Below are 121,991 nucleotides of genomic sequence, written 5' to 3' on the forward strand. Positions count from 1 at the left end.
TCCACAAATTGGTGCTTTCATTGAGAGCTGAAATCCATACTCGTAAAAGACTCTCGCACAAAAAGGTTTTTTCTTTGTTTTCTAGTCCATTTGAATATTTTTCATACGTTCTTATTTATAGAATTTCTAAACTTGCAAAGGTTCTTTGATAAAACGTATAAGAAAAAATATAATGGCTAGAAATTTAGAAAATTCCATAAGTGAAAATTCTAATATTCAAAAAATGGGATTGCGGAGATCCGTGAGGCAAAATGCAACAATAAGGGGAGCGGCATCATCACCACGAGTTTCCACCATGGGAATCACCGCGGTGGCTACCTTGATAGCCACCCGCGGCGAGGTCCATGGTGCCTTCACCACGGCCACCATAGGAACCACCACAGTGGCTACTTTGGTAGCCACCCGTGGCGAGGTCCATGGAGCCTTCACCACGGCCCGAGCCGTGCCATCCAAGTTTACGTGGACCCAGGCCCAAGCCTCGCATTCGCATGCATCACATACTAAGCAGCCTACTCCCGCCAAGCAGCCTGCTCCCGACGAGCAGCCCACTCCCGTGGTCCAGCCTGCTTCCGTCAAGCAGCCCACTCCCGTGGCCCAGCCTGCTCCTGCCAAGCAGCCTGCTCTTGTGACCCAGCCTGCTCCCGACGAGCAGCCCACTCCCGTGGTCCAGCCTGCTCCCGTCGAGCAGCCCACTCTCACGGCCCAACCTGCTCCTGTCGAGCAGCCTGCTCCCGACAAGCAGCCCACTCCCGTGGCCCAGCCAGCTCCAGTCGAGCAGCCCACTCTCATGGCCCAGCATGCTCTCGTGGCTTTCCAAGCAGCCCAAGTCGGCCCAAGACTATCTCAACCATCCAGACCTACCATCGAGCCGAGGGCATTCTCACCACATTTTTTCACGGATTTGACATTTCCCAACTCAAATCTCGCGCCCGAAGTCTACTACCCTTCCACTGCTCAAGGAGGCGTATTCCTTCCAAGCTCTTCTAATCCAAATGGCGAACAACATTGTCTCGACAAGTCATAGAGTTGACGAACCCCCTTGCACAACAGACAGCCTTGGTGAATCAACTTTTACAACGCATCAGGATCCAACGTGCCCCGGACGAGGTATCCTGAAGTAGGACAAGGGCAGACGGACCTTTCCAGCAGCGGCCACTTGACCAGCCACCAGCCGAACGTTTGGGAAGTGTACATTCCCGTTTTAGCGTGCGGATGAGCATGCACTCTCGACTAGGCCCACGGATGAGCATACATTCACGGTTGGGGTCATACTTTGATAGTCAACATGAGCAACCTTCCGGGCAAAGTGTTCATTCGCAGCTAAGCCCACAAGGAGCATCCTCCACCTCATATCAGAGTAGGCAGCACGATGGACGGAGAGAAGTAGTCACTCAATCCGGCTCAAGTTCAACCAGCAGTCTGTGAAGAACTCATTCGCCTGCTAGGAACGCACCACATGCACTGCATCCGCGGCATAGACGAGCCAAACACCTGGAAGAGCAGCCTAGACCAATAAATCATGGTTGGGGGCAGCCGAGAGCTCAGCTACCCCCAACAAAGGCAAATTCAGGAAGAAGTAGAGAGACTCTTAACCAAACGATTGCATGATTTCCAACGCAACGAGGTCACCGACGAAACTCTTCGACGGAACATGACCAACATAAGCAGGTCACCCTTCACGGACGAGATCGAACAGGCAGAGCCTCCACGCGAGTTCAGCATGCCACATTTCACATCTTTCAAAGGGGATGAAGACCCGGAGAGACACATAAAGCGCTACCGAAGCGCAATGATCCTTTATTGAAACAACGATGATCTCATGTGCAAGATATTCGCCACCACTCTACAAGGTGAGGCACAAGATTGGTTCTACACCCTACCGCCACAATCTATCCGAAATTTCTACGAACTTTCTTTGGTTTTCACCAAAGGAGTCGCTTCGCGACTATATGAGGAGATTCAAAGTAGAGAAGGCAAAAATAGTCGGATGCAACGACTCGATAGCTAAAGCAGCCTTCCAAAAATGACTTCCAGCAGACCACCCACTATTCAGAAAATTGATCATGAAAGAAGATCTAACTCTGGCAGACTCTTTTGCTTTGGCAGAAAAGCATGCATTTTGGGATGAGGCTCGCCAATGCACATTCAAGGACTTGAAGAAGTACCCGACATCACCTCCATAGAAGCAGCAGAGGACTTATTAACATGTTTGACGGTATCTAAAGTAGCAATAAGCTCTACCATCATGCGAGAAGAGATGGGGGCCCAACTACCTGTATTCTACAGTTCAAAAGCTCTCCTTGATGTTATTAAAAATTCAAAAGCTAACTTTGGCGATAGTTATTGCAACCCAGAAGCATAAGTTTTACTTTCAAACGCATACAGTTATCCTTATGACGTACTATTCTGCCCAATCCAGACGTGCGACGATAAAGGCATAGACCCCGGCGGATGTAAAGTTTTCTGACTAACGCAACACTGGAAGGACACACTCAGAAACAAGTTTTGTCCTCATTACCCTAAAAGATTCTACATAGGAGCAACATGTACCGGCAGTTGAGTACCACTTCTTGCTGCACACCACATGGCCCTAGCCGACCCTTGCTCAATGATTCAACTCTAGAGTGGCCCAATACCAGCAGTTGAGCATCTCCTACTGCGTATGACATGGCCCCATCTCCACAGCTCCCTACTGCACCTTCACGCCGAGCCTAGGTGACGCAACAGAGCGGCCCAACGATGCCTCATAAGTAGCCAAGCACACTCCAGCCGCACCTACTCCACCCGATAGAGACTTCTAGCATTTGCATGTCGACGGCGCAGAAAAGCCATCATCACTGCCTGTAGAGAAAGATCCAAAAAGATGAATCTCATCTGGGAAGGTTTGTACCAGATCAGCAGAGTAGGCGGCAAGAGTAATTACACCCTCGCCACCATGAAACGGCAAAAAGATCGAAAAGCAGTGGATGGCCTACAATCTGAAGAAGTACCATGTGTGACCTCCCGCTACATCAAAACCCGAATACTCAAGAAGCTCGACGGGCACCACCTCACAAGCTGAGGATTATCCAGTTGTTATGCAGTTCCTACCTTACAGCTAAAGTTCTCGTTCGTTTCACTCGTTTTTCAATGAGGAATTTAGAAGTAATCACAACTTAGCTTGGCTGCATGCTTACAACAACTAATCACTCCTGCACTTCAAAAGAAGACTGCGCCCTTCTTAGGGACTCATCACAGGAATTGCGCCCCCCGAGGGACCAACCATGCTCTCGAGTGCGATAGGGTAAACCAATTCCCCGACACCCATATGGGTTAGCTCTCCAAGATGGGAGGATAAACTTTACACTCTGAATATCCAGACGTGGATGAGTCTAGTTGCCCTAGTATAACTAGATGCACGATGGCTTGCACCGGGATTCCTAGAAGTAGCCACAATGGTATTTTTCAAGGCTTAACTAACTGAAGGATTTTGGGTCTCTTGGCCTAATCTGTGGGAAACCGGGCCCTAGATACGGATGGGGCACATTACGCAGTACATCCGATGGACGGCTGCCCTAGAATCCTAAAGTTGCTACCGAGTGCACTAAGGTAGCCTACGGATTCCGGAAGACTGCATGCGGCTTGCCCTTCGAGCAGTAAAGCCGCACTAGACTTTTACAACCGCACATTCTTGTGAAAGGTTAAACAAGCTAGCACGCATATACAAAGTTTTATCCACTGCCGACATGCTACGTAGTCGATAAGCTTCACCTCTGCCAAGCGTGAAACAACCTACACCAAGTCCTAAAGTGTTGTGATACTTGCTACGCAACCTACGCAATTGGAGAAAGTCAAGGTTAACAACCTAGTGGTTACGCAGACTTGTCTGCGTCTGTAAGTAAGGCATCCGGCTGCCAACCCAATGGCTAACAACTTTGCAAAGTTCTACACCAACACCTACGACTGCATAGGCTACACGAGCTTGTCTGCTTATAAAAAAGTAGCATGCTTTCCACTGGTCTATCAAGTCTAAAGGTTAGGGCATGAACAAAAGAAGCAAAAATGAAGAAAAGCTAAGGAAAACATGTTTATAAACAACTAACAAAGGCCGAAGGAGTTCAAGCAAAACAAGAGCTATAAGGAAAAACAAAGAAAATCTTAAAGGCTACCTAGATGACTACACTTTAGCAGCTTGGACATCCCACGACTACTCGGTCGCCACACCTTCAACAGCCGTAACGCTCTTAGCAGCGGCATCATCCGGCGCTTCACCCCCGGCTGCCCCAACATGGGCACTAACTTCTCCAACTACTTCACCAATGGAAGCCTTAAAAGTAAAAGCAAGCAAGTCTTTCGGAGAAATAGAGAAGATCTTAAAACCTCAAGCTTATCCTTCTCACCCTTCAGCTGCTCATTCTTCTTAAGTAGATTAACACGGACGCGCTGCAGCTCATCCACTCCCTTCAAAGCAACGAGCTCAAAATCTACCATAGTATTTTTCGTCTCCTTAGCAGCCTTGCTATATCTGTATCATAGTAAGCATAGCAGTCCTTCTATAATTGGGTCGTATGCTTCGCAAACGAGCTTGGGAAAACACCTTTCTGACGCCATCAACAAACTTGGCACAAACGTCCATGTTTTCAAGAGATCTGGTTTCAAAAGCACATAGATCTCAGCAGCCTCCCCAGAAGCAGGCTTAGTGGATTTCTCACAGCTGCCTACGCGAGCAGTCTCCTTATTCCCAACAGGTGAATCAGTCTCAGCAGCATATGGAATGGGCCTTGGCGCCACTTTAGCAGTAGAGTCCACCTTATCGCTCTTCATAATAGCAAGCCTCTCCAAAGGTGAACCGGACTTTGCTCCCAATAGACGTCTTGATACAAAATTCAACACTAGGGGCATGACATGACCTTTATGTCGAACAATCCTATCAGCAATCGTACTAGCCATTCTTGACATGGCAGGCGCCACATGCTCAGATCTAGCAGCCTCATTTTTCATCCCCTTGGAAAAAGTCAAGTCAATCACAAGCCTGAAGGCAGTTAGCAAACCTGCGCGAGCGAAAGAAGTCTTTGGTTTTTTTTCTCAGCCGGCATCTCTTGAGCAGGCAGGGAAGATCCCTTTTCCCACCTACACTTGCAGCAAGATCCACAACAGTGATTGGACGAGCCAATGCATCCGCCTTGATCCTATTCACCTCATCTTTCAGGAGCAGCCTACCTTTCTCTCAGCGAAGAGGACTAAGCAGCCAACGACATTCATGGTACTCAGCAGGGGAGCTCAACCCAACATTCCAGCAGCCCATGAGACCCACAATCTCCTCATTTCTCTCAATCGCCAGCCTGGCCCGAGTTAGGTCCAATAGCCCAAAGGACATGAGCCATGCGGCTCGCCTAGCACTGCGCCTCAGCGTCACAATCTGCGACCCCAGCCGCACAAGCTGCCTAAGCATTAGTCCCTGCCACGACATATCCTCGGCCCATGCCGAGCCAACTCCTGGCCCCTGCCAGCCGACGTGCCGCACCACCCCGACAGCTGACCCGCAATAGCACTATCCAAGAAGAAGGCAAGAAAAATTAAATTTTTCTTACATCGGTGCGGCACGGAGAAGACGAAGAAATCAACGAAAGACGGTCATTTGCAGGGGCAAGATGTAGAAGATTGCTAGAGGAGGGGGAACAAATATCCTCTAACTTTCTCTCTCTTGTGGGGTAGAATAAATTGCTCTCCAAAGTTGATTTAATAACCCACTTAAGGTGGACTTAAATAGGCTTTGAGAGAAGTTTATTTCCCTTTCCTAGAATAACCTAATTTCCAATTAAAGAGATAATCAACATCAAAATAGGAAGCAATCCTACGTTTCCAATCCTACGTTTCCTGAAGCAAGAAGATCTCTACACATGCTGCCCTTTCTTATGAGCAGCCCAACAGGTGTGGAGGCATTTGTGGAGCCAAAAATATTTACTAGGCGACACGTGAACTTTTGGACAAAAGAGGACAAAAATACCCTTCAGGCATACCGGGATTCCTATGCGCAAGCAGCGGGAAATTATCTTTCAACCAAGTCAAAAATGCTCAAAATAGGTAACAATTTAAAGCCTATTTCATCAAATCCTTTCTATAAGGTAATTCCCAAAACCTAATTTCTCTAATATATTATTTAGTTAATTAATTATCTAAATAATATATTCTTCTCATATCTCCTAAAATCATCCCTTAAAATCATAAATAATTGATTAATTAGGGGATCAACTCAATTAATCCCCTAATTGTCAATAAAGTGGCCCAAATTAGTAGACAAAACCGGCCACCTCCCTTTGCTCCATACCTTTTCTGATTTTCTCCACCTTATTACCCAAATAAAACTAGTCATTCAATTTGGTAACTTCCCATTTATTTTTCTCATATTTAATTAAGCCAATAAATTGGCTAATTAGATCACAAACTCACCAAAAAACATACAAAGGGGCCGGCCACTTTCTTGGAAAAGTGGACCAACCTAGTCCTATAAATAGTCACCCATTTTTACCAAACACTCATTCCAAACCTCTTGCAAAAAATCTCAAATACTCTAAACACTATTTCTCTCTAAAATTCTAACTTTGGCATCGGAGGTTCTTCGGCCAAAGCCCCCCTCATTCATCGTGGGCGTGTGAGGTTTTCGGCCTTAACCTAAGGTGCTAGTTGTTTTGTAGGTGCAAAATCGTCCAAGATCAAGGAGGAGAAAATTTGCATCCACAAAAAACAAAACTCATAATCTATCTACTTGTAAGCCTGAAGGTTTTTTGTTTCATTCTCTTGATACAAAATAAATTAGTTTTTCTGTGTTTCTAAATTACTGAATTTGAAGTGCTTTTATAAATATAATTTTATCAATGTCTTATGTGTAAACATCACTCTCTGGTTTTCACAGAATTTCTTTTTCCGTTCTTTCTTTTACGTGTCTGTATTGCTTTAGCTTGATGAGACTGTAAACTCCCACACATCCTTTCAGGGATACATATGCTTTAAGAAACTAAATTGCATTCCCTTTGATTCTTAAGAGCAATTCCACCCCTAAGGACTTTGCGCCAGCATCCAGTGCATTTATCCACTCAAATGAATAGTAACATACTCCAATGAACAGTAATAGGCCAAGGCATCTCCACCCCTAAAAAAATGCGCTGGCACCTAGTGAAAAAATGCGCTGGCACAAACGATCTCCATCCCTACAAAATGCGCTGGCACCCAGCCCATTTAAAATATTTTTAAATTTTGTCTAAAAGAATAAAAAAATAAAATAGTCTTAATTTCGAATAGGATTTTTAACCAATCTCGTCACGCCACATGTCATTATCTGAACGTACTATTTTGTGAATAGATTTCCGCTAAGATTTTCAACCAATCCCGACACGCCACGTGTCACTTCCGTTTTACAATAATTTAGCCAAGATTTCGATAAGATTTTCAACCAATCACGTCATGCCACGTGTCATTATCTGAACGTACTATTTTGTGGATAGATTTCCGATAATATTTTCGACCAATCCCGACATGCCACGTGTCACTTCCGGTTTACAATAATTTAGCCAAGATTTCGATAAGATTTTCAACCAATCACGTCATGCCACGTGTCATTATCTGAACGTACTATTTTGTGGATAGATTTCCGATAATGTTTTTGACCAATCCCGACACGCCACGTGTCACTTCCGGTTTACAATAATTTAGCAAAGATTTCGATAAGATTTTCAACCAATCACGTAGTGCCACATGGCATTGTCCAGAACCTCATCCTTTCTTTTTTTGTCCTTATAAACCCTACATCCCTACATTCATCCTCACACCAAGCTCAATCCTTCTTTTTAGCTCAGAATCCTTGTTCATCGTTTTCAAATCTTGAGTTTTTATTACAATGTCTTCTTCAAGAAGGGTGTATAAACAGTTGCAGGAGCAACAACAAAGGTTGTTGGCACAATAGGCAGAATTGGCCAATCTCGAGGAAGGTGGAAGTGGAGGTGGAGATAAGGCTTTCTTCATGGAGGAGGATGAGGGTGATCACCATAGAAGGCAGAATGCCTCACATTCCCGCCATGTCATGGAAGCCGTGGGTCAGATAACCAAACCAAGACGTGTTGCAAACCTCGATAGAAAAAGGGAAAAATGAGGTAAAAATCTATTGGAAGATTATTTTATTCCCAATAGCATATTCCCTGATCATATTTTTAGACGGCGTTTTAGAATGCAACGAAATTTGTTCAACAAAATCATGAGTGATATTTGCAACCATGATTCATACTTTGTGCAAAAAGAGGATGCTTTTCATGTTCTAGGTCTTATTCCCGAGCAAAAAATTACAGCATCCTTGCGAATGCTTGCATATGGAGCATCTGCATATCAAGTGGATGAGATCGCGAGGATGGGAAAAATAACTATTTTGGAGTCCCTGATGCGGTTTTGCTCTGTAATTGAAGCTCTCTACACCAATGAGTTCCTCCGGACACCCACGCCAAGGGACATGCGAAGGCTTCTGAGGAAGGGTGAGATGCGACGCTTCCCTGGCATGATTGGAAGCATGGACTGCATGCACTGGACTTGGAAAAACTGTCCAAGTGCGTGGCAAGGAGCATATGGCAACAGAAAAGGAGCCAAAAGCATCATTTTAGAAGCGGTGGCTTCATTTGATACATGGATTTGGCATGCTTTTTTTGGTGTTCCAGGAGCTCAGAATGACTTAAATGTCCTTGCCCAATCCCCAGTGTTCGACGAACTGCTGCAAGGAAACTCGCCGAGATGCACATATACCATTAATGGTACCCAATACAAGGGATCATACTACCTTGCAGATGGCATTTACCCAAGGTGGTCAACATTTGTCAAAACAGTGCCACATCCACAGACTGAAAAGGAAAAAAACTTTGCAAAATGTCAAGAAAGGTGTAGGAAGGATGTCGAGCGTTGTTTTGGTATCCTGCAAGCTCGTTGGGCGATTATCAGGGCTACAGCTAGAATGTTTGATGTCGAGACTCTTCGATCCATCATGATGATGTGTATTATTCTCCATAACATGATTGTTGAAGATGAGTATGATTATGATGTCGTCGATGAATATGAGCCGGATCCGATGAACAACTCAAGAACACGTATCTATTGTGCTCAAGATGGGACCGAAGATCCAGTGCAACACGAGCCGTTGGAACACGATGGACGTTACAATGAATTGATCGTTCAGCGGTACACTAATGTGCAAGAGCCATACTGGCATGTAACCCGCCAGAATGACTTGATTGAGCACCAGTAGGGATTGCATGAAGGCAAAGATAATTAGAATGAGGCTTGTGGTTGAAGAATAAATTGTATTTTTTTTTTAAGTTTATGTAATTCTATGTAGTGTGTTTTGTTTTTAAGTTTATTTAGTGAGTTTATGTAATTCTATTTATTTGGTGAGTTTATGTAATTCTATGTAGTGTGTTTTGTTTTTAAGTTTATTTGGTGAGTTTATGTAATTCTATGTAGTGTGTTTTGTTTTTAAGTTTATTTGGTGAGTTTATGTAATTCTATTTATTTGGTGAGTTTATGTAATACTATGTAGTGTGTTTTATTTTTAAATTTATTTGGTGAGTTTATGTAATCTTATTTCATGTGTTTAAATAAAGTACAAAATAAATAAAGTTTTAAAAATAAATAAAGAATTACATTAAAATTGCATAATAAATTAAATAAAAATAAATAAAGTTTTAAAAATTACATAAGAAATAACATAAAAATTACATAAGAAATTAAATAAAGTTCAAACCTAAAAAAAGAAAAAAACATAAGAAATTAAATAAAGTTCAAAAGAAAAAAGAAAGAAAAAACATAAAAAATACATAAAAATTATACAAAGTCTCTCGAGTTAGGATATGTGGTGCTAGGATCTTGGTTGTCACAAAAGTAGCTAGAACCCCCTTGACTTGTTTCCGCATCTCTTGCACGCCTCCTTCGCATGACATCTCTTTTTTCCGATGTCCAAAAATATTTAGAATTCGGAGACAGTCCTACTAGAGACTTGCTCATAGTGTCACGATCTGCTTGAGTCATCCTTTCTTCTCAAAGCAATTCATTTTCTCGATGAAGTGCTTCTCTAACCAGCTCGTTCTCTCGATTAACTACTTCTCTTTGTCTCTCAGCCGCCGCATCACGGGCCTCAGTAGCTGCTAATATTGTTGCCATAGCAGCAACTTTTTCTTCATCTCTAACTTTTTCTCGTGCCATGTTCAGTTCACCTTGGCGAGCAAGTTCCTCCATATATTTAGTGTAGTCATTCTTGGAAGAACTACCTTTTTTCTTTAACGCCTTTTTACCTACGAGCCTGAGGGACTGACGAGTCGGTTGGGTCTCGGGCACTTGTTCAGGCATCCCTTCCGTGTCTTGAAATGTGTCGGCTTCTTGTTCGGCCATGTCTGGTTCTGGAGAACTATGTAGACCCATACCGTGCATGACAACTTCTGGACCAGTTGCCACAATTTTGTATTTAGGGCAATCTTTGACAATTTGCCAACATTCCCATCTAGTGAATGATTTGTTCCCGTTCTTTGAATTGTAGAATGCTTGAGCTTGTAGTGTCTATCAAAATGTGGGATAACATAATGTTAAAAAATGCGGGTGTAACACAAATAAATAAATTCAAAATATTGATACGGGTGGAATGCATATAAATTACATAAAAATGACATAAGAAATTAAATAAAAATGACATACGAAATTAAATAAAAATTACATAAAAATTACATAAGAAATAACATAAAAATTACATACGAATTAAATAAATCAAAATATTAATGTGAGTGGAATGCATATAAATAAATAAAAATATTGTCACCTGATCCGCTAAACTTGTCTCACTACGGAGGTTACCGGAAGCATGAGAGATGACGTTTTCCAACAAGTAAAGGATGCGTTGAGTTTTTTCCAACGACCTTGAAGACCTTGACTAGTTCTGGCGTTTTCTCCATGTACATCGCAAAACGCTTTCGTAATTTTACTCCATATTTCTCGCTTATCCATCTCATTACCCGTAATCGGATCATGAGTAGTGTGAACCCAACATTCACACAACGTAACATCTTCAATGAGCTTCCACGAAGACATTTTTTTCTCTTAAAGTGTAGAAAATATTGAAATGTAGATAGTATAGAAAGTGTAGAAAATATTGAAATGTGGTGTAAAGGTAGAAGATGAGGGTTAGGTATTTATAGGAAAAAAATTAACATTTTTCAAAATTTTCTGTAATTTTTTTAAAATTTTCTGTAATTTTTAATAATTTTTCTGTATTTTTTAATAATTTTTAATGAATTTTAATATAGTTAATTAATTTGGACCGTTGGATTTGAAAAATATTCAAATCCAAGAGCTAGGGAGTTGCCACGTGGCCAACGGTCATATTTATGACCGTTGGGCTTTTTTTTTATTTACTTTTTGTGAAAAAAAACCTGGACCGTTGATCTTTGATCCAACAGTCTATTTTAAGGGAAGCCACGTCGCCAACTCGGGGAGGGGGGACTGAGTGCGCCTGCACGCGGGCCCGTGCTCTGAAACCTTGTCGGGCACTCGCGCCACGCCTGCGTGAAGCGCACGCGCCAGGCCAACTCCTCGGCTTTTGTCTCAGTCTCCTTTGGGCTGGGCAAGAGCCCAACTCGGGCTGGGTACCAGTCAACATGAAGGGGTGGACTTGATTGACAGGGTGCTGGCCCTGTTTTTGTCCTGGGTCCTGGGCAAAGTCCACTCCGGTGGAATTGCTCTAAAGTTGTGTTGTTGCTTGCGCATGCAAGTTTAGAATAAAAAGGTATCCTCGTGTATAGCTGATATGTTGTTTTTGCCGTACTCGATTATTATTGCTTGCGTTTGCAAGTTTCGAGTAAAAAGGTATTCTCGTGTATGCATGATATGTTGCTTTTGTCATACTCAATTTTTTTTTTAAATGCCTAAAAGCCTCTATTGTGGTAGTAAGAATTCGCCGACTTCAATCTTAATGAATTTGTACCTACAAAACAATTAAATACTTATGATTAAAGACCAAAGCCATGAGCTCAAGGAGGGGGAGTTTGGCCAATGGATCTCCGATGCCTAAGTCGGTTTCTCTGAAAAGTGAGAGTTTTAAGGCTTAATTGTGTAGCAAAATATTACCAGAATTTGGTGTAGAATGAGATATTTATAGGAGCACAGGCCAGTCATGGAGAGAGAGATCTCCCACCATGTGTTGTCATCTAGTTGGTCAAGGTATATTATCCGTTGAATAGAGGAGAGAATTGTCTCAAAGATATTATTAATTAAATAATATCTTGGAATTATCTCGTAGTACCTTGAGTGGATATGATTGTAATTCTTTATTTGATTGAGTTGGTCATCAATAAGGAAAGTTTAAAGATATGGAAGTCATTAATCCTCTTTAATTCCCTTGTCGTATCTCCTTGTCATGAGTAGTGGAGCTTGGAGAGATTGTAGTCAGCAACTCAGGTCTTCAAGAAGGTTGAACTGAGCGTAAAATAAATGTGGGCCTCGCCAATTTAAGGAGGGTATTCTCATCAATCTCTGGTAAAAGTCCACGTGTCAGCTCCAAGATTTTTTGGATTATTTTTTGCTCCACAAATGCCGCACACACCTACTATTTAGTGCACACGAAAGGGTAGGAGGTGTAGAAATCCCAAGCTAAGTGGAAAAGCCAAAAGTAGTTTCTTGATTCGGCTTACATTCTAAGCTCTAACTTGAAGTAAAAGTCTTCTAGGAATAAGAATCGAACTGCTTCTAGAAATTATTTTACTCTACCTTAAATAGAGGATTAAACAAACCTAATGAACAATTATTTCCCCAATAAGAAAGAGAGACAACCAGAGGAAATTGTACCCCCTCCCCTAATTTTCTTCTTTGTTTTCCCCGTGAAGAGTTGATTGTTATTGTCTTCTTCATCCAGCCGTACCAAAGGTAAGAAAAAGAAAATTTTCTTTTTTTTTTCTTTTTTTCCCTACGGTGGACTGCAACCATGAATGGAGCTAGCAACGCAACTGCATAGTGCGACTGGATAGTGAGGCAAGGCAGCTTGGCGCAACAAGAGGCTGTGGTGCTGGATGACTTGGCTCGGAGCAGAGGATGGGAACTGGCCAGCTGGGAGTTGCGGTCCAGTTAAGGGTGCAACTCGAGCGGGTTGGGCAGGTTGGAAGGTCAATCTAACCATAACCCAACATTTACAATTTGGGTTCGGGTTGGGTTCCATTCGGGTTCATTCGAATCCGGATTTAATTGGGTTCGGGTTTACTTGGGTTAGGTTCGAGTTGCCCAACGTTTTTGAGTTTAACCCTTTAACAACTTATTTTGCAATAATTTTTCAAAAAAAATAAGTCAAATAGCATCAAAGCTAGTTAATTTAAATATCATAAGTCAATAAAAACTTCAATTCAGTTCCACAAATTTATATCCGCTTAAAAGTTAAACCAAATACGCAAATTTTAACCATGCAAAGTTTGAATTAAAAATACAAGAAAATACCAGAGCTTGTACTAAAAGATAAAAAAGAGAAACACTTTATATCCAAATATAAACAAACACCGAACTCAAGTCTTGTTGTCCAAATTCAATTTGCATTCCTATTAAATAAGAAAAATAGTTAGTTGTATATCATATATTCACAATTATCATTATAATCCTTTAAAACAAAATACATGAGGACCTATAAATTACCAAATAGAATCAAGTATAGTGCTACATGAAACCCCAATGCCAAAAGCTTCAACACTATAAACTATACCTATAAATGAAATTGTACCAAATATTATAAAGGTTGTTGGCTATTAGACTTGGATGTAATATGTGCATTAGTTCATTTGGGTTATCATTGGGTTAGAGTGGGTTGATAAATTGGGTTGGGCATAGGCAGGCAAATGATTAACCTAACCCAACCCAATAAATAACTGGGTTGAAGTTAGGTTGGGTTTGGACGGGTTATAACTAAGAAAAAATATGCATATTTGGGTTTAAATTCGAGTTGTACTTAGACGAGTTCGGGTTGGCCCAACCCAAATTGCTGCCCCTAGGTGTAGCTGAAATGGTGTAGGCCTGGTCGAGCGCAGGAGTTTGAGTTGTGAGGCCAGTTGGGGCGTGTCAGGCTACACATAGGTTAAGCACCTAAGCTCGGCTTGCTAATGTGAGGGAGGAAGCCTGGCACCGGGACGCTGGGCTTCTGTTGGATTGGGCCTACAAGGCTGGTCGAAAGAAGGAGAAAGAAGGTGAGGGCCTACCTAATTAGGTTGTGCGGTTGTGTGATGGGTTGTGGCCTAGTGTGCTGCCCCATCTCCCTATTATTTGTTTTTTTCTTCTGCTTGAACAATCTTCTAAGTATCTTTCGGTATTTTTGTGCTTGAACAATCTTCTAAGTATCTTTCGGTATTTTTGTGCATGAATCTTTCAAAATGTCTTTCTTCGATTGCAAGAGTATTGAATATCCTCCGCCTAAGTATCGTCAAAGCGGTCTTTTAGCAAAGTAGGGTATTTCAAGGCTACACAAGCCAAGATTGGCTCTAATGAATTGTTTCAGGTTTGCTTGAGGAATACAGGCATGCAATCCTATCAAGAGTTTGCGTGAGGCATGTGATAGATGAAAATAGTCATGAACTCTGCACCGAAGCTGCTTAAGTAGGGCAAATAACTATTAAGTTTCATCCATACTATTTCGTTTTGGGATTCACCTTTCCCAAGTCACGATTCTTCCAAGAGGTGATCTGCTCCATGAGATGTGCTATAGTGTAGTGCTCTTCAAATGTAGTTTATGCGATGAAGGGATTTTCTAACTTGAACAAGTTCTTCGATTTGGGCTTGACCATCAACGAATTATGGTCTTCTTCAAAATTGGTCATAAGGATAACATGGGTCAAATGAGGTCTACACACCATAAACTGTTTGATTCTTCAAGCAAGGGTGACCACGAGTCGACAAAAGACACAATGGAAGTCAGTGGTGAATGGGAATTCGACTCCTTGCCCAAGTTGCTCAGTCCGATAAAGTACATTAAAGGTAAGTGAACTTTTTCATCCTTTGTCTGCTTGAAATTCCTGTGAGCTATTCTTGATTAAAGCTTATTGAACATCTTTTTTCCAATGTAGATGATGAGTTTGGCTCAACTCCGAAGACTAGGCCAGTCATGCAGAAAAGTGCACATCGTCATGGGTTTTCCAATTGAGTATCGTGAGTGGCACTGCTTGTTCAATCCTCTACGTAAGGAGAAAGATAAGTTGTAACCTCGGGAGAAGGTCAAGCCAATCAGGGAAGAGACACTTAGTTGCCTAATTATTGTTGAGAAATCTACTAAGTGGAAAAAATATAGTGTCGTCGCCTGATCATAAGCTGTCAGTTAAGAAAAAACCAAGAACTTAGTCTGCTACCCAAAGCAGTCTTGCTACTCCTGATAATCTCATCATCAATCTGTCTTCCCTAAAGGAAAAGGGAAATGACGTTGAATCCGAAAATGCGAAGTATGTTGCTCCAAAGGAAGTTAAATCCCTTCCTGAGAAGATTGCTCATTGCAAGTGTTATGTGCTACCTCCAGCGTCTGGATCTAGTGTTTGAGTGAAGCGTCATTTTAAGCTAAATTTGAATCGGCTTCCAAGAAACTCGTCACTACGGTGGGAAGGTGGATTCAACTGCTGAAAAAACGTCAAAAGTGTGGTCATTCTTCCACTATTGCACATGTCTCGTCTGCCAAAAAGGAGGAAATTGCTCCCCATTGCAATTGTGAGGAGTCCAATGAGTCTATTCCCAAAGATTTTCTAAGGTTCATGTCGCATCCCGGCCCGAGCCCCCACCACATCCCAGGCTCGACTCTGCTGTAAAATGATATTGTCCACTTTGGGCCCTGACCACGCCCTCACGGTTTTGTTTCTGGGAACTCACATGAGAACTTCCCAGTGGATCACCCATTATGGGATTGCTCTCGCGCGAACTCGCCTACTTCGAAGTTCCGATGGAACCCAAAGCTAGTGAGCTCCCAAAAGGCCTTGTGCTAGGTAGAGATGAGAATATACATATAAGGCTTAGAGGATCCACTCCCCTGGGCGATGTAGGATGTTACAGTTCGGGTGCCGCTAAATGCTGACCTGCTGACAAATCCAAATGCTTGCACCAAGTTCACTGAAAAAGTTGGGAAAATAATTGACTTAAGTGTTCTGTCGAAGCGTCCTGCTAGTAAAAGAAAAGTCTCTCTCTCCTTGCAATTATGCAAAAAACTCTAATCTTGACTGCTAAAACAATGCATCTGGATAATGATGCAATTCGTGATACAATGGAAACTAAAACTGCGATGGCTATCAAAGTGGTTATGGACTTTATATCTAGGATCGCTCGAATCTGATGTGGACGCGCTTCGATTCCTCGCTGAGTAACGAGGTACTTTAAGAATCTGCTTGAGGAGACTTGAATGTGCATTTGGCGAGATTGAGCTTCATCTTGTACTCTCGTAAGATGTTGAATGTCTCCCACCAAGTTTCCAATGTGTCTGACCGCTTCTTACCTTTCACCATGATGTCATCTACGTATACCTCCAAGGTTGCTCTATTATGCTTCTTGAACATTATGTTTACTAGTCGTGTATTGCTCAATCACGAACACGGTTTTGTTAAGTTCGTACATGACAATTTGATTATAGCGAGTATGCGTCTAAGAAGCTAAGCAGCTGGTTCCAGGATGTTAAGTCCAGCAATAGGTCAATTCAGGAAACCGAATCTGGATCTTTATGGCACACCTTGTTGAGGTTGGCGCAGTCCACGCATACTCTCTATTTGACCTTTTCTTTCTTCATCACTAGCATGAGATTGGCCAACCATGTTGAACATGCACATCCTCAATGAATCCAGTTTCAAGCAGTTTATCTATTTTTGCTTCTCATTGCCACAGGCTTGAAAGGGAAATGTCACCTTTTCTGGATCACTAGTTTGGCAGCAAGGTCAACATGCAGCTTGTGCCAAGCTAGGATTGTGATTACTTTACCTAATCCCTAAATATATCCTAATTTGACTTGAATTAGGGTTTCATTACTTGGGAGACAAGTAATACATGTTGCAAAATGGTTGTCTGAGTACGCCTCTGACTAGTTAACGCATTGGGATAGCTTACTGTGATTCTGACTAGGAAGCCTAACTCGTCTCATTATCTGAACTTTATAGGCTATGGGCATTCCAGTCATTCTTATCACCCAAGGTGTCACATGTTATGGTCTTAGAAAATCATGGTCCCGCATCAATTGTAATGAATTTTTTCTTAAATAATGATAAGTAACTTAAAATGTATTTATTTTTTTAAATCTCAGTAGTTCATTTACATTGCATTGAAATACAAAGCAAAATTGTCGATTTTTGCTAATATTAAGATTAAAGATGGAATAATATTTAGGAGAGTGGATCAAGTATTTAAGCCCATGAAGTAAGCACTCTCCTTCCTTGCCAACCCAAAAGAAATAACTCTTTGGGCTAATAACTTGGGCTTTCACCACAATAGAAAGATATGAATCCAATATTCATACACCTGTTGGTCCAAAATCGTTTGACCATGTTTTGCATGAAGGCGCTTATAAGTCATAAGTGCATTTTGGAGATGAACTTGCTAGACATTTGGAATTTTGATAAAAATGTCTACAGGTTTATCATAAGTGCACTTTTAATAGAAACGATTAGAAACCAAAATGTTTTCAATATAAACATCCCTAAAACGAGTCTTACTGAGTATGTTGGATTTACCTAAATGGCAAGATATGTGTTCGTCGCAGGAATCTCCTGGCGGACGAGCACACAGCTCCCCTGGGAGAATGGCGTCGGTTGAGGGTATCTGTCGTACTTCTGCTTTCTTCTAGGGCTCGCTCGGGCAAGCCTTTGTCGGGCAGATCTTGGTCGGGCAAGACACACTTCGGGCAAGGCTCGTCGGGCAGTTCTGAAAGAGAAGGACAGAGTTAATTTGAAAGGGTGCCTTTGTGGGGCCTTAGATGTAGGCCATAAGGCTCACAATCAAGATTAACTTTGTCGTGCTCAGGCGTGCCACTGCCATCTTCAGTATGGCAGATGTTGAATGGGTGTTAAGCTTTGATTGAATATGTATACGCCCGAGAAACCAAGTTAGATATAACAGGTGCCTTTGTGAGGCCTTAAGTATAGGCCTTGAGGCTTTCTGTCAAACTAAACCAGCACTTGGATGTATCATATTTGGTCTTTTATAGTTGCCAGAGTCTTATCACTATTATACTTTTGATTATCTGAATCCAAGAAGTAGGACGAACCCAAATGAGTACCTTTGTAGGGCCTTAGGTATAGGCCTTGAGGCTTCCCATTAGAGTTAATCCTTATACTCGGACCAACTAGACCACAACATGAAATGAAGCTAAATAGATGCCTTCGTGGGGCCTTAGGTGTAGGCCTTGAGGCTTTCTATCAGAATTCACTCCCCGCTTAAGCCCTTTCTATGAATCAAGATATAATAGCAACAAAACGGAGAAATAGGTTGATTACTTGCGCCCCAAGTAACTTCGGACTTCTCGCTTATCAAGGATTGTCGTGGATGGGTTAAGTCCACATAGAGTTCTTTTTTATGCCTTGAGGCCAAGGACTTTTAAACTGATCTTTAAATTACATGCCCGCGGGCTTAAGACTTAGATCGGATTTGAACTCTGACGCGATTCAGATCGGATTCAAGTGCTGAAGACTTACTTTCATTATGACTTTGCTAGAAATAACTTGTATATAACTAGGAATATATAACATGTTACTGTGCTTTTAAAAGAAAGAAAAGACAAAGACAGAGCAAAGATAGTCGGGTAAGTTTGAACCTTATCGGCCAAGGCTGAACTTCTTACAAAATCTATCCTTGTGGCTCTGTCAGAGGTCTGAAAGCTTTTAGAGGGGTTGACGGGGGAGAAGAGGATACAAAATGAATCGATACCACCATGAACAAGGTAGCAGAGCTATTACAGGGGTTTGGGAAGGTTTATCCCGAATGGGATGAAGACTTGTGCTGACTACAGCTTTGTTGAAGGCAAATCTGGCTTGAGCAGAGTTTTGGCTTTTGTTTGTTTGATTGAGTGTCCTTAATTCTGTCTTCTCTTTTTCCTTTTATAGACGACTTCAGCTTGGGTTCCTGTAGCAATAGCGGTTGCCCGAATGCGGTTTGGTGATGACTCACTAGCTTTTTTACATGAATGCCACCAATAAAGTACTTTATTGGGATGTGCAGTGACTGAATAACCTACCCCCTGTGGTCTTTGAGCAGGTAAGCAGGTGGCCTTTGTAACTTGTGCCCAGCCGAAAGCCTCTTTCCTGCCTCCTAAGTTTTCCTCTGGGCCTTGGGTTTGGGCCGGCTTTCTCTCTGGCCCAAAGTTCAGATTTTATCCCAAACAGTGCCCCCTTCAATTGATGTTAAGGTTGGGATCCCAAGCGCCAACATTAAATGAATAACAGCATGCGTGCCCTTTGAGCTTCTTGCGACCTTTAAACTGCCTTCTGGCTCTCTATAAATTCTGGCTTTGGAAACCCTTTTCAAATCATCACCTCTTCTTCATTTTGGTCTTCACCCTTCATCCACCTTGAATCCTTCCGTCTCCCCACTGAGAAATGGGTTCCTCAGGTTTTGAGTGGAGTTTCCTGAAACTCCCCTTTCGTGAGAAAAAAGAAAGTTTCCACCTGCTGATTGCTACCTCCAACACCTTTGGTCGATCACCCCTCTACCTCCAACACCCTTGGTCAGGAGGTCTCCCCTTGATGACTGATCTTCCCACAACTTGTGGTGATAAGTCGGGCTTCATCATCATACATGGTGAATATCTTGTGGGAGGGTCCTCTACCAAGCTCATGTTGGCCGCACAACCCGATCACCTGATTGGGTTCAACCAAGAAGATAGCGGGAAACCAGTTGAAGACACCAACACTTTCAGAGAGGATCAAATGTAATACATAAGATTTGGTATCTTGTAATCTCCTCAATTTGTCGACATGAAATAAGTATTTTTATCTATTTCTGCATCTCTGCCTTCTTTAAATGTTTGGATGAACAAAATACCGTATGTGAATTTCTAAGGTCCGTCCCAATCTGCTCCCTCTTCGATATAACAATCCCTAACATCCCATAATGTAGGACAATATTTCTTCAAGAATTTTGCATTAATAGGGTGTTTCTGCTCATTGCCTTCGAGGTCTGCTAGATAATATCCTCCTTTGTTCAAAACCCGACTAATAATAAAAGGACCTTCCCATGTCGGGCTCCATTTCCCGAAGCCACGCAGCTGAGCGCCTAGCGGGAGGACCGTTTTCCACGCTAAATCTCCTTCCTTGAAAGACTTTAACTTCACCCTTTTGTTATAAGCTCGGGCAACAGCAATCTTTCCTTCTTGAATCTGGTTCAAGGCTTCAATTCGGGCTGCATCCAGATCTTCAATACCTTGACACATGGCTTCGATATATTCTGCACTATGCAACCCAAATTGGTTTTGAATTCTTACGGAACTGACGTTGATTTCCATAGGAAGCACTGCATCTTGCCCGAAAGTCAAGGCATAAGGAGTCGTGCCTGTCCCCGCTCTTTTAGAGGTCCGGTATGCCCACAACGTGTTCCCTAGCATCTCATGCCACCTTTCTGGACTATCAATCACCATCCTTTTAATAATGTTGACCAAGATCTTGTTGCTAGCCTCTGCTTGCCCATTTGACTGAGGGTAGTATGGACTGGATTGGATCATCTTTATTTTGTATTTGCTTGCAAACTCTTCAACCTCCTTTGAAATAAAAGATGGCCCACGATCCGTTACTATAGTTTCAGGCACCCCATACCTGTGCAGGATCTTGGTCTCAATAAAATTATTGACCACGACTGAAGTTATGGATTTTACTGCCGATGCTTCTACCCATTTGGTGAAGTAATCCGTTGCCACAATTATGAAAGTATGTCCCTTACTAGAGGCCGGATAAATCTGCCCGATGAAGTCCATTGCCCATCCTCGGAACGGCCAAGGCTTGACCACTGGATTGAGAGGTACTGATGGTACGTGCTGGAGAGGTTCATGTCTCTGACATTCTTCACATCCGCGGGCATAGGACTTACAATCTTTTTCCATGTCGGGCCAGAAATAACCATACCTTCTGAGTAACCATCTTATCTTTGTTCCCGCTTGATGTGCTCCACATATTCCCTCATGTACTTCGGCCATTACTCTCATGGATTCCTTTAGGCCTAAGCATTTTAATAGCAACCCATCTGGGGTCTTTCTCAACAGATTTTTTGTCCACAAGACATACTTGGTTGCTTGCTGCCTATTCTTCTTACTTGTGGGTGAAGAAGGATCTTTCAGATACTGAGTAATGGGTGTCCTCCAATCTTCCACCTCGGTCTCTAGAACCATTACATCCAGACTGAACCTCCGATCTAAGATAGAGGGAAGGTTTCTTGTTTGGATCTCAACATCAACACCATACCTCCTTTCTTGCATTGGCACTCCTGAAGCTAGTTGCGCCATTTCATTGGCTGCCAAGTTAGATCCCCTAGGAATGTGATTGACTGAAATCTCAGACTCCCACAAACTTAGCAGTTGTGTTGCTGCCATATAGTACCCTGCCATAGTGATATGTCTGCATTTGAACTCGCCATTTAGTTGATTTATCACTAACTCTGAATCACCAAAGATCTCTACCTCAGTTGCCCCCAAGTCCATCAGGATTTCTAGGCCGATAATCAATGCCTCATACTCTGCCCGATTATTGGTATTTTCTTGATAATCAAGTAGGAAGGAATAGTAATGACAAACTCCTTGAGGGTTTATAATCACAATTCCAGCTCCTGCTGCCTTTTGAGTGTAGGATCCATCGAAATATAGCTTCCAAGGTGTAATCCAAAGACCTGCTACTCTCCTTATCTCTTGCTGGATCCAATCTTCTTTGCCCGAAACATCACTTCTTGGTGGGATCCATACATTAGCAACTTCTAAACTTCCCGGGATATTGATTTCCTCGCTTTGAGACTCCTGATGTTCGGTCAGGAAGTCAGCAATTGCCTGGCCTTTGACTGCCCTCTGGGGTATGTACTGAAAACTGAATTCTGATAATGCTAGAATCCACTTTCCAATCCTCCCTGCTAGCATAGGTCTTGACAACATATACTTTATCACATCTGTTTTGGCGATAATGTGCACATGACAAGGTAGCATGTAATGCCTTAGCTTGCTGGCAGTAAAATATAGAGCCAAACACAGTTTTTCCACCGGAGAATATCTTGTTTCTACCTTGGTCAGAATTCTGCTGAGGTAATACACAGCCTGCTCTTTTCCTCCTTCATTATTCTGGGCTAGTAGACTCCCAATTGATCTCTCCGATGCAGAAATATATAGTTTCAATGGCTTTCCCCTTTAAGGTGGCACCAGCACTGGTGGGGAAGTTAAGTAAGCCTTGATGCTATCAAATGCCTGCTGGTGGGTTGGCCCCCACTCAAAATTCTCCCTATCCTTCAATCTCAGTAGCGGAGTTAGTGGCTGGATTTTGCCCGCCAAATTGGCAATGAATCTCCTTAAGAAGTTGATTTTACCTAGCAATCTCTGCAGCTGTACTTTGTTGGTAGGTGGAAGTGACTCTAATATTGCTCAAGACTTATTTTTGTCCACCTCCACACCTCTCTGATGCACCAAGAATCCCAAAAAATTGCCCGCTCTTACTCCAAAAGTGCATTTCTTTGGATTCATCTTCAACTTATGGATCCGCATCCTCATCAATGCTTGCTTGAGGTCCACGAGATGCTGCTCTTCTGTCTTAGATTTCACCACAATGTCATCGATATACACCTCCATGCTTTGGCCAATTAAATCATGAAAAATGGCATTCATTGCCCTTTGATACGTGGCGCCCGCATTTTTGAGCCCGAATGGCATGACCAGATATTCATATGCCCCCACATGACCAGGACATCTAAAAGCTGTCTTATGAATATCCTCTGGCGCCATCTTTATTTGATTGTAACCGGCATTTCCATCCATAAACGATAAAACTTTATGCTTTGCTACAGCATCTATGGATAAGTCAGCCATGGGCATGGGATATTCATCCTTTGGTGTGGCGCTATTAATATTCCTATAATCAACACAACACCGTACTGCTTTTGTTATAGCTTTTAAAACGGGTACAATGTTGGCTAGCCACTCTACATATTTGGCTGGTCTAATAAAGCCAGCTTTCACCAGCCTTTCAATTTCTTCTTTGACTTTTTCTTCTATCTCCTTTGACATCCTTCGTGGTGCCTGCTTGACAGGTTTATATCCTTCCTTGATGGGCATTCTATGTTCCACCAAGGCTGGGTCTAATCCTGGCATCTCGGTGTAATGCCAAGCAAAACAATCTTTGAATTCTTGCAAAAGAGAGATAATCTTGGCCCGATCTTCAATCCTTAATAAACCGCTGATTTGAATTGGTCTCGGATCCTCTTCTGTGCCTAGATCAATAACTTCCAATGGATCCTGGACTTCTGGAGGTGGCTTATCAGGTTCTGCACACAAAAATTCAACTAACTCCGGGTTCTCGGGCAGACCGTCTGGCTCGTCTATATCGTAGACGCATTCGGCCATTTGAATGGCCTTATCTAACTCCTCTGTGCAAGATTCTTCCTCATTTTCCTGCTGGCTGGTAGAAACTTTCCCCTGCCACTCCCGCTCTTCTTTATCCAAGAGCTTTTCTTCCTGTCTTCTTCCCTTTCCATACACCAACAGTCTTTTAATCAGGGATCTGACTGCCATGACCTGATCTTTCTTCTTTTGTTCGATCATTGATGGTATAGAGAGTTTGGTATAAGACAGGGTCTCTCCCACTCCTCCTTGGTAAGGAGCATCCCTTGTTCTAGAAGCTTTCGGGCCGTCACCTTGGTAGGGCGGCCGTTCTCATCAGCTCCTAAACATTTCAAGATTCCCACGTTGGGATTGTAGAAACTTGCTTCTGCTACATTAGCTGAGGGGAGGAACGGCCGTGATTCGGCCTCTACCAACTCCCAAAAGCTTGATCCTTCAGTACTTGCCTCGTGGTAAACAGCCACTTGTTGATGAAGAGTAGAAGGTATGGCTAAACTTTGATGAATCCAATCTCTTCCAAGTAGGGCCCCGTAAGTGGAAGTGCAGTCTACTACAAAGAATGCCAACATTATTTTCTTGGACCCAGATCTATCTCCAAAGGTAATATCCCATGAGTCCTGGTGATGGCACCTGAAAAGCTCGAGACTGTAAGGTTTGTGGGAATAAGATCTTCAGTGCTTCTCCCCATCCTCTTCATCTGCTTGGCTGGCAATATGTTAACAGCCGTTCCTCCATCAATCAAAATTCTTTTGAAAGGTACACCTTCCAGATGAGCTGAAACGTATATAGGCTTCAGGTGGTTGGCCAACGAAATACTTGGGCGGCTGAACACCATTTTATCTGTGTAAATCCGTAGGGGACCACATTTAGGTACTTTTGAGGATTCAACCTTGCCTGAGTCCTCCTCTGTAACTACCTCCACATTGACGTGAGCCATCATCGGCTCAGTTGTTAAATAATCACCTTCCATGGTAGCGGGCTGGTCAGGCCTGGCGCCAAACATGGCGGATAATACATACGTCATGTTGATGTGGAAGTTGCTAGGTTCGAGCAAATCCTCCTTCTTGCTCCCAATGTGATCCATGAACTCGTCTAACCAGGCCATTGCATCTGCTGGTAGTAAGGGCTCTGGTATCCCTTCCTGTTGTGGTTGATTCATGTCTTCGTACAGCGCTTGCTTTGGAACTTCATCAAACGGATCCAAAGGCAGAAAGGTTGGTCTCCTCTCAAATGCAACAGTTTCCTCATGGGTGGGCCCTGGCCTCCAACCAGGTGTTGGCATCATAGTCAGATCTTCCTGAGCCCTTCTTAAGATCCTATACTTGCCAGGATGTTGGCTTTGTGGCACATGATTCCCCATACCCTCCGTCTTGCCGTTGGCTCTTTCTACTTCCTTCTTACTTCGCCAACGAAGCTGACTACTACTTCCAGATGTTGCCCTTTCTGGCTTTTGATTTTTTGAGGCTTCAGAGGTGATGGGGGTCATCAGGGAATTCATGTAGGCTTTGTGCTGCCTTTGAACCCTTCTGACCATGGATGCTCCCATTGGTCTGGTGGGCTGCCCATCTTTTCCAACTACATACCATTTCCGCCCACGATATGCAGGAGTTGCTTTCTTAACAGGATTAACTATCCCATCAGTTCTTCTGACTTCCTTCCCCTTTCGGTCATTTTGAAGCTGCTTTGTACTTCTTTGGAGTTTGGCTTCCATGTCCTCTGCCTTGTCAGAAACTTCATAGTTTCGAAACTCGTCAGAAACTTCATAGTTTCGAAATACTTCTGACAACGCCTTGGGTTGGGAATCACCTCCTAAACGTTGAAAAACGCTTCGGGAAGTATTTTTTCTTGTTGCCTGCTTAAGCCTTTCGCGGGCTTCTCTTTTAATTAACTCGTGATCAATAAGGACTCCAGCTGGGGGAATCTCGAGCTCACATTCACACTGGCATTTACTACACATAACCAGCCCTTTGATTATGGCAGCCTTTGGGTACTCGGATGGTTTGCCTATCCCTTCCGTAGGTCGTTTGGCTAGTTTCCCTTCTTCTTCTTCCCTTATAATTTTCCCTTTTCCTTTCTCTGCCCAGGTCATGTTAAGCATGTTTACCGGGGCTTCAGAAAAGGGCAACACAGGGTCGACTATGAATACTTCATCTGGTTGGGTAGTCCTGTGTCTTTCTCCTTTGGGAGGAGCCAAATCTGTCTTATTTCTAGAGCCTAGGGAGGCTTCATTCAGTCTCTGTAGCATTTGAAACAATGTGTTCTGTAAATCTTCTGGCATGTTTATCTTTATCTTCAGATCAGTCAGATCCCACCGGGCGTGCCAAAACTATGTTCGTCGCAGGAATCTCCTGGCGGACGAGCACACAGCTCCCCTGGGAGAATGGCGTCGGTTGAGGGTATCTGTCGTACTTCTGCTTTCTTCTAGGGCTCGCTCGGGCAAGCCTTTGTCGGGCAGATCTTGGTCGGGCAAGACACACTTCGGGCAAGGCTCGTCGGGCAGTTCTGAAAGAGAATGACAGAGTTAATTTGAAAGGGTGCCTTTGTGGGGCCTTAGATGTAGGCCTTAAGGCTCACAATCAAGATTAACTTTGTCGTGCTCAGGCGTGCCACTGCCATCTTCAGTATGGCAGATGTTGAATGGGTGTTAAGCTTTGATTGAATATGTATACGCCCGAGAAACCAAGTTAGATATAACAGGTGCCTTTGTGAGGCCTTAAGTATAGGCCTTGAGGCTTCCTGTCAAACTAAACCAGCACTTGGATGTATCATATTTGGTCTTTTATAGTTGCCAGAGTCTTATCACTATTATACTTTTGATTATCTGAATCCAAGAAGTAGGACGAACCCAAATGAGTACCTTTGTAGGGCCTTAGGTATAGGCCTTGAGGCTTCCCATCAGAGTTAATCCTTATACTCGGACCAACTAGACCACAACATGAAATGAAGCTAAATAGATGCCTTCGTGGGGCCTTAGGTGTAGGCCTTGAGGCTTTCTATCAGAATTCACTCCCTGCTTAAGCCCTTTCTATGAATCAAGATATAATAGCAACAAAACGGAGAAATAGGTTGATTACTTGCGCCCCAAGTAACTTCGGACTTCTCGCTTATCAAGGATTGTCGTGGATGGGTTAAGTCCACATAGAGTTCTTTTTTATGCCTTGAGGCCAAGGACTTTTAAACTGATCTTTAAATTACATGCCCGCGGGCTTAAGACTTAGATCGGATTTGAACTCTGACGCGATTCAGATCGGATTCAAGTGCTGAAGACTTACTTTCATTATGACTTTGCTAGAAATAACTTGTATATAACTAGGAATATATAACATGTTACTGTGCTTTTAAAAGAAAGAAAAGACAAAGACAGAGCAAAGATAGTCGGGTAAGTTTGAACCTTATCGGCCAAGGCTGAACTTCTTACAAAATCTATCCTTGTGGCTCTGTCAGAGGTCTGAAAGCTTTTAGAGGGGTTGACGGGGGAGAAGAGGATACAAAATGAATCGATACCACCATGAACAAGGTAGCAGAGCTATTACAGGGGTTTGGGAAGGTTTATCCCGAATGGGATGAAGACTTGTGCTGACTACAACTTTGTTGAAGGCAAATCTGGCTTGAGCAGAGTTTTGGCTTTTGTTTGTTTGATTGAGTGTCCTTAATTCTGTCTTCTCTTCTTCCTTTTATAGACGACTTCAGCTTGGGTTCCTGTAGCAATAGCGGTTGCCCGAATGCGGTTTGGTGATGACTCACTAGCTTTTTTACATGAATGCCACCAATAAAGTACTTTATTGGGCTGTGCAGTGACTGAATAACCTACCCCCTGTGGTCTTTGAGCAGGTAAGCAGGTGGCCTTTGTAACTTGTGCCCAGCCGAAAGCCTCTTTCCTGCCTCCTAAGTTTTCCTCTGGGCCTTGGGTTTGGGCCGGCTTTCTCTCTGGCCCAAAGTTCAGATTTTATCCCAAACAATATGTGTTTTTCCCTTCTACTTTTCTTTGCAGCTTTTCCATAACCATGATCTAAAGCGTGCATGCATGTTGGCTGATTGGTGTTAGCACTCAAAACCGATTAGGCTAACAAAAATTAAATGGATCAAGTGATGAATGTTGATAGACTTAGGCTTTGCAACTTTGCAACTAATAAAAAATGAAGACAAAATTTAAGTAGTTTACCTTTTAAAATTGGGTTACGTTCACTGAGTTTTTTTTTTTATTAATGATAAACTGAGTTACAAATAACGTTTAGCTAGAACTATATCTCTGTTACTCCAATCGTTTGATCTCATTCAAAGGGTCCTTGGCCTTCTTACATTGGCCATTTCCTAAGTCCTTCCCCTCTGTCTTGAACCTATCACTTTCTTGGCATTTAAGGGGCCGAATGCACATCTCTCCTCTTTTTAGACGACATGTGGCGACGAGGTGTCCTTTATGCTGATCCACTGGGGTCCTTTCTTGGGATGACATGGTCAATCTTTATTGGTAAGTTCGCATTCGAACGCCCTACCTGTCGATCTTTACGTTCTTTCATAGGTCCTTGTCCCTTTGCTTAACCGCCACATGACTCATGGTCGACACTTGCATAGGCCTACCACCCCTGCTCTTGGTGCTTTGTGCCCAACAGTTGTTAGATGCCACGTCGTTCCTTGGTCTTCCTATCGACCTGTGCTCCTCTAGGCCTACATCCTTTTGGACCTATGTTTCTTTAGGCATGTCGGGATTGGGAAGGAGTGAAGGACCATGTGTTACCAATTGGTTCACCCACAAAGCCGAAAGTTGGTCATCTCTTCAAGTAAAGACAAATTTTCTAATGTGCATAGAACATGGGATCGTAAGTTATAAGTTATTATATAAGCAAAGGAACATTTTTTTTTTTAAGTATCTCTCCATATATATAATGATATATGGTATATGAACATGTTGAAAATTCTCCCCCAAGTAACAAGTTGGTAAGCTTAAAACATAAGAGTACTGGCTTATTGGCCTAATATTTTGGCGTTTGGTTTGGTTCTCGTTGTAACCAGCTTAACCATTGCAATCCTAATCCTATAAACTTTTAGGTGGCCACACCAATCTCTTATACAGGCACCTGGATACGTGACTGGTCCATTGCTACTGCATTACAAATCTCAGCTTTGAATTTGATGGTACTCCATTAATAATACGAAGGAAAACTAATTAAAAGTGTTTGAAAACTTTGGGTTTAATCGAAAGGACAAAAATGTGTTGTAAGTAAATAGTACCATGAGTGACTTTTTAGAATAAAAATATCATTTTTCTTTAAAGTGAACAATACCGAAAGTGTTTCGTTAAAACTCCCTTAATCCAATGGGAGCTACTATCTCTGTAGGAGAGGGGAAGAAACGAAAAAGAATGTATGGAAACAAAATGCTGATAGTGAAACGCTTGTTTAATAACCATTTGATTTTTGGTTTCTAGTTTTTACTTTTTGTGTTTCAGAAGTTTTGATTATCATATATATATATATATGTATGTATGTACTTATGTTTTTCAAATTGACAATTTGATCCATCCCTTAAGGAGTAATTGAGCCTTTCGAGTCATCAATCTCTACTCAAGTAATGCTCGAAACGCCCCTCAAGATTTCTCGAGCTACGCCCGAACCCTCTCTAGTCTCTATCAAAGCTCGAACCTCCTGTATTGATTAAGGGGCTGTTTGATATCCATTTTGTATCGAGTTTTTAGTACTCAATAAAAAAAATAATAATAATGGACTCAAATTCTTCAAAATGTCTAAATTTTTTATTTTATAATTTTTCCAAAATTCCTTATATAAGATTGTATTTAGAACATTGTTAGTAAATTAGTGTATAATATGCATATTAAGCATGTACATACGTGTTTTTCAATAATATTTCTGTTTTCAATACACATCTTAATAATTCGATAAATTGTACAATTTTTAAAACTTCAACGTATGATACACACACTTATGTACTTTTTACGCTTAATGTAAGATATTTAGACCTATTTTTCAATAATATACATAAAATTTGGATACTATTTTATTAAAATTTCAGAATTTTTCAGAAATTAAAACACCACAAGAAATTTATATATATATATATATATATATATATATATATATATATATATATATATATAAAGCTAGCACCTTAAAATGGTGAAGCTTTCAAATATGACATTTCTAATTAGAATGTTAAAATAAAAAATATCAAATTAAAATGTTAATTAAAAATTCTAAAAGAAGTAAAAGATTCGCACATAGTGATAGTGTGGGCATATTTATTGTTTATTTCTTTAAATCTTTATTATATTATCTATATTAAGAAGTAAAAAAATAAGTTAAATCTCATAATAAACTAGTATATTATAATTAAAATTTATTTTTAACGAAAATCGAATCTATCACTTTCAAATGGAGAGGCGTGTGCCTAGGGAAGAAATGCTGTTGTTCACCAAAAAATAAAAAGAACTGCTGTTTGGGATTGCGTGAGGGTCAGGGAGGCCCCCTGCTACGCATGTTTCATAACTACATCAACGACCCAACCAAAAAACAAAATTAAAAAAAAAAATAAATAAACATCAGTAACACAAACTCAACGAATCCAATCCAATCTGAGAAGAAGAAGAGGAAGGAGAGAGTGAGGAGGAGCTGAGAAGCAGAGAAGCATGGGCGACCCCGGGAAGCTCAACTCCTCAAGCTCCGAATTGGACCTCGATCGCCCCAACCTCGAAGATTACCTTCCTTCCGGCACCTCCATCCAGCAGGAACCCCAGGGCAAGCTTCGCCTGTATGTTTTATGCACTCCCTCTCTCTCTTTCTTGTTATTCTCTGTTTGGTTCCCGAGAAACTGTGGGAAAATTGAGAGAATTTTCTCATCTCATTTTGCTTCTCAGGCGTGATTTGCTTGACATATCTCCCACCTTAACGGAGGCTGCTGGTGCCATTATCGATGTAAGTCCTCGCTCTGGAGTTTCTTTCTCATTTGATTGTAGATTGCATCATCTGATAAGGTTCTAATTGTTTTGGGAGAAAGTGAAGTATTGAAATTTTTAACTGGAAGCTAGCTAAAGTTTGCAATTTTGTGGAATTTTACTCAAATCTTTGTGTAAATTATTGAGCTTTTTTTTTTAATTTTTTTTATTTGAACTGTAAGCTAGCCGGCTGAGTAATTAATTGGCTCTGGATTGCTCTATTTTCACCAATTTCTGTTGAGTTGAAAGCTTTGTGATTTTATCAAATTTTATGCAAGGACTGTATGAATTTGTATGATGATCATGAATTCGAATGAACAGGACTCGTTCACAAGGTGCTTTAAGTCCAATCCTCCGGAGCCGTGGAACTGGAATGTGTATTTGTTTCCTTTGTGGTGTTTTGGAGTGGTGGTTCGGTACTTCATTCTGTTTCCTGCGAGGTTAGAATCTTCTATGTTTGGTTGAAAAACTTCAATTGTTTCATGCATTCATTGCATCACGCAATAGCTTTACATGTTCTGGTTTGTGGGTATTGGAATTGCAATGCATAGTCTGACTGATTCTCGATGATTATGCTGTCCATGGACCATGGTTACGGGTTCTTATATCATTTCTACTTTAGTCTCTTAAAGCGGCTCAATTAATTCTACAGGGTTCTCGTTTTGACGATCGGATGGATAATTTTCCTTTCGTCTTTCATTCCAGTGCACTTCCTGCTGAAGGGCCATGATAAATTGAGAAAGAATTTAGAGGTGCACATGCTTATCTATGACTTCATTTCCCTTGACTGGTTTCTATCCAAAATATTTGGTTTCAGTTTTTATTAATCAGCATTGCATGTTTTCTATCTTCTGATAAGGATATTGGACCCCTCTAGGCATCAGGTCAAATGACGTTTGTATTTGCACAATTTATTAACGACTGCTCTAGTCGTGTAGTTGGCTTTATGCATATAGAATCTGTTTAAGCATGCTCAAACATAGTTGAAATGTGTCTATGCAAGAACGCTATTCTTCTTTCACACTGGTTAGAACAATGATGTATGGCATGCCACCTACATTGACTGGAAAATTTATGAGTAATCCATCCAATTTCGAAAATGGAAGCAATGACCCGCATTTCTTCTGTGTATTATTACATATGTATGATGGCATAAGTTGTCCAGCTACCAACAAACCTTTGACTGGTAACCCAATCTTCTTACATCCACCCCAACTACCTCTCCTTATAAAATGAACCACAAACTATAAAATACAAAGATTATCCTCCGGCCAACGAGGGTTGGTTGAGTTGGTAAGGATCGTTTCTTTGCTAGACCAAGGCCTAGGTTTGAATCCCGTTGCCGGCAATCCCTCTTGGTGGGTGATCTGTAAAAACCAAAAAAGGGGCTGAGACCACCTGTGTAAGTCCTCAAAGAGGCTTGTGGTATGCCCTGGCGGTGGGATGGGGTAGCCTCCCCTCCACTAAACTTTTCTAAATCAGAAGATTTTCATCTGGCACAATTAATACACCTTTTATCTATCTGAGAACTGTCCGCAAAACATTTGGAGTAATAAGGTAATGAAAGGTGGTCATTGTACTCTTCATAGGATTTTCTGGCAATTACATATGCATAATCTCAGGGGTGGATATCTCTAGTATAGTGTAACAGTTAACAAACTACATTTATGTTCCAATGCTCCTTCATTTCACTGTTTGTTTTCTGTAATGGCCTTCATGTAGTTATTAAGCTGTGATGTTTGTTTTCCTTTCAGAGGCTCTTGGTAGAGTTAATTTGTAGCTTCTTTGTTACATCTTGGACTGGGGTTGTGAAGTACCACGGACCACGGCCCAGCATGCGGCCTAAGCAGGTACATTTTTTTAGTCTCATAATTCCTCTTAAAACTTCATCCAATATTTTTCCATCTTTTTGGGAGCTGTTATCGGCACTCTGAAATGTCATCCTGTACCGCTCCACTTATATTTTCTCGCTTATGTTTTTATAAATCAGGACTGCAAGATGATTTTTTTTTGAGGACCAATTAAAGCTCCCATCTTTTACATAATCAATTTTTATTTGTTTCTTAAATGTCTGTCTTGAGATGTCTTTCATGGTTTGCGCAGGTCTTTGTGGCCAATCATACTTCCATGATTGATTTCATCATCTTAGAACAAATGACAGCATTTGCTGTAATTATGCAAAAGCATCCTGGATGGGTTGGTAAGTGTCAATGTACCTTTTACATTTTTGTAATCAATTATCAGAGTAGTATAGGTTTACATGGATATTTAGAATTGAATTATTGCAACCTTATCATAAATTATTGCTTATATCTTTATTGGAAGTGTGGATGTCAAAAGTTCAAAACATTTCAAGCACACTTTTATGTGTTATCCATGAAAATGAACCATTAGCATGCATGTATCATTTTGGATTTATCCAATGTAAGCAATTCTTGTACAATAATGATCCATTATAGATGTGTAAGTTGTTAGGACCATGGAATAGAAGTTTTCTGACTTTGTGCAATTTTATCATTTTCTGAGGTTAGCATACCAATGTAATAGTGATACCATTTCGTTGACTGAAAATGTATACTCTCGATAAGTTTTCTTGTTGTGCATTGATCATTGATGACTCTTATATGTTTTGAAGGAGGGGTGCTTGGTTCGTTTGAATGTCAGCACTTTTCTATTGTTGCTTTCCACAAAGAGTGAATCTTGAATATTGTCAAGATTGACAAAAATCCGAATTTGTCTTTTCTATATTAAGAAATAGAATCCAATGAGAATTCTCTTCGTTTATGCTTCTTATGAAGGATTGTTGCAAAGCACTATTTTGGAGAGCGTAGGGTGCATTTGGTTCAATCGTTCAGAGGCAAAGGATCGAGAAATTGTAACAAAGAAGTAAGTATAAACCGAAAGTCCATGGTAGTATTTTTTTTTTTCACACCATCGTCCATGTCATTGTTATATGAACAAGTACAGTTCCTTTTTTTCAGATTAAGGGACCATGTGCTGGGGGCAGACAATAACCCTCTCCTTATATTTCCTGAAGGAACGTGTGTAAACAATCACTACACTGTTATGTTTAAGAAGGTAACTGTGTTCTAGTTTAAATTTTGCTCATTTAAGTTTGTTTGATATTCACAACTAGTTTATATTTATTGCTTGGTATTTGTTATTTACTCTTAACTTTCAATTTATATTTTGCTTAGGGTGCATTTGAGCTTGGCTGCTCAGTTTGCCCTGTCGCAATCAAGTACAACAAAATTTTCGTCGATGCTTTTTGGAACAGCAAAAAGTAAGGAGTGGATTCGATCCTTCGACGTTCTAAATATTTTCTTTATTTGACTTGTGGGTTTGCTTGAAAGTGTCTACTTCACCTTGCATGCTATTTGAAGGCTTAAAATGTTCTATGATGCTTAAACATAGTAATTATACTTAGATTCCAGAATTTGGCCATTGGTTGTGCTTAGATCTGTGATATAGGAAACATTTACCAAGGTGTTGGGGGCCGTTGGGCTGTTGTGATACTAGAAGGGTTATATGATATGATTGTGTTGCAGGCAGTCCTTCACAATGCATCTGCTACAACTTATGACGTCATGGGCTGTTGTTTGTGATGTGTGGTATTTGGAGCCCCAAAACATTAGGCCTGGGGAAACCGCCATTGAATTTGCGGAGAGGTGAATGGTCTTTTTTGGACTTGTAATCAGTGACAACATGCTTGCCCACCCTTGGTTGGTATGGTCTTGTTTATCTCCACTATTTTGGATGCTTTCTATGCAGGGTCAGGGACATAATTTCTGTTCGAGCAGGACTTAAGATGGTTCCGTGGGACGGGTATCTGAAATACTCTCGGCCCAGCCCAAAGCACAGAGAGCGAAAGTAAATCAAACTTCTATTACCTCTCCCTCTCTCCCTCTCTCCCTCTCTCCCTCTCTCTCTCTCTCTCTCCCCAAGTGATTGTGCAAATGAACAAAAAAAAGAAAGATTATTCACATGCAGTTCACAATCCTGGTGCTTATTGGTTGTTCTGTGTGTGCAGGCAACAAAGCTTTGCTGAGACTATGCTACGACGCCTAGAGGAAAAGTAAAATATGTTTTTCTCTCTCTTAGTTGATTTACTTTAGCACGTAATGCATGTTCTTCCCTCAATTTCCTCTTCATAAGAGTTACTGGTTATGATGCCCGATAAGAAGCTGCCTTTTCTATAAAAGAAGTAAATGAACTACTTTCTCAATGCCAAGTTGTTTCTTGAATACAAACCATGTATGAAGCTTGATTTCCGCGGAGTTTGCTCGAAATTTTGTAGAAACTTGTCATCAGTTGAAACATCTTGGTCTTGTGCTGTGTCGCTAATTGAGTACACATCTTAACATGAATGTACCTTTATGTGAAATTGATGATTAGATGCCTTGGTCTTTGATTTTAGATTAGTTTTTATATTATGGTCTTTCTTCTTTCTTTTTGTGTTTTACCCTTTCGTCCCTTGATTCCCATGTGTCGTAAAATAAAATCTCCACTTTGGCAATTGAACTGAGGGCCAAGGAGATTCTCTTCTGCATAGATTCTCCGTCACCTTATGTTTTTTCGTATAATGTTTGTACGAGAAATTATTTTCATTTTTCATGGGATGTGAGAGCGTTGACTTCTTATACTTGTTGACGAAAGGGAAATTATTTTCATTTTCCACACAGATATTTTTCTGTTTATGTACGCTTGTACATTTGTATCGAATAAAGTAAAACAGAATTAAGAGACGAATAATCAAGATACTTACAAGAGAAAAATAAGATGTATGCGGAAATCATTACAGCTAGCTACAAACCGGTCAACGAAATGCAGGTCAAAATGTGAATTTTCTTTCTGGTTGATTCCGCCGGGAGCAAAATGCCGTTTCATATTTTGATGCACAACTTTAGCCGCACCGTCACATAAATAAAAATGCGTAGAGTTTGACTTCATCGTTTCAATAACACCATCATCTTCAATCAAACTTTTTTTTTTTTGGCATATAAACGAGGAGTTAAGCTGACTTGGAGGAGTTTTCAACGGTCCTCGTGGCAATGTCATGGATAAATTTTTCACACGGTTACCCATACAATTTCTATATGCATATGGTGTTGATGCGGTCATGACATTAGAAAGTTTAGAAATTTTTTAAGTGAGCTAATCTTCGTAATAATAAGTTTTCCATAATAATGTAATTCAAATTCGTTTTTGACGAGAATTGAATTTAAAATTTCTTACTTACAAGTGAAGAGAAATATCACTAGACCGTAGTACAAAGTAAGTTTATAATTAGGTTTTAAGTATAAACACACCAGCCACTTAGTACTATGATATTTCTCTTTACTTGTAAGTGAGAGGTTTTAGAGAATTCTCGTTAAAGGCGATTTTGAATCATATTATTGCTAATTCATTATAATTATAAGATTAAGTCTCTCATTTTTAAGGTAAATGATGTCGTTTGTAAAAACAACAAAAAAAAAAATGTGTAAACACACCAACATAAATAAACACACGAACATATGTGTGCAACAAAACACCACCACCACATAAACCTCTCTTACTACTGTTCTTCCGTGTCTGTCTGTCTGTCTGTCTGTCTCTTTCTCTCTCTCTCTCTCTCTCTCTCTCTCTCTCTCTCTCTCTCAAGCAGTTCAGTCCACACCACCTCGTACTATTCTTCCCTCTCTTCTTTCTACTTAAACCCTCCTCTTAATCCTAAACCCACCACCACAACCGAGTCAAAAACCCAATACAATGTCCACACTCGCACTTCTCCTCACCCTCTCCCTCCTCTCATTTCTCCCCACACCTACCTCCTCCGCCACCTTCAACTGCTCCGTCCCCGCCTCCAACACCTGCCGCTCCCTCATCGCCTACATCCCCCCTAACTCCACCACCCTTAACTCCATCAAAACCCTCTTCAACGTCACCCACTTCCGCACCCTGCTCGGCGCCAACAACTTGCCCATCGCCACCGACCCGGCCTTACCCGTCTCCGCTAGACAAAAGGTCCTCGTCCCCTTCACCTGCGTCTGCCGCAACGGCACTGGCGTCTCCAACAAGCGGCCTCAGTACATAGTCAAGTCCGGCGACGACCTCGACCGCATAGCCACCGTCCTGTTCTCGAGGCTCGTGACGTACCAGGAAATCGCGGCGGTGAATAAGATATCCGACCCCAGTCTGATTCGGATCGGGCAGAAGCTGTGGATTCCGCTGCCGTGTAGCTGCGATGAAGTGGACGGTGAGAGGGTGGTCCATTACGGACACGTGGTGGCGAATGGGAGCTCGGTGGAGGCGATTGCGACGGAGTACGGGACGACCCAGGAGACTCTGCTGAGGATCAATGGGATATCGGATCCGAAGACCCTTCAGGCCGATCAAGTCCTCGATGTTCCTCTCAAAGGTCCTTTTTGGCTTTTCACCTTTTATGTCTTAACTTAATCATTAACTTGCCTTTTGTATTTTTTTGCGTTTAAGATTAGTAAAAAAGCAGTCTAAAAAGCTATTGACCTTCGATTTACATAAATGTTGATTGCGTGTTGGTGACAATAATTAACGACGTGACATCATTTCATTAAGTAGTCGTATTATTCAATTGGTCAGGTCTAACCTTAGGTTTTGCCTAGATTTAGAGTAAGGGTTAGGGAATCATTTTAAAGATAAAAAATGAACACCAATTTGGATTATTATAACTAGAATTGAGTTGCATCATTGTCATGGTGACTTTGTTGAGATTTGGAAATTTGGATATGCTTTCAATTTATTTTCTCAAGTTAGATGGACTTAAATTTAATTATTTTGCAAAAGAATAAAAAATAGATGCCAGTTGTTGCTCAGGGTGGATTTATTTAAAATGTTTATGTCTTCCTCATTAGCTGTGCTTTTAATTTAAAACTAAGTAAAAATCGAACATCTGCCGTCGTGTTTTCAGGTTCGTATTTTAATTGCAATATATATTATACTATTTATGTATGTGTTCAAGAATTTCAAAGAGATGCTTTGACCATGTTTGGTAGGAGGAGGGATAGGAAAGTGTGAAGGAGGACTTTCCAGCTCTTGAATTGTTTGGTAGAGTGGAAAGATAAACAGAGAGGGGTACCTTTGGGGATATCCGATAAAATTGGAACGATACAGAGAAGGATAAAAGTTTCAGATTGATCATGTAGTTTGACCTAAAAAACTCGTCGATTACTGCTTTCATGCTTCAGGCTGCTTGTAAGACCATTGTCCGTTGATTAGGTGCTACCGTGCTAATAGTTAAACTCGAAGTCTGCTCACTGTGGCGATCGCTTAGTTCACCTGACGCTTCCTTGATCTATTATTTGAAATATTTGCAGCATATCAATGCTTTAGTTACAGATTTACTGATGTTACAATTTTAATTGTTACAATTTTAATTGGCAGCTTGTTCGTCTTCCATATCCAATGAATCATCCGACGCCCGTTTACTGGTTTCTAATAACACCTACGTCTTTACTGCCAACGATTGCGTGAAGTGCCAATGCAGTTCTGCAAACAATTGGACGTGAGTGCATTGCTTACTGGTTTGGTTTTGTTATACTCGGTTTTCTTTTGCCATTGGTGGATTCTAACAATCTATGTCAATTTTCATATCTGTACAGCTTACAGTGCGAGCCATCCACCGTTAACTCAACTGTATGCCCTGCGATGCAATGCGAGGATTCAAGTCTGACTAGTCAGCTATTACTTGGCAACAGCACATCCGGTTGCAATCAAACCACCTGTGCCTATGCTGGTTATACTAACCAGACCAAGATTCTTACAACCTTGGTAACACACTCCACTTGTCCAGGTAAGCTCGCTTTACTCTGTTTCACGTGTAACAACTAAACATGCTATTAGTGGTAAAGAAATCTTTCATTTCTCTATCGGAGTCGGGGACCAGATTCAATTTTGATATGAAGTGACAAATAACGGATGACTAGAAGAAAAGAAACTAGTTATACACAGCAGCGACATATGCTTGTGTAAATTTTGTCAGCAATTACGTGTTTAGCTGGTTGAAGTTGCCTATGATGATTTAGTTGGACATGTACGTGAACAGCGGTTATCATCAACTCGAACTGACATCTTTTTCTTTGTTGGCGAACAGCTTCGGATAATAAGAATAACGCTTCAAAGATGAGTTTGCAAGGCTCGAGTTGGAACTTCCTTTTCGTGGCAATTCACTTGGTGCTTCTCTTTCTTCATGTTCTTCAATGAGATGTTGGTAAGTCTCTACAATGTCGTCCACCTTTTGCTTGTTCTAAGAGGATGAAGGAACCAAATTATAATGTAATTCTTCTGTAAATCTCCTAATGTGCGAGTAAATATCAAATGTATTGGCAAAGCCGTGCTCATGCCTTTCGCAGAGTAGATTTCTATGAGGAATCGAATCAAAGACGTTCAACTTCATGTAACTTATATCCCTTCTATTTTGGTCATTTCGGATAACATTATTATGCTAAAAATTTGCTGGTTTGGAAGTTGGTTGTTCTTATTTTGTTTGTTGAATTTTGGAGAATAATTCCTGCAATTATATGATGCATCCCACCGAAACCTTACATAACTAGTTTTATTGGACCACTCCCAACCATTATCCTTACCCATTAACTATATGCTTATATTTCGCATAATGTTTAATCAATATAGCTAACTATTAATGTCATTGAGAACAGAGCAACTTACATGAAACGGGTTCATCGTTACATGATATTCCAATTCAATAATACAATGTCATTTGTTGAAAAATTTACACATGTCATTGTTAGAACGGGATGCCACCACTTCACTTGTTTGAACTCTTCAAACCCAAATTTGAAACATTCAAACAAAAAAACCCCAAACTTTCAAAAGAAAAACGACTCTCACAAAACATCAAAGGACCAACAGAGATTTTACACATATGGATTAGTTCATAGAACAAGAAGATTTATTTCCATTAAGCATCATGTAATCATAGGGTAGAAAACAAAATCCCGACAAGGACAATGGTGACCACAAGTGGCGCATTGTACCCCGTTGGTCCACATTAGTTCGGGACACCATACGTAAGATGCACTACTGCGCCGGGAACAAATCCAGCCGAGTAAAAATCCTGCGACATGTCTCTCATCACCTGCTTCGGCGGAGCAGTAAATAAGTAAAACGGTAACTCCGGCCGAGCAACAACTTTCCTCATGTAATCCAACAAGCTCTGGATTTTATCCGACGGGTGAAAGGTCGCCTCCACTGTGCGGTTATCCGGAAACCTGACCCTAATCACCGCCTTTGTGATCGTCGACCTGCGTTTTGCGTCCTCTGCCTCTCTAATCTTCTGCGTTTTGAGGAGCTTGTCTTCTTGCTGTCGCGGGCGCTGAATGCTGTAGTAATCCTCTGGGGTGAAGTCGTAGAATTCGTCTGCGTTCTCCTCGATATTGGCCGTGCGGTCGATGCTGGCGGTGTGATCGACGGCGCCGATGAGCCGCCTTCGTTTGAAGGATCCCAAAGAGGAAACGTCAGCCGTCATCGTGAGAATTCACGGGTTCGCGACGGTGAACGAATTGGGGAACAAGAAGATGAAAAATTAACGTAGGGAATTTTGCGACCGTGTGACTGTATATACACACGATTGATTTTGCTATCCATTTAAATTTAGGAATAGCTTTTTAAGTTTTACTTTCGTGTTCCCATTTGGAATAGGATACGCTAATTAGACAAAATGTTTTATGAGATGAGCATAATTCCGTAATTTAGTTCCTAACAATAAAAGTATGTTAATATTATCGTTAAATTGTCACGTCAGTTAGCCTCTTTTAAAAAGTATTTTTGTTATACCAACTCTTCCACCTACTAGTTAGCCTCAGAACTTAAAACGTATTATATGTAAGGCGGTAAACTTCCATCCGTTGTGGGAGGTTGGTTGTTCATCCATTGCATCAAATTCCGATCGTGTTTTGAGCAGTTATGAGTAATGCTAGGCTTTCACAAGCATACTGAATGTACTTTCTCAATGATGGGATATGATTTTACACACATACAAACTCTAATTGATTTGTATTTACAATATATTAATTCACTTTTATCATAAACTAGTTGAGTCCAAATAAGATTCTTATACACAGTTACTAAGCGTGCTCTCCCATGTGGTAATGGCGGAACACGCCAATGTTTCCATTTGAATACAATCAATAAAATCCCATCTTTTGGCAACAAAAATGAAAAAAGATTCGTACACACATGTGAAGTGATAGTTACATGGTGGGACAAAACAAGAGAAATGATATCTACTTAAATTCCTTTCTCTTGCTGCAAACTCTTGTTATTTTTAGAGAAAAGATCTATACACACTATATTTGAAAAGATTATACACATTATTTTTCACTTCATGAAACCTTTTTTTTTTTTTTAAGCCATCGAATGTAATAAATCAAATAAAAATCAATTTTTGATGAAGCATCCGGAAGAGTAAAAAGTAATATGTGAAATCTTTGGTTTTTTCCTCTTTCTTTATCCCTATCCCGTAGGTACACCGTTTGAATCAATAGAGAACCTTTTTTTCTGTATCTGTATAAATGTATCTATATAAATCGATATTATTACGTTCCAATTCCTTCCCGATACCTCCCAAGGAAAATTCCGAATTGTATCTCATGAGGTGGCACGTGCTTAATATCCTGAGAGCGATGATCGCACAAAGTGAAACGCAAACCTCGTGACCACTTCCCCTTCCCCTCCACTATTTGCAGCAGCGTTCGCATCCGTGCCCATCAGACATGTAAATGCAAACCCAACCACTGACCACTCTTGGCCCCTCTCTATCTCTGTCTCTCTCACTCACTCAATTCTCCCTCTCTCTTCTTCTTCTTCACTGCAAAACCCCAATAATCTCACTCTCTCTCTGCACAAAGGTAACTCCTCTATTTTCTCTTTACTCTCTCTCTGTTTCCCCATTTTTTTTTATAAATTTTCATGGGAACCAAACAGATTGTTCGGGCGCCGCTTTAAATGTTTCGCAGTTTTGTTTTCGTTTTTGTCAAATGTGCTGTAATTTCTTTTCCCGAAACGGATTGTGGCTTTCACAAATTTGAATTTTTGTTTCGGAAAAGTGGGAACTGATTGTTTGATTGTGCAAATTTCGTTTCTTTTTGCATAATTGAGGTTTAATTATTGGTGGTAAGCCTTAGTGTTCGGAAATTCTGATAAATTTTGGATTTTCCCTTTGATTTTGAAGGAATTCCAACAACTGGTGAAAATGGTGGCTACCCTGTTCAGAAGTGGCGCCCTTTCTAACGGATTAACCGCCGGAGCCAGTGACCGCAACCCGATAACTCGAAAGTCCAGGTTGTTTAATTCATTGCACAGAAGGGGAGATTGTAATATTGTAGCAAGAAGTGGTAGGAAGGATTTGAGCAATGCCAATGCTGTGGGGGGATGCAATCTGTATGCTACACGAAGAGCACTGTGCACGCCGCTAGTGACACGCCGCAGAAGACCCTGTTTCCCCATGGTGGCTAATCAATTGAGTTCGGATTTGGGTGTGGGATCCTCTGAGGTGGAAGGGAAGTTGGGTTTGGAGGAAGAGGAAGCTCTCATAGGTGTAGGGAGTGGTGACCTGTAAGACCTTATAGCTTACAATCCCTTGTTATGTTTAAATTTTTGGTCGCTTTAGTTTCTTGAAATGCTGCTTTTATTGTTGTGTAACTTTTTTTTTTTTTTCTTGATTGATTCTCTTACTTTTGTAGTCTTATATAATTCTTCTTAAAATTGAACATAAAATAGGCGCGTTAATGGAGTTGCATGTTGCTTTTCTCTAAAATGCTTGGTAGTGATCTGTCTAAATTGAACTGCGCCTTTTACTTGCAACGAGATTCAAACGTTTCTTTTCAAATTTGTTAGAAACTTATCGTTTGAAAAAAAAAATTATGAGTTTGTAGAGTGGCTGGTGACTGAGCATGATAGCTCTAGATAAATGTTTCTACTTTTGATGGAAGCCTCCCAGTCCCTTCATCTTCTAGTCCCTCCCTTCGTATGTGGTTTGGTTTATAAGTGCAAGCAAGCTAATTTTGTTTTTATTTACTTAATTTTGATTATGAAGCTTATATGAGAAATATTACTGTCAATAGCTTTCGGGAATTGTCTATTTCAGCGAGTCTCTGAAATTGTTATTATTACTCTTAGTTTTTAGTTGATGGGGAGTATGAACTTCGCTACCTATGTTAAGCATTGTTTTTTGTTTGTTTTGAGTTAATGAGTTGAATAACATTTCTATCAGTGAAACATATTCTCCAGATGTCAAACGTGAGCTATTGATGCTTTCTTTACCTGCAATTCTGGGTCAGGCCATTGATCCATTAGCACAACTAATGGAGACTGCATACATTGGCAATTTGGGTTTGTTTCACTCCTTTAAATGTGTTCAATGACTGATAACTGTATAATTGGTTTGAATTTGGAGGTCTTTATTTATTTTGCTTTTGTTTTTCCATAGGTTCCGTGGAATTGGCTTCAGCTGGTATTTCAATGAACATCTTTAATTATATCTCAAAGATATTTAATATCCCTCTCCTCAGTGTTGCTACATCTTTTGTTGCTGAAGACCTTGCTAAGAGTGAAAGTAAAGTTTCTACTTCAGGTGAAGTTCAACTTTTGTTTTACTTCCCTCGTCATCTTTGTTGTACACATATTTGGTCTGTCTTTATGTCTAAGTTAGAGCAGAGATTACTTAAACCTTTTTTTTTTGGGAATCTGATTTTGGCTGATTTTCTTACAGAAAATGGTTATCTAGATGGCAATACTAATGGTAAACCCAAACCTGTTGATGGAGTCGTTGAGAGAAAGCAGCTATCTTCAGTGTCTACAGCTTTATTGTTAGCAGTTGGGATTGGAATATTTGAGGCCGTGGCCCTGTCTTTGGGATCTGGGTTGTTTCTAAATATGATGGGCATATCATCAGTAGGTTACCTGATCTAAAGTTACTTCTCATACTGATTTGTTTGTCTTCCTTGTCTTATATCTTTTTACATGATTATACAAACTTTCTTTTTTTGTATACTTAAATGCAATTATATATATGTGAACAATTACTATACAAGTTTCTAGTTCTTGTGCAAGTGCGGGTACTTAATTTGATTTTTTATTTTTGGTTATGGGGGGACCTTATACGTTTTCTGGTTTCCCCTCTCATATTTGACTGTTTAATTTAAGGAAGATCTTTTTTCCCCCCGAATATCACAGGACTCACCTATGTGCATTCAAGCACAACGATTTCTTCAACTAAGAGCATTTGGTGCTCCCGCAGTTGTAGCATCTTTGGCTCTTCAAGGAGTTTTCCGTGGATTTAAGGATACAAAAACTCCAGTACTATGTCTAGGCAAGTTTTTGGTTATATATATTTTAAACGTTCAAGTGACATCCCTTTCTAGATAGCAGTATGAATTTGTCTTGTGTGACTGCTGAAATGCCTGGTTAATCTATTGTTGTCAGCATCTTGCTGAGGGGAGAGCACTGGGGAAGTGGTGGAACACTTTTTTATCCACTACAATGCTATATATTTGTGATACATGTCCAAATAGCCTTTAGCATCTTTTGATTGAATATGAAATAATTGAAGCTTTTGGGATGGAAAGTCTAGTTTTCTATAAGGTGTACACACACACACACACACACACACCCATATAACACACACAAAATATTGGTCTATTATTCTTGCACAGTGTATTTATAGTCATGTCTCCAACTTGTTGATTTCCATTTGTTTTTAGTCAAGCTTGAGTGGTCCTTAGAGTTAATTGATGTATTGTTATTCGTGCAGGTATTGGTAATTCGTTAGCTGTGTTTTTGTTGCCCCTCCTTATTTATTATTTTCGTTTGGGTGCAACTGGTGCAGCCATTTCCACTGTTATATCTCAGTATGTGATTTTCAATAGACTTTCTGTCAATATTACCCTTTTTTATCTGTAATTAGAAAATGAACTTTATGGAATTTTGTTTTTCAGATACACTGTCACCTTTTTAATGATCTGGTTTCTAAATAAGAGAGCTATACTATTGCCTCCGAAGGTTGGATCACTACAATTTGGTGGATACCTTAAATCCGGTAAGTTTTATTTCCTTTTATTGAACGTTTTACTCTCTCATCTATCTGAATATATACAGCTTTCTTCCAGCTCTCCGATTCGTTGATTTTCTTGACTATTATAGTAATTCACTTTATCTTCCGATTCAGTGCACATGTATCAGGGCAGTTTATATTAATGTTTCTTTTGTCTTTATGTTGGTTGTTAAACTTCTTTCATTACCCTAGCGATAATTCTCTCGTCTTCATATTCAAAGTTTGTTACCTAATTGCTTTTGGTAACAACTCTGCGATGTTGTAGGTGGTTTTCTTCTTGGACGAACTATTGCTTGTCTTACAACCTTGACATTGGGAACATCAATGGCTGCTCGTCAAGGTCCAGTAGCTATGGCTGCTCATCAGATATGTATTCAAGTTTGGTTGGCTGTATCCCTTCTAACTGATGCAATGGCTGCATCTGGTCAGGTATGGACTTGCGCTTTTTATCATCAGTCTGTATCTACTTGTTTCCATTATTGAATCCGCATGTGAAGCCTACGTATAGTTTCACTAAAATTCACTGATATTTGTTTTCTCGAGTTGGAGTTTTTGGAAGAATTGTGTCTTTGTATATGGCATCAAAGTTATGAAGCTAAAATGTCTCTATTTGCAGGCCCTGATTGCAAGTTACTTATCAAAAGGTGAATACAAAATTGTGAAAGAAGTTGCTGACTCTGCGTTAAAGGTATTTGTTTTATTGACTTATCTGTGGTGTAGTTTTGTTACGTTGCATATGTAGTTTCTTGATTTCAAATACGATAAATTTATGTGAATGTTTTTTTCAGATAGGATTGTTCACAGGTATTTCCTTGTCTGTAATTTTGGGAGTATCTTTTGGTTCTCTAGCTACGTTGTTCACCAACGATCCTGAAGTATTAGCAATTGTTAGATCTGGGATATTGGTACGTATTCAAATTTATGTGTGGTGGTATATTAGTCTAGATTTATGCAACATGTCTTTAACATAGGTAATGATGTTTAATTTTCCACAGTTTGTCAGTGCTAGTCAGCCTTTAAATGCTCTAGCTTATGTTTTCGATGGCCTCCATTATGGTGTTTCAGATTTTGCATATGCCGCCCGCTCCATGGTAAGCTTGCTCCCTTAGAAGAGCCAAAGTTATTCAGTCATGTCTTTATTATTACTTTGACTATGAAAGTGTACATATTTTTCTTTTTGTTGCTGACAAAATCTCTATTATTAATAGATGGTAGTGGGGGCATTATCTTCCGCATTTTTGCTATATGCTCCTTCCATCTTTGGCCTTCATGGAGTTTGGCTGGGTTTGACTCTCTTCATGGGCTTGCGTGCAGTTGCAGGCTATGCCAGGTAATAATATACCATGTCAAATTTTGATTATCAACATTAATCGTGAATATAATACTCTTTTCGATAACCAATCCAACTTTAATTAAGTGGCTGGTTTATAACTCCTTATGATAATAAAATCTAAGGCTTCTAATGCTAAAATATGAATACATCATTTGCTTATTTTGCTAGTAGAAGAGGCATAATGATTATTCATTTCTGGATTTTACGTTTATCAACATCATCGCTATCTCTGTTGCTGCTTATTCGTATCTTTGTTTTTCTTCTGTTCTCCTTTCAGATATCTGTCAAAATCAGGCCCGTGGTGGTTCGTGCACAGGGATTTCCAGACAGTTCAGGTTAGTGGACATTCAAAATTCTTGTAATGCTGCATTTTTCCGTTTTCATTTTTGCGAGAACTGCAAAATATTTTCACTCTGGTTCTTGACGTACTAGTTGGAATATGCCGATGAAGCTGTTAAAAGTTAATGTTGTGACCGCCTCATCTATTTTTCCCTTTAAAATCTTATTTAAAATTTAGAGATAGGATTTATATGAACTATGAACATGTTTCCAGGTTTAAGAATGAGCCTAAAACTGCATGATCCACTTCTTTTCCCAGCTAGCCACTTGAGATTGGCAAAATCAATTCGATTGAATGACATCATAGGCCGAGTATCTCCCACAAGCCGAAGAGAGGTTTCAGCTGCGAATTGCGCATTTGTTTCAATATTTGTATTATATGATTATATGTTTTTATATTCATTGATAATTTTTGCGTACGAAAAGCAGACCCGAATATTCCTTAGTACATATTCTTGTAAATTACAGTTTACCATACTTTTACTGCAATCCTCGTGGTGAAAAAGTTATAATAAACACATGTGGTGAGTCGTGTTAGCAAATACAGTCCAATTCCAAACTTTAGTTATAAGACCCCAGGGGCTAAAGTCTTCATGAGATTGTTTTCCTGGAAACAATGTAGCTTCTACTTCTTGGATGCATCTCTCTTGGCCTTGACTTCACTAAATTCACACTCCTTCCGTTGTGGATCCTCCCCAAACCCCAACGCTTGACAACGAGGCATGCCGTTTGGCGCTCCAGCCACTGGAAGCTGCGTTGGAAGCTGGTGCTAAAGTTTCTAGCTACACAAAAGGACTTTGAAAACCCCGTGACCATGGCAATTATTGCCAAATGCGAGTTTGAACAAACGAGTTTTTAGATAATATCGTTTGTTTAAAAAATAAAACAAAAAGACTTCAAAATCCACTCAATACTACAACCCTTTTATTGAGTTGCTTCAAACTAAAGGGGACAGAATTTAACCCCATTTGCATGCTTTCGTTTCGGTTGGAAATATAAAACGCAAATCAGGAACAAAACCGTCATCTTAGTTTAAAGATGCATTGCCTGAATACAACGACGGGTTCAACATGAAATTTTATGCAACAAAATACAAGTGCCTGAGTACAACGACGGGTTCAAACATGAGCTTTTATGCAGCAAAATACAAGGAAAATTAATCTTTTATTATGTTGCTGTTGACCATTTCAAGAGGAAGCATAATCCATGGGGCCATAAGGCTCAAACAATTCAGCAAAGAGTCCCTTCTTTCTTTTGGGGTTCCATCCCATTTCCTTGCACAACTGGTCATTGTACCACAGATGGAGGGCACCGATGCATGATCTCCGGTAGTATTGGCTGGAAGCGTATCGCTTCGCTTCGCGTATGCGTCCCATTTTTCCACATCTTTCTCCATCTCTTTTATGCTTGGTAGCTTAAATGTGCCTCCGAGAAGCTCCGCTAGCCATCTGCATCTCATCTCGGAGGCGTATAAGTTCGGAATACTTTCGGAGAATCCAATTACTGCTAGCTGTGGAATTCTTCCATGTATGCATTCCCTGATTGAGATAAAATCATACGTGAGTTTCCTATTCAAATGCTGTATCTAATAAAAGTACCTAACAGAAACATTTGTGCCACATTTACAGATCGCACGTCATTCGAAATTAGACCCAAATAGACAATTTGTTATTTAAGAGATGTAATCAGTAAATGTGGTACGGTCTATGAAATGAGCTTAACCTGTAAAGGGGTAATATGGACTTAGGCGAACCGAGGATGTAGTCCTGAAAGGTGGGAGACACAAACATGTCCTTGAGCTTTTTCTCGCGCCCTAAACCCAGTAGCCAAGATGACCAAATCTGACTTCACAGGGGAGCTTCACCATTAACCAGAATCCCATCTTGGCAAAAGCCAAAGCCGTCAGGAGACTTTTTTCAGTATGATGCTTCCCTCTCGGACTCGATCAAAGAACTTTTCCGGTACTGTTGCTATCATACAAGAACTGATTTCTTGAAGGAAACTGTGCTTAGGTACCATTCCATACTTGGCTAAACCAAGCTTCTTATTTTTATAGCTTTCGACAAATTTCGAAAACCCCCATCTCTGTTCAATCCTTATAAGTTTTGTTAGTTTATCTATAAGCATCACAATCAAAAGGCATAATTAGGGTTAGCAAAATGAAGTTTACCACAGGTGAAATAATTGTTGCAAGGAGACTGAGCAGGATGCCTTCACCGGGCTTGTGTACCAAGAGCTCCGAGAAGCGATTGAAGTATAAGTATGCGATGGGAAAGCCCCATGGAAGATAGCCAGGAAGATTCCAGTGTTCTGTCTTGTACAACACTGTGCATGGATTTTCAACCCCTGAATATTACCAACTATTGAATTAAGGGAAAATGCAACACAAACAATCTATTAAAATGGTCAAATTATTGCTGAGCTACTTCTTGGACTTGTGTAACGTGGCATTTAAATTCTCAGTTTAGTATAATTACCATTTGCGATTGAGCACTCCATCGCAATGTCCATTGCAAATTTCTGAAATCCCACAACAGTTACTTGCTTTCCTTCCACAAATTTAGCTGCGCTTTCGTAATCCATGTCGGCATAATTCATGGAGTCTATAACCTCTCCGTGAAATGCTTCTGGTTCCTTGTTTGGAGGGAACTCGGGAATGTTTGGAACGTCGCTGAATCGCCCGATGCAAAGGATCACAAAGTCCACCACATGAATCTGCTCATTCATACTAGATCAGTATGACTGAAATATTGACAGCTTGATAACATAATATAATTAAACTTGAAAGCATACGTATATAAATATATGCACATAATATAAGTATTGTAAAGAATGACAAAAGGATGTTTGCCAGAATAATTCTTTCATTCATTGAGTTGAAAAATATATATAACTGTGATCCTATAATCAAGGAATACAATCAAGTAAATTATTCTATACAAAGTCAACTATATTCAATTACAATCAAAGTATATACTTGGTTGCTAATATATCTGTAAATTTGTGGGATAGAGTTGACGTTCCAACACTCCCCCTCAAGTTGGAGAGTGTATATCTAGAACTCCCAACTTGCGTAACATAGCTAAGAAAGCATCCTTTCCCAACGCCTTTGTGAACACATCTGCAAGTTGTTGTGATGAAGAGACATGTTTTGTTATAACTGAACCATCTTGAATTTTGTCTCTGATAAAATGGCAATCAATCTCTATGTGTCGAGTTCGTTCATGGAAGATTGGGTTAGTAGCTATGTGTAAAGCTGCTGGGTTGTCACAATGTAGGGTTACAGCCCCTAGATGTGATAAATTTAGGTCTCTAAGAAGGTATCGAAGCCATGAAAGCTCACAACAAGCACCTGTCATAGCTCTATACTCGGCTTCAGCTGAAGATAATGACACTGTCTTCTGTCTCATTGATCTCCAAGAAATTAAGGAGGATCCAAAAAATATGCAATATCCAGTAGTAGACCTTTGAGTCATCGGGCAACCTGCCCAGTCCGAGTCACAGTAAGCTCTCAAAACTATTTTGTTTTGTGAGGAAAAGAAAAGACCTTGACCTGGTGTGCCTTTGAGGTACCTTAGAACACGAAGTGCTACTTCCATATGAGGTTTACGTGGCTCATGCATGAAGTGACTCAAGACATGCATTGAATAAATGATGTCAGGACGAGTTATCGTCAAGTAAATCTGTTGATGCACAAAATCAACGAGGACTTTGGTATAACAGAAAGTGTTAAGTTTGTGACCTTCGCTAGATTGCTCCGGTCACTAGTGTGGATAAGTAAGTAAATGGATAGGGACAGGGAAGCAAATACAAGATGTACGTGGTTCACCCAGATTGGCTACTTCCACGGAGTAGAGGAGTTCTCATTAATTGTGAAGGGTTTACACAAGTACATAGGTTTAAGCTTTCTTTTAGTGAGTACTAGTGAATGATTTAGTACAAATGACATTCGGAAATATTGTGAGAGAATGATCTCTATTTATAGAAGAGAGTTTCTAGTTTCATTTTGACATTGACACGTGTCGTGTTGTGATTGGCTTCTGATGTTGACACGTGTCACGCTATGATTGGCTTCTGATGTCGACATGTGTCGCGCTGTGATTGGCCTCCTGGTTGGAGGGAAACTCTTCTGGGTCCTTAACGGTATAACGTTGACCGGTGCTTAGTAGTTTCGGGATTGATCAAGTATGGTACAAACAGTGCTCCCCTAAGTTCCCGAGTGAGGGAAACTCCTCGGTTGGGGACTTGCAAGATCCAAGTTATTGAGTAATCACGAAACTTCTAAGTACCGAAGTGTGGTATCATTTTCACTTGCCTTATCTGTCTCATATGTAGATGTGGCATCTTCTTTGGAAGTACTTTTCCTCCATCCAAGGGTGGTATCTTTAACCGATGAAGATGCACAAGGTAATGTATCAATTTCACTTGAAGCTTACTTGTAGTTTCGGGCTTGGTCAAGTGCGATACAAACCCTATAGTAGGAGTCCCCCAAGTCGCCAAGCTAGGAGATTTGCAGAAGGAGGTAACAGACAAGGTAAGCAATTAGACTTCTAAGCAAGCAACCTGGATCGGAGGTTTGACTTCGGCTTCCTGTTGATTGTTCTCCTTCTTCTTATGTTGAAAACAGCAACAAGGATAAAGAGAAGCAAATGGAGAAGAGATGATATGAGATACTTTTGCTTTTGAAGAAGTAACTTTCCACAGGCTTATTCTTGAATTGGGCTGGAGGGTATTCTGGTTTCCTCCAGAGTATAAGGCCGACTCAAGAATTTGAAGGTCAAAACAAGTCCATCAAATCTAGAGTACGTTCGACCCTGATGATATGGGATACTTTTGCTGTTGACAAAGTAGTGGATGTATCGGCACGTGTTTTGTTACGCTTGTCTCCACATGATTCCTTGTATCCTTCTCACTTGCCCTATCTGTTTCTCAGGCAGATGTGGTATCTTCTCTGGAAGCATAAGATGTTGAAGATGAGTACTCGAGAGCAATGCCAGGTAAGTAATCAGGCAAGGGGTTCCAGGCAGTCAGTTCCTGACTGGAAGCTTGATTCCAAGTGCTGACTGATTGCTCTCTTTCTCCTTATCTTGTAGGTAAAAACAAGGCCAAAGGAAAAGATAGGGAAAAAGCATGATATGGGATACTCTTGCTTTTAACCCTGATGATATGAGATACTCTTGCTCTGGTGTGTCTTGTTTGCAGAGGTATTATTGGGAGGAAAAGAAGCTGAGTATTTCGAGAGACTCTGCTGAGAGTGCCCTCTCGGATGTGAAGAAAAGTTGAGCATTTTTTTTTATATTTGCAAGTTTACCTGGTTGTGGAGGATGAAGGTTGACATATATAGGAGTCTTCCTAACAACAAGTAGTAGTGCTATTCCTTTACCCTTCTTGGTTATAGCGATGTAGTGGGAGCTGCAAGCTTCACGTGTTTTAACTTTGTTAGAGCACTTTGAAAAAGTGGTCTGTGGTATCTGGAAAGCTGATGTTGTGTGTGAAGATTGCAGACAAGCTTTATCCAAGGAAATTTGGCCCTCGAAATTCGGAGAGCGGTGCCTCTTCAATTTTCGAACAAGCAATCCTGTCGGGGATCTGGCTCTCGAGATTCAGAGAACAGTGCCTCTTCGATTTTTGAGAAAGCAATCCTGTTAGGAGTCTAACTCTTGAGCTTCGGAGAGCAGTGTCTCTTCGATTTTTGAGAAAGGAATCCTGTTGGGAGTCTGACTCTTAAGATTCAGAGAGCAGTGTCTCTTCGATTTTTTAGAAAGTAATCCTGTTGGAAGTCTGGCTCTCGAGATTCGGAGAGCGGCGTCTCTTTGATTTTTGAGCAAGCAATCTTGTTGGGAGTGTTTTCTCGAATGTGAGTAAAGGTTGGGCATTTTTGCCAGTCTGCCTTACCACGGATCACAGAGGTTGACATACATTGGGACTTTCTAGTTATCAAGCAGTGGTGATGTTCCTTTACCCTTGTGGGTAATAGTAGGGTAGCTGGACCTTCAAAATTTATGTGTATAAACTTTGTCAGAGATCTTTGGCAAAGTTATCTGTGGTACCCGAGGAGCTGATGTTGCGTGTGGAAAGTGGTGCCTCTTCGGAATCCGGAGAGTGGTGCCTCTTCGATTTTTGAACCAACGGCCCTGTTGCCCTTTCTTTTATAAGGGCACCAATTGTGTGCAAGAAGTACATTCAGAGAGTTATTGCTTGTAGGAATTTTCCCCTTACTTCAGAGATTTATTGCACCTCATTTCTCCTTCATCATTTCTGAGAATGTCTGGCCCATCCGATTGTCGTTTTGACTTGAACTTTGGTGAAGAGGCAGCCATGCCTTCTCAAGACAACATATGGCGCCTATTCTTCTTATCCCTTACTGGTCCTCTTACCGTTGGGGACTCTGTGATGAATAATGATATGACCGCTACGGTGGTGGCCATGAACCTTCTCACTCCCAAAGATAATATACTACTTTCCAAACGGTCTGATGAGTTGGCTGTTAAGGATTCTCTGGCTCTCAGTGTTCAGTGTGCAGGTTCTGTGTCTAATATGGCCCAACCCTTATTTGCTCGAACTCGCCAAGTTGAATCATTGGCAGCTGAAGTGATAAGTCTCAAACAGGAGATCAGAGGGCTCAAACATGAGAATAAATAGTTGCATAGGCTCGCACATGACTATGCTACAAATATGAAGAGGAAGCTCGACTAGCTGCAGGAATCTGATGGTCAGATTTTACTTGATCATCAGAGGTTTATGGGTTTGTTCTAAAGGCATTTATTGCCTTCGTCTTCTGGGGTTGTATCGCGTAATGAAACTCCAAATGATCAACCTTCGGTGCCTCATCTTTCTGGGGTTCTGCCTAGTACTGAGGCTTCGAATAATCACCCTTTGGTGCCTTCTCTTTTTGGGGCTCTGCCGACTGCTGAGACTTTTCCTGAGCAACCTTTGTGAAGGCTCCCTCTTGTTTGTTTATTTTGATTCATGTATATGTACATATTTGTAACTTATTGGAGATATCAATAAATAAGCTTTGCTTCATTTCAACGTATTGTGTTAAATACACCAAGACCTTCTTCACTAAGTTCTTTGAATTTTTCCTTTTGTTGAATCTTGTATGTTGAAGCTTTGTGAGTGAAACAAGTAGGTTGAGGTAGTGCTCCCTTAATTTCCCGAGTGAGGAAAACTTCTTGGTTGGAGACTTGAAAAAATCCAAGTGACTGAGTGGTTGTGAGACTTCTGAGTATCAAGGTGCAGTAGCATATTGTAGGAGTCCCCCAAGTTTCCGGTCGAGGGAGTTGACGAAGGAGGTGTCTTGCTAGTAGCCAAGTTTCCAAAGTAACAAAACTTCACCATTTTCCTTTCTAAGTGGTAGCCCAAAACTCCCCCTTCATATATAGTGTTATGAAAGTTGTTAGGCCCAAAGACGAGGAGGCCTAGGCAATTTTTGTTTGTTTTGAATTTTCGAATTTTCGAATTTCTGAATTTTTGAATTTTTGAATTTTAGAAAAAAAAAAAAAAAAAAAAAATATATATATATATATATATATATATATATATATATATATTAAGCTTTATAGGTGAAGCTTTGTAGGTGAAGCTTTTAGGTTGAAGCTTTGTTGGATACCATGAATTGATTTTGCTTCACACTATCTTGATCAAGATAGTGTGAAGCTTTTGTGTTGAAACTTTGTAGGTAAAGCTTTGTAGGTGAAGCTTTTGTAGGTGAAGCTTTTGTGATGGGTGAAGCTTTTGTTGGTGAAGTTTTTGTGGTGGGGGAAACTTTTATGGGTGAAGCTTTTGTGGTGGGGGAAGCTTTTGTGGGTGAAACTTTTGTGGTGGGGGAAGCTTTTGTGGGTGAAGCTTTTGTGGGTGAAGCTTTTGTTGGTGAAGCTTTTATGGGTGAAGCTTTTGTGGTGGGTGAAGCTTTTGTGGGTGAAGCTTTTGTAGGTGAAGCTTTTGTGGTGGGTGAAGCTTTTATGGGTGAATTTATGGGTGAAGCTATTGTGGGTGATATTCAGTATATGAATTAGTATATGATGAATATTATATAATTGTGGTGCTATGGACGCTCAATTAAGCTCAGGTGAGTTTATGATTTGTAAATGTGAATAATGGTTGTGATTAATTGAGAAACATAGAGCTCATAAACTTGCACCCCGAGTGATTGTGATTTAGCCAGAGATAAGGTACATGCCTGTTTATAATGTCACATCCCGCACCCTATGCTCACATTGGATCCAATTTAGGTGCACAGTCTTGTCATACAAACCCTTATAGGTGGTTCTGACTCGTAAGTGACTAGTGATTTATCGCTTAGCTATCATGAGAGTGTAGCACTGAGCATAAGTATATTACACCTAGTCCTGTCGTACAGACCATTATAGTGGTTCCGACTCGTGTGCAGTGTAGTGCGGTATAGATCATTTGTAGTGACTCCGGCTAGATTGACTAATGAACTATGAATTCAGCCGTACAGACTTCTGCATGGGTTTTGGCTAATATATTATTTTCCATGAATCTATTTTTACCTGAGTTACTTATTCTGTTTTATATTTGGCATGACATACTTATGATTATGAATATGTGAAGCATGACTTGAAAATATATATAGATGTAGATATTTACATTCTATTTCTGGGAAAATTTATACATGTTTTACGGCGAGGGGTTAGAGCATTTTAATGATGAAACATTTGTTTTTGCCCACTCACATTTTCTGTTTTGCGCCCCTCCAGGTTTTAGGTAGACGTGCGGTTGGTGGCATTGAGGATTTTTGCGGTTCTGACAGAATAAAATATTCGTAGGATATCTTCTGGTACTGTATAACTAGTACTTGTCCTACTGGACTGCACCTAGACTTTCTATGCTCTGATTAGGAGTATTTACACTTGTATCTCACTCCTAGTACTTCCTATTTATTAGTACACATTAGTAGCTTTCGGTTTTTATTTGTTCATATATTTCTTATCTTTATTGCTTCCGCACTGTGCACATGGCTACGTCACCCTCATGTGACGGCCAGCATGCCTCGATCTCGGTCGGGGTGTGTCAACTTATGTTACCGAAAAATAATTTAGGTTCCTAATTTTTACTGAAGTGATAATTCAGAGACTAAATTGACAGCTGACCCTGTAAATTATATTTCATATTGTCAAATTTTCAATATGAGTTTTTTTTGTATTGTTTAATTAGAGCAAGAAGCTATGTATTAATGTGCAGACCCATGAAACTCTATATGGATATTTTGATATAGACCAGTTAATGGTGCAAAATAATATAAAAACCTAGTTTTTAATTGTGATGTTTATGCGCATTCTGCCCCTAAATTAAATTAAGAGTAAATTACATAAAACTACCTCATTATTGAGTCAACCACATTTCCATACTTCATCTTTAAAACATTTCATTGTCATATCTTATTTTACGAATTTGTTTAATGTCATACATTTCGTCAGTTTGTCTGTCAATTCCTCCGTTAAATGCTGATGTGGCTTGAGGCGGGACCCACTATCTATTAAAAAAATTAATTAAATATTAAAAACTAAAAAAATAAAATTATTTAATAATTTTTTTTAAATGGTGGACCCACCCCTACAATCCCTTATCCAGTTCTTCCCGTGTCCCCCCAACCAGGAAGGCTTCCGGTGGTGCACTTTGCGGCAGGAGGAGAGGTGACGATGGCGGACGCGGCACTGATGATGCAGCCCCCATTATTCCCAGAACCACCTCCCTTGCCGCTTCCACCGCCGCCGCCTTGGCCAAGGGCGACTTCTTTTTCTCAAACCCTAGGGCCTTCTTCACAACAGGTGGGTTCCTCTATGGACGCCCCTCGGCTAGGGCTTGAATCTGATCTCGGTACACGCTGGCGATGTTGGTGTTGTACTTGGTGACGATATTCGTCTTCTTAGGAATGCCGTAGCTGGAGAAGAAGGCGTTGAACTACTTGTTGCCGCCGACCTCTATTTTCTTGATCTGGATCTAAGACCACAAATCCATGGTCATGGATCGGACGAACGAGATGTGGACGTTGAGCCTGCGATGCTTGCCGGAGCACTATAAGCACATGAAGATGCCATACGAAACCGAAGCCCACTGCAGGTTCTTTTAGGAGTAGTCCATGCAGATCTTGTTCCACGGCTGCGATTGCAGGTCCCGGAGTTGTTGAGATGCTGCCATTTTTTTCTCTAAGTCCGATCAAGGTCCGATTTGAATCGAATTGTACAAAAAATAGAATCAAAATTTGGAAAAATTAAAATCGAAAGAAAAAAATAATTGGAGAATGAATTGAAATGGGGAGGTGGGAGGAATGTGGGGGAGGAATAAATTGTGTAGGCAGTGATGCACTATCGGGACCCGTATGTGTTGGCGAAGGTGACCTGCGGGTTGGGGGAGGCGATGGTGGGGTTGATTTGAAGGATGAGAATGTGGAGAGGTTTGCGAATCGGTCTGAGTGATGGAGTTAAGGGACTGTTTGGGTGGATTGGTGGGTTTAAGTGACTGTTTGGATGGGTTGTAAGCGTGGAGATAGAGGAAAAGATGGCGGTGGTAGGGTTGTGATGGAAGGTTGGGTGGTGAAGGAAGGTTATGGGTGGGCTCCCCGTTTAAAAAAAATTATTAAATTTTTTTATTTTTTATTTTTTAATATTTAATTAATTTTTTAATAGAGAGTGGGTTCAGCCTTAAGCCACATCAGCATTTAACGAAGGAATTGACAGACAAACTGACAGAAGGTATGACATTGCAATAAATTCGTAAAATAAGGTATGATATTGAAATGTTTTAAAGATGGGGTATGAAACAGTGGTTGACCCCATAATTGAGATAATTTTATATAATTTACCCTTAAATTAAAAGAATAAAAAAAAGTTAAACAAATGATAGTATTTACATTAAGAGGATAGAAAAATGAATTAAGCCTTACAATGAGCCTGCCCATAATAATGTGGTACAACTTTACCTTTGGTGAGAATCAAACTTAAAATATCTTACTTACAAGTGAAGCGGAATATCGTTAAACCATTATACTACGTGAATTAAAAGAAGAATTAATTAAATCCCTAGTTTATGCATTTTTTTTTGTTTTAAATTGATTTTTAAAATTTTAATCATTTCTTTGTAAACAACACTTTCAATCACCCCCATGCACCTGTCAAAGGTACAAGCATAGATATATATAATACAATTGTCTACCTATAACGAGGAGATTAATTGTTATCAATTTATGACAAAGAAATAAAACATTATATATTTATGACGGTGATATAAACGATTATTTACTTATAAAGAAAATTGATATCATTATCTACCTATAACAATTAAATATAAAACACAATTTGTACGTATTGAAATGAAAGAAAATAGAGAATAACTAAATACATGCTAAATAGGTCACTTAGTATTACGGTCTAATGATAATTTTTTTATTTGTAAGTAAGAAATCTTAAATTCGATTCTTTTTAAAAGCAAATTTGAATCACATTATTGTGACTTGCTTTTTGAGGTTTAACCCATACTCCCACTTAAACTTGACATTCGTGTTGTGCTTCTCGTGTTCGTGTCGTTTTCGTATCATACCCGATAGCTTAACGGGCCGTGTCGTGTAATACCCGTTAAAGTACACGGGTAATATGACCCAACCCAAAATCAACCCATTAATATTATCAGGTAATATGACCCAACCCGTTACCCGTTAAGAAAAATATATTTTAAATCAATAAAAATGAAAATGAAAAACATAATTTGACCCAAAAAAATGTAAAACATAATACTAAATTAGTATATACATACTAAATTTCGAAGTTGACCCCTTTATGAAAGTTGTAAAGCTTTTCATTACGAGTGATTACATTTTTCACACTTCTACAATAATTATTATTAATTTTATTAATTTTGCACTCAAATAAAAAGCATTGTTCATGAGATTTGGAGGGTTTTAAAAATCTAAACGACCATGTAACCATTGTCTAAGCGTTGAGAATGCAATTATGAACGTTTATTATGCTTTCACATCTTTTAGACTTATACATTAATGATTATGAATTTTGTTTATTTTGAACTCCCTTAAAAATACTATTCATGAGAGTTTTTATGGTTTTAAAAATTCAAACGATCATATACCCATCCTTGAAGCGTAGAGGATGCGACTATGAGCGTTTGCATATTTTTTTCATATTTTTTGTATATGTAAATTAATTATTATAATTTTTAATGTGTTTGGTATTTTTAAATTACTTGATATTTTTATTTTTAATGTGTTTTAGGATTTTTTGTAACATCCCACATCACCCAGGGGAGTGATCCTTAAATGTATATTCCCATCCCTACCTAGCACGAGGCCTTGTGGGAGCTCACTGGCTTCGGGTTCCGTAGGAACTCCGAAATTAAGCGAGAAGGAGGCCAGAGCACTCTCAAGATCGGTGACCCACTGGGAAGTTGCTCGTGAGTTCCCAAAAATAAAAACCGTGAGGGAATAGTAAGCCCAAAACGGACAATATCGTGCTACGATGGTGGAACGGGCCTGGGATGTGACATTTTTAATCTCAATCTTTGCCTATAATATACTATAAAAATAAATAAATAAATAAAACTTAAAATTTAAAATTTATATAGAATAATAATTAATAAACAATATATACATATTCATTATATCTATTGTATTTTATAGTAAGTGTTTTTTTAGTAGTTTAAAAAATTAAAATCATCAAAATAAATTTTTTCTTATCGTGTCGAAACAAGTTACCCGCGTGTCACTCTCGTGTAAACCTGTTAAGGACCCGTTATTAAATGATTATTATAGTGTGACCCGATAATAACCCAATTAGTTATCATGTTGAGCCGAAACCCGTTATTTTTGTGTTGTTTACGTGTCGTGTTAACGGGTCGTGTAAGAAATTGTCAGGTCTGCTCCCACTCTTTTAATGGAAAAAAAATATCATTAGTGCTAAAATAAAAAAATAAAAAGAACCTGCTAATTGGATTGCAATAGGTAGAAAATATAAAAGGATGACTTTATATGTATTATGTACGTTGATTAAAGATAAGCCATGTCATCATTTGAATCAAGTTAGAGAAGAGGTAAATACAAAGAAGATGACCCTTACATTCTATTTAGTGTGAAAATTGACCTTGCTAATTTACTCGGATTACGGTTTTGTTTGATATTTAGTATGAAAGTGGCCATAAATTACATTACAAACAAGTTAGGGTTAAATATGAGTCAACCCATCAACTGAAGGGCATAATGAGAAGTTAATTGAGCGAAAAATATGATCAATGAGTTTATAGTAAAACATGATGATTTCTCCTAAAATGTGCTTGGGAATTGGGTTAATGTGCAACCCATGTGAACTGGGCAACATTTTACTATTACGTAATTACTCATCAACCCTAAACTCTGAACCCTATCAAACATATTCGACTTTTGGTGGTATGTACTCATCAACAATATTTTAATTAGCACCCAACAAAGAGAGATTTTTCAATGTGACTGTCACACGAGGTGGTATATCACGTATCCCTATATAAATCGTGGATTATGTATGTTAAAAAGTTAATAACTTAAAAATTAAAATTTTCCACCACTTGCATAAAAACATGTGGTGTATCATTCTTTTTTTCATCAAAACTAAAAATTTCTCTCCAACAAAATACACTACTCATATATAAATATATTCATTGAGATTGATGAATTGATGATGATAATAATACGAAGACAGTAATGTCTCCGGTCAAATTTGTACAGCTCGGAGATAAGATTGTTTTTGATGAGTCGCCTCATCGTCAGGCCACTTCATCTTCATTCCTCAGCACTATGTGTTTTATCTGTCAGGCTTGTGACATCTGTAACCTCAACAATGGCAACTCTGAAAACTTATCAACAGTGAAAGCTCATTGCTAAGTGGAAATCCTGTTTTCGGATCGAAAGACAAACACAGTGAGGCTATAGGCCATTCAGTCCATTGTCTTGAGATAAACACATAATTAATTTTCACCTGATAATACTTGCATTTTAAGCGCTCAGGCACTAAGTTAATACAGTATTAACTATTCGTTTTTACTCTACATTGTATCTTACGATTTACAGGGTTCATTTTTATATTTTCATTGAAAAACCATCCATACGCAAATTCATTTAAGCCAAAAGCATTTAATTATTTTAATATGGACTAAATAAATAAACAAATACAGCATTTTTGATAAACAATGAAATGTTCATGGTAATACTCAAACTGAAATGATTTTTTTTTTTTTTTTTTTTTGTGTGCGTGTGTAGAAATGATGATCTAATATACTTCTGAATTAATGAATTACTAAATTAATGAATTACTAGAATCACAAGATTACATTGAAGAATAGGTCCAAACAATTGATTTTAGTAGTGTGTTGTAAGGAAAAATTTGGTTTTCCTTCAATGTTTTTGGTAACTTAAATATACTTCTGTGGTCAAATTGAGAGTTTTTCATCGTGTGTGTTGAGCCATCCTTTCTTCAGAAATTAGAGAATTTGAGGTTTGATTCTTTGTGAGTTTTTAAGCTTGTAAGGATTGACTGTATGAGAGGAAGTGATTATTGAGAGATTTTTTATTTGTCTAACAAACGAGAGGATAACTACATAACGAAGATCTAATATTTTATATTTGTTTAGTGGAATGTCCATCAAATGCCTGGGGGTGTAACTGTTACACCAAAGCACCGATGATGTGCTGATACTCAGTGAGCAACATACTTATCATCATGCAAGCCATGATGAGTCAGGAACTGTGAGTGGCAGCTGCGATCACCGACAACCAGCAACAAACGTGGCCAGCAGCAGTGAGCATCGACCGCACCGATTGCAACAACATGCGGGGTACGTGGAATTGACACTTGATAAAATTGGCACCCTCGTGGCAGCGATGACAGACTGCAGGGGCAAACAAAAATAAATTCTGGGCACGTGGAGTTAGCCATTTTGAATGACCACCGACTAGATGCACTAGCCATATCAGTCGGTGTGGTTCCACCATTTTTGAGGAAATCAAATAGGAGAATGATATAGACTTGTCTTATAAGACAAATCCTTTAAAAAAGCTATTTCAAGTTAACTCTGAAAAGTGGATAAAAGCCATGCAATCTGAGCTAACTTCGATGAAGGACAATAAAGTACAGGAATTAGTAGAACAAAAGGAAGGGAAGAAACCAATAAGGTGTAAGTGGGTATTCAAGACGAAGGATTCGAATGGAAATGTCGATTACAAGGAAACATTCAGCCATGTGTCTACCAATGATGCATTTAGGGTGATCATGGTGATTTGTGCTCATTACGATTTAATTTTACACGTTAAAACTGCGTTCTTAAATGGTGATTTAGATGACAATATATATATATATATAAAAGATAGCTAGAAGAGTTTATAGAAGAAGGAAAGGAGAAACTAATGTGAAAATTGAAGAAATCTATCTATGGTCTCAAGCAAGCATCGAGACAGTGGTATTTTAAGTTTTAGAGGGTGGTGAAAGAGTATGGTTTCATTGAAAATCCCTCTGATGCTTGCATTTACATGAAGATCGGTGGGAGCAATTTTATTATACTTGTTCTTTATGTGGACGACATTCTCCTTGCCACAAATGTTGCATGTTTGTTAGATGAAACTAAGTCATTCCTGTAGAAGAATTTTGAAATGAAGGACCTTGGGGAAGCAACATATGTCCTTGGAATTGAATTAAAGAAGATATAAGAAGAGGATTATTAGGGTTGTCACAAAAAGGATATATCAAAAAGGTTCTTAAAATGTTCAACATGTCTTCTTGAGGAACCACAGAAATGCCGATCTCAAAGGGTAACTTAGTGCCCTAAAACTGATTTAGAGAAGAAAAACATGGAGGAAAGACCATATGCTTCTCTTGTTGGAAGCTTGATGTATGCACAATTGTGCACACGACTTGATCTTGCCTTCACGATAAGTGTACTTGGCAGATTTCAATCTTGCACGGGTGATGCTTACTGGAATGCAGCAAAAAAAGTTTTAAGATATCTTCAGAAGACCAAAGAACACATATTGGTTTATAGAAGCGCATATAATCTTATATTGAAGGGTTACAATGACTCGGACTTCGCTGGGTGTCCAGATGATCTTAAGTCCACATCCGGGTTTGTTTTCACAATTGCAAGTGGTGCTATTTCATAGAGAAGTATAAAGCAAGCAACAATGGTAGCTTCAACCATGGTGGTTGAGTATCTTTCTTGTTTGTGAAGGCACTGATCAAGCTATTTGATTGAAAAATTTCATCTCAGGTCTAAAAGTGGTTGATTCAATTTCAAGACCAATTCATCTTTTCTGTGACAATAATGCAGCCATATTCTTCACCAAGAATAACAAAAGAGACTAGGGCTATGTTTATCGAACCCTTGTACATGACTATACCAGTTTTAGTTTTCAAGAAGCATGTCACAAAGATGAGAGTTTTGGCAAGTTTCGATGTAGCTGACAAATGGAAGCTAAGTATTATTTAAAGAATGTTTTCTAGTTGCCAAGTTTGTTTATTTATCTTATTAAAAGATTACTAAGGATTCTAGACTAACAAAGTTGAAACTATGAGGTTGTCAAAGTTTACCCTTAAATATGCAGTTTAGTTGAGAATGTTTGTATATATTTTATATGCATAATGGTATGACAATTTGTGCAATTGTTGTCAAGATTAACAACCATTAAGATAAATTGTTTTTTTTTAATTCGAAAGAGGACCATGTATTGAGATGATGATGAATACATATGCAGACTTTTTTCAATACAATAATTTTCATATCTTGTTAGGGTTTAATGAGTTGGCCAGCTTTGTAAATGTGATTATGGGGATATTATTCAAGTTAAAGAATATGTTACTGTTTAGTCCTTTACAGATGTTGGTTAATGACCTAAGCCTGGAATAATGATTTGTGTCAATATTGATCTCGTGGCCATTTAAGAAGAATCTCACATTAAGGTTAGCAATGGTTAACCAAGTGTAGCTCTAGTGAGAGAATATAAGTTTTGGAGAGATCTATACACTTGGTTAGCACTTGTTATTCGTGTGGGAATATTAAAGATCTACATTGACAATGTTTGTGAGCTGATAAGGAATATGTATATTAGGATTCATTAGCTTGAACAATCATGATATTTCTAGAAGTCTTTCTAGCTGATATGAATAAAGGAATTCACGGTGATGAGGTTAAGATCAATTAGGATTACTCAATGGGAAGAGTCCTAGTTGATTACCACTGTGTATGATATATATATTAGGGTCCCTGTAGTCTCTCTAAACACACAAGCTTACAAAAACTCAAACCCCATTCTTGAGGCTTCGCATACAGAATAGAAGAGTTGTAGAAGAACTCTAATCTTAGCAACATGTCATCATCTTCAGGTTAGTGGTTATATTTGGTCTCGTGAATTACATGTCTCCGCATATATTGATGTTACATTGAGTTAATTCTTTCCTTTTTATTTATCAATGTGCTTCCTAGCTACACCATTTATTTATTATTGTATGTCATTACTATAAGTCTCCGAAGCTTCTCACTCAGTTCACCGCTCTTCTTGGATAATAGTTTGACATCAAAGATTTGGGTCTTTTCACCTATATTTTAGGCCTTCAGGTCATTAGTGATTCCATTGGTCCTCACCATCTATCAACTAAAGTATGCTCATTATCTTTCTCAAATATTTGACATGGTTTCCTTGAAACTTGCTTCCAAGCCTTTTACTGCGAAGGTATCTTTCACGGCGTCTAATGGGTCTCTCCCACTATTCTAAAAATCCTTGCCCAGCATCGCCTAGGCTTCCCCTAGTGTCGCCTAGGTGCTAGGCGGCTGGTCACCTTCCCGATTAGTCTTTAGGCATTTGAAAATTAAGAAGGTGCGCCTAGACCTGCTTAGGTATTCGCCTAGCCTGCTTAGGTGCCCGCCTAAACCCGTCTAGGCACCCGCCTAGATAGCTACTCTCACTTAGATAGAAAATATATAATTTTCATTTTGCATTTGATTTTTTCAATAAAATGTTAGGGACTTGTTGAATAGTTGGATTAACACTTATTATATGCTTGTTCCCCATAGTTTCAATATTTTCGATACTTTATAATCTATATGTCATTTTATTTTGCAATTTATATATACAATTATCTGTTTATTAAGTATAAATAGGCACTTTTTTATGCAATATATAATAAATTCACTTCAATCCGTCTAATCCGCCTAGGCGCTAGACCCCAATCCACCGCCTGACTAGCGCCTAGCGTCATTTAGAACCTTGGTCTCTCCTTGCTTCTCCTATGTCCTATCGTGAGTTAGTTGGCTCCTTACAATACCTTACTTTAACTCGCCCTGACATATCTTTTGCTGTTAATAATGTTGCTCAATTTATGAGTTCCTCTCGCACTATTCACATGATTGTTGCCAAATGGATTCTCCGTTACATCAAAGGTACTATGGATTTTGGCATCACTTTGACTCCCCAGCTTGCTTCTGCAAAATTATTTACTTATTTTGACGCTAATTGGGCGGGTTGTCCAGATACTCGTTGCTCCACCACTAGTTACCTCATTTATCTTAGCACAAATATCATCTCTTGGTGCTCTATATCAACCGACAGTGACCCCATCTAGTGGTGAATCTGAATACCGGTCTCTTGGTCATTCTTGTGCCGAGACTACAAGACTTTGTTCTTTTTTTTTGTGAGCTTGGGGTTCATCTATGTTTTCTAGTTTTACTTCAGTGTGACAACCTTAGTTCCACCTATCTTGCTGCTTCTCCAATTCATCATGCTCATATTCGCCACATTGAACTTGATTATCATTTTGTTGGTGAAAATGTGGCTCTCGGTAGTCTTCGCGTTTGCTACATGTCTTCTGTCGATCAGCCTGCCAACCTTCTTACAAAAGCTCTTCATCAGCCACGTCATGATGTATTTGGTTCGAAACTTGTCCGCTAAGGATCATTCAGTTTGTGGTGGGGAGTTAGAATAGAAAATAATCCGGAATCATCTCCGTGATTAATGGAATGCAAAATCAATTGTACTTAATTTAGGATTCCTACTACATATGAGTTTTCTCAAATCCTGTAATATTGAAAACATTGTACATGATTAATTTAAGGAGTCATAGTTCTACACCAATGTACTTGCCTGAAGATTCAAGCACAATGAGCTGAAATCCCTATGAACGTGTGTACTTGCAGGAAAGGAGGCCACTGATCCCAGCTCCTACAATGGCCACCAGCTTTCCCATTTTTGATAATTAATTGTTTGATATAGAGTACTTTGTGTTTGATATAAATGGGAGGAAGTAATTACTTTTGGGTATACACTTTAACAAATTTGCAGGCTTCAGAATCTCAGATACATTTTATATAGGAGAGAACGAAAATTATATGAATCATTGAAAATAACCTATGGTTGCAAGTACTTATTATTATTATTATTTTTTTGAAAACAGTACGATATGCATTGATAAGTAATAGAATACGTACAGTCATTGATAATCAAGAGTGAGACCCAGCCTCGCCAATCTATCTGCCACCTTATTTGACGTACGTCGTCCAAAAGAAACTGTGCATTGGGTAAACGCTTAAAACACTTAGATTGATGATACGCCACTTATATTTATATGAATCATTTGTGGGTATAACAATTTGTAGGCTTCATATACATATTTAATTGTACGAGAGAACCAAGTTCCTAGGAATAATCCAAGCTAACACATTTAACTTTTGGTTGCAAGTACTCATTCAACTATTTTTTTAACAAAATATATTATTTACACTAAGAGGATGAGAGAGTGCATTAAGCCACACACTCGGCTAACCACAATAATGTAATTTAAGCTTTCATTTTGCGAAAATCGAACCTAAATCCTCTCACTTACAAGTGAAGAAGAATAGTACTAAAATGTACACGAACAAAAAACACTAATTATTTATTCATTTATTTTTAACAAAAACATTTTGCAGCATTATTTAAAGTTAATTAAATATATGTAAGATGGAAAAAAGCTTCCTCCCGTGGGAATAAAAACCCTTAGGGCGTGTTTACCAATCGGGGTTGGAATGTGGAGAAACGGAATTGCACTCCTCGCAAAGTATTTTGGCATTTACCAGCAAGTAGGGAATTAGAAATTATGTAGGGCCTACCCAATATCGGGAGTTCAATTCCTTAATATCCCGGAATTGGATTACCTCTATAGGGGTAGTAATTGGACTCTGGGTAGAAGGTTACATCAGGAATCAAAATTTTCTACCCAAAATACCCATTTGCACTCCCTCTCCTCTGCGTGTGTTTCTCTCACAGCAAATACACCCCACCGTCGCGATCGGAACGATGCCTCAACAACGACTGTGATTTGGAACAACGAAAACCTAAATCGCCGTTTCACAAATTCAATTGAGAGGAAAATTGTGATTTGTAGCGGGCCAAAACTTCTCATATTCTACCGAAACCGAACAGAAGGAACGATCTCCTTATCTCTTTCGCTCTGTGAAAATTGGTTTTTTGGTTTTTATTTTTATTTTTTCTGTTGATGTGACGGGTTGTGGCGTCCGCATTAACCGAATGACGTAGTTAGCTCACTAGCTACTCGGCCTGCGTGCCACGTAGGCTTGGTAGTTTTTAAGGTCAACAACAGTTCAATCAAATAGGCTTACAACACACACTTAATTTTTATACACCTTTGTCTTTATACATCTTCACTTGAATTTTTAACTTTCTTCCGACATCCAACTAAAATTTAAAATATTCCTAAATAAATCATAAACTACAAATTATTTATGTAGAATAAAAAGTTATAATAAAATAAAAATCAAATAAAAAGGTGCAGCACAGTTCCAGTGCATTTCGCAGAATGAGCAGATTATTCCAATGCATGTTGTTTTATGTAGAAATTGAAATAGGTATGAGTAGGTGGTAATGAGTCAAATATTACTTGTACTGCTATAAAATTGTAACAAACTACTTGTGTTAGTTAGGGACTTGTCTGTAATTAGCTAGGTTAACTAAGGGTAGAAAGGTCATCAGATTTGTATCTCTATATATACCAATACGTACACTGAAATTATTTATGAAATGAAATCAAGATATTTTCTTGCAATTGCAGTTTTCTTATAAGCTAAGCTTTCTATACGGTATGACTCTCCAACTGCCTCACGGCTTGTTGACATCTCAATCCTTTTCCGCTTTGCTGTTCATCTAATTCTTGCTGGAATTCATCTCTGAATTCCTAATTTCTCATTGATGGTGTGTATTTCTTCATCTTAATTTTTCGTATTCATCTATGAGAGAAATAGTCATGACATATTTGCCACAAAAATCTAAAAACGTGAATAATGAATATATGCAAGACAAAAAAGAGTGACTATCATTTCTCAAGAAAATATATCAAAAATAATTCTTCTCGAATATTATTACATAGTAACGCACAACGGATGTAACTTTTAAGTTAACACGTATTTGAAAGGAAAGGAAAGGTAGATTTATTTTTTAAGTCAACGCACTATTGAACATTTTAAGATGGAGCATAATCCAATGGTCCATAAGGCTCAAATAATTCAGCAAATAGTCCCTTCTTTCTTTTAGGGTTCCATTCCATGTCCTTGCACAACTGGTCATTGTACCATATATGAACGGTACCGTTGCATGATCTCCGATAGTATTTGCCCGCGTATCGCTTTGCGAATCCGTCCCATTCGTTCACATCTTTCTCCATCTCTTTTATGCTTGGTAACGTAAATGTGCGTCCAAGAAGCTCAGCTACCCACCTGCATCTCATCTCGGAGGTGTACAAGTTTGAAAGACTCTCGGAAAATCCAATTACGGCTAGTTGTGGAATTCGTCCATGTATGCATTCCCTGATTGAAATAGAAGCATAATGAGCCATCAGATTTAAATGTTACAGTAGTTAATAAAATGACCAAATAAATCTACATGTGCATGCTGCATTTACTGATCACTTATCTCACAAAATTAAGACCTAGCTAGATATAGATGGGACTCGGACTAGAGTTATGTGAGAGATGTGATCAGAAAATGTGGTATACTTAGCATAAACTTGCCGCAATGTGCTTTCAGAGGAGCTAACCTGTAGAGGGGTAATATGGCCTCCGGCGAACCAGCTATATAATCCTGAAAGGTAGGAGACACAAAGATGTCTTTGAGCTTTTTATCACCTCTAAACCCAGTAGCGAGTATCACCACATCTGTCTTCACAGGGGATACTTCCCCTTCAACCAAAACGCCTTCCTGGCAAAAGCTGAAGCTGCCGGGGGATTTTTTCAGTATGATGCTTCCCTCTTGGACTCGATCGTAGAACTTTTCCGGTATTGTTGAGATCAGACAAGAACTGATTTCTTGAAGAAAACTATGCCTAGGTACCATTCCGTACTTGGCCAACCCAAGCTTCTTAGTTACGTAGCTTTCAACAAATTTTGAAAATCCCCATCTCTGTTATAATTCACAAAATATATTCTTAATAAACTCCTCTTTTTACAAATTGATTAATACTAAGTTCAGAAAAGATAAGTTGATGAGGCTTTACCGTAGTGGTGGAAAGTAAGCAATTCAAGCACCACGGTGAGGGTTTGAACCTCACTGATTCCCCTTCCTAACAACTAATTATTTAACCTACAACATTATTGCTTATAAAAAAAATTCATGAAAAATAAATATAAAAAAGTTTACCAGAGGTGAAAGAATTGTGGCAAGGAGACCAAGTAGGATGCCTTCACCAGGCTTATGAATCAACAGCTCCGAGAAGCGATTAAGGTATAGGTATGTCAGGGGAACACCCCATGGAAGATAGTCAGGAAGAGTCCAATGCTCTGTCTTGTAAATTACTGTGCATGGATGCTCAATCCCTGCAAACCAACCAATTAATCAAGAAGAATAGGTAATACAAACTATGAACAAAATGATCACAATATTCTGGGCACATGCCATGTGACAATCAATTAATTTTCACGAAACTAGCTACCATTTGCGTTCGAACACTCCATTGCAATGTCCAGTGCAGATTTCTGAAATCCAACAACTGTTACACGCTTTCCTTTCACGAAGTTACGCGCTCTTTCGTAATCCATTGCGGCGTAATCCTTTGAGTGTATAACCTCCCCATGAAATGCTTCTGGCCCCTTGTTGAAAGGGAATTCAGGAATGTTTGGAACATCACTAAACCGTCCGATGCAGAGGATCACAAAGTCCACAAGGTAAACCTGCTTATGCATAATCAGATCAGTATGACTTAAAAATTAACAGTATGAAAGCATAACATAATTAAATTCGAAAGGATGTATACATATATGTATGCACTTAAAAATAAGAAGGCACCTCCGTTGAACGGCTATGTTTGTCTTCTACTGCAACTTTCCATTTCCCTTTGGAGCTGAAAGGCTCTCCAGTTCCACCCCAGTGACTCCAAGCCTGCATCTCATCCTCAGATGCACCTTCATACTCAATCCCACACACTTTGGTGTCGAATTTGATGTGCTTAAGCAAGTCAAAATGTTGAGCATATGATTGGATGTAATCCAAAACTTGATGCTGGCTAGGAAAGTCCTCTTCCACTGAAGATGGCCATGGAAAATCTGAGAATTGGTAAAGCGGTTTAGGAGTTTGGAGCTTGGTAGACTCAATAGTTTTGGTCCACACTCCTCCAATGCTGCTCGTAGATTCAAACACAATAGGTTGAAATCCCTTTGAAAGTGTGTACTTGCAGGCAAGGAGGCCACTAATCCCAGCTCCTACAATGGCCACCTGCTTTCCCATTTCTGAAAGTGTTGGATATCGGTCACCGTATGCTTTTGATTTTATACCGTATTCATTAATAAATGGGGAGGATGTAATTAAAAATAATTTCGTGCCGACGTGAATTTTAGATGTGTGCAGTTTCAAAATGACACATGTCGTTTTTTTTATAGGATTAGTCAGTATATTAGGTATTCCTGGTGTGTACCCAAGTATTGTCCAAAAAATAATGAACATGCTACTTTTTTAGACTTTAAAAAGGCGTTTGTTTACCCTTCTTAGCCTTCACTGGATTAGATTGTAGTCTTGTGTTTGGTGGCTTGCGGGACTAGAGTTAATGAGATTAATTGGGACTCGCTTTCACTAGAGGTGTCGCTAGCCGGTCTTCACGAGTCCTCCCAAAAACCACGGGATTAGCTAGGAACTTCGCTTCGTTCTGCTTGATTCACCTCCTCGACCTCGATTTCGACAGCATCTCACTTCGTCCTGCTTGATTCACCTCCTCGACCTCGATTTTGACAGCAAAGACTTCGGGCACGACTTCATCTCCGACGCCAAACTCATCAATTGCAATTCTTTTTTCTGGATAAAAAAGAAACAAAATCTGCAAATCCCGACGAGCCCACATCTCAGATTTCCCGATGAACCCACAACCTTGATTTCCCGACAAACCCACGAAAGAACACTTGGTCGATATGCAGAAATGGGTTCTCCATTTTCTTCGATTGAACTTGAATCAAACCCAGAAAACAGAGAGATCGATCTTCGCCTGAAGAACTTAAGATCCGAGAACGATCTTCGCAATTTGAGATCTCTCTGCTTACCTGCAACTCTAGCACCCGCGTCAAGCGTTTCATATTAGGTGAAACGAAATAAGTACAAACGGAGAGAGGGGAGAAAGGATAGTGGTACAAAGGTGAAACGAGAGAAAGGGAGGGGACGGAGTAGAAAAAGGAGGAAAAGGGGAGAGTGGAGGGCGACACTGGTGGAGTAAACAATGAGAAAAAAAAAATTGAGATGTATAAAGATTAGAGAAGAAGATGACTCTAGAAAAATGGAAAATGATAAAGAAATAATAAATATTAATTGATATTAGATTAAATTAATAATAAAATATCAATAGATATAGATTAACTAATATAATATTATAATTAGGCTTCCTAGTCCGATACTGCAACAACACTTCACTAAACTAGTCCAACTTAGTCTAGTCTAAGCTAGTCCAGCTTAGTCCTTGCAGCTAATCTAGTCCGAGACAGTCCGGTGTAACAAACGCACCCTAAAACATAAGAAACAGGTAGCATTTTTTGCTTGGGCGAAATTAGAAAGTGTGTACATAGAGTACTTACTACTAAGTATCTAAGGTATTATCCTTTTTCTTTCTTAATATACACAATATTATCGACATTTACAGGTACACGAACCTAGAAAGCTTAATGGCGGAGCCCAGTGTTTTAGACTGCTTCTCAATTCATGCGGCCGATGAAGGTTATCTACTTTCAACGGCCACTGAGGTGGCCAGGAAATATAGACAACGCCTTTCGGCGCATAAAATTTTCGGTGAAATGAATAATTGGGCACTTGACATGTAATATTTTTCTCGGTTCAGACTCATTATAGCAAAGTTAACAAGAGAAAGTAATCGAGTCTTACAAAAGCCGAAGTCGCTTCTTGAGGGGGAATGTCGATGTCTTGATCTTGCGGGTGAATTGGTGTTCTAAGTTTTTCGTCGTTATTTGCTTGCCCATCTTCGACGATGGCGACGAAATCGACTTGTGTTAAACCCCACCCCTGAATTTATATGTAATTTTATAATTTCCCAAAGTTTTAATAAAATTTCATTTTGGTCCCCTAGCTTGACTAAATCTGGACCCTTTATCTAGATTCCTAAACTCCCTTAAACTACCACGTGGCAGCACCTTAACAAACCTCATCTCTCTTTGTCCCCTCCTTGTGACTCACTCTCTCACTCGCCTTCTCTCTCTCACCTCTCTTCTCTGCATCGAAAGCCACAGACCACCACCATCATAAACCTCCATTTAAATCGTACCTCAAAACCCTCAAATTGAGCATATATGTGGCTTAGGAAATCGAATGGTGATGCTGAACAAAGAGCTTCATAGTTCTTACTGAATCTAGGGAGGAGCTCAGCCTTCCAGTCTCTGTTTTGGCTCGAGATTTCCCTTATAATGTTTCAGGTATCATCCTCAAGCCTTGCATGTTCAAATCGACTTGAAATCTAAGGTCTAAAACCCCTGTAATAATCTGTGCATGCACTCTATTGTTGTTTTCTAGAACTCGACGAGAAAACCCAACGAGTTCTATGACCAACCCAACCATTCTCGACCACGGTTAAGACTCACAGTGGTATATTCTCGTTCTTATCACTTCAGCTGTGTTTTTCTCTGCATTTTGGGAGCTTGGTTTATACGTTGCCGTCAGCCCGAGCTATAACAGCTCCGGTGTTCTTTCCCGACACCTCGCAGGTCATCAAGCCATTTCAGAACACCCACGGGCTTTAGCCCGTATTTGGACCAGCCCAGAACCCTAAAACCCATCCCGTTTCCTTTTAATTTTCAGCTAATTGTTTTAAAAGCCCAAAGGGGCCTCGGACCGGTTTTATTCAAGTGGGTTAATCCCAACTTTCTCTTTGGCTATTAGGCCTGCGGGCCGAGTGTATGTGGGTTGAGTGTTTGGATGTGTGTCCGTGTGGGTGTGTGCGTGTATGGTGAGTTCGCGTGAGTGTGTATGGTGCACGTGTGTGTGGTGCACATGTGTATGTGTGTGTTGTGCCGTGTGTGGGTGTGTTGTGCCATGCATGTGTGTGTGTGTGTTGTGTGGGTTTGGGCTCAAGCCCAAACCACCCCTTTCGTTCCTAAACTATTCAAACCCAAAACCCAATAGGTCCTAACCCTATTTAACCTAAACCTAAACCCTAATCCGGATCCAAACCCAAGACCCATTTCCATTTCTTGAAATTCTATAGTTGGGTAGTTTGATAAATTGTACAATTTTGTGCTTAGGTGAAGTTGCTAGTGGGGATTTCCCTAATCCTCTTCCGCACATTTCTGCTGCTACGGAGTACTGTGAGCGGACCTCTTCTAAAATTTGCATAAATGAAATGCATGCCTTACGAGTTTATGAACTGATTTTATGTTAAGCAGGTTTATGGAATATGTTGTTTATCGTCTCATTTTTTGTGAATAATTAATTATTAGTCTATATTGAGCTATAGTTTGATATATCGTATTTTCTATAAAAACCATGAACTTGTAGACTATCTGATGGATGACGATAGGATGATAGAACATGTTTTCAAAACCCCTCTTTATAGTATAGACGATGGATAACTTTATACTATGAAGTGGTTATTTATGAGAGGCGTAACTATTTGTGCGTACCTAGTGGACACTATGCCGATTGGGACGAGGATCTGGTGTTGGCAGATAGGCTGGGAGAAATAATCCCTAGCTACGGGCTGAGGGACACGAAGCAGGCATTGGGCCGAGAGTTGGTAATCTCTGGCTACGGGCGCAGAGACCACGATGCTGGCATAGGGCCAAGAGTTATATTTATTCAGTGATCTTACTGGCAGCACACTGCGATTACAAGACGATTGATGTTTTTTTTTTTGCGATATGTCTTTTGAGATGTTTTTGGCATGCTAGGGTTTTTAGTAAACGTATCACTTATTATGCTAGTAGTTTTTTGTATATAAACTGTGGGGGTTAGTATCTTAATAACTGTTTTATTATTACTGTATATATGAACTTGGTCCACTCACATTTGTTTTGCGCCCGCATTCAGGACTTAGAATCAAGGCATACAATCTCGACGTCAAGGCACTTCCGCAGCGGCATCTTCGAGTCTTCTTGGTGTAGGACCTACTCCTTTGTTCATTCAATTTTTTTTTTATATTATTTCTTTTAGTATTTAAGTTAGTTGTATGCTCTGAACACGTTCCTTAAATGCATATTCATTATTCTTTTATATTTCTAAGTCTTATCTATCCCTTGTTTTCAGCATTTGCACTTAATAAATGACTTTCGTCACCCTCGGGTGTCGGCTAGCACGTGCCTATGCTGGTATTTGGGGAATATGCTGGTATTTGTAGAACATGAACCATGCTAATTTCCATGTTCTCAAGGACCAAAGGGCCCATCGGATCTTGGTCGTTGTCTTCCAGGTTATCAAGGACTGCAGCATCGTGCGTTAGAGCATCCTCAGCCTGATTATCGTATACCTCAACAGGTACTTGCACTTGTGATATGCAACCCGTCCTTGCTTCCTTCTAACTATCGTTTTCGAGCCCGTTCGTTTCTGGTGTCTGACTTTGCCCTTACAGTGCTTTACGGGCTCGTCCTTTATAGGCGATCCGGATGTCCCTTGTATCTAGGTAGGCGTCCAGACGTGCCACCCGATCTTCTTCATCGGCTATAAGACCGAAGAGAGATACGGCCGAGAAAACTTCGAAGTGGTGTCATAAGTATTGAAGGTATTTAAGAGAAAAGGGAAGCTCGGCCATATCAATGTCCGTGTATGGATTGACCTCGAAGCCAAAGACCCTAGCTTCTTGTATGTGCTGGAACCTGGCCTTCATTGCTAGATCGGTGGTTTTTTGGATAATTTGTTCAGCATCAGGACAAGTTAGTGCCAGGTCGATAGCTTCTTGACACGCCTTGGGTAGGCCTTACAAATCGTTGGCAGAATATTTCTTATGAAACTCTCTCATGTACTTCAAGGATTCACCGAGGAATGGAGGGTGTAGATTTTGTCGAACTCTTATTAATGACTCTTGCGGGAGTAATGGGGAAAGTTTGCTTTCGACGTCTTTCCCAAACAGCTTGAAACAAACTTTCATCTCCCTAGGCCGAATGAGGAGTTTGATGCGCTTCTCGGACTCGTCAATAGTGGTTTCAAAGTTACGATCGGTTCCCTTTCGCCCTTGTAATTCATCCATAATTGTTAGGGTTTGTCGATCATCTCAGCTTCTTATCGCTTCTTTCGGCTGCCATTTAGCTGCCGAAACGATCTGGGCTGCCTGTCTCGAGCCATGCAATATATCCGCTGGCGTCGACGTTTTTGAGATTTGGATAGTGCAGTATACATGCCAGTGTGAGAGTTGTAACTGTACCAACATTGGTTGCGTGACTCAAGAGGCTTGAAGGTTTTTTGATTCGCCGATGAACTTGAATTGCTGGAATTACGCAAGTAATAATCCTCGTTATAAAACGGCGCGTCGAAATCAAGGCGCCGTCTGGCCAAGGTAGGGCCGTCTGTCCGTTCTTGAGGGCCGAGCCTATCGAACACTTTCTAGCGGGTGTCGTCGCATCCTTGGATGATTGCCGTGGTGTTGGAGTTTGAGGTGTTCTCTCATTCTGTTCGGTTAATACGATGCGTGCCTTACAATTTCTGCACAAAACCATGGCCCGTCAATTTCTTCTGCATTGGAGTCTGACATAGATTCTATTACGACCGATCCTGAAAACTCGGTGGGCGGTTTAATGGAAAATAGATCAATTTTGAGTTGTGGTCGAAAGTTTTGCTTTGGGACGTGTTGTATTGGAACAAACTAGGCATTCCTTTTCCCTTTGCTCTTGGGAAAATGGGCGTCTACCATGCCAACTGTTGCCGAAGGGAATGGATCAACGTCGACCACCATTTGGGCTAATTCCTACATATCCTGGAAGTTTGCCCCCATGAATTTCTTTTTGTACTCCACGTCTAGCCTATTTAGAGCAAGCCTAACAAATTCGACTTCGGGTAGATGTACTCGGCACTAATTCCTGGCAGATTTAAACCTTGTAAGATAGTCCATTGGTGACTCATCGGATGCTTGAGCCATCGTAGCCAGTGAAGAAAATGACATTTCCATCCCCGACCAATAAAGTTGTTTGTGAAATTTCTCGACCAACTTCTCCCAACTTTGGATGGAATTAAGTGGGAGGTTGATATACCATGCGAATGCTGAGCCCATTAACGAAAAGTTAAACAGTCGCAGTTTATAGAAATCACTATTGACATTTCTGCATTGCACAGTGAACCGGGCCACATGTTCTAACGAGGACAAGGACGATTCTCTAGCAAAAAGGCTGAAATCTGGGATCTTGAAGCCTTTAGGATATTTGAATTTTTCCACATAAGCTGGATATGGATGGATGAATTTCGGGAACTTTGACCCCTTTTTCATGGCTGAATTGATCATCTTTTGGACCACGATCATATCGACGGATGCTACTTCTACTATTTGGTCGGATCCATCTGACCTACTACTTGATCTTTTTTTTTTCCAAATCAATTGTTTTGAGCTGAGTAGATCCTACTTCTACCTGTAACGGATTACTTTTGAGTGGAAATTGTCGAGACTGATCAGCAGGTCCTCTTGCGAAGACTCTGCTAACTAATAATTCGAGCAATTAGGCGTATGTCTCACCATTACTTCGTATTACCTTGAGCAAACTGTTCATCTTTTGGATAATTATCTGTTTAACCTACCGAGAATGCTCGTCAAGTGGTCTTCGAAGAAACGACCTAGTTGGAGGGTCAGAACCCTCACCACTATCTTCGTCGCAGTCCTCCATTATTCCTTCAATGAAAACTCTTATGATTCGGTTAGGTACTTCTATGTTTCGGGGCTGGGTACCGAGACAAACCTTATTTTCTCGGTGTGTCACATTTGCAGCCTTAGGGGTCGCAGCAACGAGGGGATTTCGCATATGCGACACTTCTTGTCCAGGACTCTGAATTGGCATATCGGTCGTTGACTTTCCCATCATTGTTTTCTTTTTAACCGATCGTGTCTCGATGGTCATGAACTTTGTAGTTTTAACACTTGGTCCCACCAGGCATGCCAAAATATTGACCCTAAAAACTACCAAGCCTACGTGGCGCGCAGGCCGAGTAACTAATAAGCTAACTACGTTCTTCGGTTGATACGGGGCGTGCCAACTCGTCGGTCGAGCTAGGCTGAGTAAAATATGTTGATGTTGCGTTAGGTGTGTTGCTGACTTCTTGATCTTACGATCGCGGCCGAGGAAAGAACACTCTTGACCTTTGGGTTTTAGAGCCTGAAGACATGGTTGCTAATTTTGCAAAGTTCACAAATTGTCGGCGCCAAATTCGGTCATAGTGATTATATTTGTAAGGGTATAAGCATGCTGAATAAACACCAGAGTATAGGGGCACAAATACTCAAAACAGATATATGTCTTAATGGTAAATGTGGTTCGGCCGTCAGAATGCCGAACTCTAAAGCTTACATACAAGTATCCAATCATAAAACAACTCGGCGTTCAATGTGCTGAGCCCTAATAAACTGTAACACCTCACCTCGCCGAAAAGGCTAATGAGATGACCTCTGCCAATAAAGACCCGAAAGTCTTTCTCGACTGAGACTTGGATAGATAACCAATCAGCCTTGATGCGGTGCTGTTTATCCAAACTGAAGTTGTTTCGCGGTCGGCTGGTTCTACGGCGATAATGTTGTTTATCTAAACTGAAGGTATCACATGTTGCCTTTACAGTGCTCTTTATCTAAACTGAAGATGTGTCGGCGGAAAAAGAAAATAAAAATCTCAAGGTTGTTGAGAGGTTTTATGTAAAGCGAGGGTTTGCACAGGGCAGTTTGTGTGTTGAATTGGAGGGGGCTTGAACGATGCACCCTTCCCTCTATTTATAGTAGCAAACCTGCTTCTGATCAAATGAAAACTATACTCGGATTAGGACTCCTCACCCCGATCCAATCTTATCTCGGCCAGTTCTACTTCTATCAGGACTTTGAACTCAACTCCTTATAAGGCCGTATTCATTCCCAAGTTTCAGCATCCTCATCTTGCCGAGACTTCTTATTGTATCAGGATTCAACTACCCCATCCTGATAGAACACGGCTGGTCCCTGAGCAACGCTTCTGGGTCGAGAACAATTCTAAACTTGGCCCAAACCAATATTTTGGGCCCAAACAACTGTATAAAGGACAGAGAATGAGAGGGGCTGGTGGCAACAGAGAGAGAAGAGAGAGATTTAATTATGAGGTGTGTGTTGTATCACCCCCTTATGCCTTTATTTATAGTAGTAGGATAGGTAGAATCCTTACCCTAATAGGATTACATCTCTAATAGGAATTAAATTACTATTGGGAAAAAAAAGGTACTCCTAAATACACTAGGATTTATACAATCGCATTCCTAATTCGATAGGATTGCAACACTCTCCCTTGAGTGTGTAAATACTCAAACAAAACGTCGCATCAAATATTCAACATAAAAGGTAGAACAATTGATAAAGTCGTCGGCACAACGGGTGAATGCGAGTCTCAGATATAAGAAAGTATGCATTGGTAGTAAAACTCGCAAAACCTCGCTATGGTAAAACCCAAGTTATGGGGAAAACCCATAGACTAATGAGAAAAGTTAGAAGTACGCATAATGTCTAAAACAAACGTCAAACAGGACGAAAATAGTGTACTCAACAGAGTATGATCATCCCAGGATGGGTGCCTCATCAAAACCTCGTTAGGTAGCAAAAACCCAGTGGGAAAAATGCTCATAATTGTAGGAAAAAAAGTACATTAAGATCAAGTGAGTATGTTTTAGGATACTCCTCTGAGTTAGACATAACTTCCAAATAAGAGAAGTACAAGCAATTCAACTCAGATAATTTACGTTACCGATTCCTTGGACGAGCTTCTGAAAAGTAGACTTGGGCAATGACTTTGTGAAGAGATCGACCAGGTTGTCTTGGGAACGAATTTGCTTGACTTCAATGTTTTAATGCTATTGTTGCTGGTGAGAATAAAAGAACTTCGGTGCAATGTGCTTGGTGTTGTCTCCCTTGATGCATCCATTCTTTAATTGCTCGATACATGCTGCATTGTCTTCAAAGATCGTCGTAGGAAGGTCAACGATCGGAGAAAGACAACTAGTGCTTCGAATATGTTCCATTATTGCTTTCAACCAAAAGCACTCTCACGAGGCTTCATGCAGGGCGATAATCTCAACATGGTTCAAAGAAGTCGCAATTAGCATTTGCTTGGTAGACCTCCAAGATATAGCGGTCTTTCAACCGGTAAAGACATAACCCATTTGAGAACGTGCCCTATGTAGGTTAAACATATAGCTAGCATCTGCGTAACCAGTGAGGCGTGAATCAACCCGAGGACCGAGGGGGGCGGCAGCTTTTCTCAAGGATTTGTGGGTGTAGAACAAGCCCAAATCCATCGTAACCTTGAGGTAGCAGAAAATGTCTTTAACACCATTCCAGTGTCTGCGTGTAGGGGTGTTGCTGTATCTAGCCAAAAGATTAACAGTGAAGGAGATGTCGGGTCTAGTGCATTGAACCAAGTACAATAAATCACCAATTGCACTTAGGTATGAAATTTTATGCTCCAAAATCTCTTCCTCATCCCGCTTCGAATGGAAGGGATCTCGTTTAACATCTAGAGTCCGAACGACCATATAAGCACTCGAAGGCTTCGCTTTATCCTCATTAAAACGTCGTAGCACCTTTTAGGTGTAATTCGATTGATGTACTAGGATTTCATCTAAACAATGCTTGATCTCCAGACCGAGGCAATATCGAGTTTTCCCAAGATCTTTCATCTTAAATTCCGATTTCAAGTGTGCGGCTATTTCCTCAAGCTCTGCAGGAGTTCCGATGAGGTTCATGTCGTCAACATAAACTGCAACGATCGAAAATCTGGAATGTGACTTCTTAATGAACACGCATGGGCATAGTTCATTGTTCACATAACCCTGACTTGTCAAATATTCATTTAGATGGTTATACCACATCAGCCCGGATTGTTTCAATCTGTAGAGTGATCTCCTCAATCTAATCGAGGATTAATCGCCCAGTTCAGAAGTGGCGCCCTTTCTAACGGATTAACCGCCGGAGCCAGTGACCGCAACCCGATAACTCAAAAGTCTAGGTTGTTTAATTCATTGCACAGAAGGGGAGATTGTAATATTGTAGGAAGAAGTGGTAGGAAGGATTTGAACAATGTCAATGTTGTGGGGGGATGCAATCTGTATGCTACACGAAGAGCATTGTGCACACTGCTAATGACACGCCGCAGAAGACCCTGTTTCCCGGTGGTGGCTAATCAATTGAGTTCGGATTTGGGTGTGGGATCCTCTGAGGTGGAAGGAAAGTTGGGTTTGGAGGAAGAGGAAGCTCTCATAGGTGTAGGGAGTGGTGACCTGTAAGACCTTATAGCCTACATTACCTTGTTATATTAAAATTTTTGTTCCTTTAGTTTCTTGAAATGCTGCTTTTATTGTTGTGAACTTTTTTTTTTCTTGATTGATGCTCTTATCGTTTGAAAAAAATAAATTATGAGTTTGTAGAGTGGCTGGTGACTGAGCATGATAGCTTTAGATAATTTTTTCTACTTTTGATGGAAGCCTCCCAATCCCTTCATCTTCTAGTCCCTCCCTTCGTATGTGGTTTGGTTTATAAGTGCAAGCAAGTTAATTTTGTTTTTATTCACTAGATTTTGATTATGAAGCTTATATGAGAAATATTACCGTCAATAGCTATCGGGAATTGTCTATTTCAGCGAATCTCTGAAATTGTTATTATTACTCATAGTTTTTAGTTGATCCATGAACTAAGCTACCTATGTTAAGCATTGTTTTTTGTTTGTTTTGGGTTAGAGTTTAATAACATTTCTATCAGTGAAACATATTCTCCAGATGTCAAAAGCGAGCTATTGATGCTTTCTTTACCAATTATGGGTCAGGCCATTGATCCATTAGCACAACTAATGGAGATTGCATACATTGGCAATTTGGGTTTGTTTCACTCCTTTAAACGTGTTCAATGACTGATAACTGTATAATTGATTTGAATTTGGAGCTCCTTATTTATTTTGCTTCTGTTTTTCCATAGGTTCCGTGGAATTGGCTTCAGCTGGTATTTCAATGAACATCTTTAATTATATCTCAAAGACATTTAATATCCCTCTCCTCAGTGTTGCTACATCTTTTGTTGCTGAAGACCTTGCTAAGAGTGAAAGTAAAGGTTCTACTTCAGGCGAAGTTCAACTTTTGTTTTACTTCCCTGGTCATCTTTGTTGTACACATATTTGGTCTGTCTTTATGTCTAACTTAGAGCAGAGATTACTTAAACCTTTTTTTTTTTTTTGGGAATCTGATTTTGGCTGATTTTCGTACAGAAAATGGTTATCTAGACGGCAATACTAATGGTAAACCCAAACCTGTTGATGGAGTCGTTGAGAGAAAGCAGCTATCTTCAGTGTCTACAGCTTTACAGTTAGCAGTTGGGATTGGAATCTTTGAGGCCATGGCTCTGTCTTTGGGATCTGGGTTGTTTCTAAATATGATGGGCATATCATCAGTAGGTTACCTGATCTAAAATTACTTCTCATACTGATTTGTTTGTCTTCCTTGTCTTATATCTTTTTACATGATTATACAAACTTTCTTTTGTTGTATGCATAAATGCAATTATATATATGTGAACAATTACTATACAAGTTTCTAGGTCTTGTGCATGTGCGGTTACTCAATTTGATTTTTTATTTTTGGTTATGGGGGGAGCTTATACGTTTTCTGGTTTCCCCTCTCATATTTGACTGTTTAATTTAAGGAAGATCTTTTTCCCCCCCGAATATCACAGGACTCACCTATGCGCATTCAAGCACAACGATTTCATCAACTAAGAGCATTTGGTGCTCCCGCAGTTGTAGCATCTTTGGCTCTTCAAGGAGTTTTCCGTGGATTTAAGGATACAAAAACTCCAATACTATGTCTAGGCAAGTTTTTGGTTATATATATTTTAAACGTTCAAGTGACATCCCTTTCTAGATGGCAGTATGAATTTGTCTTGTGTGACTGCTGAAATGCCTGGTTAATCTATTGTTGTCAGCATCTTGCTGAGGGGAGAGCACTGGGGAAGTGGTGTAACACTTTTTTATCCACTACAATGCTATATATTTGTGACACATGTCCTAATAGCCTTTAGCATCTTTTGATTGAATATGAAATAATTGAAGCTTTTGGGATGGAAAGTCTAGTTTTCTATACGGTGTACACACACACACACACAACGCCCATATAACACACGCATAAGAGTGGTCTATTATTCTTGCACAGTGTATTTATAGTCATGTCTCCAACTTGTTGATTTCCATTTGTTTTTAGTCAATGTATTGTTTTTCGTGCAGGTATTAGTAATTCGTTAGCTGTGTTTTTGTTGCCCCTCCATATTTATTATTTTCGTTTGGGTGCAACTGGTGCAGCCATTTCCACTGTTATATCTCAGTATGTGATTTTCAATAGACTTTCTTTCAATATTACCCTTTTTTATCTGTAATTAGAAAATGAACTTTATGGAATTTCTGTTTTTCAGATACACTGTCACCTTTTTAATGATCTGGTTTCTAAATAAGAGAGCTATACCATTGCCTCTGAAGGTTGGATCACTACAATTTGGTGGATACCTTAAATCCGGTAAGTTTATTTCCTTTTATTGAACGTTTTACTCTCATCTATCTGAATATATACAGCTTTCTTCCAGCTCTCCGATTCGTTGATTTTCTTGACTATCATAGTATTTCACTTTATCTTCCGATTCAGTGCACATGTATCGGGGCAGTGTATATTAATGTTTCTTTTGTCTTTGTGTTGGTTGTTAAACTTCTTTCATTACCCCAGCGATAATTCTCTCGTCTTCATATTCAAAGTTTCTTACCTAATTTCTTTTGGTAACAACTCTGCGATGTTGGAGGTGGTTTTCTTCTTGGACGAACTATTGCTTGTCTTACGACCTTGACATTGGGAACATCAATGGCGGCTCGTCAAGGTCCAGTAGCTATGGCTGCTCATCAGATATGTATGTATTCAAGTATGGTTGGCTGTATCCCTTCTAACTGATGCAATGGCTGCATCTGGTCAGGTATGGACACGCTCTTTTTATCATCATAGTCTTTATCTACTTGTTTCCATTATTGAATCAGCATGTGAAGCCTACGTATAGTTTCACTAAAATTCACTGATATTTGTTTCCTCGAGTTGGAGTTTTTTGAAGAATTGTGTCGCTGTATATGGCATCAAAGTTATGAAGCTAAAATGTCTCCATTTGCAGGCCCTGATTGCAAGTTACTTATCAAAAGGTGAATACAAAATTGTGAAAGAAGTTGCTGACTCTGCGTTAAAGGTATTTGTTTTATTGACTTATCTGTGGTGTAGTTTTGTTACGTTGCATATGTAGTTTCTTGATTTCAAATACGATAAATTTATGTGAATGTTTTTTTCAGATAGGATTGTTCACAGGTATTTCCTTGTCTGTAATTTTGGGAGTATCTTTTGGTTCTCTAGCTACGTTGTTCACCAACGATCCTGAAGTATTAGCAATTGTTAGATCTGGGATATTGGTACGTATTCAAATTTATGTTTGGTGGTATATTAGTCTAGATTTATGCAACATGTCTTTAACATAGGTAATGATGTTTAATTTTCCACAGTTTGTCAGTGCTAGTCAGCCTTTAAATGCTCTAGCTTATGTTTTCGATGGCCTCCATTATGGTGTTTAATTTCCAAAGTTATTCAGTCATGTCTTTATTATTACTTTGACTATGAAAGTGTACATATTTCTGTTTTTGGTTCTGACAAAATCTCTATTATTAATAGATGGTAGTGGGGGCATTATCTTCCGCATTTTTGCTATATGCTCCTTCCATCTTTGGCCTTCATGGAGTTTGGCTGGGTTTGACTCTCTTCATGGGCTTGCGCGCAGTCGCAGGCTATGCCAGGTAATAATATACCTGTCAAATTTTGATTATCAACATTAATCGTGAATATAATACTCTTTTCGATAACTAATCCAACTTTAAGTAAGTGGCTGGTTTATAACTCCTGGTGATAATAAAATCTAAGGCTTCTAATGCTAAAATATGAATACATCATTTGCTTATTTTTCTAGTAGAAGAGGCATAATGATTATTCATTTCTGGATTTTACGTTTATCAGCATCATCGCTATCTCTGTTGCTGCTTATTCGTATCTTTGTTTTTCTTCTGTTCTCCTTTCAGATATCTGTCAAAATCAGGCCCGTGGTGGTTCGTGCACAGGGATTTCCAGACAGCTCAGGTTAGTGGACATTCAAAATTCGTGTAATGCTGCATTTTTCCGTTTTCATTTTTGCGAGAACTGCAAAATATTTTCACTCTGGTTCTTGACGGACTAGTTGCAATATGCCGATGAAGCTGTTAAAAGTTAATGTTGTCACCGCCTCATCTATTTTTCCCTTTAAAATCTTATTTAAAATTTAGAGATAGGATTTATATGAACTATGAACTAGGAACATGTTTCCAGGTTTTAGAATGTGCCTAAAACTGCATGATCCACTTCTTTTCCCAGCTAGCCACTTGAGATTGGCAAAATCAATTCGATTGAATGACATCATAGGCCGAGTATCTCCCACAAGCCGAAGAGAGGTTTCAGCTGCGAATTGCGCATTTGTTTCAATATTTGTATTACATGATTATACGTTTTTATATTCATTGATAATTTTTAGGTACGAAAAACAGACATGAATATTCTGTTAGATTACAGAGAAGAGTGATTATTATAGGATTTAGAAGAAATGTAACTTTCAGAAAGAGAATTCACAGAGAAGATGATTCAACTTCATTTCATCATTCAGATCTGATCGGAATGTGTCCAACCATTTTCAACAAATGTAGGGCACTGTTTTATCTCTCTCTCACACAAGAAAGAATACATCACAGCCATTCATTTCATCTATCCTATGAGATAGCTACATTTGTCACTCTATATTACTAACTGTCATTCAATCTAGAGCATTCATTGTTGGAATGTAATCCAATGGCTCTAATTAAAAAACAAGTAAAAGACATTGCTTTATTTCAGCTAAAACACTTAAACACTAACACTCCCTTCTAAGTGTTTAGCTGAAATCACTCCCAAAGCCTTCCTCAAATACTCAAATCTATCCCTTGCCAATGCTTTTGTAAAGATATCAGCAACTTGTTCTTCAATTTTGCAGTAAATCAGATCAACTTCACCATTTTGCAGAGCATCTCGGATGAAATGAAACCTTCTGTTTATGTGTCTTGTTTTATGATGTGCCACGGGATTCTTAGAGATTGCAATGGCTGAAGTGTTATCACAGAAAATCTGAGTTGGTTCCACTTGTTCCTCTCCAAAATCTGATAAGACAAATCTTAACCAGATGGCTTGAGCAGTTGCTTCTGCAGCACTAACATACTCTGCCTCTGCAGTGGACAATGCTACACTGCTTTGTTTGATTGAGGCCCAAGAAAATGCTCCAGAACCAAAACTAAAAGCATATCCGGAGGTGCTCTTCATGTCATCTTCACTTCCTGCCCAATCACTATCACAGTATCCAATAAGCACAGCATCTTTACCCTTCTCATATGCAATTCCATAGTCCAATGTACCTTGGATATACCTTAGCACTCTCTTTGCAGTTCCCATATGTTTCCTGGTTGGATTATGCATGAATCGAGCAAGTAGACTTGCAGCAAACATGATATTAGGTCTTGTAGCTGTTAAGTATAACAGACTACCTACAATCTGCCTATAGAGACTTTCATCAGCCAATTCACTTCCATCTTCTTTGATTAATCTTTCATTTGTTGCAAGTGGAGTTGCAACAGATTTGCACTCCTTCAATCCAAATTTCTCCAGCAAGGTTCTTGCATATTTCTTTTGATGCAGAAATATACTACCTTCTGTTTGTATGACACCAAGTCCCAAAAAATGATGTAATTGTCCCAAATCAGACATTTCATATTTTCCCATCATTTCTGCCTTAAACTCATTCATTAATGCACTGGAACTCCCTGTATATATAATATCATCAACATATAAAGAAACAATGAGAATTCCTGCCTCAGTGACTTTGATGTAGAGAGTTGCTTCACTTGGACTTCTATGAAAACCAGTACTGCAGAAGTGAGAGTCAATTTCCTTGTACCAGGCCCGTGGTGCCTGTTTCAATCCATACAAGGCTTTCTTGAGCTTGTAAACTTTATCCTCCTTGCCTTCAATCACAAAACCAAGTGGTTGATCTACATATACTTCCTCATTTAGAACTCCATTCAGAAATGCTGACTTTACATCAAGTTGGAACAGCTTCCATCCTTTTTGTGCAGCAAGTCCAATTAAAGTCCTAATAGTATCAAGTCTTGCCACAGGAGCAAATGTCTCATTAAAATCGACCCCAGGCTTTTGAGAGTATCCCTTAGCCACTAACCTTGCCTTATTCTTCTGTATAGATCCATCTAGGTTCAATTTTGTTTTGTAGATCCATTTGACACCAACAATTGGTTTATCAAGTGGTCTATCAACAAGTTCCCAAGTACAATTTTTCTCTATCATGCCAATTTCTGCTTGCATTGCCTTTTGCCATGACTCATCTTGTGATGCTTCCTCAAAGTTCTCAGGCTCAACTATGCACAGATTGCATTTTGCATACACTTCTGTCAAACTCTTGAACTTCAAAGGTGTGTGATCATAGTCTTGTGGACCTGTGATATTCTGCATTGGGACCAACCTTGAGCCATTTTCAATTGACTCACAGACTTCATGTGCAGATTCATCATTTACACTGCACCTGTCACTTGAACTGCTTTCTTCTCTTTCTTTTCTCATTTCCACTTCAGGTAATGGTACACTGATAATCTTATCAGATTGAGATTCCCAATCCCAGCAAGTATTTTCATCAAATATCACATCTCTTGACACAATTATCTTCTTTGATACAAGGTCATAAAGTCTATAACCTTTCTCACATGCACCATATCCCAAAAAAATACATTTAGTGCTGGTCTCATCTAGCTTCTGCCTTAGTTGAGTTGGAATATGAGCATAGCATATAGAACCAAAAATCTTCATGTGTTTGATTCCTGGCTTTCTTCCGCTATAAGCCTCAAAAGGAGTCTTCTTATCTAGAGCCTTAGTGGGACATCTATTCAGAGTGTACACTGCTGTGTTAACAGCTTCTGCCCAGAAATCAAATGGAACTCCCTTCTCAACCATCATACATTTTGCCATTTCCACTATGGTTCTATTCTTCCTCTCAGCCACACCATTTTGCTGTGGTGTATAGGCTACTGTTAGTTGTCTTTCCATGCCCATTTCATCACAAAATTTCCTGAATTCAGTAGATGTATACTCCCCTCCTCTATCACTTCTCAACTTTTTCAACTGATAACCACTTTGCAATTCAACTGTGGCCTTAAATTTCTTGAAGATATCAAATACCTCCGACTTGTTTCTCAAGAAATAGATCCAACACATTCGAGTGCAATCATCTATAAAGGTAAGAAAATACCTATTTCCTGCTTTAGTTGTGGTTTGCATAGGTCCACAAACATCTGAGTGAATAAGTTCTAGAGGGAGAGTAGCTTTCCATGATGCTTCCTTTGGAAATGCATCTCTGCAATGCTTCCCAAAAACACATCCTTTACATATCTCATTTATCATTGTAAGCTCAGGTAATCCCAACACCATATCATGTTCTTTGAGTTGCTTCAGACTGTTTAAGTTCAAATGTCCCAGTCTCCTATGCCAGAGTGTAGAAGACTGACATACATTAGCTTTTAGAGCAACTTGCATATCAAGTTTAAGTCTCAAAGGAAAACTTCTATTTCCCTTCATTGGAACTCTAGCTATCAAATTAGACATTGATCTATCATCATATATTTCTGCAGTTGTACCTCCAAACACAAGAAAGTAACCGTGTTCCATCATTTGCCCTACACTGAGCAAATTTTCTTTTAAACCTGGAATTAACATCACTTCCTTGATATATCTCCTTCCCAGTTTGGTATCAACTCCTAAACTTCCTTTCCCTATGACTTCAATGAGCTGTCCAGTACCCATTTCTACTTTAGCAGTTATTTTTCTATCAATGTCAATCAGCAAATCCTCCCTTCCAGTCATATGGTTACTACACCCACTGTCCACATACCATATATCTTCACTTTCCTTCACAGTGACATTATTGCAGACATAGAACATGGTAGGAGTATCATTTACTTGATTAACAAAATTTACATGCTGGTTAGCCTTCTCCTTCTTGACTCGGCAATCTCTTGCAATATGCCCCAACTTATGACAACTATGACACCTTGGTTTATCTTTGAACCAACATTCACCAAAATGCAGTTTATCACAATGTATACAAGGATTCTTAGCTCCATCAGAAGTACTTGCAATTTTTCCAGTTTGATTCACAGGTCTATTATCTCCTTTCTTCCATTTAGACTTCCAACTTTTCTGTGGTTTGAATCCCTGATTTCCATTGTACTTATTCTGCTTTGGACCAATACTGAGACTAACAAATGCTTTCTCAGTGTGGGATTCATCATACCTGTCAATTCTTTGCTCATAGCCCTTTAGAATAGCTACCACATCTTGAACATCAACAGTATCTAGATCCTTAGTATTCTCGATGACAGAAGCAATACTATCATACGATCTAGGTAAACTGATAAGCAGTTTTTGAACAATTCTCTGATTACTTATATCCTCACCATAGCTTCTCATTTGACTTATCAAATCAAATAATCTAACTAGATATGCAGAGAATGCTTCATTTTCACCCATTCTAGTATATTCAAAATCACGGCGTAAGCCTTGGAGTTTTACAGCCCGTACCTGTTTATCTCCCACAAACTCTTGTTTCAACACATTCCAAGCAGCATTTGCAGTCTCTTGAATGGCGATTCTCGAAAAAATCTGATCAGAGACGGCTCCCTGAATAATTCCAAGCGCCTTCGCATCTCTGACTATATTCTCCTTCAATAGCTTGCTTTCAGCTACAGTGAGTTCTTCATCCTTCTTCGTCGAAGTTTCAACACCCTTTTCGACAATATCCCAGAGCTCGTGCGATCGGAATATTGTCTTCATCCGAATCTGCCAGAAATCAAAATTGTCACCATTGAATACCGGCGCACGAAGATCAGCTCCACTCGATCCAGCCATGTGAGACGAGATCTAAGATCACTACACTCTCTTCTCCGAGTTTTCCTCAGTGAGAAAACTCAACAATCAGTTCGAGCTCTTCACTGTGAGCTTCACAGATTCACGCCCAGTTGCAGAGGATGCAACTCGGCTCTGAGGCCATGTTAGATTACAGAGAAGAGTGATTATTATAGGATTTAGAAGAAATGTAACTTTCAGAAAGAGAATTCACAGAGAAGATGATTCAACTTCATTTCATCATTCAGATCTGATCGGAATGTGTCCAACCATTTTCAACAAATGTAGGGCACTGTTTTATCTCTCTCTCACACAAGAAAGAATACATCACAGCCATTCATTTCATCTATCCTATGAGATAGCTACATTTGTCACTCTATATTACTAACTGTCATTCAATCTAGAGCATTCATTGTTGGAATGTAATTCAATGGCTCTAATTAAAAAACAAGTAAAAGACATTGCTTTATTTCAGCTAAAACACTTAAACACTAACATATTCCTTAGTATATATTCTTGTAAATTACAGTTTACCATACTTTAACCGCAATCCTCGTGGTGAAAAAGTTATAATAAACACGTGGTGAGTCATGTTAGCAAATACGGTCCAATTCCAAACTTTAGTTATAAGACCGCAGGAGTTAAAGTCTTCATGAGATTGTTTTCCTGGAATCAATGTAGCTTCTACTTCTTGGATACATCTCTCTTGGCCTTGACTTCACCAAATTCACACTCCTTCCGTTGTCGATCCTCCCAAATCCCCAACGCTTGACAACGAGGCATGCCGTTGGGCGCTCCAGCCACTGGAAGCTGCGTTGGAAGCTGTGCTAAAGTTTCTAGCTACACAAAAGGACTTTGAAAAGCCCGTGACCATGGCAATTATTGCCAAATGCGAGTTTGAACAAACGAGTTTTTAGATAATATCGTTTGTTTAAAAAATAAAACAAAAATACTTCGAAATCCACTCGATACTACAACCCTTTTATTGAGTTGCTTCAAACTAAAGGGGACAGAATTTAACCCATTTGCATGCTTTCGTTTCGGTTGGAAATATAAAACGCAAATCAGGAACAAAACCGTCATCTTAGTTTAAAGATGCATTGCCTAAATACAACGACAGGTTCAACATGAACTTTTATGCAACAAAATACAAGTGCTTGAATACAACGACAGGTTCAAACATGAGCTGTTATGCAGCAAAATACAAGGAAAACTAATCTTTTATTATGTTGATGTTGACCATTTCAAGAGGAAGCATAATCCATGGGGCCATAAGGCTCAAACAATTCAGCAAAGAGTCCCTTCTTTCTTTTGGGGTTCCATCCCATATCCTTGCACAACTGGTCATTGTACCACAGATGGAGGGCACCGGTGCATGATCTCCGGTAGTATTGGCTGGAAGTGTATCGCTTCGCTTCCCGTATGCGTCCCATTTTTTCACATCTTTCTCCATTTCTTCCATGCTCTCCTCCTGGCGACCCTTGTGGGTCTCTGGTGGTGACGATTCGGATCTTCATGGGGAGGGACGAGATAGATTCACAGTGGGGGCGACACAAATCTTCAAAGATCTTTGGTAAAGATGAAGTTAGGATGAGCAGAAAGGGGATGATAGAGATGAAGGGAGGGTAGGATTGCCAGAAACTTTGATTAAAGGGTCACTGTTCACCCGTGTTTTAAAGGTTTGCGCAGAAGCTGAAAAGCCAGTTTTTCAAAACTGTCTTTTGCTGCTTCTGTTTTTAAGCTTTTTTTCATCCAAAACTGTGAAAAAAAACTGAAGTTGGAAGTTTATCAAACACAAAAATGCCCCCAGCTTTTTTTGATACTAGCTTTTTTTTCAAAATCACTTCACTAGCCATACTGCGTATGCGTCCCATTTTTCCACATCTTTATCCATCTCTTTTATGCTTGGTAGCTTAAATGTGCCTCTGAGAAGCTCCGCTAGCCATACTGCACCTCATCTTGGAGGTGTATAAGTTCGAAATACTTTCGGAGAATCCAATTACTGATAGCTGTGAAATTCTTCCATGTATGCATTCCCTGATTGAGATGAAATCATACATGATTTTCTTATTCAAATGCTGTATCTAATAAAAGTACCTAACAGAAACATTTGTGCCACATTTACATATCGCACGTCATTCGAAATTTAGACCCAAATAGACAATTTGTTCTCTAAGAGATGTGATCAGTAAATGTGGTATGGTCTATGAAATAAGCTTAACCTGTAAAGGAGTAATATGGACTTAGGCGAACCGAGGATGTAGTCCTGAAAGGTGGGAGACACAAACATGTCCTTGAGCTTTTTCTCGCCCCTAAACCCAGTAGCCAAGATGACCAAATCTGACTTCACAGGGGAGCTTTCACCATTAACCAGAATCCCTTCTTGGCAAAAGCCAAAGCCGCCAGGAGACTTTTTCAGTATGATGCTTCCCTATCGGACTCGATCAAAGAACTTTTCCGGTACTGTTGCTATCATACAAGAACTGATTTCTTGAAGGAAACTGTGCTTAGGTACCATTCCATACTTGGCTAAACCAAGCTTCTTATTTATATAGCTTTCGACAAATTTCGAAAACCCCCATCTCTGTTCAATCCTTATAAGTTTTGTTAGTTTATCTATAAGCATCACAATCAAAAGGCATAATTAGGGTTAGCAAAATGAAGTATACCACAGGTGAAATAATTGTTGCAAGGAGACTGAGCAGGATGCCTTCACCGGGCTTGTGTACCAAGAGCTCCGAGAAGCGATTGAAGTATAAGTATGCGATGGGAAAGCCCCATGGAAGATAGCCAGGAAGATTCCTGTGTTCTGTCTTGTACAACACTGTGCATGGATTTTCAACCCCTGAATATTACCAACTATTGAATTAAGGGAAAATGCAACACAAACAATCTATTAAAATGGTCAAATTATTGCTGAGCTACTTCTTGGACTTGTGTAACGTGGCATTTAAATTCTCAGTTTAGTATAATTACCATTTGCGATTGAGCACTCCATCGCAATGTCCATTGCAAATTTCTGAAATCCCACAACAGTTACTTGCTTTCCTTCCACAAATTTAGCTGCGCTTTCGTAATCCATGTCGGCATAATTCATGGAGTGTATAACCTCTCCATGAAATGCTTCTGGTCCCTTGTTTGGAGGGAACTCGGGAATGTTTGGAACGTCGCTGAATCGCCCGATGCAAAGGATCACAAAGTCCACCACATGAATCTGCTCATTCATACTAGATCATTATGACTGAAATATTGACAGTTTGATAACATAATATAATTAAACTTGAAAGCATACGTAAATAAATATATGCACATAATATAAGTATTGTAAAGAATGACAAAAGGATGTTTGCCAGAATAATTCTTTCATTCATTGAGTTGAAAAATATATACATATATGATCCTATAATCAAGGAATACAATCAAGTAAATTATTCTATACAAAGTCAACTATAATCAATTACAATTAAAGTATATACTTGGTTGCTAATCTATCCCTAAATTTGTGGGATAGAGTTGACGTTCCAACACTCCCCCTCAAGTTGGAGAGTGTATATCTAGAACTCCCAACTTGCATAACACAGCTGAGAAAGCATCATTTCCCAACGCCTTTGTGAACACATTTGCAAGTTGTTGTGATGAAGAGACATGTTTTGTTATACTGAACCATCTTGAATTTTGTCTTTGATAAAATGGCAATCAATCTCTATGTGTCGAGTTTGTTCATGGAAGATTGGGTTAGCAACTATGTGTAAAGCTGCTTGGTTGTCGCAATGTAGGGTTGCAGCCCCTATATGTGCTAAATTTAGGTCTCTAAGAAGGTATTGAAGCCATGAAAGCTCACAACAAGCACCTGTCATAGCTTTATACTCAGCTTCAGTTGAAGATAATGACACTGTCTTCTGTCTCTTTGATCTCCAAGAAATTAAGGAGGATCCCAAGAATATGCAATATCTTGTAGTAGACCTTCGAGTAATCAGGCAACCTGCCCAGTCCAAGTCATAGTAAGCTCTCAAAACTATTTTGTTTTGTGAGGAAAAGAAAAGACCTTGACCTGGTGTGCCTTTGAGGTACCTTAGAACACGAAGTACTGCTTCCATATGAGGTTTACGTGGCTCATGCATGAAGCAACTCAAGACATGCACTGAATAAATGATGTTAGGACGAGTTATCGTCAAGTAAATCAAGTGCCCCACAATTCTCTATACTGTGATATGTCTTTGAGTAGTTCCCCTTTATGGGAACATGACACTTCAATTCCCAGAAAATATTAAGTCTCCAAGATCCTTGATTCGAAAATAACTGTGCGAAAAAGCTTTAAGGGAAGAACTGGCAGCCAAATTATTTCCAGTGATAACGATGTCATCCATGTAAATCAAAAGAACCGTGAAAGATGTCTCTCTGCGATGAGTGAAGAGTGAATAATCGGCTTTAGATTGTACAAAACTAGTAGCACTAATGGCAGGAGAGAACTTAGCAAACCATTGGCAAGAAGCTTGCTTCAAACCATACAACGACTTGTGAAAGCGTCGTACCAAATGCTCCCCCTGTCGTAGAAGACCAAAAGGTGGGGACATATAGATTTCCTTATGAAGATCACCATGTAAGAATGCGTTATTAACATCAAGCTAATGAATGGACCAATTAAGGGTGGAGGCAATGGACAATAAGCAACGGACAATGGTCATTTTAGCAGTGGGCGAGAAAAGAGTCATGGTAATCAACACCCTCCATCTGAGTGTAACCCTTGGCGACCAAACGAGCTTTGTAGCGCTCAATGGTCCCATTAGAACGATGTTTGATCTTGTAGACCCATTTGCAACCAATGAGAAACTTGCCAGGAGGAAAAGGAGTGAGAGTCCAAATGTGATTCTCAGCCAACGCTTGCAACTCAGATTGCATAGCAACTTGCCAGTGAGGGTGATAAACAACATGTACGAGGTTCCACATCATAGCTAACATGGTTAATATAAAAATGTGTGGGTGAGTAACGATGATAGGAAAGAAAATGGTCCAAGGGATACCTGGTACCTTTAGTGGAGCTTGACAATGAAGAAAGCAACGGCTTGGATGTAGGCAACATAACCTACAAGCAAACATAATCATTGAGGTAGGCAGGTATGGTGCGGTGGCACAAAGGATGCCCAATGGGGGATGAGGGTGGTTCAAGGACTGGTGGAGTGGGGTTGGGATCGATGGGGAAGATAGGAGAATGATCAAGAGTAGTGGGATTAGGCTCAGCAGCATGGGGATGTGGAGAATGATCAGTATCCGTGCTATGAGGTGTAGGAGGAGATGAAGAAGATGGTGAGGAAGGTGAGGAAGAGTGGGACTCGTCTGAGGTTGGTAAGGTAGGAGTAAGGGTGAGAGGTAGAGTGTGATGAGAAGTAGGGAGGGGTACCGTGTGTGAAGGAAGCAAGGTTTGAAAAGGATAGGTAGTTTCATGAAAAATAACATCTCGGCTTGTGAATATTTGTTTGGAGTCCAAGTCATAGAGTTTGTAGGCTTTTTGACCAACGGGGTAACCCAAAATAACACAACGCTTTGCTTGGGAATCAAATTTATGAGAAATATGGGTATTGGTTGCATAGGCAAGGAAGCCAAAAACCCGGAGATGAGAAAAAGTAAGACATCTACCATGAAGGAGTTTGTAGGGTGTTTTGTAGTGGAGAAGAAGGGTTGGAAACCTGTTGATGACGTGGACAGCAGTGAGAACACAATCACCCCAGAAATGTAAGGGGAAGTGACCTTGAAAATGCAAGGTACGCGCCATTTCAAGAATGTGGCAGTACTTGCATTCGACAACGCCATTTTATTTAGGCGTATAGACACATGAATGTTGGAAAACAATGCCAAGATCTTTGAAAAAGAATGTAAAGAAAGGAACTCCCCATTATTAGTTCGAATGGTTTTTACTTGTGTGTGGAATTGGGTTTGCATAAAGGAAGGGAATTGTTTAAGTAAAGGTTGTGTTTCACTTTTCTAGTGCCTAAGAAAAACCCATGTAGACCTAGAATAATCATCCACCACAGTTAAAAAATATTTAGCACTGGAAAGGGATTTGATTTTGTAAGGACCCCAAATGTCACAATGAATAAGTTCAAAAGAGTTCTTAGTATTAATTGAACTAGTGCCAAAAGAAAGGCGATGTTGCTTGGCCAAAGGGCATACATCACAAGCCTTATTCAAATCAAAAGGAAAATGTAACAGATGTGTGGCCATAAACTTCAATCTAGAGGGTGATAGGTGACCTAAATGACGGTGCCATAACTCGGTGGAGAAGGTGACAAGGTGGCAGGAAGGTTAGACAGAGGGTTGCGGTGTTGCTAAAACTAAGGCCACCAAATAATAGAGTCCTCCACACCGTTTACCCAAACTAATCGTTTTCTTCATAGCCAAGTCCCGCAAAATACACCAAGTAGGGTAAAAGGTTATGGAACAGGCCATTTTGTTGGTTACTCGAGTTACAGACATTAAATCAACTTTGAAAGTGGGCACACATAAGACATTTTGTAAATGGATTGAAGAAGTTAAAGACAAACTCTCAATGGAAAGGATGGGAGCTTGTTCACCACTAGGTAGTTGAACAGGTGGTAGAGTGATATTTTTGGTGCAATGAGTAAGTGAATTTGGAGAAGACGTAATATGGTCCGTAGCACTATTATTGATTATCCATCGACAGAAGCGCTGTGAGACATTTGGCAAACCTGATGAAGTGCCAACAACATTGGCTTGAGGGGCAGTGGTTTGGGAAGTGTTCGGTGTGGTGCCGTTGTCGTTCATGATGGAAAGAATTTGCTGAAACTGTGCATTAGAAAGGCCAGGGACTGCTGAGTGCAGTTCTTGTAGGGGAACCTCGCCAGTGATAGTGTTGTTTGCAGAAGAAGGGCTTCCATTGCACTTGTTGTGCCCTCCACCATTATTGCTGTGTCTACCACCTTTGTTGGACTTATGAAGGCAATGGTCCGGGGGATAACCGTGCAGCTAGTAGCATGTGTCAATGGTGTGGTGATTGATGTCACAATGGGTGCAGTGGAGTGGTTTACGGGAGGAAGAGTTACTGCCACTCTTTTGTTTCTACCTTTAGCGAACTGCCATTGCAGCAACTTCGGCAACTTCGCGTGAATCATTCACATCACGTTGTTTTTCCAGCTGAACAATCATAGAGTACACTAAACGTACCGTAGGTAATGGACTCATCATTAGAATATTGCCTTGTGCAGCACTATAAGCCTCATTGAGCCCCATGAGGAATTGCATTAATCTGGTGCACTCCATTTGTTCACCTTGTTTTTGCAAAACACCACAGGTACAAGACTCATGGTCATCATAGGATGCAAGCTCATCCCGCAGACCATTCAACTTGGTATAATAAGTAGCAACATATAACTTGTCTTGAGAGATAAAAGTTATCTCCCGTTGGATTTGAAAAATTCTAAGCACATTACCTTGACTAAAACGATTTTCAAGGTCTTGCCAAATTGCTTAGGCTATGGTATAATAAACCACACTATCTTGTATGGATTGGTCGACGAAATTCAAGATCCAGGAAACGATCATGTCGTTGCATCGCTTCCAGAAAGCATAATCATCTGGGTTCTTCTTCTCATTAGGAACCTTCAGTGTGCCATCCACAAAACCCAACTTGTTCTTCGCGTTCAGGGAAAGTTTCACAAAAGAACACCAAGTGGCATAGTTGTCTCCATTGAGAAGCTTGGAGACGAGAACCATCGTAGGATGGTCGGCATAATGGACGGGATTGGAAGCATCAGGCTTACTTCCAGTAGAGGTCTGCTCATTGGCCATGGCTGAAGGTTGGCAATGACAGAGAAAAAAGGCAACGGAAAGAAAAACTAAGGTTTGTTGTTTGCCCTAGCTTTGATACCATGTAAAGAATGACAAAAGGATGTTTGCCAAAATAATTCTTTCATTCATTGAGTTGAAAAATATATACAACTGTGATCCTATAATCAAGGAATACAATCAAGTAAATTATTCTATACAAAGTCAACTGTAATCAATTACAGTCAAAGTATATACTTGGTTGCTAATCTATCCCTAAATTTGTGGGATAGTTGACGTTCCAACAATTATGTACCTTAGTTGAAAGGCTTTGTTTGTCTTCTACAACAACCTTCCATTTCCCTCCGGAGTTGAATGGTTCTCCGATGCCACCCTAGTGACTCCAAGCTTGCATCTCATCGCCGGATTGGCCTTCATACTCAATCCCGCTCACTTTGCTGTTGAATTTGATGTGCTTGAGCAAGTCAAAATGTTGAGCATATGATTGGATGTAATTCAAAACCTGATTCTGGTCTGGGTGGCCTTTTGTCACTGAAGATGGCCAAGGAAATCTGAGAATTGTGGGTTTGGATCTTGGTAGTCTCAGCAGTTTTGGTCCACACTCCCCCAATGGAACTTGAATTTTCAAAAACAATAGGATGAAAGCCCTTTGAAAGTGTGTACTAGCAAGCAAGGAGGCCGCTAATTCTAGCTCCTATAATAGCTACCTGCTTTCCCATTTAGATGCAAGTGTTTTGATCTTCTGTTTCTATGAATAAAGTCCTATAATGCGTGTATATATAAAAGGGAGGAAATAATTAAGTATTAATGTCTTTGCCCACATGAACTTTTGAGGCTATATACCTAATTATCTTTGGCCTTAATTAAGATATACATTTAATTACGTAGGGGGAATCAATTTTCTAGGAATCCATCCAATCTAACACCAACGATTTTAAAATTTCACCTTCACTCGTAAGTGAGAGGTTTTAGGTTCGGATCTCTCTAAATGCGAGTTTAAACCATATTATTGCTAGCTCATTGTGAGGCTAAGTTCACCCCATTCTCTTAATGTAGATAATATCACTTGTTCAAAACACCAAAGATTTTAAAATTCTCAACAAAACCACACTACTTATTTACTTATTATTGTTCTTATGTATTAAGATTTTAGAGGAAATTTTAACATAAATGGGTTAACGTCTTTCACTCAATCATATCGATATATAAAACTTCGATGTGACTAGAAGTTGAACCAAGCAACATAAGTCATATTTAATTTGGTTAATTTTTCTTTATATGAGATTTTTGTGTTGTTTACACGTCCTTCATATGGGACCACTACATAATCGGCCAAATGTGCAACCAATTCTACATCGGTCAAACAAAAGCACACTCAAGGCAATGTAGTAAACTTGGTACTTTAGGCAAGACAAGATAAAGACCAATTCCAACCCAATCTCACAACTAACCACACCGATAATGTCCTCTAACTTGCATCTTACTACATGCACAACACATCATGTGGCTAAAACCCTGGGCATTAAGTAAACATTTTCTACGGGATCCTTGTGTGAGTATTTTACACAAAAGTTCTTAGTATAACAAGAAGTAGAACCACATATTATAAGTTAGGGTGAATTGCTCATGTAGTCCTTGAATTATTATCTCATAAAAAATTATGTCCTAACAATTTTTTATGTAAAATAAGTCCTTAAATTCATTAAAAAATGCTAATTTCATCCCTACTATATATTCAAAGCTATTTTATCCAACTTTTCGTCAACTTAAGTCAAATGACACATTTTAGAGGGTAATACCGTCATTTTCCATATATAAACCCTTAACGTTCCATATAGATTGCAAATCTAACGTCTAATTAATCTTCCAAAGTTAACTCCATACCCTACTTCTTAATAAAAAATAAGTCCTTAAATTTATGAACTACCAATTTACGCTCCAAAGTGTATTACATGCAAGTCATGTGACTTAAATTAATGAAAATTAAATAAAGTAGCTTCAAATCTAATATTAAGGATGTAATTATCAGTTTCTTTTTATTTTTATTAATTTGAGGACTTATGTTACCGAAAATTAATTTAGGTTTCTAATTTTTACTGAAATGATAATTCAAAGATTAAATTGACAGTTGATCCTGTAAATTATATTTCATATTGTCAAATTTTCAATATGAGTTTTTGTATTGTTTAATTAGAGCAAGAAGCTATGTATTAGTGTGCAGCCCCATGAAACTCTACATGGATCTTTTGATATAGACCAGTTAACGATGCAAAATAATATAAAAACCTAGTTATTGAATTGTGATGTTTATATGGATCTTTTGATATAGACCAGTTAATGGTGCAAAATAATATAAAAACCTAGTTATTGAATTGTGATGTTTATGCGCATTTTGCCATTAAGAGTAAATTACATAAAACTACCTCAACTATTGAGTCAACCACAGTTTCATACCTCATCTTTAAAACATTTCATTGTCATACCTTATTTTACAAAATTGTTCAATGTCATACCTTTCGTCAGTTTGTCTCTCAATTCCTCCGTTAAATGCTGACGCGGCTTAAAGCTCGACCCACTCTCTATTAAAAAATTAATTAATTATTAAAAACTAAAAAAATAAAATTATTTAATAATTTTTTTAAATGGGGGACCCACCCTTACAATCCCTTCTCCGGTTCTTCCCTTGTCCCCCCAACCAAGGAGGCTTCCGGTGGTGCACTTTGCGGCGGGAAGAGTGGTGATGCCGGTGGATACGGCGCTGATGATGCAACTGGGGTGCTACGGGATGTTTGTTGGGTTGACTGATTCCTCCTCATATCGTTCGACGATCTAAAACCGTCGTCATCCTAACTATCCCACCGCCTATTATTCCCAGAACCATTTCCCTTGCCGTTTCCACCGCCGTCACCTTAGGCCAAAGGCAGCTTCTTTTTCTCAAACCCTAGGGCCTCCTTCACGACGAGTGGGTCCCTCCAAGGACGCCCCTCGGCTAGGGCTTGAATCCAACCCCAATACATGTTGGCGGCGTTGGTGTTGTACTTGGTGACGATATATGTCTCCTTAGGAACGTCGTAGCTGGTGATGAAGGCATTGAGCTGCTCATTGTCGCTGGCCTCCATTTTCTTGATCTGGATCTAAGACCACAAGTCTATGGTCACGGATCGGACGAACAAGATGTGGACGTCGAACCCGCGGTACCGGTGCTTGCCGAAGCACTCTAAGCACATGAAGACGTCGTACGAAACCGAAGCCCACTACAGGTTCTTTTAGGAGCCGTCCACGCGGATCTTGTTCCCCAGCTGCGATTGCAGGTCCCAGAGCTATCAAGATGTTGCCATTTTTTTCTCTAAGTCCGATCTAGGTCCTATCTAAATCGAATTGTACGAAAAATCGAATCAAAATTTGGAAAAATTAAATTCGAAAAAAAAGAAAAAGAAAAGAAAAGAAAATAAATTAATTGTGGAATGAATTGAAATGGGGAGGTGGGAGGAATGTGGGGAAGGAATGAATTGTGCAGGCGGTGATGCACTATCGGGACTCGGATGTGCTGGCAGAGGTGAGCTGCGGGTTGGGGGAGGCGATGGTCGGGTTGAATTTGAAGGATGAGAAGGTGGAGAGGTTTGAGAATGGGTCTGAGTGATGGAGTTAAAGGACTGTTTGGGTGGATTGGTGGGTTTAAGGGACTGTTTGGATGGGTTGTAGGCGTGGAGATGGAGGAAGAGAGGGCGGTGGTGGGGTGGTAAAGGAAGGTTAGGGGTGGGATCCCCGTTTAAAAAAAATTATTAGATAATTTTATTTTTTATTTTTAATATTTAATTAATTTGTTAATAGACAGTGGGTCCCGTCTCAAGCCACGTCAGTATTTAATGAAGGAATTGACAGACAAACTGACGGAAAGTATGACATTGCAATAAATTTGTAAGATAAGTTATGACATTGAAATGTTTTAAAGATGGGGTATGAAACTGTGGTTGACCTAATAGTTGAAATAATTTTATGTAATTTACCCTTAAATTAAAAGAATAATTTTTTTTTTAAACAAATGATAGTATTTACATTAAGAGGATGGAAAAATGAACTAAGCCTTACAATGAGCTTGCCCATAATAATGCAGTACGACTTTCCCTTTGGTTATAATCAAACCTAAAACATTTTACTTACAAATGAAGCGGAATATTGTTAGACCATAATACTATGTGAATTAAAAGAAGAATTAATTAAATCCCTAGTTTATGCATTTTTTTTGTTTTAAATTGATTTTTGAATTTTTAATCATTTCTCCGGTCAAATTTGTACAGCTCGGAGATAAGATTGTTTTTTATGAGTCGCTTCATCGTCATCCCTCAGGCCACTTCATCTTCATTCCTCAGCACTATGTGTTTTATCTGTCAGATTGTGACATCTGTAAGCTCTGACATATGGCAACTCTGAAAACTTATCAACAGTGAAAGCGCATTGCTAAGTGGAAATCCTGTTTTCGGATCGAAAGACAAACACAGTGAGGCTATTATAGCCCATTCAGTCCATCGTCTTGAGACAAACACATAATTAATTTTCACCGAATAATACTTGCATTTTAAGCGCTCAGGCACTAAGTTAATACAGTATTAACTATTCGTTTTTACTTTACATTGTATCTTACGATATACACGGTTCATTTTTATATTTTCATTGAAAAACCATTCATACGCAAATTCATTTAATTATTTTAATTTTTGTAGAAATGATGCTTGAATTAGAAACTAAATTAATGAATATTAGAATCACTAGATTACATTGAAGAATAGGTCAAAACAATTGATTTTAGTCCTGTGTTGTAAGGAAAATTTTGGTTTTCCTTCAATGTTTTTGGTAACTTAAATATACTTGGTATCATTATGTTTTTTTTGTGAGCCTTTAAATAAACTATTTATTTAAGGGCTTGCTCCTGTGGTCAAATTGAGAGTTTTTCACCGTGTGTGTTGGAGCATCCTTTCTTCAAAGATTAGAGAATTTGAGGTTTGATTCTTTGTGAGTTTTTAAGCTTGTAAGGATTGGCTGTATGAGAGGAAGTGATTATTGAGAGATTTTTTATTTGTCTAACAAACGAGAGGATAACTACATAACGAAGATCTAATATTTTGTATTTGTTTAGTGGAATGTCCATCAAATGCCTGGGGATGTAACAGTTACACCAAAGCACCGATGATGTGCTGACGCTCAGTGAGCAACATACTTATGATCATGCAAGCCATGATGAGTCAGGAATTGTGAGTGGCAGCTGCGATCACCGACAACCAGCAACAAACGTGGCCAGCAGCAGTGAGCATCGACTGCACCGATTGCAACAACATGCGGGGTACGTGGAATTGGCACTTGATAAAATTGGCACCCTCATGGCAGCGATGACAGACTGCAGCGGCAAACAGAAATAAATTCTGGGCACGTGGAGTTAGCCATTTTGAATGACCACCGACTAGATTCACCAGCCATATCAGTCGGTGTGGTTCCACCATTTTTGAGGAAATCAAATAGGAGAATGATATAGACTTGTCTTATAAGACAAATCCTTTAAAAAAGCTAATTCAAGTTGACTCTGAAAAGTGGATAAAAGCCATGCAATCTGAGCTAACTTCGATGAAGGACAATAAAGTACAGGAATTAGTAGAACAAAAGGAGGAAAGAAACCAATAAGGTGTAAGTGGGTATTCAAGAAGAAGGATTCGAATGGAAATGTCGATTACAAGGAAACATTCAGCCATGTGTCTACCAATGATGCATTTAGGGTGATCAAGGCGATTGGTGCTCATTACGATTTAATTTTACACCAAATAGACGTTAAAACTGCATTATTAAATGGTGATTTAGAAGAAAAAATATATATAAGACAGCTGGAAGAGTTTATAGAAGAAGGAAAGGAGAAACTAATGTGAAAATTGAAGAAATCTATCTACGGTCTCAAGCAAGCATCGAGATAGTGGTATTTAAAGTTTTAGAGGGTGGTGAAAGAGTATGGTTTCATTGAAAATCCCTCTGATGCTTGCATTTACATGAAGATTAGTGGGAGCAATTTTATTATACTTGTTCTTTATGTGGACGACATTCTCCTTGCCACAAATATTGCATGTTTGTTAGATGAAACTAAGTCATTCCTGCAGAAGAATTTCGAAATGAAGGACCTTGGGGAAGCAACATATGTCCTTGGAATTGAATTAAAGGAGATAGAAGGAGAGGATTACTAGGGTTGTCACAAAAAGGATATATCAAAAAGGTTCTTAAAAGGTTCAACATGTCTTCTTGTGGGACCACAGAAATGCCGGTCTCAAAGGGTGATAAACTAAGCAAGTCGTAGTGCCCTAAAACTGATTTAGAGAAGAAAAACATGGAGGAAAGACCATATGCTTCTCTTGTTGGAAGCTTGATGTATGCACAATTGTGCACACGACTTGATCTTGCCTTCACGATAAGTGTACTTGGTAGATTTCAATCTTGTGCGGGTGATGCTTACTGGAACGTAGCAAAAAAAGTTTTAAGATATCTTTAGAAGGCCAAAGAACACATATTGGTTTATAGAAGCGCATATAATCTTATATTGGAGGGTTACAATGACTCAGACTTTCGCTGGGTGTCCAGATGATCTTAAGTCCACATCAGGGTTTGTTTTCACAATTTCAGGTGGTGCTATTTCATAGAGAAGTATAAAGTAAGCAAAAATGGTAGCTTCAACCATGGTGGTTGAGTATCTTTCTTGTTTGTGAAGCCACTGATCAAGCTATTTGATTGAAAAATTTCATCTCAGGTCTAAAAGTGGTTGATTCAATTTCAAGACCGATTTATCTTTTCTGTGACAATAATGCAGCCATATTCTTCACCAAGAATAACAAAAGATACTGGGGCTATGTTTACTGAACACTTGTACAAGACTATACCAGTTTTAGTTTTCAAGAAGCATGCCACAAAGATGAGAGTTTTGGCAAGTTTCGATGCAGCTGACTAGTGGAAGCTAAGTATTATTTAAAGAATTTTCTTGTTTTCTAGTTGCCAAGTTTGTTTATTTATCGTATTCAAAGATTTCTAAGGATTCTTGACTAACAAAGTTGAAACTGTGAGCTTGTCAAAGTTTTCCCTTAAATATGCAGTTTAGTTGAGAATGTTTGTATATGTTTTATATGCATAATGGTATGACAATCTGTGCAATTGTTATCTAGATTAACAACCATTAAGATGAATTGTTTTTTCAATTCGAAAGAGGACCATGTATTGAGATGATGATGAATACATATGTAGACTTTTTTCAATACAATAATTTTCATATCTTGTTGGGGTTTAATGAGTTGGCCAACTTTGTAAATGTGATTATTGGGATATTATTCAAGTTAAAGAATATGTTACCCTTTAGTCCTTTACAGATGTTGGTTAATGACCTAAGCCTGGAATCATGATTTGTGTCAATATTGATCTCGTGGCCATTTAAGAAGAATCTCGCTTTAAGGTTAGCAATAGTTAACCAAGTGTAGCTCTAGTGAGAGAATGTAAGTTTTGAAGAGATCTATACACTTGGTTAGCACTTGTTATTCACGTGGGAATATTAGAGATCTACATTGACAATGTTTGTGAGTTGATAAGGAATATGTATATAAGGATTCATTAGCTTGAACACTCATGATATTTCTAGAAGTCTTTCTAGCTAATATGAATAAAGGAATTCACAGTGATGAGGTTAAGATCAATCAGGATTACTCAATGGGAACACTAGTAAAAAAAATAGGTTGCGCGACGACATTTTGCACGATGAACAAACATTCGTCACACAAGACGCACTTGCGCGACAAAAAAAAACTTCGTTGCGCGACGAACAAACATTCGTTGCACAAGACGCACTTGCGGGACAAAAAAAAACTTCGTTGCGCAAAATAGAAAAATAGAGAAAATAAATAAATTAAACTTGTGCGACGAAAATTTCGTCGCGCTAAGTATTCTTGTGCGACGAATATTTTTTGTCATCGCTTAAAGTCAGCAAGAAAACGTGGATAATTTAATTTGGCGGGAAAAACTTGCGCGACGAAATGTTACTTTTGTGCCACAAATATTTGTCGCGCAAGTGCCACCAACTTTTCACCTTCCAATACTTCTAAATCAGGTAAATCAAAGGCTATTTAATGCAGATGTTTGCGCGACAAAGAGTTCGTCGCGCAAAGATCCTAACTTTGCTAGAAATAGGCGCTTCTACTGTCATTTTCTTCACAATTTTGTTCATGCTGAGATGGCGGATAAAAACAACAACGAGAGTGTGCGCAAGGCTGACGCGCATGATATGAGAGAACATTTTGCGTTTGCTCGTGCAATTGCTGCAGCTATGAGAAATAATTGCCCCACTGCTAAGTGGCGTTCTGGAAAGATGTGCCGAGAAATGTGAAAAAGCTTGTGATGGATGAACTATTAGTAAGTATATTATTGATGGATCAATAATTTAGTTTGCGAAATTTTTAGTTATATGTTGGAATTAATTATATGTATATATGTGTAACAGCATAAGTATGTTTTTGATGATGAACCGAAAGAACAACTAATGAAGTTGCTGGAGGATGCGTTGGAGGAAGGTTACAATATGTGGTGTTATGAGGTTTTGCGGAATGGAGCAGGATCATCCAAATAGTAGTTTAAAGTTTATGTTTTGTACGACAATTTTAAATTTAAGGTTTTTTTTTTCTAATTTATGTATTTGGACTTAATTAGGTTTGAATTCTTGTTCGGTTTTTTTTTTTTTTTTTTTTTCTGAGACTAAAGTAAGCACCCTGGCTATGGTTTATATGTGTTTTTAATCTTTAATGAATATCGTACTTATGCTGAAAATAATTGTATGGATGAAGACATAAATTATTTGTAGAATAAATATTTAAGGTATTTACTATTTTTAGAATAATATATTAGGTATTAATTATTTATAGAATAAATATTTAAAGTATTAATTAATTTAACAATAAATATTTAAGGTATTAAATCGTTTGTGAATATTTGTTTGTAATTACAAAGTTTACGTAAACATAGATATCTATGTTTACGTAAACTTTGTAATTACAATTATTTTATTCTATTCGTCGCTCAATATATTGCGTGACGATAATTCGTCGCGCAACTACACCTTGTGCGACGAATACATGTGTTTGTCGCGCTGTTCGCTATCTGAATGCGTTCAAACCTTCCAATTTATTGCTCATTAATGACGCATTTTGAGCGACGGCTTATAGTTTTGCGCGACGACTATTTCGTCGCGCAAAGTTGTCCTAATGCTATATAAACACAGTTTCAGAGTCGAAGTTTTCAAATTTTTTTTGTTTAAAAAAGAATGGCCGATTTTGGGGAAGGTTATGGGAAAAAGAAAGTTGTAGTGCGAGTAGAGAGGTACCGACGGAAGCAAGTGCCGTACTTTGAAGGCAAAATTTTGGCTGATGAGGGAGGATTAAAGTTGATGAGGGTTGTTTTTTTTATTTTTATTTTTTTAAATAAGATTTTGTGGACTTTATGTTGAATTTAATGAATAAGTATATGTTATGTGGATGAGTATTAATATTTGCAGTAATTATAATTTTTATTTGGGATCGTAAATTAGTTTTGTTAATTAATTTAATGTTTAATTAGGTTTGAGTTTTTGATTTATAATAAAATAAAAATTTACAGTACATACAAATAAAGAAGGAAAACATAAAAAAAAAAAAAAAAAAAATATATATATATATATATATATATATATTTCTAGCACGACGAACGTCTTCTTTCGTCGCGCAAATAATATTTGAGCGACGAATACAGATGTTCATTACGCAAGAAATATTTACACGATGAAAAAGTTTTCTTCGTCACTCAAAGGTTCATTGTGCGACTAACATATTATTCGTCGCGCAAAATTGTTCGTCTTTTTTTATCTGAAATCAGCCTTGTGCAGAGGCAAACTGCAAAAAATTTGCAGATTGTGCCTCTGCTGACACACCCCGTCCCGAAGGAGGGCATGCTGGCCGTCACGTGAGAGTGACGTAACCATTTACACAGTTCGGAAGCTTTAAAAATACAATTATTAAGATGAAACACTCGAGGGTGAGTCCTACTCACAGTAGAAAATATCGATAATATCGGCGAAATATCGCCGATATTATCGTTTTTTTGGGACCCCGATATTTTAGTAACTATCCAACTTGTTTTCGGCAGAATATCGCGATATTATCGATAATATCGATAATATCGCGATATTTTCGAAACTATCGCGATATTTGGTATGGACTCATCGGAGAACACGGCCGGAGCAAATAATCCGAAACCCTAAATCCCCAAATGCTAAATCAAAGCAAATGAACTGAATCTACAATACAGGATTCCGAGAAGAACGATTTCAGTACAAAAATCAACATGTTTACAAGCCGAGAAGAACGATTTCAGTACAAAATTCAAAGCAAATGAACCGATTCCCTAAATCCCCAAATTCGGATTCAAAGCAACTGAACTGAATCCCTAATTCCTAAATCCCTAAAATCTATTTCAGTACAAAAATCAAGCAACATGCAGATAAATCGCAATCTGTACAAAAATAGAAACCCTAATTCCTAAATCCCTAAAATCAATTTCAGTACAACAAAGGTGCAACATGCAGAAAAATTGAAATCTGTACAAAAATTTAAAGTAATAGAGGGGAAGAAGAGAAGTAGGAGCCTGGAACATCGTCTTCCTCACGAATCCAAGACGGCTGGGACAAGTTCGTGCTCCTCAGTGGTGTCGACGGCTTGGACTATGGAGACAGAGGGAGACACGGAGACACGGAGACACGGACGGTTATGGAGTGGTGTCGACGGCTGGGTTTAGGGCGGGTGAGATGGGAGGAGCAGAGGGAGACAGGGAGACACGGAGACACGGACGAGGAGGATCGAGATTCGAGAGATGATGTCTCTGTGTGTGTGTGGAAGAACTGGAGAAAGGGGAAGGGAGGGAGAAGACTGAGAACTTCTCGGTGAGAACGAAGGCTCAGACCGACCTCAGAGAGAGAAGAGAGAAGAGAGAGACTGAGAGGATTCGAGAATATGGTAGTGGAGTGGGAAATGAAAGATAGAGAGAGAGACCTCCGTGTGTGGTGTACGTGTGTGGTGTGCGTGTGTGGTGTGGTGGGGGGGGTCTCGAAGTGTGTGTGTGGTGGAGTGTGAGTTCTTCAGTCTTTTTGACTGTCTGAGTGATGGTGTCTAAGAAAAAAAAGCATCCAATGCTCCAAATTATTCAAAACCAAATCATTCCAAACCTATGTCTACCTCTCTGATCCAATGATCCAAAGAACTTTTTGCAATTTCAGAACATGCACAACAAATACTACTGCTTTAATAATGAAAGCGTGTGACAGTCTTTCACATGCAAAACAGTGTCAATGTCTGTTATATACTTACATTCTTTCATCATCAGAGGCATTCACCGAATTTTAACTTACATTCTTCTTCCCATACCATTTTCAAAACCATTCCAGATCCTTTCCAAAGCCAAGCAACACAAAGGCTTCCATATTTAAGGTAAGTTTACAAACTTAAATTTATATTATTGTAATTTATACAAAAACAAATAAATTTGTGTGCACTCGTATGTTAATTTTTTTAAGTAATTACTTGCATGTTAATTATGTTAATTTTTGTAAGTAATTAAGTAATGTTAATATTAATTGTTTTAAGTAATTAAGTAATGTTGTATAATTATTCCCTAGGATAATTTTAATATGTTTAATGTTATTTATTATTTTATTTTCCTTACCATTTTCAAAGTCATTCCAGATCCATTCCAAAGCTTGAACACAAAGGCTTCAATATTTAAGGTAAGTTTACAAACTTAAATTTATATTATTGTAATTTATACAACAACAAATAAATTTGTGTGGACTCGTATGTGAATCTTTTTAAGTAATTAATACTTGCATGTTAATTTTTGTAAGCAATTAAGTAATGTTAATATTAATTGTTTTAAGTAATTAAGTAATGTTGTATAATTATTCCCTAGGATAATTTTAATATGTTTAATATTATTTATTATTTTATTTCTCTTACCATCTTCATTATCAAATTGGATTATTATTCATTAATATTAGGTTTTTTTATTATCAAATTGGATTATTATTCTTTAATATTAGATTTTTTTATTATCAAATTGGATTATTATTCTTTTATATTAGGTTTTTTTATTATCAAATTGGATTATTATTCTTTTATATTAGGAATTTTTTTTATCAAATTGGTGGATTATTCATTAAATTTGATTATTATCAAATTGGATTATTATTCATCACCATGTTTTATATTAGGATAATTTTTTTATCAAATTGGTGGATTATTCATTAAATTGGATTATTATCAAATTGGATTATTATTCATCACCATGTTTTATATTAGGATAATTTTTTTTATCAAATTGGTGGATTATTCATTAAATTTGATTATTATCAAATTGGATTATTATTCATCACCATGTTTTATATTAGGATAATTTTTTTATCAAATTGGTGGATTATTCATTAAATTGGATTATTATCAAATTGGATTATTATTCATCACCATGTTTTATATTAGGATAATTTTTTTATCAAATTGGTGGATTATTCATTAAATTGGATTATTATCAAATTGGATTATTATTATCAAATTGGATTATTATTCATCACCATGTTTTAATTTAGGATAATTTTTTTTATCAAATTGGTGGATTATTCATTAAATTGGATTATTATCAAATTGGATTATTATTATCAAATTGGATTATTATTCATCACCATGTTTTAATTTAGGAATTTTTTTTTATCAAATTGGTGGATTATTCATTAAATTGGATTATTATCAAATTGGATTATTATTATCAAATTGGATTATTATTCATCACCATGTTTTATATTAGGATTTTTTTTTATCAAATTGGATTATTATTCATTAAATTGAATTATTATCAAATTGGATTATTATTCATTAATATTAGGTTTTATTATTCCATATTATTTGTATAATTACTTAACTTTTTACAATCATTTTCTTTACTTTGTATTTAATTCTTCTGTAGAATAACTTTATTATTTAGGTTCTCTTATTTTTATCAAAAAATAATTGTCTAATTTTAATGAAAAATAAATATAGGTACATTTAAGATGTCAAGTAAACGTGATCCAGCTTGGGAACATGGAGACCCAATAGACGGAAACAAACATGGCACAATTTGCAAATATTGTGGTCGGGTAATGAAGAGTGGCGGAGTGACACGACTGAAGTATCATCTTAGTGGATTAGATCCATCAAAAAATGTCCAACGATGCGATAATGTCCCCCCAGAAGTGAAGGCATTCATCAGCACATTATTAAAAAATAAAAAACAGCAGAAGGAAAAGATGACACAAGGAATGGAAAATATTCGAGCTGAGCTACGGGGAGAAGTCTATGGCCAAGCGGTTGACAGTGATGATGATGACGATGAGGACGAATGTGATGATGACATGGGACCTGAAGAACGACGCAGTTTGAAACAAGCATTACGTGCCTCCAAACAGTCAGCATGGGAAAGAGAAAACCTTCATAAAATTCCTAATAGGGGACAAGGTTCCGGGACAAGTGGTGGTGCACAAATGAGACGGGGAGGCAGTCTTAGAGAATCACAACCAACACCACCAATAGCCCCAAGTTTATATAAGTCATCCAACGCACGTCAAAAGAGTGTTTGGAGTTATTTCAAGGGAGGTAATGTGAAGGAGGGAATGGGGCGTCTAATTAGCAAGTTCTTTATCTATGAAAATGTCCCTGCTGCGAAGGCTTCATCACATCATTTCAAAAATATGGTAGTGGGATGTCAACAGGCCGGTGTTGGAGTACAACCTCCCACTCCCTATGAGATAAGAAACAAATATTTGGATATGGAGTATAAAGACATTGGCGAGTATGTTAACAAGTTGAGGTCAAAGTGGGAAACTAATGGTTGCACAATCATGTGTGACGGATGGACCTGCCCGACCAGATTATCTATCATCAACTTCATGGTATATTCCAAGGGCAAGACAATTTTTTTGAAGTCTGTTGATGCTTCAGACCATATAAAGAATTACAAATATATTTACAAATTATTGAGGGATGTAATCATGGAGGTGGGAGAGCATAATGTTGTCCAAGTCGTGACCGACAACGGTTCTGCATTTGTCAAAGCTGGAAAAAAGTTAATGAAGCATCATAATGTGTTTTGGACATCATGTGCAGCACATTGTATTGATCTTATGTTTGAGGCAATGGGGAAGAGAGAGAATGTTGCTACTGTGGTCAAAAGAGCTAGAACGATCACTAATTATATTTACAATCACGGTTGGTTGTTGGCAAAGATGCGTGAATTTTGCAGAGGAGAAATTATTCGTCCAGCTACCACTTGATTCGCCACCAACTATATTGCATTAAACAGCCTACTCAAGAAGAAAGCAGGGTTGAAGCAACTATTCACCAGTGATGATTGGGCCAACCACAATTTTAGCCGCTCAAATACAGGTCGTTTGGTGGAAAGTATAGTGCTTGATCATGCTTTTTGGAGTCAAACAGAACATTTGTGTCAAGTGTTTGAACCTCTTTACAAAGTTTTACGGATCGTTGACACAGAAGTGTATCCTACTATGGGGGCTGTATATGAGTTGATGCGTGTAGTGAAGGATGAATTGGAAAGAAAACATGGTGCAAGGTGGGTCGTAAAAATAATTGAAGACCGATGGTATAAAACATTATACCACGATTTGCATGCAGCAGGTATAAATTATGTCATAATTTGCAATTCATTTCTTTAGTTGCATAAGTATTATTTATCTTATTAGAGTATGTGTTTCTTTGAACAGCATATTATTTGAATCCCCGATACCAATACAGACCCGGTGTTGGAGATGATGGTACCCTTATACGTGTTGTACATAATGTATACTCTAAATTAGACCCTGCATCACCAGCAGTTGGCCAATTTGGAAATGAGGTACACAATTACTTAAATTATAATAATTACTTTGTTGGATTAAACTAACACAATTTATTGTATTCAGCTAACATGGTTTAAAGATGCAAGAAGAACATTTGGAGAACCAACATCAGTTGCTGCTCGAACAAATATGTCTCCTAGTGAGTATAAACATATTTCACTATAAGTTTATAATAGAATTTGTTGGAGTTATTAGGCTTATCAACATTATTTTTCATTGTAGCTGAATGGTGGATCATGTATGGGACCGATGCACCAACTGTGAGAAAGTTAGCAATAAAAGTATTATCACAAACAGCTTCCTCATCAGCTTGTGAAAGAAATTGGAGCACATTTGCACTCATCCATACAAAGCAAAGAAATAAGTTGGCTCATAGTAGCTTGGAAAAATTAGTTTATTGCTACTACAACATGAAGCTTCAAATTCGAGATAAGGAAGCAGAAATCGATCATGTCGACCGTGGTGACCCACTAGATGTGTTTGATATTGTTGGTGAAGATGATGATACGGAGGGTAACCAACTTTTTCAATGGATTAGACCTCTTCATTTAGATGATGATGAAGGCAACCCAGCTCCCAGAGTTGCTGAAGAAGCACGTAATGAAGGGATAAATGTAGAAAGAGTATTAGAGGAGGAGGTGGGATCTAGCAGCGCTGACTCTTTCGAAGAACTTTTGCACCCAATGCCAAGCAACACTGGAATTCCACCTTTTTCCAATCCTACACAACCACAACATCGTGCTGATACTAATGATAGCTCTAGTACAAGATCAGGAGACTCACCTACCACCGGAGGTGGGAATGATGAAGGAAATAGTGGAGCTGGAGGTAGTGGTGGTGGATATGGAAACTATTATGGACCACCACCTCCCGGATATATGAGCCCCTTCACTGGTGAGGCAAACTTCACGCATGCAACACAAGATGATGACCATGGCAGTAGGCGGGCAGGACCAGGAATTGGTGCCATAGGGAAGGACTATACTCGCAGAGAAAGAGGCAAAGGGATTTTGTCAAGTCAAGAAGATGACTCGTTATCTAGAACTTCAGACTCTTTTGGATTGGGAAGTAGTAACTATGGTTATACTCATAACCAACCATTTCCCTACCCTTTATATCCCATTCCTGTTGGGATGGAATCGAGCGACTCATGGAATCAATCCCAGCCTCAATCTTCAAATGATTTTTCTTATGGACAACCTCAACCAATCTCGGATCCATATGGGTGGCATATTAACAATTACATGCAAAACTATTTTGGGGATTTATCATTTGATAACTACTTTTCACAATACACTCATTCTACACATAGAGATGATGAAGATAGTGACAAATTTGAACCTCATAGGAACTCTATGTGGTACTAAAGTGTAAAATATTGTACTAATTCATTATATATAAATGATTATGGTGTGTTTAGACTTCTTTCATTAATTACTACATATTTTCTACACTCATAATGTTTGTCAGATCGCTATATAATCAACTTGATAATGTTAAATCCATCGTGCAATGCATTTCCTTCCAATTTTTTGTGATAAACTAATAGATAATTGACTAAATAAACATCCTACAAAGTTTCAATACAAATTTCCAAGTTTTTCTTACAATTTCCGTGGTTTCCATGTAATTTTTATCGATATCGATATTTTACCGATATTTCCATCGATATTTCCGTGTTTTCGGACTACCGATATTTCCGATATCACCGATATTTTCTTCCTTGGTCCTACTTTTGTGAATTCTGTCAGAACACCGTTGGATTCCTCGTGTCCACCAAAGCTCTGCTATCTAGAACCTGGAGGGGCGCAAAACAAAATTGAGTGGGTCAGTAAAACAAAGGTTTTCGAAAACATTTCATTTAAAATATTTCTAACCCCTCGCCGTAAAACCTGTATACTTTCCCAGAAAAAAAGTATATAAACATATATATATCATCAAAAGCTCAAATCACAATCCTTCAACGCTTTTCAGAAAGAATATGCCATGCCATGCCATATGCCAAAATATAATATGAATGCATCAATATAAATCAGGTGAAATAATAAATCAACCGGAGACCCTATAGTGGTCCTGTACGGCTGATTCTATAGCTCAATATCCCATCCAGCCGGAGTCACCAACTGTGACCTGTACGGCCCTGCCGGAGTCACCAACTGTGACCTGTACGGCACTACACTGCACATAAGTCGGAACTACCTATAGTAGTCTGTACGACTAAGATGGTGAAATAATACGCTCTAGTGCTTCTCTCATCAATCATCTGTTCACATAATCTAAAGTCACCTACCAGTTGGAACCCCTCTAATGGTCTGTACGACTGGCATGTCGGAACCACCTCTAGTGGTCTGTACGACTAGCATCTACTTGGATCCAAGGTGAGCGTGTGATGCAGGGTGAATAACATAAGCACTAACACCGAGGGTGCAGGTTGTGAGCTCTCAACACAATTCACATCATCAATAAATCACATGAACAACATAAACCTCACCTGATACTCACATGTGTGTCCACATCACCATTTCACATATATGCATCATATACCAAATCATATAATTCATAATATGCATGCATGGCATTTTAAAACGTACTTTCATTTAAACTCAATTTCTGGGAAAAATATCAATAGTATATAGGTATAAACAGAAATACTGCCCACTCACTTGGAGTTCGCCCAACAACTCCCTAGCACCACACATCAATGCGTCATGACGATCGGCGCCTAGAACAATAATCAAATCCAACATCAGAAATCATATCGATAGAATATATAACTTATATAAAACACGTCACTACGTAGTTCGATCCGGAAGATCTGCAACTCAGATTTCAAATCCATAACTTCCAAAGGTTCACAATATACCTCTAGGACAACATCCTAAAATTTCATTACCATCCAACGGTCGGATCTTCGTCAATTGTCAAAATCAAGTGACGGTTAACATTCTATTTTATGAACTTACAACTCCAATTCCGAAAGATCCGTAAATCGGATTCCCGATCCGTAAGTTCCTATGATCCTCAAATATTACGTATTACAACGTATCAAAGTTTGGTGACGATCCGACGGTCGGATCGTCAATTCACATTTTCACCTAACCACGAATCGAAACGAACTTAGGTTCAATTACTCAATTTACGTCCATCAAATATCAAAACTGAACCTAGAACCTTAAAAACATGCTAAGAATGACATTGGTGGGCCATTGGCCACGCGCCGCCACACAGGCCGCCGCGGGTGGCGGTTGGCCACCCCGGCTCGCCGGAAAATCCAACTATTTCCAAAAATTCTCAACAAATACAGAATTGAAGATCTCAATTAGTAGAGTAAACTTTATACCTGAGGCCAAGGCCAATTTGGCCTGGAAACACTTCAATTTCACCAAAATCCGTGCGGACCCTAGAATTGGGTGAGTTCCAATTCGTCTTCAAATCAACTCCGCCGTCCCAACCAATGCTTGGGCTTTGTTATAGGCCTCAAGAGAAGTGTATGGGTGGTGGCAATTGAAAGAAATTGCTTCGGGATTGGGCGAATTTTGAACAAAAAGTCGCGGCACCCGTGTGGGTGTTCTTTGCGAAATCACCACGAAATTCATTGATTGTTGGGTCAATTAGGATGCTAGGATGTCTTGCAGGTGTTTGGGGTTGATGGGAGGTTGAAGAAGACCAGAAATTTGGACGGAAAACCGTCGGAAAATGGCATTGCGGGAGCAGGTCGCTGCGCGAGTCATAGGTTGAAAACCCATCTCTGTTCTTCTTCCTCCGCTTCTCGCCCTCTCTCCTTTCCTCCTTTCCCCTGTTCCGATTGGCCATCCTCTCCATCTCTCTTCTCCTGATTCGTCCCCTCCTTCTTCTTTCAGATTGGGCAGTTTTGCCCAATCCCATTTTTTTTTTCCTTTCTTCTTTCTTCCCGACTGCCCAATCGTCATTCTTCTTCTTCTTCTTCTTACGCGCACACACACACAAACCTTCTTCTCTCATCCTAGCCATCCATTTAATTCTTCATTAAATCTGGGCCATCCAAATTTTAATAATAAAATTTATAAAATGCTCAAACTTCAAACTTGAAAATCTTTTTCGTTATAACTCCAAATAACGAACCGTCAGCGCCTACACGTCCGTAGCGACGAGTACTATGAGGATATGTCAAGAAAATAAATCTTAGATGGCACGACACAACGATTAACCTCGAATAATGCGCGTGCCTCAAAGGGCATTTTTGTAAAATCCTTTATTAAAACTTTAAAATTCTTAAAATCAGGGACGGGCTGTCACAATCTACCCACCTTAAAAAATTTCGTGCTCGAAATTTACACAATCTTTACAATCCATCGATATCCATAAAACAATCTGGAACACATCCCTCTCATTCGATCTTTTGTCTCCCAAGTAGTTTCTTCTGCTGAATGATTCCTCAATAAAACTTTTACCAAGTACACTGTTTTATTTCTCAGGACTTCCTCTTTCTATTCCAAAATAATCATGGGTTCCTCATTATAAGTCAAATCCGGATTAATCTTTAAGGGCTGAACCGGAATCATACACGACAAATCTGCTACTTTGTAACGAAGCATCAAAACATGAACTACACTATACACCTTATCCAATCCCGAAGGTACTCAAACTTGAAAGTATTTCACCGATTCCTTCAATAGTCAAAGACGGCCTGATGTACTTAGGATTTAACTTGTCTTCCATTTTGACCTGAACCGCACCTTTCCAAGGTGGTAATTTCAAAAACATCCAATTTCCTGCATTACACGTCCGGTCAGTGGCATGTTTGTCTGCTAAGCTCTTTAGTCAATCCTGGTTCACTTACAGGTTAGACTTAATTACTTGAATATTCCGAGTAGTCTCCTCCACTAACTCAGGGCCTTGAATACCATCCGTCCACAATTCTAACAATTTCGAAACACAAGACACAGCTTTCCACGGCCTTATGGCGTTGCTCTAGGGAACAAACTGAAAGGACCAACATACCCAAGAAGTTCAACAGATCCGTAAGCCCAAATCTCTTTTCCATAAGACAGATAAATAACTGTTGCACTTCTGGAAAGGTTACTGCTCTTTCATTGAAGAATACTGCGCTGATTTAGTAAGCCAATTAATTATCACCTCAATTTCATCATAACCATCTCGTGAACAAGGAAACTTGCACACATAATCTATATTAATATTTTCTCATTTCCACTGTGGAACGGGAAATAACTACATCAATCCAAAAGACTTCTTTCTTTCCGTTTTAACCTGCTGACAGATGTTTACATCTATTTATATATACAAACATTTCTCTTTTCATACCTGACCAATAGTAAAATGATCGAATGGTATAATACATCTTAGTACCTCCAGGATGCATTGTATAAGTTGAACAATACGCAAACTCCAAAATTGCTTCCTTTAATTCCATAACATTAGGTATAAACACTTTGTTCTCTTGCATAAGCTTGCCATCTAATTCTCTAACTCTGAGGTCTTTCTTTTTCCCGTTATTCCTTGCTTTAAATAAATTCTTGAATTTCTTCATCAAACGCTTGAGTCTCGAGTACGACCTACCAAATAGGCCTAACTTGAAAATTAGCAAGTATGTTTTCTTTTCGATCTTCCATTCCCAACTTTACTCTAGTAGATCTCAAATCCACAAGAAGATGAACATGGCAATCGTACCAAACATTAATTTTCACTAGGGTCTTCCTACTAAAAGCATTGGCCACAACATTTGCACGATCACCCTGGTCGTGCAATCATAATCACTAAGCAACACAATCCACCTTCGTTGCCTAAGATTAAGATACCTCTGAATAAACAGATATTGGATACTCTTTTGATTCGTAAAAATCTTGCACTTTTCTTCCCATAAAGACAATGTCTCCAAATCTTCAAAGCAAAAATGATAGTTGCTAATTCTAAATCATGAGTAGGGTAATTCATCTCATGAGGTTTCAATTGTCGTGAAATGTAGCAATCACTCTATCATGTTGCATCAACACACATCCTAACCCATTCAAAGATGCATCACTGTAGACCTCATAATTACCTTTTATCATTTGGGAGTGCTAAAATAGGTGTATGAGTGAGATAATGCTTTAATTGCTGAAACTTTGTTCACAATTTTCATCCACTCAAACCTGACCTCTTTTCTAGTCGATCACGTCAATGGCAAAGCAATGACTGAAAAATCCTTTACAAACGTCTATAGTAACCTACTAGACCAAGAAACTCAGTACCTCAGTGACGGTTCGAGGTTGTTCCAAATTCTCCCCAGTTGTCACTCATTGAGGATCTACTTGAATACCTTGTGTAGATATCACATGTCCCAAAAATGCCACTTGATTCGTCCAAAATTGACATTTGCTAAACTTAGCATACAACCGATGTTCTCTCAAACATTTTAATACCAACTCAAAATGACTCGTATGTTTTACCTTCACTTAAGAGTATACCAGACCTCAACTCTTTCCTTGAAATCACATAGGCACCTCTAAGCTGATCAAACAATCATCAATGCGCGGCAATGGATAACGGTTCTTACTCGTTACCCGATTCAATTACCTAATATCCATACATATTCTTAAGGTCCCGTCTTTCTTCCTTATAAACAAAGTTGGGGTTTTCCAAAGTAACGTACTAGGTTGACTGAAACCTTTATCAACCAATTCCTGTGACTGAATTTTCAATTCCTTTAACTCTGTAGGAACCAATCTATAGCATAAAGTCTGTACTTGGAGACAATTCAATAGTGAACACCACATCTCTGTCTGGTGGCAATCCATGTAAATCATTCCGGAAACACATTAGGAAAATGTCTACCACTCGTACGTCATCCACAATACTAGGAGTACGATCCTGCAACACCACATAAGCTAGGTATCCTTGGCAACCTTTTGATAACAATCTCTTTGCTCTCACAACAGAAATAATGGCATGTCTCACTCCACTTTGCTCAATCACAAAAGTAACCTCTGATAATCCAAGACAATAGAAAGTAACTGATTTCCCGTAGCAATCCATATTGGCACGATTATAATATAACCAATCTGTGTTTAAAATCACATCGAAATCCACAATGTCTAACGGGATACGATTCGCTGGCATAACTACTTCTTCCACCATCATTGGACACCCCGAATAGTCATAACCAACATAGAATGACCTACCTGTTTACTTGCTTAATGAATCCAACAATTAAGTTATAGGTATTACGGTTTGCAGCCCGCAATAACGATAACTCATTGTCGTTTCGATAAGTAAGCAACAATTCTTAAGGGTGCAATATTATCATTTTACTCCTCACAGGGAAAGACATATATACGCCTCGATCGTGCTAATTCACTACTTCCTTTAGCAACATCGTCAATAATAAGAATTATATCAGCCGGAGTCAGCCAGAATGACCTGTACGGCTGAGTCTACAGCTCGACCATCCATGTTAGCACATAAGTCGGAGTCACCTATAGTGACCTGTACGACTTACTCATCAATTTTCCAAGTAATATGTCAAGGAAGATTGCTGGGTAACAACTGATCCTAGGGACAATTCATACCTCTATGTCTCATCTAACCACATGAACACATTCACAACTTCCCACACTCTCCAATGTGCCTAATATTGTACCTACGGTACAAAGATACATTTCCTCTACCAGAGTCACCTTGTCTCTGAGATCTGGAATCACTAGTAAATCTATCACTTCGTCTCTGACCAGTGGCACTAAAACCTCAGCTGGGAAAATTAGCTCTAGTTTCACTTCTTTTGAAGCTCTGAGTCATCCGAGGTCTTTGATATGACGGATCTTTAACTTCATCGTCTTTCTTCTGATTCTCATTCTTTTCTTATTCCTCTTTACTCTCGCTGATCATGTTCTCAGAGTCCTCAATGCTCAACAACATCACAATGAATAGTGGTCACCAAAGAACGCAACTTCTTCTTATTATCCAGCCAAAAATGACATAACACCTCGACCGGATTAGCAACAACATCCGAATGGAAACAAAGCAAGTTTGTAAACTCTCTATAATAATATGTCGGAGGAATGAACTTTTCCTTAAACAATTCTTTAAACGACTTCCAAACGGTTGTTCTTCCGATAACATCGGATAACATTCCTATCTCCATCAGAATACAGATTCAACACTCAGAAACTAGGTAGTCATTTCGACCCACCTGTCGGGAGGAAGATTCCCTTGACTTTGCATAATCCGAAACGTCTTTTCCCAAATGATTAAGCCATCGATCTGCTCCCTTAGGTTCTTCATTTCCCTAAAGTGATTCAAATTTAACTTATAACCAGTCTCAAAAGGTTCCTTTAGATAATAGACTGAATCACAATGGCAATAGTTTCCCCCCAAACTACTATATCAGGGAAATTAGGCTCATCCGAACTACGTGGCTCACTACGAGGCGGTATAGTTCTGACATAAGACACTAGGAAATTCGCAAGATGTCCAGAATTGCAACCTAGGCTCTGATACTAACTGACATACCCCGTCCCGAAGGAGGGCATGCTGGCCGTCACGTGAGAGTGACGTAACCATTTACACAGTTCGGAAGCTTTAAAAATACAATTATTAAGATGAAACACCCGAGGGTGAGTCATACTTTTGTGAATTGTGTCAGAACACCGTTGGATTCCTCGTGGCCACCAAAGCTCTGTTATCTAGAACCTGGAGGGGCGCAAAACAAAATTGAGTGGGTCAGTAAAACAAAGTTTTTCGAAAACATTTCATTTAAAATATTTCTAACCCCTCGCCGTAAAACCTGTATACTTTCCCAGAAAAAAAGTATATAAACATATATATATCATCAAAAGCTCAAATCACAATCCTTCAACACTTTTCAGAAAGAATATGCCATGCCATGCCATATGCCAAAATATAATATGAATGCATCAATATAAATCAGGTGAAATAATAAATCAACTAGAGACCCTATAGTGGTCTTGTACGGCTGATTCTATAGCTTAATATCCCATCCAGCTGGAGTCACCAACTGTGACCTGTACGGCACTACACTACACATAAGTCGAAACAACCTATAGTAGTCTGTCGAAACAACCTATAATACTCTCTAGTGCTTCTCTCATCAATCATCTATGCACATAATCTAAAGTCACCTACCAGTCGGAACCCCTCTAATGGTCTGTACGACTGGCATGCCGGAACCACCTCTAGTGGTCTGTACGACTAGCATCTACTTGGATCCAAGGTGAGCGTGTGATGCAGGGTGAATAACATAAGCACTAACACCGAGGGTGCAGGTTGTGAGCTCTCAACACAATTCACATCATCAATAAATCACATGAACAACATAAACCTCACCTGATACTCACATGTGCGTCCACAGCACCATTTCACATATATGCATCATATACCAAATCATATAATTCATAATATGCATGCATGGCATTTTAAAACGTACTTTCATTTAAACTCAATTTCTGGGAAAAATATCAATAGTATTTAGGTATAAACATAAATACTACCCACTCACCTGGAGTTCGCCTAACAACTCCCTAGCACCACACATCAATGCGTCATGACGATCGGCGCCTAGAACAATAATCAAATCCAACCTCAGAAATCATATCGATAGAATATATAACTTATATAAAACACGTCACTACGTAGTTCGATCTGGAAGATCTGCAACTCAGATTTCAAATCCATAATTTCCAAAGGTTCACAATATACCTCTAGGACAACATCCTAAAATTTCATTACCATCCAACGGTCGGATCTCCGTCAATTGTCAAAATCAAGTGACGGTTAACATTCTATTTTATGAACTTACAACTCCAATTCCGAAAGATCCGTAAATCGGATTCCAGATCCGTAAGTTCCTATAATCCTCAAATATTACGTATTACAACGTATCAAATTTGGTGACGATCCGACAGTCGGATCGTCAATTCACATTTTCACCTAACCACGAATCGAAACGAACTTAGGTTCAATTACTCAATTTACGTCCATCAAATATCAAAACTGAACCTAGAACCTTAAACACATGCTAAGAATGACATTGGCGGGCCATTGGCCACGCGCCGCCGCACGGGCCGCCGCGGGTGGCGGTTGGCCACCCCGGCTCGCCGGAAAATCCGACTATTTCCAAAAATTCTAACAAATACAGAATTGAAGATCTCAATTAGTAGAGTAAACTTTATACCTGAGGCCAAGGCCAATTTGGCCTGGAAACACTTCAATTTCACCAAAATCCGTGCGGACCCTAG

General features: G+C 39.2%; 8 protein-coding genes and 2 pseudogenes across 12 annotated transcripts; 6 read left to right on the forward strand and 4 right to left on the reverse strand.

The window, feature by feature from the left end:
- Nucleotides 1–30,029: 30,029 nt before the first annotated feature.
- Nucleotides 30,030–35,177, forward strand: LOC126624505 (glycerol-3-phosphate acyltransferase 9). Of its 2 annotated transcripts, XR_007624118.1 has the most exons (13): nt 30,030–30,319; nt 30,426–30,483; nt 30,825–30,943; nt 31,156–31,255; nt 32,258–32,353; nt 32,607–32,703; nt 33,302–33,389; nt 33,485–33,581; nt 33,701–33,786; nt 34,052–34,171; nt 34,275–34,373; nt 34,534–34,667; nt 35,102–35,177. XR_007624118.1 is itself a non-coding variant. In XM_050293571.1 (12 exons), exons 1-12 carry the CDS (start codon nt 30,198–30,200, stop codon nt 34,580–34,582), a joined length of 1,131 nt encoding a protein of 376 aa, XP_050149528.1. In that variant the 5' UTR covers nt 30,030–30,197; the 3' UTR covers nt 34,583–34,919. The 2 variants fall into 2 exon arrangements, 1 of the variants encoding a protein (XP_050149528.1); XM_050293571.1 differs by lacking the exon at nt 35,102–35,177 and having other exon boundaries at nt 34,534–34,919.
- Nucleotides 35,178–36,035: 858 nt separating this feature from the next.
- Nucleotides 36,036–38,986, forward strand: LOC126624506 (lysM domain-containing GPI-anchored protein 2). The gene is made up of 4 exons (XM_050293572.1): nt 36,036–36,903; nt 37,905–38,025; nt 38,123–38,313; nt 38,614–38,986. The coding sequence occupies exons 1-4, from the start codon at nt 36,255–36,257 to the stop codon at nt 38,721–38,723; spliced, it is 1,071 nt and encodes a 356-aa protein (XP_050149529.1). The 5' UTR covers nt 36,036–36,254; the 3' UTR covers nt 38,724–38,986.
- Nucleotides 38,987–39,410: 424 nt separating this feature from the next.
- LOC126624510 (plant UBX domain-containing protein 1-like) lies at nt 39,411–40,134 on the reverse strand. Its single transcript, XM_050293576.1, has one exon. The coding sequence runs from the start codon at nt 40,006–40,008 to the stop codon at nt 39,532–39,534; it is 477 nt and encodes a 158-aa protein (XP_050149533.1). The 5' UTR covers nt 40,009–40,134; the 3' UTR covers nt 39,411–39,531.
- Nucleotides 40,135–41,175: 1,041 nt separating this feature from the next.
- LOC126624497 (protein DETOXIFICATION 45, chloroplastic-like) lies at nt 41,176–84,541 on the forward strand. 3 transcript variants are annotated; one of them, XM_050293562.1, is made up of 15 exons: nt 41,176–41,389; nt 41,713–42,095; nt 42,754–42,872; nt 42,970–43,113; nt 43,252–43,433; nt 43,716–43,851; nt 44,293–44,389; nt 44,477–44,577; nt 44,858–45,021; nt 45,209–45,280; nt 45,381–45,497; nt 45,588–45,683; nt 45,801–45,922; nt 46,203–46,260; nt 84,375–84,541. In XM_050293562.1, the coding sequence occupies exons 1-15, from the start codon at nt 41,261–41,263 to the stop codon at nt 84,384–84,386; spliced, it is 1,932 nt and encodes a 643-aa protein (XP_050149519.1). In that variant the 5' UTR covers nt 41,176–41,260; the 3' UTR covers nt 84,387–84,541. The 3 variants fall into 3 exon arrangements, with proteins under 3 accessions (XP_050149519.1, XP_050149520.1, XP_050149518.1); XM_050293563.1 differs by lacking the exon at nt 84,375–84,541 and adding an exon at nt 46,479–46,618; XM_050293561.1 differs by lacking the exon at nt 84,375–84,541 and adding an exon at nt 46,524–46,753 and having other exon boundaries at nt 41,177–41,389.
- Nucleotides 47,276–48,995, reverse strand: LOC126624504 (probable flavin-containing monooxygenase 1; annotated as a pseudogene).
- On the reverse strand, nt 67,592–70,055 carry LOC126624499 (probable flavin-containing monooxygenase 1). Its single transcript, XM_050293565.1, has 5 exons — nt 69,579–70,055; nt 69,226–69,463; nt 68,934–69,109; nt 68,335–68,696; nt 67,592–68,104 (listed from the first exon to the last, which is right to left on the reverse strand). The coding sequence occupies exons 1-5, from the start codon at nt 70,014–70,016 to the stop codon at nt 67,762–67,764; spliced, it is 1,557 nt and encodes a 518-aa protein (XP_050149522.1). The 5' UTR covers nt 70,017–70,055; the 3' UTR covers nt 67,592–67,761.
- On the forward strand, nt 80,726–84,234 carry LOC126623528 (protein DETOXIFICATION 45, chloroplastic-like). Its single transcript, XM_050292437.1, is given in 14 exon segments — nt 80,726–80,786; nt 80,884–81,015; nt 81,170–81,351; nt 81,604–81,769; nt 82,181–82,277; nt 82,366–82,466; nt 82,744–82,853; nt 82,855–82,911; nt 83,101–83,172; nt 83,273–83,389; nt 83,480–83,542; nt 83,646–83,767; nt 84,047–84,104; nt 84,202–84,234. Coding segments are annotated over 14 exon segments (1,371 nt in total).
- A 5,568-nt stretch (nt 84,542–90,109) lies between the features above and the next one.
- Nucleotides 90,110–97,507, reverse strand: LOC126624502 (probable flavin-containing monooxygenase 1; annotated as a pseudogene).
- Nucleotides 97,508–107,925: 10,418 nt separating this feature from the next.
- Nucleotides 107,926–111,327, forward strand: LOC126624503 (uncharacterized). The gene is made up of 3 exons (XM_050293570.1): nt 107,926–108,307; nt 108,554–108,603; nt 109,907–111,327. Exon 3 carries the CDS (start codon nt 109,918–109,920, stop codon nt 111,175–111,177), a length of 1,260 nt encoding a protein of 419 aa, XP_050149527.1. The 5' UTR covers nt 107,926–108,307; nt 108,554–108,603; nt 109,907–109,917; the 3' UTR covers nt 111,178–111,327.
- Nucleotides 111,328–111,353: 26 nt separating this feature from the next.
- LOC126624501 (uncharacterized) lies at nt 111,354–113,495 on the forward strand. 2 transcript variants are annotated; one of them, XM_050293568.1, is made up of 4 exons: nt 111,354–111,541; nt 111,628–111,758; nt 111,826–111,901; nt 111,985–113,495. In XM_050293568.1, the coding sequence occupies exons 1-4, from the start codon at nt 111,412–111,414 to the stop codon at nt 113,127–113,129; spliced, it is 1,482 nt and encodes a 493-aa protein (XP_050149525.1). In that variant the 5' UTR covers nt 111,354–111,411; the 3' UTR covers nt 113,130–113,495. The 2 variants fall into 2 exon arrangements, with proteins under 2 accessions (XP_050149525.1, XP_050149526.1); XM_050293569.1 differs by lacking the exon at nt 111,628–111,758 and having other exon boundaries at nt 111,448–111,541.
- Nucleotides 113,496–121,991: the final 8,496 nt, after the last annotated feature.

The sequence above is a fragment of the Malus sylvestris genome, chromosome 5, assembly GCF_916048215.2.
Source record: "Malus sylvestris chromosome 5, drMalSylv7.2, whole genome shotgun sequence".
In the NCBI taxonomy this organism is placed as follows: domain Eukaryota; kingdom Viridiplantae; phylum Streptophyta; class Magnoliopsida; order Rosales; family Rosaceae; genus Malus; species Malus sylvestris.

What these genes read in the sequence shown, in the direction of transcription:
- LOC126624499 (XM_050293565.1), bottom strand. Translation starts at nt 70,016, where the DNA reads ATGGGAAAGCAGGTGGCCATTGTAGGAGCTGGGATTAGTGGCCTCCTT. An exon ending in AACATAGCCGTTCAACGGAG is followed by an intron (nt 69,464 to 69,578) that starts GTGCCTTCTTAT and finishes ATGCATAAGCAG; the next exon opens with GTTTACCTTGTGGACTTTGT. An exon ending in CCACAATTCTTTCACCTCTG is followed by an intron (nt 68,697 to 68,933) that starts GTAAACTTTTTT and finishes GAATTATAACAG; the next exon opens with AGATGGGGATTTTCAAAATT.
- LOC126624510 (XM_050293576.1), bottom strand. Translation starts at nt 40,008, where the DNA reads ATGACGGCTGACGTTTCCTCTTTGGGATCCTTCAAACGAAGGCGGCTC.
- LOC126624501 (XM_050293568.1), top strand. Translation starts at nt 111,412, where the DNA reads ATGGGGGCTGTATATGAGTTGATGCGTGTAGTGAAGGATGAATTGGAA. An exon ending in CCACGATTTGCATGCAGCAG is followed by an intron (nt 111,542 to 111,627) that starts GTATAAATTATG and finishes TTCTTTGAACAG; the next exon opens with CATATTATTTGAATCCCCGA. An exon ending in TCGAACAAATATGTCTCCTA is followed by an intron (nt 111,902 to 111,984) that starts GTGAGTATAAAC and finishes TTTTCATTGTAG; the next exon opens with CTGAATGGTGGATCATGTAT.
- LOC126624497 (XM_050293562.1), top strand. Translation starts at nt 41,261, where the DNA reads ATGCAAACCCAACCACTGACCACTCTTGGCCCCTCTCTATCTCTGTCT. An exon ending in AACTCCAGTACTATGTCTAG is followed by an intron (nt 43,852 to 44,292) that starts GCAAGTTTTTGG and finishes TTATTCGTGCAG; the next exon opens with GTATTGGTAATTCGTTAGCT. An exon ending in TTGCTGACTCTGCGTTAAAG is followed by an intron (nt 45,281 to 45,380) that starts GTATTTGTTTTA and finishes TGTTTTTTTCAG; the next exon opens with ATAGGATTGTTCACAGGTAT.
- LOC126624506 (XM_050293572.1), top strand. Translation starts at nt 36,255, where the DNA reads ATGTCCACACTCGCACTTCTCCTCACCCTCTCCCTCCTCTCATTTCTC. An exon ending in CCTCGATGTTCCTCTCAAAG is followed by an intron (nt 36,904 to 37,904) that starts GTCCTTTTTGGC and finishes TTTAATTGGCAG; the next exon opens with CTTGTTCGTCTTCCATATCC. An exon ending in AACACACTCCACTTGTCCAG is followed by an intron (nt 38,314 to 38,613) that starts GTAAGCTCGCTT and finishes GTTGGCGAACAG; the next exon opens with CTTCGGATAATAAGAATAAC.
- LOC126624503 (XM_050293570.1), top strand. Translation starts at nt 109,918, where the DNA reads ATGTCAAGTAAACGTGATCCAGCTTGGGAACATGGAGACCCAATAGAC.
- LOC126624505 (XM_050293571.1), top strand. Translation starts at nt 30,198, where the DNA reads ATGGGCGACCCCGGGAAGCTCAACTCCTCAAGCTCCGAATTGGACCTC. An exon ending in CCCCAGGGCAAGCTTCGCCT is followed by an intron (nt 30,320 to 30,425) that starts GTATGTTTTATG and finishes TTTGCTTCTCAG; the next exon opens with GCGTGATTTGCTTGACATAT. An exon ending in AATTGAGAAAGAATTTAGAG is followed by an intron (nt 31,256 to 32,257) that starts GTGCACATGCTT and finishes TTTTCCTTTCAG; the next exon opens with AGGCTCTTGGTAGAGTTAAT.